The sequence below is a fragment of the Simochromis diagramma genome, unplaced genomic scaffold (genome assembly GCF_900408965.1).
Source record: "Simochromis diagramma unplaced genomic scaffold, fSimDia1.1 OVJJ01000216.1, whole genome shotgun sequence".
NCBI classification, from domain to species: Eukaryota; Metazoa; Chordata; class Actinopteri; order Cichliformes; family Cichlidae; genus Simochromis; species Simochromis diagramma.
Window position 1 is genome coordinate 2,391,959 of NW_024386883.1, and position 129,083 is coordinate 2,521,041.

General features: G+C 40.1%; 12 protein-coding genes across 21 annotated transcripts; 6 read left to right on the forward strand and 6 right to left on the reverse strand.

Moving 5' to 3' along the window:
- Positions 1-12,867: 12,867 nt before the first annotated feature.
- Positions 12,868-18,522, reverse strand: LOC120734260 (cilia- and flagella-associated protein 100-like). Of its 3 annotated transcripts, none has more exons than XM_040032954.1 (14): positions 18,399-18,522; positions 17,981-18,033; positions 17,041-17,178; positions 16,880-16,944; positions 15,999-16,162; positions 15,792-15,872; positions 15,525-15,664; positions 15,267-15,354; positions 15,000-15,042; positions 14,758-14,903; positions 14,371-14,500; positions 14,051-14,253; positions 13,740-13,833; positions 12,868-13,434 (listed from the first exon to the last, which is right to left on the reverse strand). In XM_040032954.1, exons 2-14 carry the CDS (start codon positions 18,000-18,002, stop codon positions 13,315-13,317), a joined length of 1,434 nt encoding a protein of 477 aa, XP_039888888.1. In that variant the 5' UTR covers positions 18,003-18,033; positions 18,399-18,522; the 3' UTR covers positions 12,868-13,314. The 3 variants fall into 3 exon arrangements, with proteins under 3 accessions (XP_039888888.1, XP_039888885.1, XP_039888887.1); XM_040032951.1 differs by having other exon boundaries at positions 15,792-15,875; positions 18,399-18,521; XM_040032953.1 differs by having other exon boundaries at positions 15,792-15,875; positions 17,981-18,080; positions 18,399-18,512.
- Positions 18,523-20,788: 2,266 nt separating this feature from the next.
- On the forward strand, positions 20,789-26,915 carry wasf3a (WASP family member 3a). Of its 2 annotated transcripts, XM_040032964.1 has the most exons (9): positions 20,792-21,013; positions 22,242-22,452; positions 23,890-24,024; positions 24,126-24,279; positions 24,363-24,480; positions 24,572-24,756; positions 25,196-25,417; positions 25,497-25,801; positions 25,937-26,915. In XM_040032964.1, the coding sequence occupies exons 2-9, from the start codon at positions 22,320-22,322 to the stop codon at positions 26,092-26,094; spliced, it is 1,410 nt and encodes a 469-aa protein (XP_039888898.1). In that variant the 5' UTR covers positions 20,792-21,013; positions 22,242-22,319; the 3' UTR covers positions 26,095-26,915. The 2 variants fall into 2 exon arrangements, with proteins under 2 accessions (XP_039888897.1, XP_039888898.1); XM_040032963.1 differs by having other exon boundaries at positions 20,789-21,013; positions 25,497-26,915.
- Positions 26,916-27,983: 1,068 nt separating this feature from the next.
- LOC120734266 (V-type proton ATPase catalytic subunit A-like) lies at positions 27,984-37,685 on the forward strand. Of its 2 annotated transcripts, none has more exons than XM_040032961.1 (15): positions 27,984-28,137; positions 28,671-28,779; positions 29,213-29,341; positions 29,506-29,720; positions 29,808-29,945; positions 30,025-30,176; positions 30,592-30,754; positions 30,882-30,990; positions 31,229-31,351; positions 34,519-34,633; positions 34,850-34,913; positions 35,007-35,210; positions 36,456-36,550; positions 36,716-36,887; positions 37,001-37,685. In XM_040032961.1, the coding sequence occupies exons 2-15, from the start codon at positions 28,698-28,700 to the stop codon at positions 37,091-37,093; spliced, it is 1,854 nt and encodes a 617-aa protein (XP_039888895.1). In that variant the 5' UTR covers positions 27,984-28,137; positions 28,671-28,697; the 3' UTR covers positions 37,094-37,685. The 2 variants fall into 2 exon arrangements, with proteins under 2 accessions (XP_039888895.1, XP_039888896.1); XM_040032962.1 differs by lacking the exon at positions 27,984-28,137 and adding an exon at positions 28,199-28,539.
- Positions 37,686-37,834: 149 nt separating this feature from the next.
- On the forward strand, positions 37,835-47,183 carry LOC120734268 (palmitoyltransferase ZDHHC23-A-like). The gene is made up of 5 exons (XM_040032966.1): positions 37,835-40,859; positions 41,952-42,079; positions 43,062-43,697; positions 45,693-45,860; positions 46,058-47,183. Exons 2-5 carry the CDS (start codon positions 41,961-41,963, stop codon positions 46,329-46,331), a joined length of 1,197 nt encoding a protein of 398 aa, XP_039888900.1. The 5' UTR covers positions 37,835-40,859; positions 41,952-41,960; the 3' UTR covers positions 46,332-47,183.
- A 2,223-nt stretch (positions 47,184-49,406) lies between these two features.
- Positions 49,407-51,172, forward strand: LOC120734269 (lipocalin-like). Its single transcript, XM_040032967.1, has 6 exons — positions 49,407-49,684; positions 50,077-50,216; positions 50,343-50,422; positions 50,527-50,640; positions 50,753-50,854; positions 50,956-51,172. The coding sequence occupies exons 1-6, from the start codon at positions 49,592-49,594 to the stop codon at positions 50,973-50,975; spliced, it is 549 nt and encodes a 182-aa protein (XP_039888901.1). The 5' UTR covers positions 49,407-49,591; the 3' UTR covers positions 50,976-51,172.
- Positions 51,173-53,440: 2,268 nt separating this feature from the next.
- On the forward strand, positions 53,441-54,875 carry LOC120734270 (lipocalin-like). Its single transcript, XM_040032968.1, has 6 exons — positions 53,441-53,618; positions 53,932-54,071; positions 54,160-54,236; positions 54,337-54,450; positions 54,535-54,636; positions 54,736-54,875. Exons 1-6 carry the CDS (start codon positions 53,523-53,525, stop codon positions 54,753-54,755), a joined length of 549 nt encoding a protein of 182 aa, XP_039888902.1. The 5' UTR covers positions 53,441-53,522; the 3' UTR covers positions 54,756-54,875.
- Positions 54,876-56,840: 1,965 nt separating this feature from the next.
- Positions 56,841-64,922, reverse strand: LOC120734271 (nucleolar protein dao-5-like). Its single transcript, XM_040032969.1, has 2 exons — positions 63,372-64,922; positions 56,841-60,869 (listed from the first exon to the last, which is right to left on the reverse strand). The coding sequence occupies exons 1-2, from the start codon at positions 64,679-64,681 to the stop codon at positions 59,789-59,791; spliced, it is 2,391 nt and encodes a 796-aa protein (XP_039888903.1). The 5' UTR covers positions 64,682-64,922; the 3' UTR covers positions 56,841-59,788.
- A 16,068-nt stretch (positions 64,923-80,990) lies between these two features.
- Positions 80,991-92,144, reverse strand: LOC120734272 (zinc finger Y-chromosomal protein 1). 3 transcript variants are annotated; one of them, XM_040032970.1, is made up of 8 exons: positions 91,682-92,144; positions 89,240-89,336; positions 88,665-88,982; positions 87,355-87,504; positions 87,092-87,220; positions 86,865-86,999; positions 86,579-86,722; positions 80,991-83,976 (listed from the first exon to the last, which is right to left on the reverse strand). In XM_040032970.1, the coding sequence occupies exons 2-8, from the start codon at positions 89,304-89,306 to the stop codon at positions 82,676-82,678; spliced, it is 2,244 nt and encodes a 747-aa protein (XP_039888904.1). In that variant the 5' UTR covers positions 89,307-89,336; positions 91,682-92,144; the 3' UTR covers positions 80,991-82,675. The 3 variants fall into 3 exon arrangements, with proteins under 3 accessions (XP_039888904.1, XP_039888905.1, XP_039888906.1); XM_040032971.1 differs by lacking the exon at positions 91,682-92,144 and adding an exon at positions 90,218-91,663; XM_040032972.1 differs by lacking the exon at positions 86,865-86,999 and having other exon boundaries at positions 91,682-92,139.
- A 664-nt stretch (positions 92,145-92,808) lies between these two features.
- On the reverse strand, positions 92,809-94,315 carry LOC120734274 (diamine acetyltransferase 1-like). Its single transcript, XM_040032975.1, has 6 exons — positions 94,076-94,315; positions 93,933-93,984; positions 93,755-93,835; positions 93,548-93,649; positions 93,364-93,404; positions 92,809-93,263 (listed from the first exon to the last, which is right to left on the reverse strand). The coding sequence occupies exons 1-6, from the start codon at positions 94,139-94,141 to the stop codon at positions 93,096-93,098; spliced, it is 510 nt and encodes a 169-aa protein (XP_039888909.1). The 5' UTR covers positions 94,142-94,315; the 3' UTR covers positions 92,809-93,095.
- A 1,160-nt stretch (positions 94,316-95,475) lies between these two features.
- prdx4 (peroxiredoxin 4) lies at positions 95,476-98,786 on the reverse strand. The gene is made up of 7 exons (XM_040032974.1): positions 98,503-98,786; positions 97,564-97,681; positions 97,342-97,458; positions 97,047-97,169; positions 96,530-96,660; positions 96,344-96,378; positions 95,476-95,599 (listed from the first exon to the last, which is right to left on the reverse strand). The coding sequence occupies exons 1-7, from the start codon at positions 98,708-98,710 to the stop codon at positions 95,549-95,551; spliced, it is 783 nt and encodes a 260-aa protein (XP_039888908.1). The 5' UTR covers positions 98,711-98,786; the 3' UTR covers positions 95,476-95,548.
- Positions 98,787-106,903: 8,117 nt separating this feature from the next.
- pdha1a (pyruvate dehydrogenase E1 subunit alpha 1a) lies at positions 106,904-112,875 on the reverse strand. The gene is made up of 11 exons (XM_040032976.1): positions 112,620-112,875; positions 111,515-111,583; positions 111,264-111,437; positions 110,946-111,072; positions 110,467-110,558; positions 110,201-110,293; positions 109,771-109,926; positions 109,333-109,404; positions 109,191-109,258; positions 108,668-108,776; positions 106,904-108,373 (listed from the first exon to the last, which is right to left on the reverse strand). The coding sequence occupies exons 1-11, from the start codon at positions 112,665-112,667 to the stop codon at positions 108,209-108,211; spliced, it is 1,173 nt and encodes a 390-aa protein (XP_039888910.1). The 5' UTR covers positions 112,668-112,875; the 3' UTR covers positions 106,904-108,208.
- Positions 112,876-117,168: 4,293 nt separating this feature from the next.
- map7d2a (MAP7 domain containing 2a) lies at positions 117,169-127,754 on the forward strand. Of its 4 annotated transcripts, none has more exons than XM_040032978.1 (17): positions 117,169-117,543; positions 119,541-119,633; positions 120,070-120,165; positions 120,252-120,329; positions 120,756-120,919; positions 121,011-121,107; positions 122,047-122,136; positions 123,586-123,692; positions 123,775-123,893; positions 124,010-124,371; positions 124,463-124,604; positions 124,693-124,864; positions 125,014-125,118; positions 125,237-125,287; positions 125,499-125,538; positions 126,616-127,270; positions 127,377-127,754. In XM_040032978.1, the coding sequence occupies exons 1-17, from the start codon at positions 117,507-117,509 to the stop codon at positions 127,633-127,635; spliced, it is 2,667 nt and encodes an 888-aa protein (XP_039888912.1). In that variant the 5' UTR covers positions 117,169-117,506; the 3' UTR covers positions 127,636-127,754. The 4 variants fall into 4 exon arrangements, with proteins under 4 accessions (XP_039888912.1, XP_039888913.1, XP_039888911.1 ...); XM_040032979.1 differs by having other exon boundaries at positions 120,070-120,156; positions 124,460-124,604; XM_040032977.1 differs by having other exon boundaries at positions 117,170-117,543; positions 124,460-124,604.
- Positions 127,755-129,083: the final 1,329 nt, after the last annotated feature.

Sequence of the window (129,083 nt, forward strand, 5' to 3'; positions counted from 1 at the left end):
AGTTGTCTACCCTGTTGTCTGTCGCAGGGCTAACACAGCGAGATGGACAACCATTCACACTCACATTCACACCTAGGGCCAACTTCGAATCCCTAATTAACCTACCAAAACTAACTTTCAAAGAGATTGCATCTTTAGAAAGAATGCATCCCCTCCAGTACCAAGGTTATCTTCAGTCTGTAATAAATATTATTAATTATTACGATCATTTCAAGTTCCACAATTCTTAGCTTTCTTCTGACTGGCTTCTGACTGGTTGCCCCTTGTAAACAGAAGGTCTGTATAAGTTGGTGGGTGGGTAGCGAGTCATCTCTGCTCATAGCCAGAGCTGTGGGCCTAAGATTAGCATGTTAGAGACACCTGCTCTCGTCTACATCATAGAGAGCCAAGAGTACACAACACTGTCTGAAACAGAGTGTTTAGAGCTGTCTAAAGTCTCATCTTTTTGCACATATGCTGACGTCAATTTTGCCATTTTAAAATAAAGTATACAGACTAAAGTATTGGGCCACCTACGCATTAGACCTAAAGGAGCTAGTTGGCCATGGAAACCCATACCATGAAGCTCTCGGCACACAGTTTTTGTGCTGATGTTGCTGCAGTCAGTTTCTGTGGTTCTTAAATGGTTCAAACTTGTAATAATACTACTTATCGTTCATTGTTCAAGATCTAGGAGGGATAGAAATTTCACTATGTTACAATCGTGGTTGCTTACACTATACCGCATATAGTGTAAACATTTACCATAGTGAGCAAATACAATGGTAAATAGACTGTATCTTATATAGCGCTTTTCTACTCTATCTTGAGCACTCAAAGCGCTTTACACAACTTGTGCATTCACCCATTCACACCAGCAAGTGCTTTCTAACTAACATCCACACACATTCATATTCCGATGGATGCACCGGAGAGCAACATGGGGTTAGTATCTTGCCCAAGGATACTTTGTATGCAGACTGGAGCAGACTAGGATTGAACCACCAACCTTCCAGTTAGTAGGTGACCTTCTCTACCACCTGAGCTACAGCCAACATCAAAGAATGTGCATACTCTTTGATGTTCATTTCCCTGATAGCAAATATTACTAGTTCCAACATGAACAAAAAGTCTGACTAAATATCATCATTATCAAGTTATGAAAAATCTTTAGCCAGCGATGGTAGCTTGATCTGATTTGCTTATAATGTCAAATATTCTACGTAGCATGAATATGCAGCATGAGTTGATCAAACCGAGCTATATTTTGAGGTGTTTGCCCAAAGGCTCTGCACTCGTGTCTTTTATATTAGTGTATACATGTGTTATTTTGTGACTCACTCTCATTCCTGTAGTAATGTGAGAAACCAGGAGCACATTTCAGCCTTTAAACCTGTGAAATAAAAGTTGGCATACCGACCACTCCTCCCCACCTCACTCTCCCCCTCACTAATTTTCATACTATCCCTGTACTGCGTGCTCTCCCCCTCACTTTAACATTCTGTCATGCGCTCCCTGGATCATGTAGCTTGTGTTAATTAAACCCTCTTTCAGATCATTTTCTTGCTCAAGTGGCCTCAGTGCAGCACCCATTAGGCAGAAAGCTCTGTTATCTGAATTTCCAAATGTAGCTCAACATTTATTAAAGTGAAATTCATCCAGTAATTGCCCGCCTCGGTATGCCCCATGTCTCCCTCTTACCTCCAGGGCCACCTGCTCAGAGACACCTCCAACTATTTACCAGCATGACGCAGGGTAATTAGACCTCTCTGACCCAGTCCACTAAGAGCCCGGTAATTGCGTTAATAAAAAAATTAACAGCAGCAGCATGAGGATCATTATGTAAAAATACCCAGTAATGAAGCATTAGCCTTGATTTTATTTGGATTAAAAACAGCTATAGGTATTTAAAGGTTACAGTGTCTGCTAAAACAATATCAGAGGAGAAAGTTGTCTTTTTTTTAATCAAATCTCTCTTTAACAAAGAAATAGACAACCTGAGGTTTTAGCACAAATATTAAAAGTCCCCAAACTCAACTCTAACATGCTGGTGCGATTCAAAGCAAAAATCTTGTTTATGTCCGCTGACACGTGGAGGACATGCCATTTAACTGCACCCTGCATAAAAACATGAAATTAGTCCTATCTCTGTTAGATATGACCTCCTAACTCCTTCTTGGGAGGATAAACAGCAGCAGCAGCAGTCAGGGGTAGTACATGAAGAACACGTGCAGATGTAGGCTTTTTTTTCCCTTAATCTTTAGCTCAAAAGTTATCTTTTGCACACAATGTATTTATCTTGCACCCCAAATAAAAAGAGCACAGCAAAGACAGTTTTAGTTATACCTCTCATTGTTATGATACATGCATGATACATACAAGTTTAGATTGTTACCAGCAGGAATCTTGCGCTGGGCAGACTGACAGTTTCCTGCTTTGATCCCTGTTTCCTGTTTTGAATTCTTAGTTCACATATTCAAGTTTGACTTTCTGTTTAGGCTTTCCGTTCTTCTGTTTGAAGTTTTGGGAATTCAGTTAGGGTTTTTTTTGTTATTCTATTGTGACTTTGTTTCCTTGTTATATAATCATCTCTCTGGTTTCTGTTTACTTTATGTTTATGCTTGGGATGAGTTCAGCCTTTTGGGTGTTTTCTGGTGTCTGAATTTGTGTTTAGTACTTGTAGCTGTTGTCACCGTACTCCCTCTGTCTCATTCTGTGTATACCTCATCCCTCTGTGTTTCCTTCTGCTATTAGTCTCCTTTGGTTTTTTCCTATTTTAATTTAAAGTTTTCATGTCTTGCATTGGTTTTGCTTCCTGTCGTTCCCTGATTTCTTGAATAATATTTTGATTAACTTTATGAATTTTGTTTTGTTGGATCTGTATTACTGTTTCGCTCCTTAACATTTCTACAATCCACACTGCCACCATACTGCGACATAGTTCATGTGCAATACAGTCCTCATTACTACAGTGAATGTATTATGTCCCATGCAGGAACATAATAAACAATCTGTTTTATTCACATAAGATAAAAACAATAAAAATCATCCTCTGGGACTCCATGGTTTTGTGCATTCCATTAACAGAGTGTTTTTTACTTAGACCTGACATGCAGCACAACACCTCATATGTTGTTACTGTTGAGATAGTACCTTTTACAGACCATCACTGCCAAATTGCTGACCTAGTTTGACACTCACTTACATCAGCGAAAACTATAACAAGGCTCAGTATACTGGAGATTAATTCTCAGAAACTCCAGATATGTTATTGAATTATTTAGCAATAATAAGTGCAACAAGTGATATCTGCCCCTTTTATTTCGTTCTTTATTTTGACAGCGATGCACATTATCATAGGCTGTGAGACTGCTGCTGTTGGTGTAACTTCTTTGTGTGTTCAGTTTAATATCTGCACCACAGCTAAATGGCCTGTTACGTTACGCAGAACCATGGTGCTTTTCTTATTAATTATTTTACTTTAGTGCTACTCTATTTACATTTACTCTGAGTTGAGTCAAATGATTAATAGCATCCTGGAAATTCTGTAGCATTGCATCGGTGTACCGTCCTTTCTTTACAATTATTTTCATCCCAAATATTTCCCAATAATGTAAATGAATAACTTCACAGTAGTGAGAAACAAGCAAGTTTCATTAGCACTACAATAAGTTGCCAGGCACAAGTACTCTATGCCAACAGATGTTTTAAGATAACCATATATATAGTGACATCCTATGGGGAAACAGTGCAACTGCAGTTAGTCCGTGAGAAATCTGACAAAAAGGTGCAGCCAGCGTGTTTTAGTATTAACCTACTAACTCCTCACTGACTGATTGTCAGGGGAGAAAACATCACAACAAGTTCTGACCAATCTATTATACAGATAAATATAGTACTATATAGACAGATAAATCTGCTGGTCGGCCATGAGTTTTACAGAAAAGGATGCGGGACAAGTCTTCTAATAGAGTACTAGGTTCTACAATTGTCTTGAAAAGACCAAGCTGCATGTCCTCGGGTTGTCTGCATTGACATGTATGCTCTCTGCCAGGTTCAGCTGGGACATGGGGATTAATTTAAGATAAATTTTCTTTAAAAACCCAGTAATGAACCATGCCCGTGGCCAAATATATAAAGCAAGTTTATTTAATCCAGATAAAAATCAAGTCTCCTTCATTATCATATGAAGGTAGTTGTATATAATGATCCTCATGCTTCATTTAACATCAGCTTGGCAGATCTCCACAGGCTGCCATAGGAGCTCCAACTCTAGGCAAACTGCACAGTCATATCCCACAATAGCTATCTATGAAATACTGTAGACAAGAAAATGACATAAAAATAAACTCAAGACAAAGGTCCATAAATCCCCAGGTTAGTGCTTTACTATTGAAATAAAGCACAACTGTGTTATTCTCCTTTCCCTTAGCTTTTAATCTCCAGTTGCCATCATAGTGAGGTTAATTCTGCTAAGAAGAAAATTAGAGAGGTTTTTATTTAGTCAAAATATTAAAAAAAAAAAAAAAAAACCAAACTCAAAAATCACATTTTCTTTTCTTTTTTGTTAACTTTTTGAGCATAGACCAGCACATTTTTCACATCACAAAATCTCTTGACGAGGATCAGTGTATCATTGCTAGCTATGGGCCTTTTAAACATTTATTTCTATGAGGGAATTTACTTATGCCGGTCTATATTAAAGCATTAAATTCAACAAAATGCCAGCAGCTGAAGTTACAGACAAGATTAATGTGAGATCAATGGCAATTAGTTTCTCTTTTTTGTCTGTTTTAAATGTATCTCTTTTTATGTGTACCTTTGTTCAAGAAAACAAAGGTACACATCCCTGTTCAGTTTCTTTTGGTTAAAGGGTTGAATAGAGAGCTCACCCGTGGCCTCGCTCATTACCAGCAGGCCCTGTTAGTATTTACAGCATCACGGTGGGTTGACCTCACACCTCACAACCATTCAGAGTTAGAAAATAAACACGGCTGCACCGGGCCCCGCAAGGGAGCCATTTCCTCTGAAAAGACACACAGGGTTTTGTGGCTTAACTCAACTTTTTTGTTGGTTTGTTGCAATGACGTGGGATAAGGAAGGAGAATCCAAACGCTAATTAGGAAATGAGGAACATCGTCCTTCCCTTCTTGAATGCTCTTTCTGGGATCTTTTTATTTCTGATCGGTCAACCATGCACAATCATCCACCTGCTACTTCTAAATGATGGGTCCTTTTTTTATTATTTTTGTTTGGATTCACCCTAAAAGAATTTAAATGAGTTTTCAAATATTTGCACTCTGTTCCCAACAACATGGAAAACACCACTAAGCCACTAGGGAGGGGAATTGTGTTTGGCAATGTGTTCTTTCATAAATAAAAGTCATTTCACTGACTGAAAAGAAAGAAAATGTACATTTTGCTTTAAGACTTACACTAAGAAACTCATCTTTTCTTCCACTGTTACTGAATAAAGAGCATTTTTAAAATGAAAATAAACTGAATGAAAGGATGCTACATATGGCATCTTAACGTTTACAGCTTTACTGTGCAAAAAGACAACATTAGAAGTCAGTTTCAACATCAAACCAAACACTTCCCCCAAAACTAAATGTGCAGACCTGTGTGAACAGGTGATCACTGCTTTAAAAAACCAAATGTTTAGTCGCTGCATAGCCTGATGCTAAGCTCAAAGCCAAAGAAGAAACATCAACTTCTTTTTGGGTTGAGCTTCTTTAAACATATTGCTCTTTTGCCCTTCATTTGACTGTGAAACCTTCGGAATCACTGGTTCCAAATTGTTTAACATGCCTTACGGAAAGTTTAGCAACATTTAGACTTCTACTCATAAGATAAAAGTACAACTCAGTGATTTGGAGATATTTTTAAATGAGTAAAAAACATAAAGTTTTAAAATGTTAAGTATTAAAAACATTGGAGTTAAGCTAGCAACAATAGCCTCTTCATTCAATCCACTAAAGGAGCCGTTTCTTTGAAGGGCAAGCCAAGAGAAACAATTCTGTCAGAAGGTCTATAAAAGGCCGTTTCTGAAAGGACGAGGAGTTCTGGGAAATAATAGAAAAGCAAATGTTGAGAAATGAGAGCTTAGAAGACTTGAATTTTTTATAGAATGTCTAAGGATAGTATTAAATGCAATTCCCTGGGGAGAATGTGAAAACAAAGGCAGGCAGAGGGGGTATCGGCTGAGGTCAAATTGTGTCAACCTGAGTTACGTTCAGATGACTGCACTGAAGCTGACCTGTGTGCCAAGTATTAGACTCCACCGGCCGGTTGAAAAAGCCCGCTTGCATTTCAGCTCCTTGATGTCAGTATATCTCCAGTGGGCCATGTGCCTTCACTTGACAGCCTCCTGGTTTGACGACATTATTTTTCACAGCCGCCCATCGGTGAAAGCATTTGCAGCAATGTGCAATGGCAAATTTGTGATCTGGCAACAAATTAGGGCATTCATAAATCCTGAACAATGACAAGAATTCCAGTATTCACACTGGTCTGTGATGGTGAAGAACAGTGCTATAGGTAGCACACTGAAGGAGATAGCTTTTAGAATAATTTTTCTGTAAAAGTTGTTCATGTTATGTAAAAATTAGCCTTTCATATATATTTTTAAAGTGTTATATGTTTTTTCACCACTGAAATGGGTATTGCAAGTAAAGCTCTAGCTCAGAGTTATTTCCTGGCAGTGCAAACCATCCCAATCAGCAGGGAATGAAAAACAGCAGATAATATGATTAAATGAAATGCTGGAATGCTGGTTACTTTTAACATAAAAATAATAACCACTGTTGGTTTCATATGCAATAAATCATCATCATTTAAATCCTCATTTATTTTCAGTTATGGTACATAGTTAACTGCAAACCTCCGGTCTGTTCGCTCAGTTAACAGATTACTGAAGCAGTGAATCTTGCAGCTCATCACAATGTTATTCAACAAGGCGTTGGTGTGTTGCTACAATAGGATGTCTGCCAGAAAGTATATTCAGTTGTAATATAAATAAGGAAACATATGCAGAATGTCGAAACAATTTTCACTCAGGGATTGTAACAATTTAACTGCCCATACCTGATTAATGTGATGGTTATTGACAAAGGGTCCACTTTCAGCTGCTTCACTGCCATCTTGGCCTAGGTGAGGGCTGTTTGCTTAAATGCCTGGCAGGAGTTTCAGTGACAATAAAGCACAGCTCTAACTGAGCACAAATTTAGTAGGAGTGCAGCTCCCAATTTGCTGGCTGCATTGCTAAGCTAGCCTGAAAATTAGCCTGGGCAAAGACTAAAAACCAGGGTGGGGGGCTGCAAGGAATGTACATGTATAAGTGACTTCTGTAATTATTTGCATTTATGTGTAAATGTGAGGTGTTTTTTTTATCTTGACTACATAATTCAAACCAATATGCTGTAGGTTACAGCAAGTACTGTATGCTAACCACTGTCTTAAGGTTACTACTGTTGTGATGTGGCGCTATATAAATGGCACTGAAATGAACTGAGTCTACTTCAACTTCATGACTTCAACAATAGCTAATCAAGTCAGGAGCTAGCAAACCTGGGCCTTATAAATTAAACAGTACTGGTGCTGTGTTATTGTAGCTTTCTAAAGCAGCAGATAATACTGGACATAAAAAAGGGATTTAGAAATGCCACAGCAATAATGCATGATACATAATCATGGTGAATGACAAAATTTAGCATATATTTTAAGTATGAAAAGGCACACAGTGTGAAACGAAAAGCCCCCACAGGGGACTTCAGCATCTTTCCTTTGTGTGTAGTTTAAACTCACGGCTCATATTCGGGTTTTTGCGTTATGGGTTCAGTAACCCAGTAAATGCAACATTAGAAAATAAATCATGTGTAAAGGGCCTATGTGGGTACTTTCAATGCCCATAATCTTTCTATAAGTTGTGCCAATATGAAAACCAAACAGCTTTTGGACCTATGTACTGAAACCAAAAGCGATACACTGTAGCTGTTTAGTGCACATACATTGTACACCTATATTACCAGTATCAGAAGTTTACATAAAAAAAGTGTGGACAAAGAATTAAGAGACTTACTGTAATGGATTATGTAAAATCATTTTGATGTGATGAAATAAGAAAAAGACTGTTACTTCAAATTATGCATGCTTCCAAAAAAACAACGGAACACCAGAGTTTAAAAAGAAACCTAAAAATTGGCTGAAGCATAAGGATACCACTCCACCTAATGAAGCTCAATTCATTTAGTTAGGTATCCACCTTGTGGTAAATAGGTGGTACTGCACCATTTTACAGGTCACGCGTATTTTGCTCAACTTTATAGCCACTAAAAGCCATAGAGTTGGAACTGTTACATTGTGTAATATGATGCAAGACTGTCACCTTGCAACATATTTTGGTCTTTAAATCTAAACATGCATTCAAAAATAAATCAAATTAAATCATCTAAACATGCCAGCATCATACCTCAATATTTTTTTCACTCAGTCTGAAAGAGAAGTGGGTGTTTTACGTGTCTACTTGACACTTCACTTCACTTCAAGCTTCACTGCAAACGCACCCAACTGTAACTAAAGTTTACCTGTCTAAACTTATCATCAATTAAAACCTCTTTGTCACTTTCTCCTCTTTATATCTTTATTACAACCTAAATGCACAGAACTCTGAGGCCTCGCGTGCCTCGTGAGTTCTGCATTGATGGTGGACCTGTTTTTTTCTCCATGCTGCACTTCATGGCCTCCTCTACTTAGCAGATATATTGTTCTTCCTACCACCCCCCCACACACGATGAGATTCCTTGGCGCACACAGTCACACAGGCTTTTAGACACTCATTAGCTCTTACTAATACAATAAGCGTCACCTTCCATTACATGGTGCTCGGCTGGATATCAGGATTGGAAACCCACCAAATCTCCACACAAGCGGTGCTACCCCCTCAAGCATGGCATTGTCTTTCAACCACAATGTCAGATTGTTGTCTCTTTTCTCTTTAACCAGTGTCTTAAGTGTAAACATATACACTTAATGTAGATAAGTGCACATACTGACACCTTTCTCCGACACACACACCATCTCATGGATGCTCTTTGAAGGAGTGGCTAAACTGACACACATTCTTGCATTGTGTGGATCCTCACATCAACTTTGGGGTTTGTTTCAGTGCAGGCAGCTGTTTAAAAATCCACCGTGCCCCCACCCTATTCAAGCCTGTTGTCTCGCTTTCGAACAGCACATGTAGAGGTGTAAGAAAATCTTAATTAAGACTCCTAATTCTCCGTGCTGTCGCCCGACCACGGCTGTGGACTCACGTGAACCCTTCTGCACGCAGCGTGAGGATAGACGTCGTTGGACCAGGTTGGCAGTTTTGTTCTATCATCTGTACTCTTCAAACTTCAACCAGGATTAACAGATACTTATTAAAATCTATTTAATAAAGTTCTCATAATAATATAATTGTGTAGCTTGTTGCAAACTTTCAATATAAAAACACTACTATGTAGCAAAAAAATTTCAAAAGACCTAATAGCAAGTAGTTTTTCATTTTTGAGGTAAGGTGTAAATTGAATAAACATGATTATAATAAAAGAAAAGTTTTCATGTTTTTTAATAGTGTCATTTTTCCTGTAAACAACAAACTTGTCTAGAGTCTGGCCTTTTCATCAGGAATCTAATTTGTTAACATAACAGTTAACACGCACATGTTAATGAATTTTCCTCATTATACTGAGAGGCTACAGTATGCCGTATGTCACAGCACAGATATATAATGTGTAGTGACAAGTGCTTGCCACTGTAAAGGTGATTTCAGCTCTGGGTTTTGTATGTCGCTCTTGGGTCTGAGGCTTCTCCCTCTGAGCAGTGGCAAAGGGCATGTGATCCTCGGCGTGCAGCAGATGCCCTGAAGAAGACTTGCAGCAGATGAGTTGAAAATGAGCGTGACATGTGTTAAACAGGCGAAGCCCCGCAACGTTGACGTTTGACAAGATGATGGGCGTAGGCAATTATTATTGTCTCCGCTTAAAAAGCAGTCAATATTCAGGGCTGCAGTCTTTGAAAGCAAAAGTCATAATACAAATCAGCTTGACCAGATTTTCATTACTAATTGAGGTGCCTGAAAGGAATATGATCAGGCTTAAACAGGCAAGAACCAGATTTTGAAAGCCTTAAAAGCCCGAGGGTCCATAATGGTGATTTTAAGGAAATTGATATAAAACGACCGCTAAAATGATTTCAGCGACATCCTTACATTGTAACATGTAGGTGTCAGCGTCTATGAGTTCTTTCTTTACACACTTGTAGTCATCTGCACGCCCTAACAGACCTCCGACCTCAGTCCTTCCTGCCCGACAAAAGTACCAATGATGGTGCGTTAGCCATGGGGTGGAACATGCCAAGGGGGTGCTCCACTCCACCCCCTTCCCTCTACCCACCCTCCAGAACCATTTGGACCACAGGGAATGGGTTAATCACATTAGAGGCCCAGAAGAGAGATGGGAAGTAGACAGTACCGTGACAGCCGGGGTAGCACTGGCACGACTAATCCCGTTAGGCCGAGGAAAAAGGGGGACGCCATCGCGCCTACGAGGCTGAGAAAGAGAAAAACATTTTCCCAGGAATGAGTTCACCTGTATGGTAACACAGCGAAGTTGGCCTGTTGATGCCTATTAGAAGAAACAATCGCACTTGGCACATACAAATGTTTTTTTTCATGCTGGGCACCACTTTATTGTCAGTGCCTGAAAAAAAATCAGCAGCAGACAGTGGCATCGCATGAGATCCTCTTTCATGCCACAGTGAAGCCCCCCCTTTCAACCCACTGCTATCTGTCTGCCAAACAGTGAGAAGATGGGGAGGGGTGCTGTAAGAAGGATAGAGCCTATTTCATCTGCCATTGTAAGTGCACCCGAGTTCAACCTTAATGTAAACCTTTGCAGGCAGGATATGAATAGGATGCTCTCTATAAAAATATATCCTGCTGGGTAATCCGGCAGATGGCCACAGCAGCGGACACTACAAGGGAGGGTGTAGCCACTGCAGGGGTAAATGGGGAACGTCCGTTCAGCAGCCACTCTTCAGACTGGGAGATGTGGAATCAAGATTCTTAACTCCCCTTGGCAACGCTGGGAAACAGAGCCGTCAGTTTAGATCCATCAAGTTTCTACTTAATCTCACCCACCATTTTTTTTCTCTCCAGTTTCTCCTTTTTTTTTTTTTGTATCTTCTCCCTTTGTTGTGGGGATTAAGCCAAGTGGTAAAACAGTGATTTAATGATCTTTCCATGGCTATGTGCACCACTTAAACCATGAGACAAACAAGCTGAGGCATTCTAAGAGTCACCCCCTCTGAAGGCGGCTGTTCAGGAACTGTGAGGCTTTTGATACAGCTTTAAGCTCTGGCTGATTATTTTTCCCACTGCGGTGTGATGTGCTGTGCTCTGCTATGGGAAAATTGAAGTTTTTGTGTTTTGTGAAGGCCCATTGTAAACAGGATAAGAAGAAAACAGTTGGATAATTTAATGATAGCTTTATAATGATAAGGTATGGTAAATTGTAATGATTTCTTTAAGCACAAAAGAAGCAGTGCTGTTAAACTTCAGCATCGCCATTGCAAAGCATAAGAAAAATACATTAATATTGCAAATATTTTTTTATAGTCGGATAAGGCAAAAGGGGGTCCAACCCAGTACTAGCCAGGTGTACCTAATACAGTAGTTGATGAGTGCAGCTCAAAACTGTTTACAAGTATCTTAATCTTTATCTGTCATATTTATTAAGACATTGAGCCCACCACTATGTAAAGACTAAAAACTACATTTTCCGTCTAAAAATGATGCATTTAAATGTTCCAATATTATGCCACACACCAGGAAATTATTTCTTCACCTGTGAGTGCCTTGTCTATTACTTTTCATGTATTACCTCTTCAAATTCATTCTCCAAACTCACATGGTGCAGAGCACTGAATATATCTGTTTGAGAGGTACAAACTACATGGGAAAAAGCACATACTGACCAATGTCTTTTTATCTTATTCAGAATATGAAAGAAACTTCGCTTTCCTTTAAGAAAATTCACACATTAAGGATTACTACAAAAAAAATCATTTAATTGTGGTAAATTATATATCAATACTTCTGATACAGTTTGTGTTTGTGTCTGTGTGTGCTTGTATATGTGTCTGTATGTGTCTGTGTGTGTGTCTGTTACTCATTTACTGAGAAATAACTGCCAAGGCATTGGCAGTGACCAGCAGAGAGTAGGACTGGAAAGCCATAATAGAGCGACAAATATCAGAGGAGAGGCAGTCTGTGTGTAATGGATGATGGAGGTGTGAGTGTTTAGGGCAGTGTGCAATAAGTGGGTAAGCTGGTGGTTGGCTACATTGGGGGACACCAGTAGGGTCAATGATGATGATAATGGGGAGGGTAAGCACTCTATTGAGGTTAATACTTCTGAGCTGGCTAAGAGATTATGCCATTGTGAAAAATATTTAAGACCTCACAGATTTTACACCGCTAAGAAAGTCAGAAAGAGAGAAGACAGTTTTCAAACTACACATTAATATGAAAAACTGTAGCCATGACCAAGCTGCAAGTGAGCTGACATTCAGACACAAATGGCTGATCATTAAGTAATAATGATTTTAGATGGCAACATTCAGGTTATTGAGGAGTCAGTATGACCCCTGCTGTAATTAGAACATCAGCTGTAACTGCTGCTTTATTACAACCCTAATTCCAAAAATGTTGGGAAGGCTGTGTAAATAAAAACAGAATGCAGGGATTTTGAAATGTCATACACCCATATTTTATTTACAGTAGAATATAGAAAACATCAAACTGTTAAAATGTACAATTTTAAAAAAGAAATGGCTATTTTTTAAATTTGATGGCAGTGACATATCTCAAAAAAGTTGGGAAGGGGCACGTTTACCACTGAGAAGAATCCCCTCTTCTTCTAAGAACAATCATCTGCAAACTGAGGAGACCAGTTGTTGGACTTTTAGGGCGGGAGTGTTGCCCCGTTGTCTGATTTAGGATTCCAGCTGCTTTTTATTACCACTTACGTGTCATTATCATCCCAACTTTTCCGAGACGTTTTGCTGCCATCAAATTGAAAATTTCATTAAATACTAAAATATAATATGTTTTCTATGTTTTACCATAAATAAAATGTTGGTCTGTGAGACTTGCAAATCATTCCATTCTGTTTTTATTTACATTTTACACATCCTCCCCAGTTTTTTAGACCTGAAGTTGTGATTATCACACAATCCCTGTGAAAACATGGACTCAGACAGGTGTAACAAGTAGAGCATTTGTACTTATTTTTAATCTGAGTCCTCGGCGAAGAGGTGGGACCGGAAGTCCTCCATCAAGGTGATGACCTCATCAACAACTTCAATCTTCTTCTTGACCGGGAAACATCTGGGCATGAGCTTTCGTCCATACTATAAGATTTTAAAGGTGGAGCCTTAACCATCAGTAGGAAATAACTTGCTATGAGATTTTTTTTCTAAGCTAACTAAAATTGATTTGTTGGTAGAGCATTGAGAGGCTAAGTGTCTTTATTTCTCAAAGCTCGAGGTAACATTTCTCAATTGTAAGAAGAGCATTCTGTGTGTTTGCGTTGAGCTGCATTTTTACAGATGTTCCCCCTAGCATCACACAACAACCACTTATATATGTGGCACACTGACTTAATGCAAGTACAGAATGTATTTAATGTTGTATGAATCTATGTTAAATGACTCACTGTTTTCTTGGCTTCATCCAGCGATCTCTGAATGCACTCCTTCATCCTTTCTCTGTGTTTCTCCATCTCCAGTTTAAGTTTTTCCTCTCGCTGTCTGGAGTGTGTAACAACATGTAATAAGAGAGGTAGTTATACAGTATACTGGATTTTTGTCAATGCACCAAAGACAGGAATTAAAATATAAACAGAAACAAAACCCATTTTTATCTTTCTGGATTGTTAAATAAAAACTGGAGATTAAGGAGGTGGATAAAATTTACTATTCACAAGTTAGCCCTGTTTACTAAACATCTGCGTTCAGTGAGACAAACCTGCTCCTCTTCTCGCTGTCCTTGATGTTCCTCAGTGTTTTCAGCACGTCCTCTGGGATGCTCTCAACTTGCTGGAACAGCAGAGATATATGGTGCTCAAAACCAGTCAGCATCTGCAAAGTGGTGAGTTGGGTCGGCCGTTCATCGACGCATGAGGAATACACCTTTGCCACCTTAATCGCCAAATCATTCAACATAATATCCTGTATGTAAGACAGTTGTAGAAGATGAGAGAAAAAAAGGTTCCCCAAGGCTGCTTTGATTTCAAATAGGATGATATATTAAAAAAGTCGAGCATAAAGTGCACTCTGCATCATTACCTGGTCCTCTGTCTTTATTGATTCATGGAGATGAACACTCTTTTTAAGCATGGCCACTCTCTTCTTTTTGATGTCAACTCTCTCCTTCATATCTTCTACATGCATGTTTAGCTGCTCTTCTTCCTCTTTCCTTGACACAAAGAAGAGTTTATCTATCTATCTATCTATCTATCTATCTATCTATCTATCTATCTATCTATCCTTGGTGCTTTCCTTTTGCTTGGTTAGCAGACATAGCAGCAGTCACATAAATTGTAAGTTCAAAAAGCAACCAACCGCTGTCACGAGAGATCTGCAAGATACTGTGAGGACTTCTTCACAAAAGCCAAAATTCATGCTGTGTACACCTGGCTTTGAAAGAACTGTTAGAAAAACCGCGATTCTCACATTTTCTTTATGGTGACCTCGAAAGTGTGCTCCATTTTCTTATCCATCCTGGTGATGTTGTGAATCAGAGACAGGTTCTGGTCAGTCAGCTCTGACAGCAGGACGATTACCTCCAGGGGATCGAAGTTATATAGTTCCAGCTTGTCCTGCAGGGAAAGGTAAGTGAGCACTGTAAATAAAGCCTCCTGATGAAAATGGCTGTTGCTTTAATGATCTTTGGTTTTAGACTCACTAACTCTGACCTCATAGATTGTGTTGTTTCCATTCAGCTGGGAATTCTTCACCCTGAAATGAAATAGATTTTAAGATCATAGTTTTAAAAAGTTTTATTCTGCTGGAACTCCTACCACCTTCTTTGCTGTTGTTGCATTGCTCCCTGTTGCTCTGATAACATCACAGATTAAATTATCCAACAAAACTAAAACTAATCAAACTAACTAATCAAATTAAATGACCTGAGAATTGATAGAAAAGAACCAACTGGTGACAGTGTGTGTGTGCTTCCTTACACGGCATCACTGTGGTTTGAGGACAGTGTAGACTCACTGGTGGGAGGCAGCACTCTATCTGGAGTGGAATCCAGATCTTTCTCCAAGCCTGTGTTAAAGTTCATACTTACAGATCAGATGTATGTGAGCTTCTATGCCAGCAGTTATAATGCATTCAATAGTAACTCAGACACGGTTTATTTTTTAATAAAATGCTGGTCTCCCATTTGAGAAACCCACACCAGTCTGACCCGTATCCATTTAATGTTGTTTTCCTACCATCTGGTCTGTCTGGCAAGCCTTTGGTTGTTAAAGTCGCTGCTTTCTGGGCTTCCTGCCACTCGGGAGGAGAAAGCTTGAACAGAACTCTCCTGTACCTCTTATATTCATTCAGAACCTTCTCAATCTTGGCAACTTCACTATAAAGAAGAAAGCTTTAGCATGCTACTTATTCCAAATTTGTCACTTTCTTTTACAGATCTATGCATTAAACCGATGCGTACCGCATTTAAGTGACATGCATGATATTCCTATTGTTAGCCATACCTTTTTAATATTGCTGTTTCATCGGTGACCTTCTCAATCTTATCACTCATTTCCTGTATGGAGCTACTTGAGTTTTTCAACCTGCTAAAAAAGCAGTTTTACAGTTATTACAACAGAAAATTATATTTAAATCAACCCATCCCCTATTCAAAACAATATTTATATCAAAATATCCCATTTTGATATGGGGAATTTTCTGATGCTTACAGATTTTGGGCATCCATAACTTTCTTCTCGACAGAGGTGAGGAATTCTTTCAAAAAGCAATCTTCAAATGCCTTGAAATCTTCAAGTCTTTGTACTACATACTTCTGTGCAGTCATGGCCTTTGCGGTCGTCTTAATCTTTGAACTGATCACCTTATCATCAAACTGGATTATTTAACAACATAAGATTAACATACTGTAAATTTGTCATAATTAAAAGACAGAAAAGCTTTGATGACTGTTTTCTAACAGAAAACGCATTTATTAAAGAAATAATGAAATATGCTAGACTTTATGTGCATACAATTGAAAAAATAGTTCCAGATTTTAGGAAATATAAATCAAGGAAGAGATAACGCTTAAGAGCCAATACGTCCTTCTTTTTTAACAAACAAAATTTGATTTTATTTCCCCCGCTTCCAGCCTCTCCAGGCTGTAGCGAAATCCTAAGTAAAGCTAATCCCAAACATCTTTTCATTCAAATTAAAAGTTTGTCGGATTAAACTCTATAGCTTCATTTAAGAGCAGGATATTTGTACTTTTGCTCACATGAATTTTGAAATAATCTCGACCTCAGGATTAGTCCTTACAATTGAGGGATTCTTCTTGGGTCTAGAAAAACAAGCTAAACATTTTAATAGAAGTAGAGCAATGTGCAAAAGTTTTGAACCACCCCTCAAACAGAAATTAGTTTCAATGATTTTTGAAATATGCAACCATAGTTGTACAATTATAAGAACTAATGTAAGAGAAAATAATAGTGTTTGTATCTCTATCTAATTTTGATGGGCTTATGATGGACCTCTAAAGTTTTCTTTTCTTTTGTTTAATGCAACTGCTGATTTTGCAAAAACTATGCCTTAGACCCTTTAATTACATTACCTTTAGCTGCGCATTCTTCTCTGACATGAGGATCCAATTCTCACTGCTGTTTCTCTTAGAAATGTCTAAGCAAAGAGAATAAGTCGTGTCAACACTAGAGAGCAATCCTTCAAACCAAATATAACCTTTAAAACACTGCATTCTGCTCTTTCTTCACCCACCTTGATTAACCTCAGACGTTGTCATGCCTGTGAGGTCTTGAGTAGGGAGAGATGTGTTTTTCCTCTTCTCCCTTTCCTCCTGCTCTTTCAACAGCAGACCTATCACCTCATTTGTGGACATGCTTTGTCTGTCCTGCACTGAAGACAGTCAAAACAAACCCTAAAAATAGTTTTCAATACAGTGCTTTGAAACAGTTTTTGTGTATGTGTGTGTGTATTTTTCACACTTGCATGTTTCACACCGTTAAAGAAATGCTGCTGATCAAAAGGAACTCAAAGGCTCATCTCAAATTTACCAAAAAACATTCCCCAAGAATTTTGTGAAAATATTCTGTTGACTGATGAGACAAATTAAAAGGTTTTGGAAGGTCTAATTCTTGTTACACCTGGGATAAAAACAAAAACATCATACCAACAGCCAAACATGGTGCTGGTTAAGTGTGATGGTCTGGGGAAGAAGCATGGACCATAAATTCATACACAGTGATGTCAAAGACTCGTTGACAGTTATTCCTAACATGTGACTGTAGTTATTGCTGCCAAAGCTGGTACAATCAGTTATTAGGTTTGGGCGGCAATTATTTTTTAACACAGATTTAGATAGTATTTTTTTCAAAATAAATTAATTCATCATGTAAAAACTGAATTTTATATTTATGTGGATTATCTTTGCCCAGTATTCAAATTTATTTGATGTTCTGAAACATTAAAGTGTGACACATATGACACAGGAAAAGAAATTAAAGAGTGGGCAAATATTTTTTCACAACATTGGAGTTAAGTGCTATACATTTTACAATTTCACAACACTTTTTTTTAACAAATAAGGTCCAGATTTCTAAACAAGTACATATTTCATCCGATGAAATGACACTACAAATATCACCAAAACTTTGTGAAAAACTAGCAATTAATTTTTACATATGATTTGGGTGCTTACCTGGCTGTAGTGGGGAAGACATCTCTTAGCTTGATGCTAGATTCGCTGTTGTTCTTACAAACAGACGTTTAAAGTCAGGTTTAGCCGCAGTTTCTTCAGACTACAAACAGCAACCATATAACAACACACTAATTCATAACAAAAGAAAAACACTGACTGCCCTACTGAAAGGTGATGTTGTCATTCTTATCATTTTGTAATTCCACCAAAATCTTAAACTGGAACTAGCGTTAGCTTAGCTTACTTAGCCCTCTGTGTAAGTAGAACTGCTAGCTTATCGACAACGTAGAAGTTAGCCTTTATGCTAACTTATTGATAACACTTTTTATGCATGCTTTAATTTAAAACATGGTGAATTCAGAAATCAAATAAATTACCAAATACATAAAAACTCAATGACTGCACCCTCTGAACATACTCTTTCTCTTTATCCCATGGATAGGAACACTGGAGCTTCAAACTTTGATGTTTAAGATTAAAAGTAACAGACGACTGTCCTGGTTACTGTTGCCTTGTTTTTCTTCTTCTTTGCGACTATTGTTTAAGACTGAGGAAGTGGACAGTGTTTAGAGGAACTGTGTATAAAAACTGCAAGAAATGTTTTAAATTTTCTGATGTTTAGATGCAAATGTTAGTTCCATGTGCAAAAGATGATTAAAAAATAAATAAACGCTCATAACAGTTTCTCATATTTTATGTATTCTTCAGATTATTTACAGTAATGTGCAAAAGTCTTGAGCCACAGCAATTGAAACATGGGGTAACATAAATGGTTTTCAAACTGAGTTTGTATGAGTCTAACAAGCTTGGACGACAATATTTGGTATGACCACTTGTGTTTTTGAATATTGCCTGAAAGATAGAAAGATAAAAATGTTAAGTTGTCTGGTTCATCCCTTGAGCTGGGTGTCATGTTATGCTTGAATGATTCATAGATCACTGGTAAGTGGCATAACAAATAAAGAGAAAGAAATAAACAAACCAAAATCCCCTTTAATTAGTCAGATACAAAGACTGTAAAAAAAATGCAACTGGTGTCAAAAAAAAGAGAAGAAGAAAACTTTGAAAGACCTTCAGAAAACCTGGGGAACTATTGCTAAAGACCTTCTTTTTTTAATTAAAAAAAAAGTCTGACTCCTTGGAATCAAAACCAAAAAAGAAAGAGATGGGTGGCTCAAAATTATATATTACTGTGCATTTGAGTGGCTATGACTAATAAATACAGCAAAAAAAAGTATACCATTATATTAATGTAATCAGAATGTATACAGCATGAGACAATGAGGCAATACATGAGAATCGTTATTTTGTGGTGCAGACCAAGAAAGAATTAGACCAACACCAAGGAGAGCTGCAACCCCCAAACTTCAATTAGCCCCAAAACTCAAATAAAAAAAGCATTCAGGGCAAGTGTTGGGATATGTCACAGTGAACGAGCCTGGATACTCATATTGAGGAACCAGCTGCCAGCACCTTTTATTTTTAAAGGAAATATTTATCATATAAAGAGTGACAATGCTACCCTCAGACTACTCTTCCGTAAAAGACTCTACAGGAGGCTGGAAAAAAGTAATGCTTCAGTGCCCTCTAGAGACAAAAAGAACATGAAACTCTATGTGTCTTGGTGAAGTTTTCTGAAAATCATGAAACACTTTAACAAAAAATATACATGAAAAATTACAGATTCAATAATGAGCTACCCCGTGCACATGTATTAGACAGCAAGCGCTTCAGGTCAGATGACAGAGCTCTGGTCTGATAGTTACCAGGGAATGATGAGTGACAAAGGGTTTGCTTTTAGGTCATGATTCCAGAGGACTGCAGCAAGCAAGCAATTCATTGCCCCAGAGAGGCAGTTATTCCACAGCAACTGGAAAAGACATCGCTAGATGACAAAGAACCACCTTTAAAGTGTATTTATGCGCATCTCAATCCTTCCTCTATATTTTAAAAAATTTGCTCAATCTGGACAAAAAAAGAAAGCAAAAATAAGGAGTTAACTTTAAACTATCACTTGTACAAACTGCATTGAGACAGCTGGATTAGACAATGTCTCAGAATAGGGTATGCTCCTGTAATAACTGAATCATAATTTCACAGTGTGCTACTTAAAAAGGTTTAAGCCCTGATATGTGGGTTACAGTACTCCCTCCCACAGGCCAGATTATGCCATCTGTGAGAAAAAAACAGTATATCTCTGTGAGTGTGTTGGTGTGTGTGTGTGTGTGTGTGTGTGTGTGTGTGTGTGTGTGTGTGTGTGTGTGTGTGTGTGTGTGTGTGTGCGTGTAGCTTTCAAATAAAATTCTGAGTGTCTCATTTCACTCTTAATCGAGGTCATTCCTACTGTGATGTTAATAGCCTAAAGGGGACCGACACACTCCTGTTTACGCCAAGTAGTTGATCTGAAGTGAAGTGATAACACACACACAACAGACACCCATACACACAAAGACATAAGGAGCAAAAGTTAAAGAATGCACAAAATTAACCCTTAGAATTGAGAATACTATGCAGATTTTAACCACTGTATATATTAATTTTTTCTGCTAATTAATCACTGTGTTAAAACGGTCAATAAAATTTTTACTGCTTATCAAAAAGTGATAAGCAGCGTCTGTGTCACACTAAAGTTAAACTTTTCATTCGGTCTTGATTTGATGTCAAAAACTTGAGGTTGGCACACGAATATCCGATTCATAGAAGGTTGACTTGTGGCCCTTAGAAATAGGACTAATACATCCTGAAATAAAATACTGGATGCCATGGCGACTGTGATTGGATGACAGGAGTAATCTGCTGACTAAATCCCCTCATGGCTCAAGCTGTGATTTGGACTGGAGATTTGTTTTCAGAGTGAACTCCGCCCTGCAGAGATGACTGTCAACGTAAAGTACACTACAGACTGCAGCAGGCCAGCAAATAGTCTGTTTAATTTGGAGGAAACAGCTTGGACTCGACTTTGACAGCTTCTTCCCTGCGTGCTGACGTGAACAAAACGAGCCAACCGGCAAGCCAACGCTAAGCTATTCTATGGTAGGACAATCATGACCAAGTTTTCAGCTGCTGCGAATGTAGGTCTGTTGTTACAGGTTGTGTTTTCTGTATTAGTATAAGAAAAAACTTTTTTTTTTTCCTGTACAAGTAATTAATAAAATAATTTTAAAAACTGAAACGTCATACTCCCACCCCCCAGATTCTGTGATTGAAAACATTTTTTAAAATACAATGTTATCATAGAATTGAACAGTTTTGTATTTTAAGTGATCAGCTTGTTGTTTCAGTGAACTTTTATTAAATGTTAACTATCTAAATAGGAAGCCTGGTCCAGCTAAAGCTAAAGCAGTCTAAGGAGGACAAATAAAAGTTGTATTTTCCAAGGTCACAAAGTTTTAACATGAACATGCTACAAAGCAGTCTTTTTGTCCTTTGTCCATTCAGCTATTGGTTATTAATTGATCATAAATAAATACATGAGGCTGAGCTCAAATTAATTGATAATATGCATGATAATAAGAAACTAACAGACAGCCCCTTTACTCTAACCAACAATATAAGCATGTAGTTTTTTGGGAATTGAAGAATGGACCTCTGATGCTACACCAAAATCATTCCCTCAGTGTCAGTCAAGCATTAAATGAGCATCCACTCCATAATTTAACATTTTCTTTGAGCTTCAGAGCTGCAAAAACAGCTGTTAAAATTACATATGGTAGTTTATGTTCTTGTTGTTACCTATATTAACAATGTGCTGGCATGGCCATCCCTTGTTTTCATCTGATATAGATGTGTAAACAGGAATGCAAATTCGCTTAAAAAACAGTCGCACAGTGCCTGTGTTAGCTCCCCTTTTGTCACAATAAGGTTCCTGAATAAAACAGATGTTGCAGCGAGTACGTTAACCTCTTTGCAAAAATGGACAATTACATACAATAGGCGTACCACTTTGACAGGTAGTGATAAACTGGGACATTCAACAGCAAGTGGCCCAATGTACAAAGCAGCAAATATTGGAAAAAAAAAACCCTCAAAGGTGTCATTTTTAATTTGTCTCTCTATTACACGTTCCCCACACACTTTTTAAATTGTAAAAGCATGGAAAGCTAACAAGCATACTAATGCATTGTGCATTATGCATTACAGGGTTGCTTTTTAAATATAAAGACACATTTAAAGTGAAATTATTAACTTGTTATTAATGTTCTCAATTTGAGAACATTAGTGACTGCGTCGACTTTATGCATTAATATGTTGATTGTTCTAGTCCACAGGTTGCAGTAAGCAGTGAGCTGTCAGCTCTGTCCTCTGACTCCAAGCAGCTGGGGAGATGTGAGAAGGGGTCATGCCTCTGGTGAAGAGGAACATTGAGCCTCGGCACCTGTGCCCCAGTGCCGTGCCCGATGGAATTGGCAACGAGCTGGAATGTGTAACCAACAACACGCTGTCCGCTATAATTCGACAGCTCAGCAGTCTGAGTAAGCTTACAGTTGATCAGATTCAGAATAAAATATCAATGCGTCTTTAACCTGTGCTCATTACATGCAATCAAGGTGTTGCCACTATTAAGCAAATCGAAATTTAAATCATAAGGAAAATTATACAGTAAAAAACCTAAACTATCTAAATATTCAGGGCATAATTACTTCAAGTTGTGAAAGATCGTTAGAAGTGATGGGGTGGGAAACTAATTTGCACACAGTGATTTTTAGCTTGATTTATTATGCATTTAACAGATCGATTTGTCACAACTAATACATAATATGGACCAAAGTACTTGGCCTCCTACACCTTACTTCTAGAGGAACTGCTCAGCCATTGAAACTCAGGCCATGAAGCTCCCAGTGCAGTTTTTGTGCTGATGTTAATGCCAGAGGAGCTTTGGAGCTCTGCACTTTCTCCCTGCTCTGTAACTTTACATGCCACTTACAAATGATCGTGGAGTATTTAGGAAGGAAGGCATTTCAAAAAACTGACTTTTTGTAACAGTAACATCCTGTTGCAGCACCACACTCAAATTCTTTAGGAGGATTGACACTTTTGAAGATGTTTGTAAAGGGAGACTGCTTAGTGCTTGAATTTATACATCGGTGGCAGTGGGACTGAAAATACCTAAATTCAAAGATTAAGAGGTGTGACCTAATCCGTTGGCTACATAGTGTATATCAGTCCTGTAACACAACACAATACGCATTGAGTTTTCTGGGGATAATAATTTGACATATTGACATATACCCTCTATGTCATGGGAGTGCTTATGTTTTCTTAATCCTTTAAAAGGGATTATCAGATAAGAGTGTCACTTAATTGCTGGCTTTGAATGAGGGGAGAAACAAACAAAGAACATATTTTAAGGGTATCACATTTGTCAGTGTGTGATTTGTTGCAGTCGTTGCTAAAATGCATTTCACTCTGTACACAGGTTTGTGCAGAAGTACAGTGGTTAATGTTAAACATGTTGTTGCAATGTCTGTATAAAGATTAGAAAGCCTGTGTGCTTTTGTGGTTACAAATAAGTGAGAGGAGACAAGAAGAAATCCTACAACATATCCTTTGATAGTTTGTACATCCATGTGTGTGTGTGTGTGTGTGTGTGTGCGATTAGTAAACTTACCGAAGCTTAGAGCTTAGCGTACAGATTTGTACAACAGCACGATAAGATGGAAAGTAACTGGGCGGAGACACAAACACAGGCAGTCTAATTATAGCTTTTACATTAAGCAGACTAGAGCTGTTTGAAATGTGCCCCTGACTGTGTAATGGAAACAAATATTTTGAGCAGTTTAATTTAGATAGTTGATATCAACACTCTGCCTTTAAGGTGCCATTATCTTTTAAATGTTATTGAGATTTGACACACCTTTCCATTTATTGCTTTTCCTCTATTCTCTCCCGCTTTCTTGCTCTGGTTGCAGGTAAGCATGCAGAAAATGTTTTCGGGGAGCTTTTTAATGAAGCCAACACCTTTTACGTGCGCGCAAACTCTCTTCAGGATCGAATTGACCGCTTGGCCATCAAAGTCACCCAACTAGACTCCAGTGTGGAGGAGGGTTAGTTCATTGGGTATCAGTGAATCTTCTTCTGTTTGTTGCTATGGTTATTCCTACACGCTTTATATCAAACTTTCCTCCTTAATTTTGCTTTTTTAAAGTTTCCCTTCAAGACATAAACATGAGGAAGGGCTTCAGAAGCTCGAGTGTCCAGGACCAGCAGGTTTTATCCAAGAGCAGCCTTCCTAGTGCTGTAGCCGACATGTACAACAGCAGTGACAGACCTCCTCCTCTCAGCAACCTCACTGCTTACAGGTGCGGCACTGTTTTTCTTTCTTTTTTTTACTGTTCTAAAGTTCTGTCTTCAGTTAATGTTGGAAATTGGTTTTTAAATACAGAGAGGATTCTACTGATGCAATGAAATACTACTCTGACCCGTCATACTTTTTTGACCTGTGGAAAGAGAAAATGCTTCAGGACACAGAGGAGAAGAGGAAAGAAAGGCGGAGGCATAGGGTCAGAGTGCATTTTACCCATCATGTTTACACATTTACGTATTTACTTACTGACTGCTTACTCAAACTCTGTATTCCTGTTGTTTCTGCAGGAACAGAAGCGATGTGTGGACAGCAGCACCATTCAGCGTGAGGTGAAGAAGGTCAGAAAGGCACGAAACCGCAGGCAGGAGTGGAACATGATGGCGTTTGATAAAGAGCTCCGTCCAGATCACAGACATCCACAGAGTCTCAGGCGAGGAGCATCATCTGAGGGCTCCCTTTCGCCAGATGGGAGGTTAGAGAAGCTACCAAGATTGTGTTTTGGATAGGTTTTCAATGTATTTTTCTGTATAATACAACGCTACAGAGGGAATGAAAGAATTTCCCATCTTTGGGACTAATGATGTAGATCTTATTTATCCTAGTTGTATTTTTATGGAGAAATTTGTAAAATTATTGTAGATTTATGATACTTTTAAAATAAAACTTAGCAGATGGGGGGGACATGTGTGTGTGTGTGTGTGTGTGTGTGTGTGTGTGTGTGTGTGTGTGTGTGTGTGTGTGTGTGTGTGTGTGTGCCCAAAAGGAGGGGTAGATCCGTTTTCACAAATAGGACCTTGTGACCCAAATTGTAATATCTTTGTTGTGTAAAGCGTCGGCTTTGATATTGTAACAACAAATCTACCATCTGGATCTGCATCTGCATGACAAACTCTCTTTTACTGTTTATCCAGGCCTGACCTCTTAGATTACCCCATCCCTCCAGTGCCTGCCCATGCTGCTTGTAACTCTGCCAAGTCTCACGATTACGTTCCTGGGAACACGCATCCCTCACCACCTGTGGAGCATGAATACCAAAGCATTGATGTCAACTACAAGAGAGTAACCTATGCCGCAGCAGAGCCTCGTGCTGCAGACCGAATGAACGGTTCAATTCGTCTCCCTGCAGATTACAAGTATGTGAGAGAAATTGAAATATAATATACTCTTTTTGGGCATCTGCAACTTAATCCTCTTTCTTTTACTGTCACACAGGTCTATCCCACCACCTCCTGCCCCCGGCCCTCCAATCCCATCAGCCCAGACAGCCTTTGGTTTTCCACTGGGTGCACATCCTCCAGCGCCACATAATGGCGTTGGGCACGCGGGCCCGGGCTGCCCACTCCCACCAATACCTCCTCCAGGGAATCACACGGTCCCTCAACCCCCAGGTCCCCCACCTCCTCCTCTCCCTCCGCCATCTGCACCCTCACACCTAGCGGGACACAGTGAAGGCTGCAGACGTGAGACCAAACCTGTGAGAGACGCAAGAAGTGACCTGCTGTCTGCCATCCGCATGGGTGAGTCAGTGTGCTTAGACGCAGTTGGCATTGCTTCCAGCTGGTCAGATGAGCACAGATGTGAGCAGCTAACACTCTGTGCAATACAGACATATAATATTCTGTCCTCTCTCTACATGTGTGTGCCCTCATTAGGCATCCAGTTGAAGAAAGTCCAAGAGCAGCAGGAGCAGCAGAGCAAGCGGGAGCCGGTGGGGAACGACGTAGCCACCATCCTTTTCCGACGCATTGCAGTTGAGTACAGCGACTCTGAGGAGGACTCTGAGCTTGATGAGAATGAGTGGTCGGACTGACAAAACACTGAATTGGTCTTTTCTCCACTGGATCTTCAGCACAGATGAAAGAAAACTGTGAAACACTCCATCTAGCTCCATCTAGTGGAGTCTTTGTACCAAGCCACTACTGCCAAAATACCTCTACCTTGTGGTTTTTATTTCTACTTTCATAATAAATATTTCATGAGCAACTGAACCACTAATCTAGCACATCTACACAGTTTGCACCAGTTTGTTTTGTAACAGGCTAATATCCTCATTTCAAAACAGAGTCAGTGTGTGATAAATCACACAGTTCTATCACATGGAAATGTGACCCATTAGTTTCTTAAGATTGTCTTTGTATACTGCTTGTTCTAGCAAAATGTCCTTACGTGATGACCTCCTATCTTTGTCCAGCAGCATCCCAGCGGAGAGCATTTCAGTGTAAGAAAAGCATAGGTATAAATAATACATCTTACCATTGGCTGACCTCCACATAGCTTCTTTAGTTTCAAGGTCTTTGTATTAGGCACGCTGGCTCATTGGCACACTACCTAACTAGCCGGCTCAAACACTCAAACACACAAGTAGAGCAAGCCTGTGCTTTCCCTACTATGACAAGTTAAAATATGTGCTGTGATATAAACAAGCATTGAATCATACCATAATATTGAAAGATTCAAGGGTTTTTGTTTTAATTTAATCTTCCTAATCTCACACTTAATTCCATTAGTTTTGTAATAGCTACCTCAAGTTGTAACAATTTCTCAGTTCTGATTGTGTGTATGAAGGTATCATGTCTGACATTAATTCTATTTGTTGTGATGCGTCTTTACAAATACTGATATATCAATAAACTTTCCAAATTAGCAAGAAAATCATGCTATCATTAAGTCCTTGTCTTTTTTCTTTTTTACTTCTTTCTTTTTAACTTAAACTCCACTAGATACTAGAGGTCAAAACCCACTTGAAAATTATTTATAGATTTTTGCACAACCTTAATGGGGATGGGCCAGTGGGTCAAAAATATGTTGCAGAGACATATGATGAATACACATAATGACTTTGAATGACCATAAAGGCAAAAATGACCTAAACAACGCTGCAGACATACAAAGTAGCCAAAAAGAGGCATAGAGTGGCTACAAAGAGATTAAAAACAGGCAAAATCAGACAGAATATCATAGAATTTGAGCAGAGACACAAAAATATGGTCACACAATGACTACAAAATGATGGAAAATTACCTCTGTCAGACAAAAAGGAGTAATATAATACACAACAAAATCAAAATTACAAGTAAATGATCACAAAGAGACACGAGATGGCTAAATTCACTGATCAACTGAGAACTAAAGTGATATGTAAATTTAAGTACATAAAAAATGATAATCAAAACAGTCAATGTGCAAATGTGCAAATCATTAAAGGACTTCATATATGAACGCACCAAAACTGGTAACACTGCCTCACACTCAAATTTTTTTTTTTTTCATTTAACCAGTTTTTGAACAATAATTTGGGGATATTTAAATAAGGAATGAAAAAAATTTACTGTGAAAATTTTTCAAGTTACAGTACCTGGAAGGACAATGAGGTGATTCAAAAGTTTGTGCTCTCAAAACTGCAACCAAATCAACTTTACAGCCACTTAAGTTACAGAAACCAAAACCGTTTTTAATTCTGCAACCAATTTTCAGCTTTAATTTTATAGGCTATATCATAGTGTCAATAAAAATATAATATAATATTAAAAATGCTAAATTAATTATGGAATATAACTATTTAATAAAATAAAGAAAACAATGAAACAACGAGGCCTGTAAATTCATTCACACCCAGCAGAGGTCACCCGATGTCAAAGTGTAGCTCAACGGAACTTGAGAAACTGTTAACTATTAGACGCCATGTTGGCTCTGTAATAACTGCCAGCGTTGCAAGACAGGAAGCGAGTTGAGCCGCAATGGAGATGTTTTCGTCCCGTGACAGTGTACTGGTTGGCAGGTGATTAGCACAGCGAAGCTCCTCCTCAGTCTTCTACAGTAGACACAAACCTGGACAGCTGACCATTGTAATAAGGTATAGTATTTATACAGGCTTTGTAGGGTTTTACATTCCCACCAGCTTGCCTTTCAGTTATGGGGCAAATTTCGAGTGTAAAATTCTTTGTTTATCTTAAACTGTGAACGATGATGATGAAGATAGCTAGTGTGTGCTAACTAGTCACCTGACGTATACGTGCACACGCTCAAATCAGCTTTACTCTCAGCCTTCCGTATGGAGGAACAAACAAGCTACCATCTGGCCAGGAATGGCAGCGCTGACTCATTTTACCTCATCTTTAGTATCTGATGGAAGGAAAATGAAGCTTTAGCAGAGTTAGCTCACGACCTAACACTGTTAGATGTGGTCATTCATTCATGAGAGAAACCACCAAGTCACGGTGCTCGCATAATTCTCCCTGTCACACTAGCATCTAAAGTCTGGAAAAATAATAGTAATACAATAACTCTACCCTGGCTAATGATTAAGTATTGCACGATGTCTTAACTTGTGTGTGAGTGTTATAAAATGACTTGAAAGCATATTTTGTCCTCTGTGTGCCCCTCAAGGAATTTAGTAAGATATAAACTATCAAGATGGATACCTCAAAACTTCCCAAGATCCAGGATGAGGACCGAGAAAGCCAGTTTGGATATGTACACGGTGTTTCTGGACCAGGTCTGGTTTATTCTCCTTGCCTTTTAAATGGCTAGAATCTATCAGGTTGAATGTAGTTAAAAGTAGTATGGTTGCAATGTTTAGCTAAGTAGCTGACAAATTAAGGAAGTTGATCACATGATGACAAAATCATGACATTTCCTGTTATTACCCAGCAGGGGTAACAGGGTATAAACTGGGTATAAAACATGTCCAATCTAACTAAAGAATGCCTCTCTAGCATAGCTGTAGATTATATAGTTATCCTGAACTGCATGACTTCTGCTTAAGGATATCCTTGGTCTGTCACATATGTTCAAGCTATAACATTTGTCATTTTTGTCTTAATAATCTCTTTGAAATTGTCCCAGTTGAAAATATAAACAAGTAAAACTTTTGATTGTTTCTTAATCGTTTCAGTATCTGTAATTTTCTTTCTTGCTATTGCCATCAGTGGTGACAGCTACCGCCATGGCAGGAGCAGCCATGTATGAGCTGGTTCGAGTCGGTCACAGTGAGCTGGTGGGAGAAATCATCCGTTTAGAAGGGGACATGGCAACTATCCAGGTCTACGAGGAGACATGTATCCTTTCTGCTGCCGTGTTTCGTTCCTCTTTTGTCAAACATCAAAAGTAAAAAAAACCAAAAACAAATCAGACTGAATTGCATTAAGAAAAGCTGCTTGGCAGATATCACATGTTTCAGACATTTCGTGGTTTGTTTGGTGACCCTAACTTGATCATACAGCTGGCGTGTCTGTCGGGGACCCTGTCCTGCGAACTGGAAAGCCCCTGTCAGTAGAGCTGGGACCGGGTATCATGGGCTCCATCTTTGACGGTATCCAGCGCCCACTAAAAGACATCAATGACCTCACTAACAGTATTTACATCCCAAGAGGAGTAAACATTGGTGCTCTCAACAGAGACAACAAATGGGAATTTACGCCCGGGCAGAACCTTCGGGTAAGGAAGGCGCATTGCTGCAGTGATGAGTCCTTCAAAGTCTTTTCTTCTTAAGTGTGCTGACCAAAAATGTGATCCCCTCGCCAGGTCGGCAGTCACGTAACTGGTGGAGATATCTATGGTATGGTATTTGAAAACTCCTTAATCAAACACAAGCTAATGCTTCCACCTCGTAGCAGAGGCACCATAACCTACCTGGCTCCACCTGGAAACTACGACATTTCCGTGAGTGTTGCATTTGAAACAAAGTGCTTTTTATTTTGGATAAAAACAAAACTGATTTGGGGGGTTTTCTTGCATTCAGGATGTGGTTCTGGAGCTTGAGTTTGAAGGCATTAAAGAGAAACTCAGCATGGTGCAAGTGTGGCCAGTACGACAAATCCGCCCCGTCACAGAAAAACTACCAGCTAATCATCCGCTGCTGACCGGCCAGAGAGTTCTGGATGCACTTTTCCCGTGAGTATTCATTTGCTGTGCATTATGACATCTTTATTTAATATATGCCGCTTAACAGATTTATTAAACCGCCTGTCATAAAAACAAGAAAACACTAATATTTTTGAAATCTTTCAAAAACATGTTTAAAACAAACTTTTTTTATAAATCGGTAAATTTGAAATTATTTTCAGCATTAAAAATATAATTTTGTTTAAAAATCGTGCACATACTGGTGGATTAACCATTACTTAACCATAAAAAAAGGATTATAGTGATTATCAATAGTGTTAATTTAGGGCAGCCCATAAGCCTTACAGTGGGTGGTGGTACTGCAAGTACTGCATATCACATATTATGAAAAGTGGGTTTTTCACTGGTGGATTGTTTAGTTATTTATTACATAGTAAGACCGTGTGGCTGTTGTGCTTTACAGCTGTGTGCAGGGTGGCACTACTGCTATACCAGGAGCCTTTGGATGTGGAAAGACTGTGATCTCGCAGTCATTGTCCAAGTACTCCAACAGTGATGTCATCATCTATGTCGGCTGTGGAGAGCGTGGAAACGAAATGTCTGAAGTGCTGCGAGATTTCCCCGAGGTTTGAAGATTACGAAGCTTTCGATTTGTTATTTAAGTTTTTTTCTGTCTACTGTAACAAACGCACTACAGCATCACTTTTGACTCGCTTAAGCTAAGGCTGTTGTTCACACTGCTCTTGCCACTAGCTCACTATGGAAGTTGACGGCAAAGTTGAGAGCATCATGAAGAGAACAGCGCTGGTTGCTAACACCTCCAACATGCCCGTGGCTGCTAGAGAGGCTTCCATTTACACAGGTATAAGCTGCCTACATTATAGAGAACTGAGTCATTGTTAACCTTAACTTTTACTACATACTTAAAAAAAAAAAAAGTAATTGAAAAGTAATTGAAAAACTTAAAACACTCTAAAATCCTATTCAGAACTTTATGAAAGTAGCTAGTAGTGAGCTAGTGTGTATTTTGTTGTTGTTTTTTCCTCTTCCTGCACAGTATTTTGAAAGTGTCATCAAATGTCAAACTTTTGCCTGTGCAGGGATCACACTGTCTGAATACTTCAGAGATATGGGCTACAATGTGAGCATGATGGCTGATTCGACGTCTCGATGGGCCGAAGCTCTGAGAGAAATCTCTGGAAGACTGGCTGAAATGCCTGCTGGTGAGTTCAGTGGTCACAATCAAAATCTCAAAACATGTTTGTTTTGTACCTGCTGATCTAGATTAGAGATCAGCAGGTACAAAAGTCACCTCATACTGTAGTTCAGTAACATTTATTTCAGGGCTTTTTTTTGTAATATATTTGGTTTATTTTACTAATTCCATTTTGATTCATGTTCTAAAGCACTTTCTTTTTCATTTAACTAGTGAGGATGTACTATTAATCGGGACTTCATTAGGTAACTTCAGCAGGGCTTGCAAAATCGCTAGCCCGACGTCCCGGGGCTAGCGATTTTTCCAGTCATCTGTCTATCTATCTCTGCCCTGCCCGTCGGGCTATCGCAGGAAGGAAAAATTTATGTCAATGCTTTTGCATTCTTTCGGAAATGTAGCTGGGTAATTATGTCATTGGCATCGGTGAGCCACTGTCAATATGTGACATATTGAAATCGCGTTTGAATTTGCGCTTGTTTTTTGCTTTCACTTTGCAATCGCGCGAACTGTGTATAGAGAGTGACAGCACTGATCTGTGAGTGATGATAATTTGCGCACCAATTCCTCTGACATCGTCTTATCAATCGTTAGCTTACTATGCAAACATGACAAGTGAAATCTCCCGCAGCAAGCTTAAACATGTGAGAGGTTGATCGTGCAGAGAATCGCTGAGCGTTATGTGAGTGTGTGTAAAAGCAGCAGGATATATATTTTAGTTCTGCTGAGCCAAATAAGACAGGTCAGGGTGAAGAAGTGACAGCCAAAGAAAAGCTTACCACAAAACGGAAAAGTTATGACAAATCAGACTATAAGGCAAAAAGAAAGTGCAGCTTTATGGTTCCATGGACAAAAGAATTTCTGTGGCTGCAATGTGACGAGCTAAATAACCAGGGCTGCACATAAGTGGTCCGCAGGTGCGCATTCGCTGTCAAAATAAAAAACGCGCACAAGATATGAAGTTGCAACGCGTGTTTGCATACATAAGATTTTCTGGAGGACAGACATTTGTTTAGAACTCTTAAAGATGTCGAAGAAGCTCCTTTAAGCAATTACTTTGGTGTTCCTCCACCTCCAAACAAATGTCAGAAGGAGTCCGAACCACAAAAGAAGCACGTATTCTCGGAAAAGTGGTCGCAGGAGGTGAGCTGGCTTCAAACAAATGATGAACGCACAGAGATGTGGTGCGGAATGTGCCGTGAAAATCCCACTCTAGCGGACAAAAACAGTGCTTTTTATATGGACGCAAACGCGCGTTGCAACTTCTTATCTGGTGCGCGTCTTTTATTTTGACAGCGAATGTGCACATGCGGACCACTTATGTGCACCCGTGTAAATAACATAATGTTCTGCCGGGTGTGTTGTTGGTTTTCTCTCGATTTCTGAGTCGACAAGCGCCTTTGTTACTGGGACCAGTCATTTTAAGAAAGGCCCCCATTAGAACCCATGAGAAATGCAAGAAATGCATTATTGCTCAGTCTGCAATATCTTTCCCACAACAAACACCAATTGCAAATAACATACTAAAAATAAACCTGAAAAATCTGTTTAGAACAGCGTACTATGTTGCAAAGAGTGAACTACCACTGGCAAAATTTAGCAGTCTTTGCAAACTTCAAAAAGCAAATGGCCTAGATCTTGGTTCCACTTGTCTCTTACCTGTGACTTCAAGGCAAGGCAAGTTTATTTGTATAGCACAATTCAACAACAAGGTGATTCAAAGTGCTTTACAGAGACATTAGAAACAAAAACAAAAAAACTTCAGTGGAAATTTCAAATTCAGGATCTGACACAGACTGATTCATGTCCTACACAGTTCTTACAAGTTCATAGAAATTTCTGTTCAATTAGAACCAAGTATTTGAGTTGATGATTGTAATTTTTATACAATGTTGTAATTTGTTTTTCAACAATTTTTTGATTAATGTTTTGTTTCCTTTACAATATTATACTTTAATGTATAATATTGTAAAGGAAACAAAACAGGAAACAAAACATCAATCAAAAAATTGCTCTTTTTTATTCATTTATTTTGGGCTACCAAAAACTGAAGAGTCCCTGCCCGAAGGGCTACCAGGGATTTTGAAATTTTGAGAGCCCTGTTCAGGGTTAGCTCTGGGGTTTCTGTACTATGAAGGTGGTTTATTTCTTACCAGGGTATACTGCCAAGGTAACTTATGTTGTGAATTTAACCTGCTCTGGTTCTAGATTAGAGATCAGCAGGTACAAAAGTCACCTCCTACTGACCATTCAGTTCTCCAGAAAATAGTGTCACTATTCCTGAAGGATCATTTGGACATCTGTGTGGAGATAGGAGGGTTTAAAGTCTTTCAGTAGTGTCTAATGTTTACCAGTTTACCTGATGAGCGTTGGTAATAAATATATATTCTTAGACAAAACATTTTTCCCCTTTTATGTAGGGCTGCAATTGTACAGTAATTTTATTGTTCTAGAAGTTTTAATATACAATCCTAAAACAGGACGCCTACACTGTACTTGAAGACCTTCTATCAAATTCGTCTGTAGTCTAAGCCCATGTTTGTTATTTAATCTTTACTCTCAGATGTTAAACAACACAGGAGCTGCAGCTGAAAGAAAGGCAAGCGTAAGAACATAATATCGCATAATATCGGGATGTCGAAATTAAAATGGTATATATGAAAGTGAGAAGAATTGCAATGAATGAATCGTTTTAAAAATATCCATCCATTCGCTTCCGCTTATCCTTTTCAGGGTCGCGGGGGGCGCTGGAGCCTATCCCAGCTGTCATAGGGCGACGTTTTAAAAACATATAGATGTTAATAATCGCATTGTGTGTGGCAATGTTCGTGTTTCCTTCAGATTGGCCCACCTATTAAGAAAGAGATGGGGGTGCATATATACATACATACACTGCGATTGTTATAGTAAGAAGAAAATTGTGATTGGTTGCCGACACCACCCTTTTCCTGTGAACGTGCAGAGGAAACACTGGGTTAACTTAGCAAGATGATAATTAGCTTTGTCTGACTGCTTATCCTGAGTACCAGTGCTAGTGTAAGTGAGTCCAGATAACAGGAGGATACCCTGGGTATGTTGAACTCACTTCATAGTACAGTTCATTCAGATTTTGTTAAGACCCTCTCACACAGTAGGTAAACTCATGTGAAGCATTTACCTTTGTGTTGCTGGCTGCAGACAGCGGGTATCCGGCTTACCTGGGCGCCAGACTGGCTTCCTTCTATGAGCGTGCTGGACGTGTGAAGTGCCTGGGAAATCCAGAGAGAGAAGGCAGCGTCAGCATCGTAGGAGCGTGAGTTCACATTTATATAAGCAAGTTTGTGCTTTTTGTTTGTTTGTGCACGTTCTGTAGATGGTCATTGACTGCTGCACGTCGTTATATTGAGTTTGCTTCGGTGGGAAAATTAGTTAGAAAATGTAAAGTTTTTCATGTGAAACCTTTTAAATAGAATCCAGCAGGTGATTATTTTATTAGTAAAGTTTACCTTTAATACTGTGAACTCCTTAGTGTGTCGCCTCCTGGTGGAGACTTCTCCGATCCTGTCACTTCAGCCACACTGGGAATCGTTCAGGTAAGTAAAATGTAGAAACTTAATGCAAACATTCACCTTAAAGTGAAAGTGTCTCTCTTTTACACTGTCCTGTGTTTTTGTTGTTGTTTGTAGGTGTTCTGGGGGCTGGACAAGAAGCTGGCTCAGAGAAAACACTTCCCGTCTGTAAACTGGCTCATCAGCTACAGCAAGTACACACGAGCTCTGGATGAATATTATGACAAACATTTCCCGGAGTTTGTTCCTCTTCGCACAAAAGCAAAAGAGATTCTACAGGAAGAAGAGGACCTGGCTGAGATTGTGCAGCTTGTTGGCAAAGTGAGTCAGTTTATATTGAATGGTCTAAAACTGTCCCCAGCAGCGCGATGGATCGAACCCAGAATTTCATTACCATGAAGCAACAGTGCTAACCACTGTGTCACTGTGCAGTCTGTGCTCCTTTATGTGTGGAGTTTGTATGCTCAGAGTCTCTCTGGACACACCATCTCTTTCCTACTGTCCAAACACAAGCATGTTAGGTTACAGTATTGAGCCCTACTCTAAAAGACATTGTCACAGATTGAACTCTGCCTCTGTGGCTGAATTTAAAAAATAAGTGTTTAAAGTTGAAGTTTTTAACGTAATTATAGCGTTTTCTTGTGAGATACAGAACATGGCATCACAAGGTTGATTATTTTGTGTTTGCTAACTAGTCACATACTGGATAAAACTCAGAGACTAAAACTAAAACAGTTTAAGGGCGTCACTTTTCTGTTGCCCCTGGCTGCTGCGATCACTTTTCTTTTTTTTAAGCTACATGCACTCAAATGGGAGAATCCACCTTTTGGTAATGCACTGGTTTGTCCATTGTTGGGTTGTGTATACAGACTGAGTGACATAATCAGCTGGCAGAGCATGTCTCCTCTCTTGAATACTGCCAGGGTGGTGCAAAAGTGACCCTGCTTTTCATTTTAGTTTCCATGATTTCCACAAAAACTAATAGACTAATGTAAGTCTATTGGCAGCAACCAACAAATTGACTTAGTGAAGTAATATTCTGTACTGCCACATGATGGCGCCACAAATGCTCTACTGCAAACACTCATTTTTTTAAAATCCAGCTTCACGGATAGTGTTTAATCTGTGACAGTTTTTTTAAGTAGTGTTCAAAGGTGTAAATTAGCGTTAATGCATGTAGTGTTTTATGTCCATTTTAATGACCAATGAACAGTAAATGGTCTGAATTCATGTTAATCATCACAATTTTTATTCAGTTTGAATGCTTTGGAAGTTCTACGAGCTCTGTTACTATGGACTCTAAATGGGTTTAGATCTGTTGATCAGTTTTACCAGATGAAGGTGGGAGATTGAAGAGAGTGAAGTCTGTACATGAGACTGAAGGAACATGTGTTGGTACAAAAGGCCCAGTGTAACAAATGCAATCTAATGCTTAATCTCTTTTCTTGTATATTTTTTCTAAGCCAAGTTAGTGGATACATTATATGTAAAAAAAAAATATATATATATATATATGTGGCAATGACTAGAAAAATATAACAAGAACTCGTCTGGTTTTGTTCCCAGGCTTCACTCGCTGAGACTGATAAAATTACTCTAGAAGTTGCTAAGCTCATTAAGGACGACTACCTGCAGCAGAATGGTTATACTCCCTATGACAGGTGAATACAAAGCACTTACATTTAGACAGATTACATTGAAAGTCTTAAAAGAAAATGCTGACTCTTGTAATTGTGCATTTTGGATGTTGTATTTTATGATATTACTGTTATTCCCATGAAAACAGGAAAAGGTATTAAACAACATGTGTGTAAATATTCTTTTAGGTTTTGCCCCTTCTACAAAACTGTCGGCATCCTCTCAAACATGATAGCGTTTTACGACATGGCCCGACATGCGGTGGAGTCCACAGCTCAGAGTGACAACAAAATCACCTGGGCCATCATCAGGGAAAATATGGGGGAGATCCTGTACAAGATCAGCTCCATGAAGTTCAAGGTACACATTTGTTTCTCATGTGGCAGGAGATGTTTGGTTTTGTTTTGTTTTTTCTTTGCCATATTGATCATCAACCCCCTTAAAAGATTTTGTGCCTTTCATGTATCGTTCAGGATCCTGTCAAGGATGGTGAAGCAAAGATCAAAGGAGACTACGCCCAACTGTTGGAGGACATGCAGAATGCTTTCCGAACCTTGGAGGAGTGAGTTTCCTACCTCTCAGCTTGTCTCTCAGATATCCAGACCCCAGTGCAGTGCAACATAGTAAAGACTGATTGGCCCATGTTCTGAATGTCTGCCACAGTCACATAGTCTTTTTTTTTTCTCCTTGATGTTTACGCCCCTTAAACATTCCATGACCTACACAAATTGTATTTCATTTTGCTGATTTTTGACAAGTTTACTCATAAAAAAAAAACAGTACTGAAATCCCCTTAGGCTGTCTCAGAATATTACTTAAATAAATTCGCCCCAATCAAGTGCTGCACTTGCACTCCACTAGTAGCTGCGAAAAAAGAGTTGATGTCTCTTTCCCCCAGATGTAACAGTGATCAATGCAGATATTTAATCAAATGGGAACATGAACGTGGATAAAGGGACAGAGGCAGTGTATTCAGGGGATGTGAGTTCTTCCACGTCTTACCTCTAAAGTGTGATTGTGATGCTGTGGAATATATACTTGATATTATGTGTAAAATGTGAATGAATGAGATTGTTGGTTTGTGTTGTAAAAGAAGTCTTGCTGTTTTGTCCATGGTACATTATTGTCTCCCTAAATAAATGGGAAATAAATAAAGTAGATGGTTTCAGTAAGATTTTATTTCTCATATTTCTTTCAAAACATAAACCAGCAGTTTGAAATCTTTCAAACTTTCATACACAAATTTTGATAATTGATGTAAGAATCGGTCATTGGTGCAACCTTATAAGCACACCTCAATTCAATAAAGGACTCGTTACTGTAGATGGCGCGCAGATAGATTTAGACATATGAACAGATGAGCAGTGAATTATTAGCCCTCGTATGAAACGTAAAGTTTTGTCAACATTTTCTCCAGTGGTTTTCTTTTTTTTTTTAAATAAAGCAAATTAATTTTCAACATAGCATTTGCAAACATACTAGTTTTCTTTAAAAAGCATTAATTGGGGTCAGTATTATAGCTGAACATTTTGTCACCACAGCACAAACCAGTGTTGTGTAATGATGTGCTGAGTTTCAAACGGGTTGTCTTCCAGTTTACACAAAGTATAAAAACTTCAGTGAGGGTTTGAGCTGTCACTGAAGAAAACGTAATCGTAACAGTAACCAAAGAAATCAGTTTAGACTTGAGAAAAAGAATTGTTGATGCTCACAAACTAGGAGTTGTATATGTAAAGTTATCAAGTGTCAAGAACTGGAATTAGAAGCATAATCAAGGAATTCAAAGAGAGCCACACAGTATTGAACAAGTGTGACTCTGGAAAGAAAACTAGTGAGAAACGTGTCTAAAGACCCCAGAACAACTTCAAAAACATGTGAATGACTTAGCCAAGTTGGAAATTGTAGTCTTAAAGAAGACAATCACCAGAGCTGTGTGCAGGAATGGATTTCAAGACTACAGACCAAGAAAAACTCAACTTTTGCACATGAGACACCTTCAAGCCAGACTGAAGTTTGCTAAGAACCTGGAGAACAACTATCTATACTGGAAGCAAGTTCTTTGGTCAGATGAGAAGAAACTAGAGCTCTTTGGCCACAGAGATGCTGCTTATATTTTTAGAAAGACGGGAGAAGCATACAACACAAAGAAGGCCATCCCCATAGTGAAAAGCAGTTGTGGGAGTATTATGCTGTGGGAATGCTTCAGTGCATCTGGAAATGGAGGATATGCCAGTTTCAGATGCCACAAATCTGAGTCACTTAGTCTTCCTATACAACAACAACCCAAAACATACGTCGCTCCTGGTGAGGAACTACCTTCGAAAGACCAAAATGAGCATTACTGACTGGCCTGCACAAAGCCCTGACTTGAATCCTGTTGAAAATCTGTGGGGTAAACTGAAGACCATGACAGAAGATCATCAAATCTAGAGGAACTTGAGAGATTTACCAAAGAAGAATTGGCCGGGATCGCTGTTATCCTCTAAAAAGGATCGAGAATTGACTATAAGCATCAGTGGTTTTCCATGATGTTTGCAGCAAACTACCTGCAAAGTAAAACGAAAAACTGGTTCTTCTTTTCTCTTTGTCAGTTGACAAATAAAGAGAATTCATGTTATTCTCTTTGAAAGCATCTTAACTCGATATGTGATGCTTTAGTACATTAGAGCACAAATATACAAAATATACGACAAGGAGATGGACTGATTATTACATTTATTTGTCATACTGCATTATCAGCATCTTAGCAGTTTGCTGATGCACAATCTTCAGCATTCACTGTTGGTTCAGTGTATTTCTCTAGCATTAAACCCTCTAAAATAGATTAGAGTCGCTATCTCAGGTTCCGGACTCCATTAGGACTAATGGAAGCGTAGCCCGCTGGAGAAAGAGCAGCAGCTTTTCTCTGCATTGATTCTGTCCATCCAGTGCAGACACTACCAGCCTATAGCTCATAATGCACCTGCCCCTCTTTCTCTTATTCTTGAATTAGTAATGATTCATGGGGCAGTGTGTGTAAAGAGGACATTAACAAAACTGTAAATGGATTTGCTTATGTGCAAGCGAAAGTGGCATGGACTTTCAAGGCATGTCTAACCTTTTGTTTTGCCACGTTGAAAACAGGATAACCATTATTTCATTATTTAAACTGTTCTTAGTAAAGGTCATACTGGCTATTTTGTCTCTGATAAGATACCTTATGGGTCCTAACGTCTGTCTTTCAGGTTCCAGTGTTTCCCCTTTCACTGAGCTGCAACAGCATTTCATTTTAAAGTTGGTTTATGCTGCAGAGTGACCCAGATCAAGCTCAAGTTGGATAAACTGTCTGCTAAAGTGTTCATAAGCATGAACATGTGTTGTAACTGATGTGAATAAGGACCTTGGCTCCAGGTGAGAAAAGAGAACTTCCCTGCATGGGTCACTGAGCGCACCGTTAGTGTCGGTATCCAGTGTCGTCGCACGAAGAGTGCAATGTGTACAGCGCAGGGCTTAATGAGCGTAAACACAGAGGCCTCCCGTGCGCCTTTGATCCCGCACAAATGCACTCTTCGAGAGTTTTCGGTGGGTGAGCCTCAAGGTCAGGTTGCTTGTGGGAGGAAATATGATGCCAGAGGGTGGGGCTGCCCCGTGGATCATCGCTCAGTCTCTCATCTTTGAGTGCCTGTCATGTTTCTCATACGCACCCTCGTTCGGCTCAGCGTGGATTATCAGGGCTGCTGTTGCAGCTTTTGAATACCTCAACACAGCCTCTCAGCTGTGGGCAGAGGTATGAAAAACTCCTGGCTCTCTCTGGCTCCCTCAACCAAATGAGGGAGGGCCTATATTTGCCAAGCACGCCAGTATTAAAATCTAAAATGATAGCTGATGGAAGCTGTAAGGCAGAAGCAGGCTGAGTATCCCCGAGAACGACTTGTGAACTATTTAATGACATGTGAGAAAGATAGTCTTTGGAAATGTGAGCTGGCAGATGCAACACAATATCAAGCTACTTGTCAGGACTTCAAGTTGCCTTCTGTTGGGACGCTTCCACCATGGGAATGCAAGAAATGAAAACCATCTCACTGCACTGATTCGGTGTCGCCACAGCACCATCGGGGCAGGGACATGCCAATTTCCTTTTTCATCACAAATGACTGATGAGAAACTAGGCTGCGCTTTTCATTTTTTCCCCTTCAGTCACTTGCAGAAGGAGCCTGGTGACAAGGGGTCATCTTCTTAAGCATTTCTCTCCTCATTGTTTGCTGAGGATGGCGTAGCTCTCGTGTAGAAACTGTGAATTTTTTTGAGCCAACGTAGCTTGCTGTTTTTGTGTTTTTGCATTGGAGACAAAAGGTAAGTCAACACAATAAATCTTTTCTTTGTGAGTGTCCCTTATTAACAGTTAACACCTAGAAGTGTTAGATAGTGCTAATTAAGTTATTTCTGAATAATAATGATCTTTAGCAGACAAACTCAGATTGCAATAACTATTTTTGTCTTTAAAATTATTTTTTCCTGGAAATCCCTGTATAGCTATGTGTCAGATGCCACATAATAAGGTTATAACCACAGATACAAATCAGACTAATGTAATAACTCACACAGACAATAACTCAGACACTCAGAGACATCTCAGAGAGTTTAAGTCTTCGGTTTGCTGGCCCAGATAGTTTGTCCCTGCGGACACCGTGGCCTTGTTTCAACAAATTACATTAGAAGCTCTTGGGGACATAATAAGACTGAGAATACTCTGATTATGGAAATTATATATTTTTTTAAACAGGGATCTTTTAGAGTTACAAGTACAGGTCATGTACGCATTGCTATAATCCGTTTAATACTGTATTTGTTACTCTAATATATAATCTAAATATAAATGTGCTGTTACAGTATTAATAGCATCAACAAGTATGAACACAAATATGCTCTATGTGCTGTTCTACATTGCCAGGTGTATTTTCTGGTATGTATATTGAGAGTAAAGAAATAGCCAGAGTACTTGGTCAATAAAGCTGATTCTGATTATATTTTTTGTTTTTACTTATCTTTTGCACTTGTTTATGCATATTTTTTGTAATAGGTGTTTAAAAGTTTTTGTAATTTCTTGTATTAAAAATATAATCTTGAAAACGGATCCTAGATTTGTCAGCACTGTTGCTAATTCTCAAAAGCAACCTACTTAGAGCCCAGTAAGCTGGGGTGAGAGCTGTGTGTGTGTGAGCATGTTTGCTTTTCTCTGTGCACTGCAAGTTAATTGTGAGGTCTTTCAAGGCCACGTAAGGAAACAAGGAATCAATAAAGGGTCTTTGTTTGGATAGTTTTTATTGATCATGACAGGATTACTTGCTTGTGTTTTTTAAGTCATGTATCATGCAAACGCAGCACGCTGTAACTGTGTCATCTGTGGCATGCAATGACCTTTTTTTGTTAAATCTCCATCTTTAGCAGGCCATTATGCAATGGCAGAAGTTAAAGCCACCGGAGCCAGATGATCCTATTTGTTGCTGTGAATGCGATCTCTACCAGTACGGATGTTGCTGTGACTGCGAGGATCTGGATGAAGCCTTTAACAGGTATGAAGGTGTGAAGAAATGGGTGAATAAACTAATAATCAAGGAGTGTGTGCTGTATGTGTAGTACTGTTGTTAGAAAGCTACACAAGTAGCCGTTGTTTGTGGGCACTAAGAAAGGTTGGACACAAACCAGATACAAAGGGATCAGAAAATAGTGTGAGATTTTATGCTATTAGTTTATTGGCTTTCTAAAGAAAGCGAGAGGAGGTGATACCATTCTCATGTCTGTCAATGAAACATGAAACGAATGCCAACAGCTGGATAACAAGCTTAGCTTTAAGACTGGAAATAGTCCACGCACCCACACTGGTTTACTGGCAATGTCTCGCAGCCAAGAAACAGATGAAGTTTCTTTCTTTCTTTTTCTTCTTCTTTGTTTTGCACAGATAAATAAGATGAGCCGAGATGAGCCTTAGCTGTGTTGGTAGGGAGTCTACTGACTTCTAATAAAATGAATCAAACTTTCAAAGAGAAAAGCAAAGATGCAAATTTACCATATATTTATTGTGATACCTGAATTATTATATTATCATATTAAGTCTTGTAGCAGGATGCTGTTATTTTTTTATTTAGGTTTTTGAATTATGTAAATTCTTAATAATTTGCCACAAACAATTAACTTTACTTCCTAAAATGTGCCAAAATTCACAATGAGAGAGAAAAGGAGGGCACATATCATTCTTTCTTTCTTTTTTTATTCCTTTTTTATTTGGCAGGCCCCTCTTATCGGTTAGAGCGGCTCTAAAAGTTTTCTCTGAGATTACCTGAGAATGCAAAAGTCATATCTTATCTTTCCTATTATTCTAGAGTCAAAGCAAACTATCGTGTATGTCTCAAACCTGAAAAAGCCAACTATGAAATCATTTTACCTTGCATGCAGCTCAAGAACTTGAAAATAAATTCCATCAGTGAAAAGGGAAATGATTAGACACATGAATAAACATTTGTCTAATTATAACTCTATGACCACTGTTCTCTGTAGGTGGCTGAAAGTACCATCTAAAAGTACATTTCAGTCTCCTGTATTTGGTGCCATGGCTGAAAATCTGGAAATTTCCCTGATCCCAGCCCTGCTGATGCTGCCTCTCCTGCTGAAGGTTGCAGCGTTGCACTACCTGCTGGGTATAACCGTCCTGACAGCTCTGCCTGGCCTGGTGCTGTGGTACTACTATGCAACGCACCGAAAGAAGAGACGCACCCTCTTCTTCCTCACCCTCGCATTGTACTCTCTGGCCTACATGTATTACCTCTTCATCACAGAGATTTTACCGCGTGGGGACGTCAGCCAGCTGCAGGTGTGCACCGTGACCTCTGGGATGATCTTCACTATAGTCTCTCTTATTCACACCAAGAAAGGCCCAGGATTTGTGACTGCTGCCCTTCACAACTCTCACAGTCACAGTCAGGAGGATAAAAAGGAGTCCACACAAGTAAATAATGGATCTATCCAATCAGCAGCCTCTCCCTCAGGGACACCAGCAGAGCTGCAAACCCCAAAGGAGGGCCTCGGAGCAAATTGGAGCAGGTGTCCTTTGTGCAAAATAATGCGACCACCGCGGGCTGGTCATTGTCGAACCTGTGGCTCATGTGTCCAGCGTTTGGACCACCATTGTATCTGGTGGGTCTGACTTCACGTCATGTTTATATATTTCCTTTGTAAGCAAAGCATTGTGTGTTTAATATTCAGTTCAGTTTAGCTTTATTCAGTTGCCTCAAGGTGTTTTATACTGTAAGGTAGAGATTCTCTCGAAAAACCCTCATAATCAAATGGTCCCTGCTGAGTAAGCACTATGCAATGGTGGGAAAGAAAAACTCCCGTCTAAGAGAAGGAAACCCCTGGCAAATCGGGCCCGGGGGCACAGACATCTGTCATGACTGGCTGTGGGGGTATTGGAAAACAAGAGAAAAGGGGAAAAAAGAGGGTACATGGAGCCCGGAAAAGCCACAGACTAAGGGAAAGATAAAGCAAAAATGACTTTTTCATCCCTGTCGGTACTGTCACTGCACTGTTTTTTGGAATAATGGAGGCAGGTAAGGAATTTATAGAATAACATGATAATAATTAATTACAATAGCCCAGCCAAGAAGTAATGAATGTATGAACTAGTTTTGTGGCATCATTCTGAGACTGTATGGTTCTAATTTTATATATTAATGTGCACATGAAAAAAAGTGTTACTATATATTTGTTTCATATGCGCATTGAAGGACACATCCTGGTCAAAAACAACTTCCAGGCTTCTCATAGTGTTGCTGAAGGCCCTGATAATGCCATCCAGAGTAAGTGTCTGGTTAACATCATGTTTCTAAGATTTATTAGGGCCGAGTGCATAACCTCAGTTTTATCTGAATTTAGTTTTAGAAAATTACAGGACATCCACGTCTTTATGTCTTAAACTATTAGTTTCATTTTTAGGTTGTCTGGCAGCATAATTGGTGGTCATGGTGGCCATTCTGCTGAAATAAACAATGAAATTAAAATGAGCCGTTGAATTTGTGGGTCCACACCTCTTGTGTTGTAATTAGATTAGGGGAACGAACCTGAGCAGAAGCTTGGACCAGGGGGACGTCACATTCACAGCTGATCAGCAGATGAGAACTGAACTCTCTTTTACATTTCCCCACACTAGAAAAAAATAGTTTAATTTTACTATTAGATCATAATTTAGTAAACACATGATGGGCCTCATCAGGCCATAAACGCATCACATGTCATCAAGTTTTCCATAATCAGTTCCTTTTGACAGATTTTGATAAACATACTCCAAAACTCATGCAGATGGATTTAGATTTTCTCATTAATATTATTATTTTGGGGACATCTACAAATTAGATTTTTTTTTTCTGTCACACTGAAAGTCCTCTTGCCAAGAGGAAAAACGAATGGGCACTGAAAGGTGCCCATTCAGGTCACTCAGTCACTTCTTGTCACAGATTATTAGGCAGAGGACTCACTCGCAGGACTCTGAAGTTTAGAGAGAAGGTGAGGGTTTATTTACAGTGTGGCACCAAGTGAGAATATCTACATATATACAGTGAGACAGATAACACGGGGCTCCAAGGGGAAGATCCAAGGCGGGGTACATACGCTCCTCTTCAACTTAATCCACAACTCACTCTGAATGTCCACTCCAAAATGCTCACGCTCACTCACACACATCCACAGAAATCCAGACGGCAGGGAAGACCGGCAGGGAATCTAGAAGGCCTGTACACAGAGGAAAACAACGTTAGGAGGAAACTCTAGGTGATCACAAGGAATACTTTCAAAAGCTAGGCTACACTGACACTAGGTAATGTGACGATCCAGCGAGGAAGCAGCCTCTCTTGCCATCCTTAAGTAGTCTGCCAGGATCAGTGTGAATGAGCCACAGGTGTGTGTTCAGGGCGGGTTCAGAGGCGGGGAATCAAGGTCCAGTTCCGCCCTGGTGGGAGAGGCGAAGACAAAAAACACACACACCACGACCTCTGCAGATCTTGAGAACCATGACACTTCTAAACTAAATAAAATCTGTAAATGTAGCAGTTCTGTCATTTTATATACAGCATGATAGTGAGATACACATGTAACCTGGTCTCTCTGGTGTTGTGTGTCCCTGTTGAGATGTTGTAGGATAAACAGCTGTGTAGGACAGGCAAACCATCGCAGTTTCCTGCTGACCCTCTCTGTGTTTGTGTTGACCTCTCTGTACGGGATCAGTTTGGTGCTTTGCAGCCTCTGTCCTCATCAGTATCTAATGACAGCGCTCTTCTACTGCCCCGGCGTCTACACTCAGACTAGGTACAGCACTCTATATGTTTTTTTTTTCTGCTGCAGCCTTGAAATTGAATCACTTTAATCATTAAATAATTATTTCAATTCGTCAATGACAATTTTAATTACTGTTTTTGGTGTGTTTTTCTTGAATTTGTCCTGCCAGTATGAGAAGAAAAGGTGGGTTATGTTGCAGTAATGATTTGTTCTCTTTACTTTTACAGCACAGCACTTTGCTTTACCTGTGCGTGGTACAGCAGCATTGTCGCAGGTGGACTGCTTTACCTCTTGGTGGCACAAGTTCTCAATATCAGCTTTAACGTGACGGAGCGAGAGGCTCAGCTGGCTCTGAGGAACAAAACGGGCCAGAGCCGCCTGTGGGGACTCGTTGTTGACACAGGAGAGTATTCTCGTGGCTTCTATCAGAACTGGGTTGAGTTCCTCACCATGACAGATGCTTCAGCTTCTCCTCGGTCCAGCCTTACTGACTTGGTCTAGTTGTACTTAATGCACTCGGTGACATCGTGGTAATACACTGTTCGTGCTGCATGCATGAAGAATTCGATTTCATATATTTTTTCCAATACATTCCAGGACTGCGGTACTAATATGAACATGTTTTTAATGACTGTTTAAAGATGCATAGATGTATTTGGGGTTTGGATTTTTAGCATCATTTTCTGTTGAAGCTTTTGACCTGGACACATGCAAGACAGTCTGTGGATTTTGGGCCTTTTATAAAATTTAATCAAAGACTGCAGACATTATAGCCTGCCTTTTTATACACCTGCAGAAAGTAAGAAGGAAATATGTTGTCTTTATAAAAAAAATAATCTCACTGCATGCAAGTCAAAAAAATCTAATAAACTTCAAAATGATACAAAAAAAAACATTAAATGATTCTGGAGTTCACATCAAAGAAGATAAACCAGAAACAAAACTGCCGGATTCAAGACTAGATAGCTGTCCTTTACTAATTTAATATCCAGTAGCAACGTGGTTTGGCCTTAAGATGGCATCAGAGGGAAAGCCAAAGAAAAGCAAATGGTCACTTTTGACCCGTTCTGCAGACATGCACTCAGTAAATACTGACACCACTGTACTGGTCAAGTTGGAAATTTAAAAAGAAACAAAGATATATTAAAACAATTAATAAGAAGGCAAGAAAAACGAGTTATAGAAGGATCTGCATCTGTGAGAAGACGCCTAACTAATACAGAACAAAGAGGCTAGCTTAGCTCAGTGTAAGATGTTAAAATAATGTCTAAAATATATTGCATGTGATGGTTAGAGCAAGAACAAAGTTCATCACCTTGGACACAATAAAATGTGCGTTTTGTGCCTTTCTTCTCTGCAGTGTGCTGCATTATTGTGTGTGTTTTTTAACGAATGTTTTTTGGTCATAACTGTCTCACGGTGCCTTCAACACTGATCTACAAATCTAAACACACATGCCAATCCTTTCTCTAATTATTCTGTTATAGATAATAATAATAATAATTTATGTAAACAGTTAAATCACTGTTATCAGTCATATAGTGTGAATTGAAAATGAAACCCCATCTATTCTACTGTAATTTCTAGTCTCAATTTTCATTTCACACTGTTCACTAATTAGCATTATTTCTCATAATCCACATTTTGGGTGGAGCACATCAATAAATATTCTTATACCGATACATTTCTTCCATTTGAAGGCATATTTCATCCCTGTAACTTCAGTGCCAGCACTTTTAGCTTTTCCTCTGCTGCCACCCTCAGGCCACTCTGTGCTTAACATTAACAAAAACACCCAATAACATTAATATTAAGTCTGTTGCTCGGTCAGTTTGTGATGTGTATCAATGTCTTGATTCTAGTTTTAGAGTTTAAGCAACCAGTCTCAGCAAGGGGTTAAAGTAAGTTTAAAAATACAGTTTCCTTAAAACAAATAGAATTCAAAGGGGGGGGGGGGGGGATCTAATCACAAAGAAAAATATCTGTGTCCCTTCACAAAAGAGATGAGTTGGTGGGCTGGGGACAGTTGTGGTTGCTTCCTTAATGGCAGTCCTCCCACAGCTACCACTATGGGTTGAGTTGGTATCACACTTCATCCTCAGTCAGCACTGCCTTGAGATTTGGGCCACAGGAAACATGTCTGCACCCAGAAACACAGAGGAATGAAATGTGTTTGCTCCTTTCAGTCGGTTCACAGCATGTTTAAGACATTTGAGGGAAGTCATTATATCACTGGAAGACTTACCAATATTAAATTCTATTCAGCCTTAAATGAGGGAACAAAAACACATAAAAGAAGATTGTGTTGGTGTGTCCATCACTAGTGCCAAGTGCACATAAAGAGATGAAAAAGGGGGATAAACAACATAATTTATGCATCATTTATAGCACTGTACAAAGTGTTAAAGTGAGGCGGAGCAGATGTCGATCAGTTGTCCATCAAAGTCTGGCATTTTAAAAATAGGATAATTTAAAATACAATTTTAAAAAATGTCAGCAAACAAACACAAACTAATGCTTACTTAAGACGACTAAATTAGGACAACTTCTTCATTGTGAGCATTTCCCAGGGAGAGAAAACAATGTGAGACACCTTCACTCAAAGTAGGCAACATCACCCACTGCCTACAATGCAGGCAACAGCAAATGGAGCTTTTGTATAGCACAGGAGTTACATTAACACCTCCTGCATCTTCCATGTGAAGTATGGGAAACTGCTGCAGCCTTCTCACAACCAAAGCATTCACAAAGTGATTTGTAATCCTTTGTAATCTTTGGGAATGATTTCATCCGGCAGCCAGCACGCTAACTTGCTGGGCTAGTGTTTCCCTAGCAGTCAGAGGTTACCAGGGGGGTCACTGACTGGCATCTGGCCTAAATGCAACAGTAATTAGGTCACAAGAAGGTAACCCTTATGTTTTAACCAAATTACCAGAAGGCCACAATCTGTGGGTAGTGATCAAACAAGCAAGTTCACTCTGGACCCAGATAGATGGTGGATGGATGGTGTGACACTTTCATTCTTGTCACATAAAAGGTTGTTAGAAGAACCATTGATTACCTTTTGTAGTGAACAAGAACAGATCAAACTTTGAGATTCTTCATCACTCAACAGCAGTGGAAAAAAGATTCCACAAACCTATTTACTCATTATTGTTAGCTTATCCAGGGAATCATTTCAGGTTACTACACAGGGAAGCGTGATTAGGAATCCAGTTTGCGAGCCATGTGTTTTGTCTGTGCGCGTTACTGTCACATCTGCTGACAGCTACATTTGATTCTGTGGTCTCAGTCGCAGAAAGCGCTGGAGTTTAGCCTTGTTTACCACTGTGGATTCAGTGTACTTTGTTTCAAAACAGATTTTTTTTTGTCTCCACTCAAGCTGAAATTTAATTACTACTTTATTTGCTTTCCAATTCTCTGACATCCCAGCTGATTTGTTATTCAAATTTTGGATTTGTTTTTGTGTGTTTCTCCTGCCAGCTGTTTGCTATATACCTCTCATATGGTTCACTGAATTCTGCCTTTGCATGGCTAAACTTTTTGGTTGTGAAACCATGCATGCAGGTTCATGTGGTGAACCCATCCCCGAACCCGGGTTTTGTCTAGGTGTGTGTGTGTGTGTGTGTGCGCTGGCCCCGAGGGAAGAGGTAATCTCCCTCGGCTATATAAAGGGAGTCAGGCAGAACCTCAACAGCACACTTCCAGATCTTCATCCACACTCTCCCACATCATCATTTCTTCACTCATCATCAGCAGCCATGCATTTACTTCTCACTCTGCTGGGAGCTGTGCTCTCCTCTCTGATGGTTTCTTCTGAAGTCCAACCTCAGGCAGACTTCAATGTACAGGCGGTAAGACAAATGGCTACATTAGTATGTTTTATTTTACAATATTTATTTCTATAATCATTGTATTTATTTAATTCCCTATATCGTTTGTAAGTCCAGCAGCAATGCATGTTCAACTTGCTTATATGGTTTTGGCTTTTCACTTTTTGACTTTTGTGTTTTATGCTGTGATAAATCTTTTGTTCACTGCCTTCATAAACAAAAGCAATGTAGCTGTCTTCAAAAACAAAGAAAAAGAAGAAGGCGCACATGAAGTGTTTTTTTCCCCTCTGTCTTCCAAAGCTTACGCGAGTTATTAAAACACACTTTTTTTGTAAAGGTGATCACAGAAAGTGTTTCAAAAATGCTTCAGTAAAGTTTTCAACTCCCGATGCTTTCCTCTTGTGTGCCCACAGATGGCAGGTAAGTGGTACCTGATTGGAATTGCCACTGATGCCCAGTGGTTTGTCAGTCACAGAGCCAGCATGAAGATGGGCACGGCCATGATTACCCCAACTGCTGACGGGGATCTGGAGATGTCATATTCCAGTCTTAGGTAAGTGTGAGGGCATGAGGACAATGGACATTTAAATAAATAGGAATATATATCTATATATCTGTATATAAATATATATGAAAGACAACATGTGAAAGAATTAATGTTTTAGTGATCTCTTTGCAGCCCTAATGGCTCATGTTGGAGAATGAACAATCTGGCCAAAAAAACTGAGATACCGGGAAAGTTCACATACACAAGTCGGCGTGAGTGCACCCACACACAGAAGCACGATTTAACGATCTAGTACATTTGCCTTTTCTGCTTTCATAATTTCATGACCCCTTTTCTGCTGCATTCCCTTTGTCAGGCTGGGGGTATCTCAGTGACTTGCGCATGGTCGACGTGAAGTATGACGAATATGCCCTGATTCATTCCATCAAGACAAAGGGGAAAGAAAGCTATGTTGTTAACAAACTCTATGGTAATATGGCATTTAGCTCTGATTCTACGCTCTGCTGAATCCATTTTAACCTGTTCTGCTGGTCGGTAAAGCTATACCCGCTGCAGCAGATTTACATCATCTGTTTTCACAGGGCGTGGTGTGGACCTCAGCGCTGAGGTGCAGGAGAAGTTCATTCAGTTCTCCCTGCAAAGCAGCATCCAGCCTGAAAATATTGTCATCCTTCCCAAAAACGGTACTTTTACCTCTGAGATGTTTTATTTAAAATAACTGCAATCAAAAGTGATGTTATGCACTGATCACTTTTCCATTTTCTTTCCCTTTTCCTCTCTATAGAGCAGTGCCCAGCTGCCTAACCTTGTGTCCAGGTGATCATCTCACCGAGGAGCTTTCACTGTTCTGAAAATCTCACGTCGATGACCTGAGACAGTTTGCTTTTTACTTTACTATCTCTGCTCTTTCGTTATTAAGAGAGCTCATAATATCACAAAATTATATTCATCACTTTGCATTTATCCACCTGCTGTTATAACCACAGAATTAAAAAGTATGAAATGGCTAAAATCTTTTGATTTACTCAATTTTTAAACTAATACTTTGAATTACATCCATAACAGCACAGCTAAAACCTTCTTTTTATCAAGTCTTTGTATCTACACACTTTGCAAAGATTTAGATACAAAAAATAATAGAAGAACCTGTGAATTAAAAAAATATAAAATATACATAATCACAGAAGATGACCAAAACAATGCACCAGTGTTCTGAATTTGTATCTACAAACATGCAAGTTTCCCTTTCTACAGGCAAAAGTACGTAAGTAAGTCGAGAAAACAAGGAGTTCAGCCCTTAATTTTAAAACAGCAGCAGCAGATATACTGTTCATCTTTCATTTAGACGAGACAAAGCAACAGGGGTGACAGACTTTGACCATTTTGTCACAGCACACAGAGTTTATTTGAATCCAAACAAAACACCCACCAAGTCCGAAGTAGATCAGATGAACTGTCGACCAGACAGACTGACAGACAAACATACAGATTGCTTGAGCCATTAGTGCGATAAAACTTCATATATTTGTTTTCCAGGATTAAAGATCTATTATAACTGGCACGGAATGCAGGCAGGAGAAATCATTAACAGCAAAACACGTTACTAGTACATCTCCTCAGCACTAGTGGTGTCATGGTCTCAAAGCTGTGCAGTAGATAAAAGAATCTGAGGGACGATACAAAGGTGACCAAAGTTACAAACAAATCCAGCTGTACTGGAAATGTTTTCAGAGGTCCAAACTCTTTGGCTTTCTGCAGAGCAAGAATGTAAGAAGTATCCAAGCTAACTTAACTTTAGACAACATGAGGAAAAATGCCTCTTCCCAAAGTTTCCTGCAAGTATTTGGTTTATATTTAGAGAAGCAAAGGCTCTTCATCCTAACAGATGTTCCCTGGTGGATCTCTGTCCTGTGACAGTGGCACAGTATAGTGTATTATAATCAAAGCCACTTCCCTAACCAATTTTTAAAGCTATTTAGCAGATGGACAAAGTGGATGTAGACTCTGTCTGCTGTGTACAAAAGGTTATATGATTAACCACATAGCAGATACTGCACAACAATAGTAGCAGCAGTTCACACAAAGTAACACAGTGCTCAGTGTACTGTAATATTAAAACAGTTGACAGTCTCGACCTTAAGATTTCTATTTGCTGTAGACTAAGCCGGGACAATTAACTTGCCAAAGGACCACTGATTAAAGTTTACTCTTAATAACAGTAGCAGTTTATATGAATATATTGTTTATGGGTGTTTTGCCTACTGGTGCAGCAACAGTCCAGTGCTCCTTAGAAAAATGAACTACTCGTGCCTAAGCTAACAATTTCAGTCACACCGATGTCTTTTATTTACAGAGTTAGCTTAGCGACTTAGCTTAGCAAGACTTTATTTGAAAGTTCAGGATTTTTTGTTCACACTGGCGGCACATTCGGCCAGTGAGGTTCAGTTTGGTTCAACGCCCTTTTTGACCCACGAAACAGCAGAAAATGAAACATTCTCATTTCAACACCCATTTGTTAGCGTTAGCTATTCTGCTGTTTTTCATCATGTCACAGGTGAAATGAAATGATAGTACATTTACTTTGCTTCCTGTAGGAGTGATCATGTCATGTCTGACTGAGACCCTGTATTACTTATGAGGAAAGCCAACTTTGGGATTCCTAATCAGTCAGCTTTGGAAAAAAAATGTTTGAACTGTGTGTGAACAAAGCTCTTCTTTTTTACTCTGGGGATGGTACACACTGCACAGTAGTTTTTAGACAAATGAGGGTAAAATGAGACATTAAAGCCTTAAAAGACAAACCACATTTTCGAAGAAAGCATCTCAGGTTAATATCTCTGTCAGGGCGTGTGTTTTGTCTCTGCGACTGTCGCAAATGCTGAGGTGCATTTGATTTTGTGATCTCCGCCACAGAAAGTACTGGAAGGCAACTACTACGTTGTTAAAAGTAGAAACGTAGTTTATAAATGAATCATGTAACTATAACTTTACTACTTTGCAGCTCCTTAGTTTGTGATTTCTATGATATGAACTTAGATGTCCTGTTATTTGAGTTTTTTTGTTTAGTTTGTGTGTTTTTTACTGTTTTTCTTGGTAACTGTCTGACATTCACCTCTCACACAGTGGATACAATTCTGCCCCTGCAGGAATAAACTTTGTGGTTATGAAACTGACCAAGTGTTTGCATAAAATGTCACATGTTCAAAGACGTCACAGAACCTGGGGTTTGTATAAGTGCAGCTGTTGGTGGGGAGATAATCTCACTCTTCTATATAAAGAGTCACCGGACAGCAACTTCCAGATCTTCATTTGCGATCTCCTCCATCATCATTTCTCCACTTATCAGCAGCTATGGCTTCACTTCGCACCCTTCTGGGAGTGGTACTGTGCTCCCTCATGGTTTCTTCCTCTGAAATCCTACCTCAGGCAGACTTTGATTTACAGGCGGTAAGAATCATTGATAATCATTTTTATTTTACCACCCATCTATTTTCATAACCATATCTCTATCTTAGGGCCATGGAAAGGGGGTACTGGAGGTTATCTAACAGGGATAAGCAGGGACCCCCCCCCAAGACAGTTTAGCAGTCTACACGGGAGGCTAACCTTTGCACAATTTACTTTTATAATGACTTCACCATTTATGTTATGTGGTTATGTTTCACGCTGGATTTTGTGTGATAATACATATTCTGTGTTACAATAAACAGCTCTTGTGTTTCTGTCTAATTCTCAATGCTTTCCATTTGTGTGTCCACAGATGGCAGGTAAGTGGTACCGGACTGGAATTTGCTCTGATGGCCAGTGGTTTGTCAGTCGCAAAGCCAATATGAAGACCGGCACGGCCATCATTACGCCAACTGAAGATGGAGGTCTTGAGTTGTCGTTCTTCAGTCTTATGTGAGTGCGAGAGGACAGACAGAGCAAATATCATATGAATAGCATTAAAATATTTACACTGGAGATTAATGCAATGTCTTTGCGACAGTAATGATACATGTCAGAAAATGGAGAATTTAGCCAACAAGACCGAGGTGCCTGGAAAATTCACATACAAGAGTCGGCGTGAGTACGCCCACAAAGAGAGGAAACGAATAATTTTCCATCATCATCATCCAGTATTATTTTTTCACATATTCTCTTCTGCTTTTTTCCTTTTTGTCAGACTGGGGGTATGTGAGTGAGATGCTTATGGTTGATGTGAAGTATGATGAGTACGCCCTGACCTATTCCTTCAACACCAGAGGGAATGAAACCTTTGTCATTAACAGACTATTTGGTAAAGTTGCATTTAGCTGTGTTCAGTAAACCGTTTAGCAAAGTTACACCCACTGCAGCAGATTTACATCACGTGGTTTCACAGGACGTAGTTTGGACCTCAGCGATGAGGTGCAGGAGAAGTTCAGGCAGTTCTGCTTGCAGACCGGCATCCTTCCTGAATATACTGTCCTTCTTCCTAAAAGCGGTACTTTTACATTGGTGGTGAAGTTCTATATAAAAACAGCTTGGAATACAGTGATGTTGTGCACTGATCACCTTACACTTTCCATTTTTCCTTCTACAGTGGAGTGTACACTTGCCTAACCTTCTGTCCCACCGATCGTCTCACCAGTACTGCATGAAGATCTTACACCATCTGTTATGGAAATGTGCCTGAGCACCATCTTGAGATGTTTTTAACAATAAAAATGCAAACATCGAGAATATTTTTCTTCATTATTCATCCTTTGTATGAAATAAACTGAAGAACACCCATAACAACACAACCAAAATGTATTTTTCCCCCCATTCACACACTTTATAGTAGTCAATCAATCAATCAATCAGTTTATTTATAAGCACATTTAAAAACAACAGAGGTTGACCAAAGTGCTATACAAAGCAAAAAGTAAAACAAACACACCTAAAGAGAATAAAACAAAAATTCAGTCACAATTAAAAGCTAGGGAGTAGAAATGTGCTTTCAGACGGGATTTAAAGTGGTGGAGACGTCCTAATTTGAAGAGGCAGACTGTTCCAAAGGGTCAGGCAAACGCTTGGTCTCCTCTGTGCTTTAGTTTGCTTTTAGGAACAATCAGAAGCAATGTAACAGCTGAGTGAAAAGTTCTATTTGCAGTGTTTTTAGTTAAAAGATCAGAGAGCTACGAGGGAGCTAATCCACTTACAAACAAGCAATAAAATCTTAAAATCAATTCTAGAACATACTGGAAACCAGTGTAAACGAGCCAAGACTGGGGAAATATGGTCACGTTTACGAGTGCCTGTCAAGAGTCGGGCTGCAGCATTCTGAACAAGCTGAAGACGAGAGAGCAGAGAGCATTCGATTGTTAAAAACAAACAGTGGTCACATTATAAGTTAAATGCATATTCAAGCTTTTATTTACATCCGTTTACAATTCACTGAGTTTTATTTTATGTGATTAAATGATCTTAGATCATCCACCTGTAGATGAAGGTCAGAATGACTCCTTGTTTTATCTGCCCATATTGTGGTTTTAGTCAACACACTAAAGGAAATATGCTACCGAGTGGTGAGGTCAGAGTACCTCATAGCACACCAGTTGCTTATACAAACACACACACACACACACACACACACACACACACACACACACACACACACACACACACACACACACACACACACACACACACACACACACACACTTCCTTACAACCAGAATATTATGATTGTTGGACAATCATGTAGTCAGACTCGGGTTTCTTTGTTTTCTGGTCTTCATGAAAGCCAAATCAGAACGTTTTTCCTCAGAAGCAGCTATTCCACTTCTGGGGTGAGCAACCTGTGCTCCCAAAATATCATTTTTGAGCATTTTAGTGGCCAAAAAGAATCTATAAAGAGCTGCAAAACAAATCTGAATTTTATTAGAAAAAAAAAGAAAAAAAGGTGATACAGCCTGTTCCTGTTAAATATACATGTGTCTTTCAACATTACTAATACTAATACATGAAAAATAATATCTTTTACCACATTTGGCTACTCTACAGTGGGCTATATGATTATTTGGTACTTGGCATGGTGGTAAAGGGCACAAAGATCCACAGCCCATCTGTTCCCTTTTCTTTATGTAGGTTTTCTCTCAGTGCTCTGGTTTCCTTCCACATCCACAGACATATGTGTTAGGTTAACTGGTTATTCTAAACTTGCTCTCTGAGTCAGCCTTGCAGCAGAGCGATCATCCTATCAGGGCGACGTCTCTGCTTTGAAAGGCAGTGCCTCCAACATTCAGCAATAAAAAGAAATTCTGCTGACCATAATGAATCTCAGTTACATCATATTATCAGAAGGCTCAATTTTAGGTGGTCAGGTAGAGACCATTGAGAGAGTTATACAATTTAACAACTGTCCCAAATGTCTTTATTAACGATTCCAGACATTTTCGCAGTTATTTATTGTCAGAAGATTAGACATGTGACCCTCCAGACAGCTGACAACGACCTGGCTTAATAACAACAACACCAGCTGGTTATAAGCTAACATTTAAGCTAACACTTCTGTCCCAGTGGTCATGTCACAGAGGACCACTTCCACTCGCATCCATAACCTGCAACAGTTTTCCTTTTAATTCATTATCTGTGGTCTTTCAAACATTAAGAATTAATTAATTAAATGTCCCAAAACAATATTCATCACTTTGCTTCTATCTGCCTGCAATTATAGCCACCTACCATGTACTGGATCTTTATTACAGCTGGCTAATAAAAAGTGTTGAGGATAAAGCATCTGTCTGCACTTTTCCCTCTAAGCTGCGCACTGCTGACACGGTCTCCGCGCACACAAAATCTGCACTGCGCACAAAACCCCCCAAAACAAAACAGAAAAAATCAAACCTGGAATTAAAATAAATACATAACAATTGATTCTGTGCTGTTTTGGAGTGTGAGTCAGTGAGTGATCGGTAACTGGCTGCTCCAGCCAATGATGCCACTCACATTCATATAAACGTTAATGTTACGGGCCCCAGGAATGGTGCCACAATAACAAAGAAGAAATCCCTGCAAACACAGGTAAAGTTCAGGAGCAATGAAGACAGTGCACTCGGTTTGCCTCTCAGATTGCATCTCTTATTCAAGTTTCAATAAACATGAACAGCATTAACAATATCCACGTGTGCATGACTTTTTCAGTCCCAGTGTCCATATCTGTCCATTTCCCCAAAGTCACAAGTAGAAAAATAAATGAATTCACACTCTACACGTTCCACTATTTTACATGTACTTCATGCGATCGCTCAGTCTAAGCAAAACAAAAGTACACACCTGCTCTTACTTAAGCAGTTGGAAGCCACTGTAATCTACAATGAATTTACAGCAATATACGACTGTACAGATTCTGAATACTGAAATTGAGCAGAATTAGACACACATTTACAGCACACTGAGGATGAAATTCACTTTTCCATAACATGGACAACTTCTTTCTACTTCACATGTCATTAACACTCACATATTAAACAGCTATATACTTTTCCAACCTCAATGACACTTAACAATAAAACATCTTTGTATCATAAGCTTTATATAAAATAGTAAAGTGTGCGGGAGTACCAAACTTCATAATGAAAAGAAAATAAATCTATATGAATGCCCTTCCTACAAGACAATGCTCTGGGCGCTACGACCCACAATACAAAAATATTACCGCGCCGTTTCTGCTAGCGGCCTGGGCAGCCTGACCCCGCTGTCTCACACTGATGCGAGTCGACCGCGCGGCAGTGCCCATAAGTGTTACAGGTACTGTTCTACTTCTTCACAAGTTAACATGGAGATAAAACATTGTTATGTACAAACAGTGGCAGTATTTCTTTACCAGGTACCAACCTGCAAACACAGGTAAAGTTCAGGAGCAATGAAGACAGTGCACTCGGTTTGCCTCTCAGATTGCGTCTGAAAAGTGGGCGGAAGTCCATCCCCCTAAAGCAACTGGGTTGCACCTGTCTTGGAATAATAGTTCCGCCTGGGGTTTTGCTCCATTTCTTTGTACCTTCTATACAGTTTATGTGACAAAATAATGCACTGGTTAGGTTGGTCATGTTGTCAAAGTCATTTTGGATATTAATAGCCACAGAAAATAACTGATAAACAAATTAGATAAATTAAATTAAATGATTAACACAAAAGTGGCCATGCATTTTGGGTGTGCCACATTAATCAGTGTCGTTGACGGGTTGTGACGACGTCCTTATGTGCCGACACCGGCGTTTTAGTTAGTAAAGCGGTGTGGCCGATGTGGAGTGGCTGAGTGAAGACATGCTAATGACAACGTGTACAAACATTGGAGATGTGAGCAGGACAGACAGAAAAATGAAGGTGAAGTTTAAGTTCTCAGTCAGATTTGTGCTTATCCAGTGCCATTTATTTCCAATTCTTATTTGTGGATATTGATCATTAAATACTGACACTAGTTTATAAGTAGTGGAAATGCAAATAATCGTGTCATTATCAGTGATGAGAATAACGGCCGTTACTTTTTTCAGTAACTAGTAATCTGATTAATTACTGTTTCTATATTTCTATTGTTACATGGCTATTACTAAGAAGAAAATGCGGTGTGGACTCATTAATATTTTTCAACACACAGATGGTTGAATCTGTCTTCAGTTTACCGGGAGTTGGAGCCGGGGGGCAATCGTACAAGTGCTGCTTAGGTGGATTCACCTCTGTTTGCACCATTTAGTTATGAGCTGTTGCATCTGTGGATGCCAAAGAGAAAACTTCCCACTGGATACTGAGCTGACTATACCTGTCTTCCGTGTGTAGCACAAGCGTTTACTAGTGTAAGGCTGTAGAATTTCAATTTACAAAGTCAGTTACCAAAACTGTTAATACTTCCATGAACCATTGAGCAAGGCATATTACTTGATAGATGCTATTAGGAATGCTTTCAAAAGGCATCAACAGCACGGATACAGTAGATATCATTCACAGAACAATGTTTTCAAGCAGCATGTAAACATTTTTATTTCTGCTGTTAGATTGTTCTAATTTGACATTTTTACATGTTTTAAATGAGACAAAATTACAGGTTCAGACAACAGATTTTTTGGTTAATGCAATTTTTATTTTTATGGGTAAGATGTTATAATACCCTGGTTCACTCTGTGACTTACTTTGTCTCCTATAAATCTTCTTTAATTCAGTTCAATTCAATTCAACAGCATTTACATACAAATGAATTGAACTGAACTGAATTAAAGAAAAAACCCAACAATCCCCTATGAGCAAGCACTTGGCGACAGTGGGGAGGAAAAACTACCTTTAAAAAGGTAGAAACCTCCGGCAGAACCAGGCTCAGGGAGGGGCGGCCATCTGCCGCGACCGGTTGGGAGGGGTGGAGCCGATGACAAATGTATACACAACTAAATATTAAAGCAAATATGCTTTAAAATTGATGTTTAGGGAGTTGAAGTAACTGTTAATATTTAGTTGTATATAACTTTGATTTTATAGGAGACAGAGTTGAAGTCACTTAAGTGAACAGTCTCAGAAACCAGTTGCGCTTCTTTTTCTTTTTTGGCTTTTCTCTCTGCATGTTGTCATGTCGGGCCTCTGGATTTTCTGGTTTGGTAGTACTGGCCTCCTCTTTTTCTTGCTTATTATTTTATCCTCTTGTTGTCTTTTGGTGTGTTTGGTGTGTTTTCAGAGGTTTCACTCAAGGTCATGTTGTTCATTTTCTTAACTAGGAGTTGGATAGTGCTCGGCGAACAACTTTTTTGGCTGCCCTGTGTCACTGGTGCTTGTCCTGGCCTCTTGTTGTCTTTTGGTGCGTTTGGTGTGTTTTCAGAGGTTTCACTCAAGGTCATATTGTTCATTTTCTTAACTAGGAGTCGGATAGTGCTTGGCGTCCAACTTTTTTGGCTGCTCTGTGTCACTGGTGCTTGTCCTGGCCTCTTGTTGTATTTTGGAGTGTTATCAAAGGTTTTGGTATCACTCGAGGTCGTAACATCCATTTTCTCAACTTGGTCTTGGATAGACCTTGACAAAGAACTTTTTTGGATGTTCTGTGTCACTGGTGCTTGTCCTGGCCTCTTGTTGTATTTTGGAGTGTTATCGGAGGTTTTGGTATCGCTCGAGGTCGTAACATCCATTTTCTCAACTTGGTCTTGGATAGACCTTGACAAAGAACTTTTTTGGATGTTCTGTGTCACTGGTGCTCTTGCTGGCCTCTTGTTGTATTTTGGAGTGTTATCAGAGGTTTTGGTATCGCTCGAGGTCGTAACATCCATTTTCTCAACTTGGTCTTGGATAGACCTTGACAAAGAACTTTTTTGGATGTTCTGTGTCACTGGTGCTCTTGCTGGCCTCTTGTTGTATTTTGGAGTGTTATCAGAGGTTTTGGTATCACTCGAGGTCGTAACATCCATTTTCTCAACTTGGTCTTGGATAGACCTTGACAAAGAACTTTTTTGGATGTTCTGTGTCACTGGTGCTCTTGCTGGCCTCTTGTTGTCTTTTGGAGTGTTATCAGAGGTTTTGGTATCGCTCGAGGTCGTAACATCCATTTTCTCAACTTGGTCTTGGATAGACCTTGACAAAGAACTTTTTTGGATGTTCTGTGTCACTGGTGCTTGTCCTGGCCTCTTGTTGTCTTTTGGTGTGTGTTGAGAGTTTTTAGTATCACTCAAGTTCATATTGTTCTTTTTCTGAACTTGGAGTTGGATAGTCCTTGAAGAAGAACTTTTTTGGATGCTCCGGGTCACTGTTGTTTCTTTTTTCTCAGTGTCTACTCTCATCCTCTTTCTCTCTGGAGAGTAGCTCTCAGAGTTGTTTTTGCTGCCTTTGGAAATCTTACTGTATTGTCTTTTCAATACAGTTTTTTCTTCACAGATTCGTCTTTTTTTCCTTGGTGGAGAGCAGCTGTCGTCACTTCTGCAATTCTGTGCAACATAATTCGGGCCTCGCTTCCTCTTGAGTGGAAGCTGGAAATGTGTTTCATCAGAATTTGGCTCTGGATTTTGGCCAGCGTAAGCTTGTTGGCTTTTGCCGTGTTTAGTCTGAGACATGTCAGAGTGTTGATGAAGTGACTGTCTTAAAGATTCAACTATTTTAAAATTTTTCTCAGGCGTACCTTTGAATGCTGCAATCTCAAGTGTTACAAGTAAACGGACTGACAGTTTGGGCTTCTTTCCCGAATTTATAGATTCACAGATCAAAGGCATGTTATGACATCATGATGATGTCATAACATAACGTAACAACAACATTCTTTTTTTTTTCTTTTTTTTAAAATTTGGTTCTATTGTCTATGGGGCTTTGGAGCGTGATGTCACGGCAGGGGGCGTGGCCGCCGGGGCGCCATTTTAGCAGGCCAAACAAAGGGCTAGTGATGGTAAATTTGATTCTTTTTACTGAATCGAGTTTTAATGAGTCACTCACCAAAGTGAATCGTGTTTTTTGAGTCATTTGATTCACTGAGTCAGTCGACCAGAGAGTGCAAAAAATGTACATTTTCACTCAAACTTAATTTGTTTCTCTTTTCATGTAAATCCTACTGCTAAATTGTCATTATTTTACGCGTCGGGAGTGAGAACGCGTTGTAGTAAAGCGGTGTGGCCGATGTGGAGTGGCTGAGTGAAGACATGCTAATGACAACGTGTACAAACATTGGAGATGTGAGCAGGACAGACAGAAAAATGAAGGTGAAGTTTAAGTTCTCAGTCAGATTTGTGCTTATCCAGTGCCATTTATTTCCAATTCTTATTTGTGGATATTGATCATTAAATACTGACACTAGTTTATAAGTAGTGGAAATGCAAATAATCGTGTCATTATCAGTGATGAGAATAACGGCCGTTACTTTTTTCAGTAACTAGTAATCTGATTAATTACTGTTTCTATATTTCTATTGTTACATGGCTATTACTAAGAAGAAAATGCGGTGTGGACTCATTAATATTTTTCAACACACAGATGGTTGAATCTGTCTTCAGTTTACCGGGAGTTGGAGCCGGGGGGCAATCGTACAAGTGCTGCTTAGGTGGATTCACCTCTGTTTGCACCATTTAGTTATGAGCTGTTGCATCTGTGGATGCCAAAGAGAAAACTTCCCACTGGATACTGAGCTGACTATACCTGTCTTCCGTGTGTAGCACAAGCGTTTACTAGTGTAAGGCTGTAGAATTTCAATTTACAAAGTCAGTTACCAAAACTGTTAATACTTCCATGAACCATTGAGCAAGGCATATTACTTGATAGATGCTATTAGGAATGCTTTCAAAAGGCATCAACAGCACGGATACAGTAGATATCATTCACAGAACAATGTTTTCAAGCAGCATGTAAACATTTTTATTTCTGCTGTTAGATTGTTCTAATTTGACATTTTTACATGTTTTAAATGAGACAAAATTACAGGTTCAGACAACAGATTTTTTGGTTAATGCAATTTTTTATTTTTATGGGTAAGATGTTATAATACCCTGGTTCACTCTGTGACTTACTTTGTCTCCTATAAATCTTCTTTAATTCAGTTCAATTCAATTCAACAGCATTTACATACAAATGAATTGAACTGAACTGAATTAAAGAAAAAACCCAACAATCCCCTATGAGCAAGCACTTGGCGACAGTGGGGAGGAAAAACTACCTTTAAAAAGGTAGAAACCTCCGGCAGAACCAGGCTCAGGGAGGGGCGGCCATCTGCCGCGACCGGTTGGGAGGGGTGGAGCCGATGACAAATGTATACACAACTAAATATTAAAGCAAATATGCTTTAAAATTGATGTTTAGGGAGTTGAAGTAACTGTTAATATTTAGTTGTATATAACTTTGATTTTATAGGAGACAGAGTTGAAGTCACTTAAGTGAACAGTCTCAGAAACCAGTTGCGCTTCTTTTTCTTTTTTGGCTTTTCTCTCTGCATGTTGTCATGTCGGGCCTCTGGATTTTCTGGTTTGGTAGTACTGGCCTCCTCTTTTTCTTGCTTATTATTTTATCCTCTTGTTGTCTTTTGGTGTGTTTGGTGTGTTTTCAGAGGTTTCACTCAAGGTCATGTTGTTCATTTTCTTAACTAGGAGTTGGATAGTGCTCGGCGAACAACTTTTTTGGCTGCCCTGTGTCACTGGTGCTTGTCCTGGCCTCTTGTTGTCTTTTGGTGCGTTTGGTGTGTTTTCAGAGGTTTCACTCAAGGTCATATTGTTCATTTTCTTAACTAGGAGTCGGATAGTGCTTGGCGTCCAACTTTTTTGGCTGCTCTGTGTCACTGGTGCTTGTCCTGGCCTCTTGTTGTATTTTGGAGTGTTATCAAAGGTTTTGGTATCACTCGAGGTCGTAACATCCATTTTCTCAACTTGGTCTTGGATAGACCTTGACAAAGAACTTTTTTGGATGTTCTGTGTCACTGGTGCTTGTCCTGGCCTCTTGTTGTATTTTGGAGTGTTATCGGAGGTTTTGGTATCGCTCGAGGTCGTAACATCCATTTTCTCAACTTGGTCTTGGATAGACCTTGACAAAGAACTTTTTTGGATGTTCTGTGTCACTGGTGCTCTTGCTGGCCTCTTGTTGTATTTTGGAGTGTTATCAGAGGTTTTGGTATCACTCGAGGTCGTAACATCCATTTTCTCAACTTGGTCTTGGATAGACCTTGACAAAGAACTTTTTTGGATGTTCTGTGTCACTGGTGCTCTTGCTGGCCTCTTGTTGTATTTTGGAGTGTTATCAGAGGTTTTGGTATCACTCGAGGTCGTAACATCCATTTTCTCAACTTGGTCTTGGATAGACCTTGACAAAGAACTTTTTTGGATGTTCTGTGTCACTGGTGCTCTTGCTGGCCTCTTGTTGTCTTTTGGAGTGTTATCAGAGGTTTTGGTATCGCTCGAGGTCGTAACATCCATTTTCTCAACTTGGTCTTGGATAGACCTTGACAAAGAACTTTTTTGGATGTTCTGTGTCACTGGTGCTTGTCCTGGCCTCTTGTTGTCTTTTGGTGTGTGTTGAGAGTTTTTAGTATCACTCAAGTTCATATTGTTCTTTTTCTGAACTTGGAGTTGGATAGTCCTTGAAGAAGAACTTTTTTGGATGCTCCGGGTCACTGTTGTTTCTTTTTTCTCAGTGTCTACTCTCATCCTCTTTCTCTCTGGAGAGTAGCTCTCAGAGTTGTTTTTGCTGCCTTTGGAAATCTTACTGTATTGTCTTTTCAATACAGTTTTTTCTTCACAGATTCGTCTTTTTTTCCTTGGTGGAGAGCAGCTGTCGTCACTTCTGCAATTCTGTGCAACATAATTCGGGCCTCGCTTCCTCTTGAGTGGAAGCTGGAAATGTGTTTCATCAGAATTTGGCTCTGGATTTTGGCCAGCGTAAGCTTGTTGGCTTTTGCCGTGTTTAGTCTGAGACATGTCAGAGTGTTGATGAAGTGACTGTCTTAAAGATTCAACTATTTTAAAATTTTTCTCAGGCGTACCTTTGAATGCTGCAATCTCAAGTGTTACAAGTAAACGGACTGACAGTTTGGGCTTCTTTCCCGAATTTATAGATTCACAGATCAAAGGCATGTTATGACATCATGATGATGTCATAACATAACGTAACAACAACATTCTTTTTTTTTTCTTTTTTTTAAAATTTGGTTCTATTGTCTATGGGGCTTTGGAGCGTGATGTCACGGCAGGGGGCGTGGCCGCCGGGGCGCCATTTTAGCAGGCCAAACAAAGGGCTAGTGATGGTAAATTTGATTCTTTTTACTGAATCGAGTTTTAATGAGTCACTCACCAAAGTGAATCGTGTTTTTTGAGTCATTTGATTCACTGAGTCAGTCGACCAGAGAGTGCAAAAAATGTACATTTTCACTCAAACTTAATTTGTTTCTCTTTTCATGTAAATCCTACTGCTAAATTGTCATTATTTTACGCGTCGGGAGTGAGAACGCGTTGTAGTAAAGCGGTGTGGCCGATGTGGAGTGGCTGAGTGAAGACATGCTAATGACAACGTGTACAAACATTGGAGATGTGAGCAGGACAGACAGAAAAATGAAGGTGAAGTTTAAGTTCTCAGTCAGATTTGTGCTTATCCAGTGCCATTTATTTCCAATTCTTATTTGTGGATATTGATCATTAAATACTGACACTAGTTTATAAGTAGTGGAAATGCAAATAATCGTGTCATTATCAGTGATGAGAATAACGGCCGTTACTTTTTTCAGTAACTAGTAATCTGATTAATTACTGTTTCTATATTTCTATTGTTACATGGCTATTACTAAGAAGAAAATGCGGTGTGGACTCATTAATATTTTTCAACACACAGATGGTTGAATCTGTCTTCAGTTTACCGGGAGTTGGAGCCGGGGGGCAATCGTACAAGTGCTGCTTAGGTGGATTCACCTCTGTTTGCACCATTTAGTTATGAGCTGTTGCATCTGTGGATGCCAAAGAGAAAACTTCCCACTGGATACTGAGCTGACTATACCTGTCTTCCGTGTGTAGCACAAGCGTTTACTAGTGTAAGGCTGTAGAATTTCAATTTACAAAGTCAGTTACCAAAACTGTTAATACTTCCATGAACCATTGAGCAAGGCATATTACTTGATAGATGCTATTAGGAATGCTTTCAAAAGGCATCAACAGCACGGATACAGTAGATATCATTCACAGAACAATGTTTTCAAGCAGCATGTAAACATTTTTATTTCTGCTGTTAGATTGTTCTAATTTGACATTTTTACATGTTTTAAATGAGACAAAATTACAGGTTCAGACAACAGATTTTTTGGTTAATGCAATTTTTTATTTTTATGGGTAAGATGTTATAATACCCTGGTTCACTCTGTGACTTACTTTGTCTCCTATAAATCTTCTTTAATTCAGTTCAATTCAATTCAACAGCATTTACATACAAATGAATTGAACTGAACTGAATTAAAGAAAAAACCCAACAATCCCCTATGAGCAAGCACTTGGCGACAGTGGGGAGGAAAAACTACCTTTAAAAAGGTAGAAACCTCCGGCAGAACCAGGCTCAGGGAGGGGCGGCCATCTGCCGCGACCGGTTGGGAGGGGTGGAGCCGATGACAAATGTATACACAACTAAATATTAAAGCAAATATGCTTTAAAATTGATGTTTAGGGAGTTGAAGTAACTGTTAATATTTAGTTGTATATAACTTTGATTTTATAGGAGACAGAGTTGAAGTCACTTAAGTGAACAGTCTCAGAAACCAGTTGCGCTTCTTTTTCTTTTTTGGCTTTTCTCTCTGCATGTTGTCATGTCGGGCCTCTGGATTTTCTGGTTTGGTAGTACTGGCCTCCTCTTTTTCTTGCTTATTATTTTATCCTCTTGTTGTCTTTTGGTGTGTTTGGTGTGTTTTCAGAGGTTTCACTCAAGGTCATGTTGTTCATTTTCTTAACTAGGAGTTGGATAGTGCTCGGCGAACAACTTTTTTGGCTGCCCTGTGTCACTGGTGCTTGTCCTGGCCTCTTGTTGTCTTTTGGTGCGTTTGGTGTGTTTTCAGAGGTTTCACTCAAGGTCATATTGTTCATTTTCTTAACTAGGAGTCGGATAGTGCTTGGCGTCCAACTTTTTTGGCTGCTCTGTGTCACTGGTGCTTGTCCTGGCCTCTTGTTGTATTTTGGAGTGTTATCAAAGGTTTTGGTATCACTCGAGGTCGTAACATCCATTTTCTCAACTTGGTCTTGGATAGACCTTGACAAAGAACTTTTTTGGATGTTCTGTGTCACTGGTGCTTGTCCTGGCCTCTTGTTGTATTTTGGAGTGTTATCGGAGGTTTTGGTATCGCTCGAGGTCGTAACATCCATTTTCTCAACTTGGTCTTGGATAGACCTTGACAAAGAACTTTTTTGGATGTTCTGTGTCACTGGTGCTCTTGCTGGCCTCTTGTTGTATTTTGGAGTGTTATCAGAGGTTTTGGTATCGCTCGAGGTCGTAACATCCATTTTCTCAACTTGGTCTTGGATAGACCTTGACAAAGAACTTTTTTGGATGTTCTGTGTCACTGGTGCTCTTGCTGGCCTCTTGTTGTATTTTGGAGTGTTATCAGAGGTTTTGGTATCACTCGAGGTCGTAACATCCATTTTCTCAACTTGGTCTTGGATAGACCTTGACAAAGAACTTTTTTGGATGTTCTGTGTCACTGGTGCTCTTGCTGGCCTCTTGTTGTCTTTTGGAGTGTTATCAGAGGTTTTGGTATCGCTCGAGGTCGTAACATCCATTTTCTCAACTTGGTCTTGGATAGACCTTGACAAAGAACTTTTTTGGATGTTCTGTGTCACTGGTGCTTGTCCTGGCCTCTTGTTGTCTTTTGGTGTGTGTTGAGAGTTTTTAGTATCACTCAAGTTCATATTGTTCTTTTTCTGAACTTGGAGTTGGATAGTCCTTGAAGAAGAACTTTTTTGGATGCTCCGGGTCACTGTTGTTTCTTTTTTCTCAGTGTCTACTCTCATCCTCTTTCTCTCTGGAGAGTAGCTCTCAGAGTTGTTTTTGCTGCCTTTGGAAATCTTACTGTATTGTCTTTTCAATACAGTTTTTTCTTCACAGATTCGTCTTTTTTTCCTTGGTGGAGAGCAGCTGTCGTCACTTCTGCAATTCTGTGCAACATAATTCGGGCCTCGCTTCCTCTTGAGTGGAAGCTGGAAATGTGTTTCATCAGAATTTGGCTCTGGATTTTGGCCAGCGTAAGCTTGTTGGCTTTTGCCGTGTTTAGTCTGAGACATGTCAGAGTGTTGATGAAGTGACTGTCTTAAAGATTCAACTATTTTAAAATTTTTCTCAGGCGTACCTTTGAATGCTGCAATCTCAAGTGTTACAAGTAAACGGACTGACAGTTTGGGCTTCTTTCCCGAATTTATAGATTCACAGATCAAAGGCATGTTATGACATCATGATGATGTCATAACATAACGTAACAACAACATTCTTTTTTTTTTCTTTTTTTTAAAATTTGGTTCTATTGTCTATGGGGCTTTGGAGCGTGATGTCACGGCAGGGGGCGTGGCCGCCGGGGCGCCATTTTAGCAGGCCAAACAAAGGGCTAGTGATGGTAAATTTGATTCTTTTTACTGAATCGAGTTTTAATGAGTCACTCACCAAAGTGAATCGTGTTTTTTGAGTCATTTGATTCACTGAGTCAGTCGACCAGAGAGTGCAAAAAATGTACATTTTCACTCAAACTTAATTTGTTTCTCTTTTCATGTAAATCCTACTGCTAAATTGTCATTATTTTACGCGTCGGGAGTGAGAACGCGTTGTAGTAAAGCGGTGTGGCCGATGTGGAGTGGCTGAGTGAAGACATGCTAATGACAACGTGTACAAACATTGGAGATGTGAGCAGGACAGACAGAAAAATGAAGGTGAAGTTTAAGTTCTCAGTCAGATTTGTGCTTATCCAGTGCCATTTATTTCCAATTCTTATTTGTGGATATTGATCATTAAATACTGACACTAGTTTATAAGTAGTGGAAATGCAAATAATCGTGACATTAACAAAACTGCAGAGATCTACAGCTCAGGTGGGGGAATCTGTCCAAAGGACAACTATTAGTCGTGCAGTGCACAAAGTTGGCCTTTATGGAAGAGTGGTAAGAAGAAAGCCATTGTTAACAGAAAACCATAAGAAGTCCCGTTTCCAGTTTCCCACAAGCCATGTGGGGGAGACAGCAAACATGTGGAAGAAGGTGCTCTGGTCAGATGAGACCAAAATGGAACTTTTTGGCCAAAATGCAAAACGCTATGTGTGGCGGAAAACTAACACTGCACATCACTCTGAACACACCATCCCCACTGTCAAACATAGTGGTGGCAGCATCATGCTCTGGGGGTGCTTCTCTTCAGCAGGGACAGGGAAGCTGGTCAGAGTTGATGGGAAGATGGATGGAGCCAAATACAGGGCAATCTTAGAAGAAAACCTCTTGGAGTCTGCAAAAGACTTGAGACTGGGGCGGAGGTTCACCTTCCAGCAGGACAACGACCCTAAACATAAAGCCAGGGCAACAATGGAATGGCTTAAAACAAAACATATCCATTAGGGGTGCAACGATACTCGTATCGATATTGAACCGTTCAATACAGTGCTTTCGGTTCGGTACGCATATGTATCGAACAATACAAAATAAAATTTTAATTTATTTTTATCAACTTTCCTTCTGACGATGCTGTCTGTGTTGAGCGCTCAGTGGATCTGCGCTCGACAGTGCAGCCTAGGCGGAGTAGTCGAACGCAGATTCACTGAGCACAGGGCAAGCTAGCAAGACAGAAGTTAAGCTCTCCTTGCAACATGGCAAATTGAACCTCCCCCACCCTCATTCAGATCTGGCGTTTGGAACTATTTTGGTTTTCATGTGACGTATGACCCTGAAGGTAAGCGCGTCATGGACTAAAGTAAAACAGTATATTGGATGTGCCAGGCAATGCTCAATTACATGGGTGGGAACTAGTGTGTTAGCGCAGTTAGCTCGTTAAGGGCATGGGCGATCGGCGGTAGCTCGTTAACGGAGATTTGCTGTGTTGTGGCGTTAACGTCATTTCAACGAGATTTACGCTGACAGCACTAGTGGGAACACAACAAATATGACTGCACATTTAGACATCATCCTAGTGCAAAGACAAGTGGAAGCAGACAAAAACAACAAGCATGCATGCTACAAACTTTACCCGAGTCATTTAGACAGCCGTTAGTACATGATTCTTTTTATGGGGACCTGATATGTTTAATATGCTGCTGAGAATATAGCCCAGAAGAAGCGTATAGTATAGCTTTTATTTTGGAAAGAGCCATTTCTCTGTAACAAACTCTCTTTTCCAAAGATGAGTGATTCCTCAATCAGATACAGGGCTTGCAAAATCGCCTGCCCGATGTCCCGGTGTTCTGGGAATTTCTCCTACCCCGTAAACCGTCCTACCCGTAGTTCCTGAGCATGTGCGCGCATGCGCACAACACAAAAAGGGAAGCTAAGCGCATCCGGCTGTGATTTCACGCTACTCCATTGTCATATTTGCAGGAGAATAGGTAAGTAGTAAGTATTAGTACTTTTTATTGACGTTGATACTTGATTTTTTAAGCCTTTGTGATTGTTTGTCAATATTAAAGTGAAGTCGCTATCTGCTTTCTGCACAAAACTGTCGAATTTGCAGATTCGGTGAAGTCTGCTGTCAAGTTACTGGACACGTGGTATTTGCACAACACTTTTGAGTCCGCAGCTTCGGTGTTTTAAGGCTGTTTCGGTAATTTCGTTATTTAATAAGTTAAATTATTTGCATTGTCAACTGCACATATTGAAGCTCATAAGAAAATGTTTAGCACTTGTGCTCCATTATATATAGACATGGCTGCCCCAAAAGGATTTTGTCAGACCAAGGCAGAGAGTTTGTGAATGAAGTAAGTGTTAAATAATTTTCAGTTACATTTTTTAACTTTACTTCACTGGGGTCAAAGATTTTTTCTTGTGTGCTTGTATAAGCAGTATAACCTTGTCCTTATCTGTTGAAGCTCAACTCTGATCTTTGCAAGTTATTGCAAATTGAAAGAAGTGTCACAGCAGCATACCATCCACAGACGAATGGTCTAGATGAAAAGACCAATGACAACATAAAAAGGTATGCCTAATTTTTATCTATCAGTTTTTAATAACATTACTTATGTTATTCAAACTTAATTGTTACTTAATAATTTATTAATTTCTTTACTTCTAATTAAACTTTGTCTTACTTACTGTGTTTACATATTTCTATGCCTGCATTTAGAGCCCTCCGAAAACTGGTGAATGACCAGCAGAATAACTGGGATCTGTATCTAGAGCCCACCCTGTTTTCACTTTGGTCAAAAGTACACACCACAACAAAATACACACCTTTTTTTCTGATGTATGGAAGAGAGGCAGTATTTCCATCAGAAGTGCCTGCTCAAGTGCCGGTGAGTGTTTGTCAAATTCTTTCTATGTTAGAACTAAGAATTGAAACCATTTAAGAAAAAAACCCAGTAATGTCTTTATGAATATGATATCATCTTGTTTTAATTGCTAATATCTACAAAATTTTAGATTTCCAACATCATTCTGCCAGACGACAAAAGGTACAGTGACTATGTACAGTCTGAAAGTGAAGCACAACATGCAGTTAAAGAAACTGCACAAGAAAACATTGCGAAGTCACAAGACAAGCAAAAGGTTGCATACGCCAAGCGGGCCCTGAAAAAGTACAAAAATGTTGTGTACAATGTAGGGGATCAAATTCTGCTTCTAAATATGAGGAAACGTGGGCGAAAAGGAGGAAGACTTGAATCGGATTTTTCAGGTCCCTACACAATTGATGACTTCAGTGGAAAATGTGTTAGACTGAAAAACGCTGAGGGAAATACTTTAAAAAGTCTATACAGTATTGACCACATTAAACCCTATAGAACAAGCCACCCTGTCCAAGTCTCAACTCCAGCTGAACCTGTTGAGAGTAGCCCATCTTCTGAGATGTGGCCTTGCAGTCCTCAGCATCAACATGAAGCGCTGCAAAATAACAGATCCTCTGTCATTCAGTTTGCACCAAAAATAGCTCAGGTAAAATCAGTCCAAGCACCAGAAGAGCTTGTACCAGTGACCCCCCAGAAACCCAGCACGCAAGAAAAAGGTGGCATAGCTAAAAATCTCATTCTGACCGGTTGGTCAATTGTTGCCTGTTTGGCTAGTCAGATGGATAGAATGTTTTATTTTTTTTCTCCCCTCTTGCTAATTTTGACCTGTTGGTCCAATTTTGGCTAATTTCTGATTTACATAAAGCTACTCCCCTCTGGCATGTTTATGTTGTTGGCCCTTGTCTGCTTGTGGCCCGTTGGCCATTGACCGTGATTTTCAAATGGCAACTGTTATTACTAAAGAAACTTATCATATTTTGTTTTTTAGTGAAGTGGCTTTGGGCTGCAAAAGACTGGGCTGCGTGTGGAGGCAGTCGTTGGGCCATACAAATTGTATGACTCTTCTTTTCGCACACTAGAGGATAGTGGGTGGCTTTCTGATGAGGTAAGTGAAATAATCATTTTTGGTCCTAGTGGTGGTCTGTAAAAATAATCTTCTTTTAATCCAAACAGGTCATTGATGCATACCTGCACTGCCTCATTAAGAAACAAAAGGCAAGTAAGAACGTATGCCAGTTATTTCACAAAAGTATTTTATACAATTTTGTAATCATTAAAAAAAAAAAAAATAATAATAATCTTGCATTTTTCAGAACCCCGTGTATCAGTTGTCTTGCGTTGTTGCAACCTCTCTGTTTTCTGGGAAGTTTAAATGTGTCAGCAAGGTAATGTAGATGTTATATTGGTTATATAGTGTATGTTATGTAAATAAATCTAAACCTTTATAAACTTAAAAATATTCCACAGATGTTGTTTCCGGCTGAGGACATTTGGTTGTGCCCACTGAACTCTGGTGCACACTGGGTACTTGTGGTACATGTTCACACCTCATGTGTTTTTTCTCTATTTTGTTTTACTGTTCTTTTTAGCAGCATATTCTTATTTTGAAAATGTTTACAATTGATTATGTTTACTTAAGTGAGTGTAATACACATATTCTACTAAATACAATTTTTATTTTAGGTTGTCAAAATCTCCTCACAATCTGTACTGCTGTTAGACCCTCTTGGAAATGAAGGTTGTTATGAAAGGAAAGTTATGCGTAACTGGAGGTATTCATCATTCATTAATTATCTGTTTTAGGTTGTTTGGTTTGTGGGGTTTTTTTTCTTTTTATTTAGAGCAAAATGCTGACTACATTTTAAAAACTTGTTTTGTTTTTATTAGGAATTTTCTGAAGATGAAAGGAAAGGAAGAGTCCCGAGTGGATTGGAAAATGGAGACTCTGCCACACAACAAGCAGATGGACTCCAGCAGTTGTGGAGTTTTAGTGTTGAAGGTATTTAATAAGCAATTGTATTTAATGTATTTAACTAGAATTAAGTTAATCAATTGCAATTACTGTAACATATTTTACAGTTTGCCGAACACTACCTTCTAAGTGGAGAGGTTACTAGGGTGCTGTCCACTCCAGAAGCCATTGGGCTGCACCGCACTGAAATTGCTTGCGAACTGCTAGAACATCAAAGTAAGTTGAGTCATGTGCTTTTGTATTGCAATAGCACTTTCAGTTTTGTTTAAAACTGTTAGGTTTAATGTCAGTGTGTTTCTAGGTAATGCTGATGACTACTGTGTGGTTTGTTCCATGCTGGAAGCCGATCCTGACTCCAGTATGATTGAAATGGTAAAACAAATAAACCACAAATGCAATATACAGTGGCTTGCAATAGTATTCGGCCCCCTTGAACTTTTCCACATTTTGTCACATTACAGCCACAAACACAAATCAATTTTAATTGGAATTCCACGTGAAAGACCAATACAAAGTGGTGTACACGTGAGAAGTGGAACAACAATCATACATGATTCCAAACAATTTTTACAAATGAATAACTGAAAAGTGGGGTAATTATTCATCCCCCTGAGTCAATACTTTGTAGAACCACCTTTATCTGCAATTACAGCTGCCAGGCTTTTAGGGTCTGTCAGCTAGAGACTGGTAGAGACATTGGTCTTTCATGTGGAATTCCAATAAAATTGATTCATGTTTGTGAATGCAATCTGACAAAATGTGGAAAAGTTCACGGGGGCCGAATACTTTTGCAAGCCACTGTAGTAATTATTTTCTCATCAAATTCATAATGTTGGTTAACACACTTACACCCCTCTCCCTCTTCAGGTGCAGTGCGAGTTTTGTTCCAGATGGGCACATTTTGGATGTGCTCAATATGAGAGCAGCCTGGTCAAGTACCTGTGCGACAAATGTGCATAATTTGTACACTGTTTCTTTTTCAGTTCTTTCTCCCTGTGTTCTGTTGGATCTATAAATGTCAAATATATGTATCTGTAAATATATTCAGTAAATATATACTGTAACTATAATGGAGTGAGTTCATTGTCAAAGTTTATATAGTCAGGTGTTCCAATCACTTCAGTGGTGACAGCTGTATAACTTAAGCACCTTGGCATGCAGACTGCTTCTACAAACAAGTGCCAAAACATGCTACCTTTGTTATTATAAAGTAGAAGCATAATTCTGATGGGAAGAATTACGTGCCAAAACATGCTACCTTTGTTATTATAAAGTAGAAGCATACTCTGACGGGAAGAATTACGTGCCAAAACATGCTACCTTTGTTAATAAGAGCAAGAAGCATAATTCTGATGGGAAGAATTACGTGCCAAAACATGCTACCTTTGTGAATGTGACCTACAAGCACACTTTAATGGGTAAAAAGAAGTGTCAAACCGAAGTGGCTTTATGAATATCAGCTACAAACATACTCTGATGGGCAAAGTTAAGTGGCAAACCGTCATACCTATTAAATTTGTGCTGGAATTATTGTTTGGCAGCAGAAATGTGCATAAATTACATACAGTAGGACATTTTGCCAAAGTAGGGCAGTTTGTCATATGGCAGCGTAAAATTATCCTACTGGTAGGACGGTTTGCCAAAGTAGGACTGTTTGTCAGGGGACACCGTAAAATTATCCTACGGGTAGGACGTTTTGCCAAAGTAGGATGGTTTGTCAGAACACCGGGGCTAGCGATTTTTCCAGTCGGGCTACCAAAATCTATCTCTGCCCTGCCCGACGGGCTATCGTAGGAAGGAAAAATATATGTCAATGCTTTTGCATTCTTTCGGAAATGTAGCTGGGTAATTATGTCATTGGCATCGGTGAGCCACTGTCAATATGTGACATATTGAAATCGCGTTTGAATTTGCGCTTGTTTTTTGCTTTCACTTTGCAATTGCATGAACTGTGTATAGAGAGCGACAGCACTGATTGGTGAGTGATGATAATTTGCGCACCAATTCCTCTGATGTTGTCTTATCAATCGTTAGCTTACTATGCAAACATGACAAGTGAAATCTCCCGCAGCAAGCTTAAACATGTGAGAGGTTGATCGTGCAGAGAATCGCTGAGCGTTATGTGAGTGCGTGTGTAAAAGCAGCAGGATATATATTGTAGCGGGTCAGGGCTGTTCGGGGTTCTGTTTGTACAGTTATGTTTTGCTTATGTTGCCATAGTGACGGGTGACGCCCTCTCGCTGCGACGGTGTGTCCTTCCGGGGTCAGAGGGCGCCCTGTGTGTTGTTGTTGTTGTTGTTGCTGTGCTGTTGCTGCGCTGAGCAGGGCCCTATTTCAGGAAGCCGGTTTAGAAAACTCAGAGTGAAAAACGATACTCAGGGTTGAGTAACCCCGAACTGTCCAACTCGGAATATTCGGTTTGAGGGGCCCGTTCTTCGTACCTCGCTAAGTAAGTTAGCTGGATTAGATTGTTGACGATTTCGCGTGATCTTGGATCGTTCGGTTCCCCAAAGCTCATCCGGGACTTGCTGCCATAGCAACAGAGCCGTAAGCGTAAACCTGCTCGGGAGCAGGTTTACTTTATGTAAACAGGATTAGATCGCGGCCACGCAGGTATGTCCGCTTCATGTATACGAAAGCAACAGCGATATTCCACCACTGTTTCACCATAAATAAATATTATCAATGTAACTAAAGATAATGCAGCACTTGATCCATTTATTGATTTCACACAGATACATACAGGTCATTTCCTAAAAAAGGGAAATGTACTATTAACATTCTATTGCATGTATGTGATTATTACAGATGTAATTCATATTTCAGAGCAGTAATTGCAAATTACTTCGTGTAATCAAGATGGGAGACCACGGCTATAAAAGCGAAGGTGGATTTGGGAAGCCTGTCGCAGCCATGTCCTGTCCGTTTACGCGAGCAGCCCATTGCGGAAGGTGCAAGATTGATAAGGAGAGTTTTCAGAATCCAGCGTATATTGCGGGATACACAGGATCCTTTAGCTCAGCGCGACAGTGTGCTCATTGAGAGATATCGATATTCCCGTGAGGGTATTATTCACTTAACCAACTTGTTGACGAGGGGGTGCAGGACCACCACCTGTCTTTTTGTGCTCTGCCCTTTTCTTGGTTGCTGTTATGAACAAACAAACAGATTATTTCAGGGTCTCTTTCCAAGAGACGAAAAGCAATATAAGTGATAAATATTACCATTCTGTAGAATATTCTTATATTTCACTTTTACTTGTTCCCATGTGCTAGTGGGTCCTGTTGTGGCTCTAATGTGAAAGGGGATATAATATAACATAATATAATATAATGTAATGTAATATTGGATAATATAGTGTAATATAATAAATTTACCCTACCGCCTACTGGTGTTGGCCAGAGGGGCCGATGGCGCGATATGGCAGCCTGGCTTCTGTCAGTCTGCCCCAGGGCAGCTGTGGCTACAACCGTAGCTTGCCTCCACCAGTGTGTGAATGTGAGAGTGACTGAATAGTGGCATTGTAAAGCGCTTTGGGTGCCTTGAAAAGCGCTATATAAATCCACTCCATTATTATTGTTATTGTTAAATTACTTACGAGTTTAATTTGTCAGCAACTTTCTGCCAGCCCTCTCTCCTTGCTTTTGCAGCCTTTGCAGTGTTCCCTTGCGTTCTGATTAAACTCTGAAACTCCTGAAATCCCTCACTCAAGAGTTCTTGCTCTGCTGCCGAAAAATACCGAGCGCGTTCCTTCGACATTTTCGCCGACCAATCAGAGGGTTGCCGATCAATGTTTCTACTATCGATGCGTAGCCCCTTTTACGACACCCAGTGATCTCACATTACTTCATCCAGCTGTACTGATCGTCAACAGCAGGTGTGTTCGGGGAACCGGATTAGCGAGCTCACGGTTAGCGCGATGGTTTGGTCTTGGATGTGTCATTTGATCTTGGATGTAGTAAGCGACGTACGAAGAACGGGCCCCAGAAAGGCTGATAACAATTAGTTCAATCAACGCGGAGTTGCTTTAACCCCAAGTTAAACGCGCGCACGAGGATACATAATGCCCTGATTAGTGGAGCACAGATTAAGCGAGTCACCATGGAGACGGAGGGAAAGAAGGTGCGGTCAATGTATTTTACAGCGCTTGAGGCCGAAATTCTGATGGCAGCATATGCCGATAACATGCAAATATTGCGGAAAAAAAGTAACACAGCCTCAGCTGCAAAAGAAAGGGAGCATGCATGGCAAAACATAGCCGACAGAGTCAATGCGTGAGTGTTAATTCAAACATTGATCTAGGGATTTCCACCCATTTAACACGTTATTTTATTATATTTTATTTAATTTTTTATTTTATACATTTTATTTTGTGATGTGAGCCCAGGTGCAACCCAACAGGCCCCAAACGTTCCTGGCAGCAAGTAAAAATGAAATATAAAAATATAGTCCGAACAGGTAAGGTGTAATTGTATTATGAGCCATAGTGCTTGGTCTGTTTGTCCTATGTAAATCAATTGCAGTTAGAGGCTACATTATTTTCCCTCTGTAAGCACTTATTGAAATTATCTGAGCACATTACAAGTACATATTTGCTTACTCTGTATGCTCAAATGTGACCCGTTATAGCCAACAGAAAAAAAGCGGAGGCCCGAAAAACAGGCGGGGGTCCTCCACCACCACCACTCACAGAGGCTGAGCAGTTGGCTTCCACATTTGTGATAATGTTGGCAGCATCACATATGATCTTCACAGTGCAGAGAACACAAATTGGCATCCATTACTATAATGAAATAATTTGTTAGTTTGAAATGCTACAGGGAACTATGTACCTGTACATTAATGCTGTGGAAAGACTTCCTGTTCACATAGTCTCCTTCATTTACTGAAGGAGCAATGATTGGAATGTGAGTGCCATCTATACAGCCAATCATCTATGAAGCGCCTTGAGGCGACTTATGTTGTGATTTGGCGCTATATAAATAAAATTGAATTGAATCACGCCTGGGAACCCTGAAAAATTTAAGTAGTAGTTCAAGTATCACCACATCATGAATTAAGTTTCGTTCATCCTGATACCTGCAATTTTGTGGCATCCCTCTTTGATAAATCTTGTGGGTCTATGACCGGGGAACACCACAAACGAGTACAGGAGACGTTTCAGTGCAACTGTAACATTCCTGACTGCCCGACAGACGGTAGCCTTGGAAACGTGCTCAGCGTCACCAATATTATACAGGAAGCTTCCGTTTGCAAAAAAACGAAGTGCAATACAAATAATATGTACAGAACTGAGAGAATGTCCGCGATGTGTCACGTGAGCAATATTAGGCCTGAGGATGTTATTCAAATAACTTATAGATTGTGCTGAAAAACGGTAACGTTCACACAGAAAATCATCAGGAAATGATAAAATGTCCGAACGCGCTCTAATCACTCTCTCCCGGCGGAGAGCTCTGCGGAGAATTTGGGCTTCAACATCTACTGGCTCTTCAAGGAAGGGGCAGGCCATGTCTGACACTTCCTACAGTCAGGTTTCCGACAAAGAGGCGGAGAAAGTCAGGGTTAGTTGAAGTAAACCTGCTAGGGGGCAGGTTAGCTTCACGGAGTGTGTCGTCATAGTAACTCACTCAGAATTAATCTAAACTCGCTTTGTGAAACCGAAAACCCAGAGTTTTCGTTAACTCGGGGTATACTTACTCAGAGTTTGCACTAAACCGGCTTCCTGAAACAGGGCCCAGTTAGCTAACGCCAGTATTCTTCTGCAGATGTCAATAAACGGCTGTGCTCCCTGGCTAGCTCACGGGAAGCAAGACCAAACGATACCTCCGTCTCCTCCTTGCCTGAGCTCGCCACATTGGTGTCAGAAGTGGGATGATGGTGGCACCGCATGTTCTGACCCGAGTGACTTTTCCCCCGCCGGTCGTGACCGGCCGAAAGAAGGCACCTGGACATTTGCAGGACTTTGTGTGGGGTAATGGGGTCGTCGGGGACGACTGACCCCTTAGGTGGGGGCTATGTAGCGGGTCAGGGCTGTTCGGGGTTCTGTTTGTACAGTTATGTTTTGTTTATGTTGCCATAGTGACGGGTGACGCCCTCTCGCTGCGACGGTGTGTCCTTCCGGGGTCAGAGGGCGCCCTGTGTGTTGTTGTTGTTGTTGTTGTTGCTGTGCTGTTGCCGCGCTGAGCAGTTAGCTAGCGGCAGTGTTCTTCTGCAGATGTCAATAAACGGCTGTGCTCCCCGGCTAGCTCACGGGAAGCAAGACCAAACGATACCTCCGTCTCCTCCTTGTCTGAGCTCGCCACAATATTTTAGTTCTGCTGAGCCAAATAAGACAGGTCAGGGTGAAGAAGTGACAGCCAAAGAAAAGCTTACCACAAAACGGAAAAGTTATGACAAATCAGACTATAAGGCAAAAAGAAAGTGCAGCTTTATGGTTTCATGGACAAAAGAATTTCTGTGGCTGCAATATGACAAGCGAAATAACCAGGGCTGCACATAAGTGGTCCGCAGGTGCGCATTCGCTGTCAAAATAAAAGACGGGCACAAGATAAGAAGTTGCAACGCCTGTTTGCATACATAAGATTTTCAGGAGGAGGACAGACATTTGTTTAGAACTCTTAAAGATGTCGAAGAAGCTCCTTTAAGCAATTACTGTGATGTTCCTCCACCTCCAAAGAAATGTCAGGAGTCCGAACCACAAAAGAAGCACGTATTCTCGGAAAAGTAGTTGCAGGAGGTGAGCTGGCTTCAAACAAATGATGAACGCACAGAGATGTGGTGCGGAATGTGCCGTGAAAATTTAATAAATGACAAATTAAAAAGGCATGAACATTTTTTTTGTATCGAAAAAATATCGAACCGTGACACCAAAGTATCGAACCGAACCGAACCGTGAATTTTGTGTATTGTTGCACCCCTAATATCCATGTGTTAGAATGGCCCAGTCAAAGTCCAGATCTAAATCCAATCTGTGGCAAGATCTGAAAATTGCTGTTCACAAACACTGTCCATCTAATCTGACTGAGCTGGAGCCGTTTTGCAAAGAAGAATGGGCAAGAATTTCAGTCTCTAGATGTGCAAAGCTGGTAGAGACATACACTAAAAGACTGGCAGCTGTAATTGCAGCAAAAGGTGGTTCTACAAAGTACTGACTCAGCGGGCTGAATAATTACGCACACCCCACATTGCAGTTATTTGTAAAAAAATGTTTGGAATCATGTATGATTTTCGTTCCACTTCTCACGTGTACACCACTTTGTGTTGGTCTTTCACGTGGAATTTCAATAAAATTGATTCATGTTTGTGGCTGTAATGTGACAAAATGTGGAAAAGTTCAAGGGGGCCGAATACTTTTGCAAGCCACTGTAAATATTTAAAAGGAGATGCGTAATAACTAATAAGACGACTACTGTTTAAACGATGTCTTTGAAGCCCTTATGGTACATGTTACACAACTTTCCTTCATCCCAACAAGACTGAGGTGCCCACATAGTTGACACATACAACTGATTATGAATGCACTATTTAACATTCCTATTTTTACATCATCTACTTGGCTTTATTATTGAAAGTCTGTGGACACTCTGACTTGTGCATAGCTGATGTGAAGTATGATGAGCACTACCTGACTTACACCATCAACAACAGGGGCAGTCAAAGCTTTGTTGTTAACAGATTGTATGAAAAGGCAAAATGTCTAATTCTACACTTGTGTTCGGTAAAGTTGTATTCACTGCAAGTTCAGGCAGTTCTACTTGGAGACTGGCTGAAAATATTATCATGCTTCCAAAACATTCAGATTTTATAAAAATAAATGATCCCCTTATTACTCCTTCCATTTAAGCATCACCTGGCCAAACGTGGGGCTATTCTAGGGCCTTTCGCCTTGAGGCAACTGTTGTTATTATTTGACTCCATATAAATAAAACTGAATTGAATCAAACCATTTGCTGGCAAACAAAAACTCCGAAACAGCTAAAATACTTTACTTTATTCTCTTTTTTAACAAATAGATTGAAGTACATCCATAACAACACAGTTGAGATCTCCTTTTTAATCAAGTGTTTACATCTACACGCTTTGTACAGATCTGTATACAAAACAATAATTTACGTCCCATAGAAGTCTAGTTACACTTAACTATACAACAACTTGTAAATGAAATAAATATAAAACAGATAATCACAGGTGATAACTAAAAATGGGAAAAAAAAAAAAAAAAAAAAAAAAAAAAGCCAAAAGTACATGTACACCACCAGCACCTGTCTTCTGAAGTTGCATCTAAAAAGATATACATGTTTCCCTTTCTACAGGCAAAAGTACATCTGTGTAGGAGAAATCAAAGAGTTCAGTCCTTAGTTTTATAACAGCAGCACCAGATATACTATTCAACTCTCATTTAGACCAGACACTTATATTAGGACACTGATCTGGCATATTTTTTATAACCCAGTCTAACATTGGTAGCATACTGATACTTGCAGATTACCCTTTTTCAGTGATTTAAAAGATATGTCAATCGTTACAAAAAAACCATTTTTATGAACAGTTCATCAGTTTTCAAAAGAAATTGAGGAGGAAACATTTTCCTCTCTTCACATATTAAAAAAAAGAAAAAAAAAAAGAAAAAAAAAGAAAAAGTCATGTCAAATGAAAAGGATTTCACTTCCGAGAAAGCATTAATGCGTTAACAAAATTTAAAAAAAAAAAAAAAAAAAAAAAAAATACTGTTAGTGAGGGTGTCATCTCTACAGCTTTGGGCACTTGTTCTGAACAACGTACAGTACGCTTTTGGACTTGTAACAGAAATATTGGACATTTGATAACCAAGCATTGAGGGCAAGTGACAGCGTTCGGATTTGTGTGCACGTGTGAAACCTTATTCACCAACATGATGCATCCAGTTTCTCACTGTATTTTTGTAGCAAATCAATGAGCATAAACCCCCTGCCGACGAAGCTTAGAGTGACTCCCCCTCTGCCTGTATTTGTGAGTTTAGTCAACGCACCAGGAAGCATTATGTTACAAAGTGGTCGGGTCAGAGCAAAGGAAGCACAACGGCTGCGCTGCTTTTTTTGTCCCTCAAGCTCCCTCTGTTTCTTTCTCTCTCTCCCACGCACGCACGCACACACACACACACACGCTTTTACCAAGTGCTACTGGAAACAGGTTGTTAATCCAAACTGCTGTTAAATACATTTTAAGAAAATTATGCAAACATTTTTAAAATTACACATCTGTTTTTAAGACAAATAATTAGGACCATTGTGATTGAGAACTGATTGCTATTTGCAAAAGTGTAAAAAAAAAAAAAAAAAAAAAAAAAAAGTGTATCTACAAAGAGACATCTGCACAATCTGCCATGCACACTGTCACCACCAAGGGACATGCAGTTAAAAGTGCGAGTCTACAGAGGGGCTTGGTTTGCTAACTCTGACAGAGCATTAATGTTATCTACACGTGTATACATATCTGAACAAACAGTAGGCCGAGGATTTAAAAAGAGCAAAACAACAGAATGGACCGAGTGCAGCACACACTCCGCACTACTTCAATGTGAATGGCGACGTGCCGAGGGCGCGGTGGTCGGGGTCTGACGGATGCTTGACGGATGCTTCAACATTGTTCTTTGCTGTGGCACAGTATTTGGCTCGGTCAGAGTCACTCTGCCTGCACCACGTCTTTGTGGTGACGCATGATATGCTGGTTCTTCTCCGAGGGTCGTCGGAAGCCCTTCGAACAGATCTCGCAGCGGTGCGGGTAGTCCTTTGTGTGAATGGAAATCACGTGACGCTTGAAACCCGACGCGTCGCCGGTGCTGTAGTCGCAGTACTGGCACTGGTAAATCCGCCTTTCTTTTTGTCCTTTGCCAATAACTACAGTCACGCTGCTGGCTAAGCTGGCCGCGCTAACTCTTGCCGGCGGACCAGAGCTGCTCGACCCGCTGGGCCCGGACTTTTTCGGCGTCACAGCAGGAGTGTGCGTTTCTGTCCTCTTGGTCTCACTCTTTTCAGGTGAGGCCTGTTGCTCCTTTGTGTGGACTGACAAGATGTGGCGACTGAGAACAAAGGGGTCTGCGATTTTAAAGTTGCAGTGCCGGCACTGATGGACTTTCTTAGTACGGTGGGATACCGAGTGCTTCTTCAGTTCAGATGGCCGGTGGAAGCCTTTCCCACAAACGGCGCATTTGTGGGGATAGTCCTTGGTATGAACAGATATGATGTGACGCTTCAGGTCACTGGAGTTGGAACTTTTGTGATCACAGTGGGCACAATGATGGGTCTTATTCTCCTCGTGCGTTAATCCGTGCTGCATTAACTCCTCCTCCTCTGCAAACGTCTGGAAACAGCGCTCACATTTGTATGGCATCTCTTTGCTATGCTTAGTCTTGATGTGCGTTTTGAGATTAGAGGAATCGGCTGACTTATAGTCGCAGTACAGGCAGGAGTAAGGCTTCTCGCCGGTGTGAGTGCGCATGTGTTTCTTTAACTCCGAAGGATGTCGAAAGCCTTTGCCACATTCCACACAGATGTGGGGGAAGCTTTTGCTGTGAACTGCCAATAAGTGTCGATTGAGCAGCCCTTGCTCGGCAGTTTCATAGTCACAAAACTTGCATTTATGCATCTTGGTGGGCGGTGGGGGTGGTTGGCTCTTGGGCTCCCGGTGGTGGTGCTGCAGTCTGTGAGAAAATAGTGCCGCCTGCTGGTGGAACTCCTTGCCACACATTTCACACTCGAAAGGGGCCTTGCTGCTCAGAGCATGCACCTCCATATGATTGTGGAGGCTGGCTTTCTTGTTGGTGGTAAAATCACAGTCTGTGCATTGGTACTTTTTCCTGGTCAAAACATCCTGGTGGTGGTTCTTGGTGTGGCGTTTCAAGAAGCCTCGTGATTTGAACTTCTTACCACAGAGCATGCAGGGGTAAACGGTGAGGGGCTGACCATATGGACCGATGATAATGGCTGGAGAGAAAGAGAAAAAATTAAAATTCAATTTGAGAAAAAGAAAAAAAATAAAAGGGAGAAGGAAATGACCACATCGCTGGTCATTTCCTTCATAAACAGAAGCTTTTTTTGTTTTGTTTTTTTTGATGAGCAGTGTTTATCTTCAATATTTCAATACTGGTGAAATATAAATAAATAAATAAATAAATAAATATATATATTAGGGGTGCAACGATATTCGTATCGATATTGAACCGTTCGATACAGTGCTTTCGGTTCGGTACGCATATGTATCGAACAATACAACATTTGTAATGTATTTTATCAACTTTCCTTCTGACGATGCTGTCTGTGTTGAGCGCTCAGTGGATCTGCGCTCGACAGTGCAGCCTAGGCGGAGTAGTCGAACGCAGATTCACTGAGCGCTCAACACAGACAGCATCGTCAGAAGGAAGAGCCAGGGCAAGCTAGCAAGACAGAAGTTAAGCTCTCCTTGCAAGATGGACCCCCCCCCACTCTCATTCAGATCTGGCGTTTGGAATTATTTTGGTTTTCATGTGACGTATGACCCTGAAGGTAAGCGAGTCATGGACTAAAGTAAAACAGTATGTTGGCTGTGCCACGCAATGCTTAATGGGTGGGAACTAGTGTGTTAGCGCAGTTAGCTCGTTAACGTGTTGGCCGTCTAGCCCCATGTACGGGGCGATCGGCGGTAGCTCGTTAACGGAGATTTGCCGTGTTGTGGCGTTAAGGTCATTTCAACGAGATTAACCTGAAAGCACTAGTGGGAACACAACGAATATGACTGCACATTTACGCCGACATCATCCTAGTGCAAAGACAAAAACAACAAGCATGCTACTAACTTTAGCCGAGTCATTTAGACAGCTGTTAGCACATGATTCTCCTTATGCTGCTGAGAATATAGCCCAGAAGAAGCGGATAGTATAGCTTTTATTTTGGAAAGAGACATTTCTCTGTAATAAACTCTCTTTTCCAAAGATGAGTAATTCCTCAATCAGATACAGGGCTCGCAAAATCGCTAGCCCGACGTCCTGGGGCTAGCGATTTTTTTCAGACGGGCTACGCTGCCCGTCGGGCTATTGTAGGAAGGAAAATATATGTCAATGCTTTTGCATTCTTTCAGAAATGTAGCTGGGTAATTATGTCATTGGCATCGGTGAGCCACTGTCAATATGTGACATATTGAAATCGCGTTTGAATTTGCGCTTGTTTTTTGCTTTCACTTTGCAATGTGTGAACTGTGTATAGAGAGCGACAGCACTGATCTGTGAGTGATGATAATTTGTGCACCAATTCCTCTGACATCGTCTTATTAATCGTTAGCTTACTATGCAAACATGACAAGTGAAATCTCCCGCAGCTTAAACATGTGAGAGGTTGATCGCGCAGAGAATCGCTGAGCTTATGTGAGTGAGCGTGTAAAAGCATTTCAGTTCTGCTGAGCTAAATAAGACAGGTCGGGGTGAAGAAGTGACAGCCAAAGAAAAGCTTACCACAAAACGGAGAAGTTATGACAAATCAGACTATAAGGCAAAAAGAAAGTGCAGCTTTATGGTTTCATGGACAAAATAATTTCTGTGGCTGCAATATGACGAGCTAAATAACCAGGGCTGCACATAAGTGGTCCGCAGGTGCGCATTCGCTGTCAAAATAAAAAACGCGCACAAGGGTTAGGGTTAAATTTAAAAACTGTACTTTTGAGTTAAAATATATATTTATAATTTTAATAAATGACAAATTAAAAAGGCATTAACATTTTTTTTTGTATCGAAAAAATATCGAACCGTGACACCAAAGTATCGAACCGAACCGTGAATTTTGTGTATCGTTGCACCCCTAATATATATATATATATATATATATAAATTAAATGTTTAGCTGTATAATATCGAATATGAACTGAACTGAAAATCAAAGCAACAAAAGTAGAACATGTACTGTGCAGCAGCACACAGTAATTGTGTGCTTTTAATCAAGCTTAGTGTACAAATAAAATCTGAATTCAATGTCAACCAGCTTTTACTGCTCAGAGACAATCGTATTTAAATAAAGAGGTGTCATCAAAACAGCACATCGGTACAATAAACCGGATAAACTAGTTAACTGCCGCTAGAAGGGAAGTCATAAACAATGAGCCCTTTTAAACTGTGCTAACCACTATAAAAAATAAAAATCATATTATGTATAATATTGAGTGCTAATGCCAAATATGAACAGGCATGATTTTGGGCGGTAATGCACACTGAAGCTGCTCGTCAACAACTATTAAACAAGATCAGAAGAAGTTGTTGCTTCTAACACACTGAACTGGTTTGGATGGTGCTGTACAAACTGTAGAAATATGCACAGCCAACAATGTGAAAATGACAACTATGCTTAGTTATACCACACTCTAATTTACTTAAATAAAAAGAGCACTGGTGTAAAAAACTCACTATATCTCAAAATTAATTGTTACTGATAGAGCCGCTGCTTTCATCATCTCTTCTGCTATTCAGTCCTAAAAAAAAAAAAAAAAAAAAAAAAAACCTAGACAAATCCTCATTTTTATCCAAACAAGCCTGAGAAGTCTGTGTCTGATTTGTGCTGTTCTCACCTGTCTGGACTTGTCGAGGCTCTGACCGCCTCTTGGTCTTGTTGCGCTGTCTGTTGATTTCGTCCACCCCGTCCGATTCGTCGATATGCAGCAGCGCGCTGGCTGCACCGTTCCGGTTCTCACAACTCTCGCTATCTTCTGCACCTGTGAGAAAAACGGCACATCTTTGGCATATAAACAAACAAAACCGGTGCGTGTAAAGCTTAACCAGGACACCAAGAGACGTGGTTGATGCACAGGCTTCCAGTGTGGTTTTTAAAGCAATTTAATAGACAAGGGTGCTGACCATAAGCAGCTGCCCAGGCCACAGGCATGAAGTCCTTGCTTAGAGACACGCTGTCATACGAGCGGTCGTGAGTTACTGGCTCTTCGCCTCCTACCACCACCTCCATATAAACCTCATCAGTCACCTTGGACCCACCTGTAGATGAGCCCAACAGGTACAAAACCAAAAAACTGGTGACGTTCAGTTTCATGACAGCTGTCCCCGCTCCTTGCATCCAGATGACTCACCGTGGTTTCCTTGATTGTGATGAGAATCCCCGACAGACATGTAAACCATCTTCTCTCTGAGCGTATGGCCCGAAGACTCTGTTAACGCAACGTTCTCTGTGTCCCCGTCACTGATGTCAACAGATTCTCCTGCACAATGAAACTTAAGTTCAGTTCTCTACTTTCTGAAAAATAGACCCAAATAGAAAGGCTTTCTGCAGGATTCACCCAGTATTATTTATTATCATGATTCTTTTATTAACAGAAAGCTAACTGCCACTCACCCATGTCATCTTCCCCAGAATCAGCCTTGAAGATGTAGACCTTTATCACCTCTTGTCCATCCTCATCTTTCTCCACTTCCTGGTCCTCCACAGCTCCTTCCACTGTCACCTCTGTTCCATCCTCAGACACCATTTTACCAGCTTCATCCACTAGCAAAGGGACACACATCAGACTTGATTAAACAGAGTCACCAGCAGAGACTTTGTAGCAGTGTAAATTATGACATACTGGAAATATTTACATGAAATTAGTGCAAATAAGATACTCAATCATTTAAGAAACTTAAATATTAAATCTAAAGATCAAAACTTATGATTTAGTATGATCGCTTATAAAAAAAACAGCAACAAAAAACCCTTCAATTCCACCTTTTCAAACTGACATCTTCATAGCATTTATGAAGCAAATCTCCAGGTACTCAGGGAAAGAGTAAATGAGTCTCCCCTCCCAAAAAAAAAAAAAAAAAAAAACTGATCTTTTGTTTTGTTTCAATGCAAACTACTACTATGCAAGAGAAAGAAGTTGTACAGTGTGTCTGTCCACAATTTTGTAATTTTAAATAAGCCTGGGAAAAACAAAAACAAAAACTGACCACCTCAGCTCATTATGTGGCTATAAGTGTGATATTTTTCCCCAGCAGGGATGTACACGTGCAGTAGTTATGTAGCTGGATGTGCAAAGTAACTAAGGCAAACTAAGCCAAACACATAAGTGCTTCAACTTGTACAATATATAATAACAAGGAAAACTTGACACATTCAAAAACACATTGAAAATGAGAAAGATTTGCTTATTCAATTCAGTTTTATTTATAAGAAAAGCTGAACAATCATACGATCCCCTATGAGCAACCACTGAGTGACAGTGGGAGGGAAAAACTCCCTTTCAACAGGTAGAAACCTTTAACAGAACCAGGCTGAGGGAGGGGCAGCCATCTGCCACCACCATGGCAGTTGGGCTGCCACAGGACAATGAGCAAGCTACATATGGTTAAAACCCATTGATTTAATTTCACAGGGGTACTATCACTGTGCTAATCTATAAACTGTGTTTACATTAGTTGTTGAGGTCTACGTTGCTGCAGGTGGGAAGGTGCATGTTAGCCTACACTGTAGATTTAAACCTTTCGTCCTGTCATTTACATGGATGTTTCCTTTTAAATACACCGCAAATGCATATAAATTTTCCATCTCTCCAAGCGACAGATATTATACAGATAATAATAATAATAATAATAATAATAATAATAATACAACAAACCAAAGACATGTATGCTAAGTGTAAATGCAGCACAGTCTAGTAAACTTACAGGATATCATTAGATAATCTCCACAGCCATCTTGGTCATCGTCCTCCTGCTGCTCTGGGTCCAGCCCATCTTCAGGGATGTCTCCCATGGCAACACCTTCCTCCTCACCGTCCAGAGCCATCACACAGGTTTCTACAGCAACATCTTCATCTTCATCGCAGTGCACATACTCAGAAACCACATCCTCAACAGCATCCTGGATCACAAGCTCGTCTGGGGCGAACCTGTGAACTGCCATGCCTTCCCCTTCGCCTTCTGACACCAACACAGTCTCTTGAAGCTCCACAACAAACTCCTGCCCGCCGGCACCACCTTCATCTAGAAGAAGCAGGATTGCATGGTTAACCAGATAACAGTGAAGAGCAAGGGTTTATTGTGTGATAATGATTTAAATGGTCATACAGTCATAATATGACTTTGCTCTGGATGGTCATGTCATCTCCTTCCAAACAACACTTTCACTCAAATATTTAAAGTTATCTGGCTAACCACAAAAAAGAAAGAAATCCTGCTAGTACTATTGTACTTCTCATACCAGCAAGACGTACTCTGTAAGTATAAGCATTGTTAATTACCCGATCCGTGCAATATTATTTTAGGCTCTTCAGAATGTATTGCAAGCCTGGTGACATCCTCATCCATTGTCCTCGCACTGCATTTGTTACTGGACAGCTGAAACCAAATGATAGACAGCTTAGTATAAAGTAAGCACAGGCAGAAAATTATGCAGATAATAGGTTACTTATATATTGTAATGCTGTTACACACCATTGCCCTTCTTATACAATATTTTACAGGTGTACGGTTATGCTTTTCTGTATGACACTCAGAGCAGCCACTCCAGGTTACTCAGGACAGACACACACACACACACACACACACACACACACAGATATGTGATGAAAACACTGCTGCTTTGACAGCCTCAAGCCACTGGAACTAAAAAAGTTTTTGTTTTTTTTTTGTTTTTTTTAAAAATCATATGTTTATGTCCCAAATCTGCTTTAAATCCATTTCAATTTGTCAGAGTTACCACATGAGCTGCTAATGCAAACGTGGCCAACACCGCCAAATGTTAGCCCAACAATGCTGGTGTCATTTCTTTTGCACACTACCCCATGAAGTCCCTAATGTGCCTGGCATCCAGCGTGTTTTCAAAAAAAAGACTTAGTATAACTTGTTGAATCACTGTAACGTGATTCACATGATACAGACCAGTGGCCTGGCATTGTACAAGTACTGTAGCTTGAGCAGTTCCTTAACAAAGTGGTTCTCAAACTTTTTATGATATGCTCCACTTCAGAAGCCCTCAACAGAGAAGCATAAAGTATATTAAATCAACTTTTAAAAGTCATCTTTTTTTCCCCCACTTTGGTTGAGTCCATGCTTTTCTACAGTCACCCACACTCCTCCATCACTGGCCTTTGCTGCACAATTCCCTGCTACCACCATAATAGTTAATGCGTATCCTTTCAAGATTCACTTTACAGCAAACGGGGCATGTATGGGCATCTGTGGGCTTGATACTGTAAACATGGTGTACACTCACTAACCTCAGTTCTCGTTTTGTCCCATAGAAAGTGTGCTCTTCTCTGCCCTGGAGCATTAAAAGCCGTCAAGCATCCAAATCAGGCTTCAAAGACTTGATTGTTACCTCACAGTACTCTATAAACCAACTTTTGAATCGAACTTTATCAAGAACAACCCCGGTTAAAATCGCGCTGTAGCCTTGCCTTGGCTCACGCAGTGTTTCTTTGTGAAGATCCAAATTATTTGACCTTTAATTCACACACACACACACACACACACACACACACACAAAAACCCACGACTTCAGCTTAGTGGTTTTAACCTATTTTTAAAAGGGACACCACAACATTAAAAAATAATAATAAATAAAATGTGCTTTACACTGTTAGCTCGTGTATGCGATAACGGACAGAAACTAAAATGACCAGTGCCATTATTGTCATGCCCGCATCACTACAGTTAACAGAATCAAAGACACGTTTCGCCTCCCCACCCAAAAAATGGAGGTAAAGTTGAGCTAATGTAGGACAAGAAAAACAACACATATCTCTCTGAAACTAACACAAGGGAACACTGAGGTGTAAACAGAAAACGATGCAACCGGGTTGCCATTTAATTTCCACTGAATGTACCATCCCCCCACCTCCAGGTGGAAAAAGATGACAACGGTGTGAGGAAGATGTGCGGCACAACCCCGCATCACTTGTGCTCAAAAGACACCGACATCACATAAAAAAAATAATTAATTTTAAAAACTCGGGCGATCGGACACACTACGAGAAATCTATAGCACAACACAAATCCCGATGAGGTGATTCACGGCAATGTCTTCAATTGACCACTGGAGGAAGATTAGCACTGATTACACATGCAAAGCCCGACTGTCACGGTGCAAACAGACGTTTAGAAAAGGCTGATTGCACGCACACATACAGATGCGAAAAGATAAAGATGCAAAGAAACGAGGCTTTCGTTAAGTGCACACTTATGTCGCTCTGTACCGGCCAGCTAGCTAGAGGAGGGCTGAACCCACACACACACATACCTTTTCTACAACCAATTTCCATCACACAAGCGTCCGCCATTTTGTTAGCTTAACTGCTGGACGAATGCTAATTTTAACGTTTATTAAACTACTCCTGGGCGACGACAAGGTGTCAGACGAAACTGAGGCTGAATGGTGCGTTGCATATCAGCCGTCAGCTATCGATAACAAATGCCGATGGTCAACTACGACAGACGAATATACAATCCCTTTTTTCCGGGTGGCTCGCTAGCTAACGGGATAGGCCTGATTTGCCAATTACGGCCTCTATTGAGGCCCCGGCCCAGAAAAGAAAAGGCCCAACCCTTTGCGGCCTCTCAGAAAAAATAAAGAAATAAATTAAAATACAACATGCATGTAAAAAACAAAAGGCCACGGGCACGTACAAATGCAAACACAGCTCTGAAATCGGACGCCTTTGGCACAAAAACGAGCCGCGTACCAGATTCGTGCTGCAGGGATGCCTCTGTCCGCTCCTCGGCTTCCCAGGCCGCCTGGTTCCCCCAGACTCGGGCAGGATTCAGTCGGGAATTTTGTGTTATTTGGGCGGGCCGGAGAGGAGAAGAGAAGGAGGGGTTAGGGGTTGATTCAGGAGCACCGCTGAAAGCAAAGCAGGACGTCTCGAGCCAGATCTTGTCATGCTACAGCCCCCCGCTCCTCCAGCTCCGAGGCCGCCGTCAGCACGACACGTCACAGCCCGAGAGCAGCAGGAAAATGCGGAAGGGTTGTGGTGGAAATCAGCCCGACAGGCACCAAACAGGCCATAATCTAAAGAACAACGCGGGTCGTGTGAAAGCGTGCGCTGCAGCGGTAACTCTAATTAGTTTATGCTCCATGGCTCGGTGTATCAGCAAGTAATTTGACTGAGGACTACGTCAGTTCGCGCCAAACAACAGAGTGCATCACAATAAAAGGACAATTAAACTATGACCTCAAGATAGAGAGCATTGCTTCAACATTTAAACAAACCGACGACTGCCCTATTTTATGAATGAACCTATCACTTCTGCAGTTTTGTTAAGCCTACAAGTATAGCTGTTTTTCCCCACATCTGCAGCACAACTGTACCTGGGTAGTTTATGTTCTCCCAAATAATGTGTTAACTGCGCTTCTTTTGAACTCCATTAAAAGTGATCTAAAAAGAAAATAAAACTAAAGTGCAGTTAAAAATTTCCAGAAATTAGAAAATATCTGAAATGCATCCATCAGTTATAAATATGTTGCCGTTTTAGCTACTGATAGGGTTTTTATTGCAGTTAATCAGTAATAGTAACAGCTTCTCCATACTTATCTTTATGCATACACACTTCTACACTTTCACTTTTGTTAAAATTACTGTATGTAAGAGGGCCTTTTGTTTTCTCTTATATTGTGACATTTCAGCATTTAATGAGTAAAATGATCCCAGAAACTCTTAATGCCGTATTATAATTCTAAGGTCTGATTGAATTACAATGTGCATATGATTTTTAAAAAGCACTATAATATTAGTCAGCTTGGGAAAGGCAACATAGCAAAGAGGCACAGGATAATATGTAGGTTGTGATGGAAAATCCCAAACACATAAAATCTATATTTATTAATGTATTTATTAGCATGCTTGTTCAAGTCTCACAAACTTTCCAGCTGTGTTAGATTATTACCATGTAATTATCACGTTTCAGTGTTCATTCATCAAACTTCCGAGATCAGTGTAAATTTAGCAATGACCTCAAAAGTCCCAGACATGGTTTGTGATCAGAAGGGAACAGCTGATTGATAAATGCATTTATTGAGGCTGCTCCAAGTCACTGATCACATAGAGCAAAGTTCACTGCTATCACCAGACATCAGTACAAGTTTAAGAGTGGCAAACTCTATTTGGCAGACATTTTCAGCAGATTTTTCTTTTCAATGGCAAAAAGACGCCACCCCTCCTCAGAGGACAGATCCGCTGCACCTCTTCTCTTGTAGAACTCAATAGACTTGGTGTTGTTTTCTGCTACTATAAAATGCATGGCGCTACAGCGGGTCTTCACTGCCGTCTAGGAAAAAGGAGAAAAGAAAAGTGCACGCGTGAATGCAGCTGAAATAAAGGTGACTCTGTCAACAGAAAAATGTTGAAGTGTGCAATGTTAAAAGTACCTCGCTCAGCACCTTCAGGACTTTTGAACCGATGCCAAGACCTGGTGAAAGATTACGTGTTCATGGAGCAATTAAGAAAGTTCTTTGGCAATGAGTACAAATTGTCCCGCAAAGTAGGAAAGAAGTCTCTCCTCTGTTAGTCATTAACCTTTAGCACTGCAATAAAACTTTTCATCAAACATACCACGAAACTCCTGCATGATGAAGAAATCTTCCAGGTACAGAAGCTTTCCAATCCATGGGTCATATGTAAAGTAGTACATAGCAAACCCAACCACAGTGTACCCTTGAAGAAAACACAGAGCAGGGGATTAAATAGTGGATCAGACCCATGAACAACATTAATAGCTCCTGAGAAATATGAGAATATTTTTAAGAGGCGCATTTTTACCTTCTGAGCTCTTCTCGTTTGGGACTTCAGCAACCAAACAGTGGTAGAATGGATGATCCCCAAAGCCATCTTCAAGCAGATCTGGAAAAAACAAAAAAACCCATAACATTATTAAATCTTTAAGCTTTCTCAAACTCCAGATCAATGCAAACTTCATCGTGAAGCTAAATCACAGCACCTTTTTCTGTCAGCATCACCTTCTCCTCCATCTCTTCAAATTTAGCAAGCTCCTAAAAGGCAAGGTCATTTAGTCATATTTCTGTTAGTTAAGCACACTCCCAGTTAAAGGCTTGAAGTATTATCAGTTCACATATGGTTTACCTTTATGAGTCGCAGGATATCTGAGACATCCTTTGGTTCAGCTGTCCGTAATATAAAACTGGCCATTTTCTCTTTTTACCCCTTTTCCCTTTGCGCACTAATCCTCTGAATGTAAACAAAAGCAAAATTTGTTTCTTCATCCGCTCCTCAGGAGTCTACCCCCCGACAATGAAATGGGAAAACCAACATACACAGAACTGCATTGGCTGCGTTGCAGAGTGGCAGAGCAGCTTCATACGCTTCTCTTTTATACATCCTAGAGAAAGGTGACCCATATATGGGCAAACAGCTCATTACATCCTGTTTCTTTTCCTTTTCTGCTCGTCCCTTATCTTTGTGTTGACTGGACGACATTTGAATGTTGTTTAAAAGGTTAATATTAACCAGACCTAAGAAGAAAAAAAAGCCAAGCACATCTGTTATGCTGAGTAAAGAATAACCCACTTTTGAAAATGAGTGTAAAATATTTTAAATACAAAATCAACCCATAACATTGAGCCGGTTGTTCTTCCCTTGCCAAAACTTATTGCTTCTTTGCATTCAGATGCTGTTATTTGCATTGTGGGAAAAGAAAAACAGTTTATATAAAAGGTTATATAACCTGCTTTTAACAGCTTAAAAAAAGAGGGGTGTGGATGAGGATGAACATTATCTATAGGTGATCAAGTTAGTAACCAGCAGCTGACAAACAAACTTCAGTTAACTTATTTTATGAAACATTTGAGTTTGTTTTACTCATTCAAGAGCAAATTTTACCCTTGAAATCACAGTGGCACTGATACTTTTGCATGCATTTGTTTCTCTTGCAAAGCACAAGCAAGCAGGGCCCTGCTGCAATAGTCCTTAAAAGCATTTTAAAAACAAGTGCATCTACAAAAAGACTGAATTTGAACTCAGGACTTTCTTGCTGTGAGGCAACAGTGTAGCCAACGGGCCATCATGCTGCCCAAAGGTCACAGTGAAGTTTGCATATTGCAGCTATAAACGAGAATGATTAAATGCATTTTCAGCGTGCTAAGTAAATGCTGAAGGCATTACCTGCATTATTCACTGCACATGCTGGACAGCCTGGGGCTGTTTTTTTTACAGCAAAATGTTTGTTCATCACATATTTACATTGTATCAAATTCAAAGCACAGACAGCAGAGAGGAAACGAGTAGTTTCATTTCTGTATCTCCAGAATCTGGGAGTCACTGGATATGTTCAAATGTTTCTAGTCCCTGTCAGTACTCTCACTGCAGAACATTTTGGATCAGATGAAGGCTTTTCAGGGAGTTTTTAAGGACATCCTGATAGTAATGAATTACAATAGTCCAGCCTAGAAGTAATAAATGCATGAACTAGTTTTTCAACATCACTTTCAACATCGTCATGGTTTAAGAGACCAGACACACAGCAGTTTAGGAAAACACATTTTATTGGAAATTTTAAAGTGTAAGTGTTGGATTTCAGAGACTGGGAAAACAAATAGATCAATTCAGTTTATCGAAATACTTCAGCTTGCCTGAAGGATCAGGAATGATCTGTGGAAAAGAAATCATTAAATTAGTGTGCAGCACATTTCATGTAATAAGACCTATATGACACATAATGTAGATTTCTGATAATAAACTAGTCATAGTGCAATTCCCACTTAACAATGGAAGAAATTAGCAAAAGGTGAATTCTTATCTTTGCAGTGTAATTGCTGGGTAATAATTTAAGGTCAACCATCGAGGCCAAACTGAACTGTTTTAACTAAATAAATAAATAATAAAACCTCTTTTGAAGGAATAACAACAACAAAAAAAAGTGGTGGGTCTGATTTGCAAAAACAATGACAATGTATCTCATAGTATACCTAATTGTCAATAATAAGGTCTATGTTACTCTAAATGGGACCATAATTTACTAAATCAAATCATGATGCATTAAGAAGACTTGAAACTATAGACTGAGATCATCGTTCACGTGAGCAGCAGGATCATTTTCTAATCCTGTTGCACAGTCAGATGCTTTTTTGCAACTAGTGCTGCCCCCTGCTGGCCGCTAAACAGAAACAATGCAATTTTAAAGCACTTCCATCATGCTTTCACTTTTCAGACTCAGAAACTACATCCATCTTTGTATACAGTCTTCTTTATGGCAATCAGCCTGAGACAGCTCATCAGTTTTTACAAATACATGGCTGCCTGTCTGATATATGTATATATTTTTTTAATATGCTGGAAGACAATAGCAGTTAGTGCCTAAGGATCCATATTAGTCACTGGCCCAGTGATACTTACTGTGTCACTGCCTGGTTTCCATCCTGCTGGACACACTGTGAAAACAATAACACAGAACTAGTCAGAATTTAAAGAAGAAACAGCTCAAAGACTCAGCTGACAGCCAGCTGTTTGTTTCTAGGTATTCTGCATAAACGAAAGACAGTCAGACATTTCAGCTGCTAATAATAAAATCCATCGTTTTACCTTCTCCATGTTTGTCTGTGTACTGGAAGGCCTGGACCAACCGCAAAGTTTCATCCACAGATCTTCCCACTGGAAGATCGTTCATAGTGATCTGCCTCAGGATACCTTTGCCATCGATGATGAATAGACCCCTGAGGAAGACATGGATGAGTTAGAATAGAGCATGAGTGGCTGCTCAATGCTTCCTGTTAATGTTTCCATGGGGGTAAATTATCTAAATGTCAGCAGCAGGACTCTGCCTCATATATGTCATTTGTGGTTCTAGAACTATTTAAGCCTTCCTGCATAAGGTGAATAAGGCACATTGTATAACAAACTTTGAGTGCTCAGGTAAGGTTGAAAAGCACTATATAAGACCCAGTCCATCTATCATTTACACACTGATCGCAACCATTAGTTTTACAACTGCAAATAAAACCTTTAACTTACAGCAAGGAGCCATAACAATGCTACATAATAAGTAATATTTCTTTAAGCTGCTTAAGCTATAAAACTTTGATGATGGCTATAACTTCACCTCAGTGTGTGTCCTTGGTCCTCCAGGTAGACACCATAGTCTTTTGAAATCTGGTGAGTGAGGTCAGACAGCAGAGGGATTTTCATTTGTCCAAGTCCACCCTGCTTCCTGGGAGTATTGATCCTGTAAAAAACAGAAAGCAAAAAACATCAGTCTTCATTATCATAAAATGAATAAAAGTCTATCAAAAGTACATACAAAAGGTTAAAGTAGTAGAGCAAAATAATACAACATCATCTGTTTTTATTAGAGTTGATCTTCAGCCATTAAATTGTGATGGAAACAGCAATCTCACCAGGCCAAGTGTGTGAACTGGGAATCTACTGAGCAAGCGACCACCTCCGTGTTGATGGCTTGAAACTCGTGCAGACGATCACTGAATGCAATGATCTCAGTCGGACAGACAAATGTGCTGCAGAAAAAACAAAACAAATGCTTTCACTTGAGAACAACGCTGTGCAGCAATCCCAGCAGAATGTGCAAAGTGATAATGTAACGTGCATTCGATGGTACTTACAAGTCCAGGGGATAGAAGAAAAAAACGAGGTATTTGCCTTTGTAGTCCGACAGCTTCAGCTCCTTGAATTCACCGTTGATGACAGCTGTTCCTTCCCAGTGGGGTGCAGGCTTTGAAACTAAACCAGGACGAAAAACCAAGTTAAACGCTGGGACACAATATAACGTATTTCGTACTACAACTAGCAGTGCACTGTATTTAACCAGTGGAATAAGCCCCAAAAGGTTGATTCTGTTAATCTGGACGTTTTTAGTGTTTTCAGTGGGAGAAACATTTAGTCACTTATCCAAGTGACTTCTTTAGTCTCAGCTGATAAAAGGTTTCCCCAACCTTTTAAAAAGTACATTTGCATCATGTCATAAATATGCAAATTGTGGAATAGGCGCAAAATTACGCTCTTTGCCCGGTAAAGTCTACAAACTCATGTTTCCATATGGAAGAGGAAAAACCTGCAGTAATGAAAATGACTCAGACATCTTCACAGTAAATCTCCCATACATAATCACATGAGTTTAGTGGTCCCCTTTTATTATTTTGAAAGTAGTGTTATTTATGTTATCAGGTCTGTATTAAAAAGTGTAGGTACTGCGCCACACACAGTCATGTGTCAGAGGGGCGGGGAGAGGTGCTCATGCCAAGATTTTCAGAGTATGACGTGTCCTACAAAAACCATGAGAGTTCAGGTTAGGCTTAAACTTTAAATAAAGATATCACCTGGGGATTTTAACAATAACTGCAAAATTAAACCATAACATGGGTGCTCTGTGCAGCACCAGCCTGCTGCATCAACATGCACAAGCTGCTAGTCGTAGTTTGACAGGAAGGAGAAAGCAGCAAAAAAAAAAAAAAAAAAAAAAAAAAATTAAATCAGTGCACACTTTAAATATGCAAATGCTAATTTAGCAGCACTCTCTGGATGAAAGCATGAGAGAAACTCACTCTTGGCTTTGCTGAGGTGGAGGGAATGGTCGGACACGGGCACACGGAAAGCCTCTCCGGGATAGACGTGTCCTCCCGCGTAACTTTGACACTGGGGGTTTTTCACCTGAGCGCTTTCCTCTGCAGACGTGACCGTGGCGAGGAGGAGCAGAGCGGTGCACAGAGCACAGAAAAGCTCCTTCATATCAGTGTGGAAAGCAGACTCCATTGTTACGTCCCTTTAACAGCACGTAGCCACTCAGCAGCAACGCGCCTCAGACCTACTGCAGGATTGGAGCAGTCTTCCTTGTTCTTCTTCTTCGCTCAGGTTTTTCCAGTAGCTGACATCCTTGTTTTCACATTGCTGCCATCTTCTGGAATTAATTAGCCCATCAGACGTACTGCGTGTATCACTGGCGTGCACACACAGTGCCAGTTTTCATCTAGAAAAAACGATAGTTCGAAATGTTTTGAATGGATTTTGATATATTTTTGTCGAGGTGTGGAGTGGGGTAATGTTAACAGTCCATTAAAGTTTGGCTTACATCCACCAATGTTTTCAAAATCAAGCTTTATTGGTCAAGAACTGATAAAGAGCCTTGTAACTTAGAGCGACCACATACAGATTTAAAATATGCCACATTTGACCTCTGACCTCTCCTTAAAGGTCAATAGATTGATCTGAAGGTCAAAGTAACAATAATGCCATTTATAGGATTGAAAGTGATGCTGCTTATTACTGTTTGTGTTGACAACATACAGACATGTAAAGAATGATGTATTCTAAATACCACGTTACTTTGGACTTCTGACCTCTTCTTCAAGGTCAAACTTTTCTGGTCAACTATGCTTAAAATTCTGTGGCCTTTGTTTGTATTTTTAACATTTAGAAAACTGATGCATTTGAAACTTGACACTAAAACAATTTAGTTTCCTACATATGCTTGAATAGAATTGACTGTGTAATATTAACATATTAACATATTTATGTTTCAAGATTCTGTAGATTCAGAAGATCTTCCTGAAATATTTTCCCCACAACTTTATCAAAATTCAAATACCAAAACTAAGAAAATACTAAAACTCTTGGGGTTGTTCTAAGGAGAAAACCCCTTCCATTTAAAAAATAGAAGGCTGTGCAGTCTTTAGAGAAATACAAGTGACTGGCACACCACAGAAATGTGACCAAAATGATGCTGAGAAGGATGAGGAGAGCCAAAAGGTTTGCCTAAATCCCCAGAAATGTGGAGGCGCTTGTCGATGTGGACAGGTCCATGGCACAATTCCACGCAGATTACTTATAGTACTGCCTCTTGACATTGATGGCAGTGGGAGTGAAGCTGTATAAGCACCCCAGCAGCCTCAACTCCATCATCATTACAGCTGTGAAGATCATGATTATATCCGAGGAGGACAAAGCACCCAAGGTGTCCATAAAAGCAGCCATGACACTGCAGAACCTTTGCACACAAAAAAGACAAACAAAAACAATGACGAGCGTCCCGAGTACTGGGAGACAGCTATTCATTGCACCAGACAGATAAAGAAAACTTTCATAGCGTTTATCTTACACGTTTGAGGTCCCTGACGGACCCTCACAAGAGCTTCTTTTCTCACGCAGCCTTGCTGAGCAGACAGCTGACAAATAGAATTACACAGAGAAGACTGAAAACTTTCATGGGTATCGATCACTTCTGGTTTAGTCGATACAAAATTTATCATAAAAAGCATAAAAACACTTTCGACGTCCAGTCCTCGGAAATTCAGCTTCGCTGTTTTCTACTTTATTTAGCCCAAATACACAGACTTCTTGAAGACTTTGGGCTTTGAATGGCTTTGAAATGCGAAAGCCTCTAAATTCACATGTTGATCTGCATATGGAAAAATGTCGCCTTAAAAATCCATCAAGCTTTTCAAAAATCGACAGCACGCTGCAGTGCCTGTAGAAATACTCATGACTCCGAAATGAATGAAACTCCTCATTCGCCACTTTTATACAGACTGAATTATTGTTATGACAATTTTATCAATGAAAAAGAAAACCTACCGTGACTTTTGAGAAGTTACATCCTTTCTTTTTCTCATGAAATTAGAACAGCTTGCTGTCATGAACTGAGACATTAAACAGTAAAAACTGTTTTATTTTGATTCATAAACGGGGACTCGGTCGTTCACTAACACATGGCTTCAGACAAATATGTTGCTGTAAAGTTAAACAGGGAGCAGGTTTTTAAGCTGCTGACTTTTCTGGTGCAGTCAGCTGTCCAATGAGCCGCTGATAGTCACACTGTGGAGGAGCATGTTGTGAAGCCTGAACAAGCTTCTTACTGGCATCAAGAGACATCAGGACCTTTAAATGTATGCAAAAAAAGCAATAATTTAAATAAATCAATAAATGTGTCTTACTGACTTGTGAAAGATTAAACAGTCAACAAATTTATCTAAAGGACAGAACAAGCTCTGGGCGTAAGAGCACAGCTTTATATTCAGTACCAGGAGGTGTGAACTGTTTTCTGCTTTTCTAATTAAAAAGTAAAAATTAACTATTTCAAAAGCACCAAATTCTCCAAACAGAGATTGTTTTATTGTAATGTGAGCATGTGCGATGCTGTGACCTGCTCGTTACCTGACGCATGGCATCCTGCTGGCTGTACAGGTATAAAGATCCTATGGCAGCTTCTCTCACTGCACTGTGGTAATCTGTGCATGCAGTTCTTAGAAGTAAGCTGGGCACATTTTCCTCCAGCAACAAGGATATGGCTCCATCAACATTTAGCAGGTTTCCCAGGGCGGCGCAGCAGTGACAACGTGTGAGGGCATCAGGATCACTGCAAAAATAAATAAATAAAAATAAAAATAAATCTGAACGTTAAATAAAATTCTACTCCCTGAGTCAATTTATAGAGTATTATTACTATTGTTGGCGCAATATTAGAAATTCTATAGCACAAATTATTATAAATATATTATAAAGGTTTGGTCCCTGCATCTTTGGGTTAATTTTATCTGTCCAAAGAATAATTTTCATGAACTGTGCTGGCTTTTTTAGAGGTTTTTTTTTTTTTTTTTTTTTTGATAGTCCAATGTAGTCTAATATACTTTAGCCCAAACAGAGGCCAGAGCTCAAGTTGTGCAGCAGAGGAGGCCAATGAGCTGAATGAGGTGTATTGACTGATGTCTGTGTGTTTAGCAGCTGCACACTGACTCCTGGTGAGGCAGGTTGGTAACATCTGTCTGTGCCAGTGGCTGCTGATGTGACTCCTTCAAAGCTGAATTAGAGGAAGCAGATGGCTGTATCTCAGCTGGCCTCATACAAAGGCTCCTGGACTGTTGAGCATTTCTGTAAAGATTCAGACACAGATGCCACAAAACAAACAAAAACACAAGAAGTCTTCTTTTTTGGGCAACACTTGTCCTATTTTCATCACATTTCACAAGAAAATTCTCTTCCCTTTTTTGCCCTAAAAACAAGCACATTAGAATTTCATGAGGTCATACAGACTCTGCAGTGACTGTTTCATCATTCGTGGCTGTGACAGTTGTAGTTTACTTGGTGGACCAGTCTGTTTGCTCCTTGACGTAACGTCACCTTTAGTTACAACATGATCAAAATATTTGGCCTGCTGAACTGAAACTAGTACCACAGAAGAACCACTGTATACAACTGTGAGAAAGTAGTTGAGTAAAGTTGAATGAAACCATTCAAGGAGGCTGATTACAATAATTCACATAGACATCTGCACATAGAATCAGAATCAGAATACTTTTTTGATCCCAGGGGAAATTATTTTTCGTTACAGTGCTCCATTATAAACAAACATTAACAGAGACAGACAATACACTAACTAAGAATAGCACAATATATACAGGCATATATGTACATAAAAGTCACTTATTAATAAATAGCTGAAAAAGAACTTGTGCAAGAAGGGTGTAGCTGTTGCAGTAAACAGTGTGTTAAGTGGATGTGTTGTACAGAGAGATGGCCACAGGCAGGAATGATTTCCTGTGTCGTTCAGTGGTGATTTTCGGTAATCTCAGTCTTTCACTGAACGTGCTCCTGTGACTGACCAGCATGTCATGGAGTGGGTGGGAGGTATTATCCAACATTGTCTTTATCTTGGACAACATCCGCCTCTCCGACACCACCTTGAGGGAGTCCAGCTCCACCCCCACAACATTACTGGCTTTACGAATCAGTTTATCGAGTCTGTTGGCATCTGCGACCCTCAGCCTGCTCCCCCAGCATGCACTGGCCACAACAGACTCATGTTGAAGGACATCAGTCACCTCAACAAATAGAGACGACTCTGGCCCTTCCTGTAAAGTGCTGTGGTGTTTTTAGCCCAGTCCAGTTTATTGTCAATGTGTATACCGAGGTATTTATAGTCCTCCACAATGTCAGCATTGACCCACTGGATTGAAACAGGGGTCAAGTGTTTCCTGGTCTTCCTGAAGTCCACGATCAATTCCTTGGTCTTTGCCACGTTGAGCTGCAGATGATTCTGCTCACACCACGTGACAAAGGAGTCAACCACAGCCCGATACATCTGAAGATGGCAGGTCTCTGTGCAGTGGCTGAAGTCTGTGGTGTAGAGGGTGAAGAGGAAGGGGGAGAGGACAGTCCCCTGTGGTGCTCCTATGTTGCTGATTACCTTGTCAGACACACACTGTGGGAGACGTACATATTGTGGTCTTCCTGTCAGGTAATCAACAATCCAGGACACCAGAGAAGCATCCATCTGCATCGCTAATACTTATCACCCAGGAGGGTCGGCCTGATGGTGTTGAAAGCACTGGAAAAGTCAAAAAACATGACCCTCACAGTGCTCGCCGGCTGGTCCAGATGGGTGTAGACACGATTGAGCAGGTAGATGATGGCGTCCTCTGTTCCGAGACGAGGGAGATAAGCAAATTGAAGGGGATCCAGATGTGGTCTGACAATGGGTCGCAGCTGGTCCAGGATGAGCCTTTCCAGGGTCTTCATGATGTGGGAGGTCAGTGCCACGGGCCTGTAATCCTGGGGGCCACTGGGACGTGGCGTCTGGGATGTGGCCACTGGGACGATAACTGCAGGTCACTGAAAAAATGCAGGAGAGAAACCTACAGTTCTCCAACAGGATGCAGGTACTGGACCATGTTATCAGGAATCTTGAGCACATTACACTTAAAACATACAAAACACATAACAGGCAGTGAGACAAGCTGCAATGCTATCATCTGGGTGGAACAAGCGATCAGCGGGTGGAGAACGTGGATAAAAGCTCATTCATACATAGCCTCGCTTTGCTCTGAAGAGTCATTCATTGTAAATTATGATTCACTGAGAGTGATTAAGTTTACTGACCAGCAAAGATTCACACCGCAGTTATACAAAGGGGAAATACAAGGAAGGTGACAGAAGATTGATATTGATCTTCTTTGATTGGGACTGACATCTTATATAATACGGAACTAACTAAGGACAAGTATTATGTGGGAACAAGGTATGACTTACCAGTCAAAACCAGTTAGTTTTAGAGTGATAAAGGGAGTGAAGTTTTGTACATTTATTTAACAGTAGCAGTAAAAAGTTACTCTGCAGATTCAGGTTTTACAGGTGTTCCTGTGATAAATTAATACAATCTGATGCACTGCTAGAGATTAAAGCCTTCCAAAGTTCAATTCATCTGCACCAACAGTATACAGTGTGAGGGAAATTACTGTTTACAGATTTATTCAGATGCTGCAGATATATTTTTAAAGTACATTTTCTGTTAATACAACTGCACTTTTTATTCAAATTCTAGATTCTTTCACACCACAGGTGTGAATGTGCGAGTGAATGTGAGTGCGAATGGTTGTCTGTCCCTGTGTGTTGGCCCTGCGACAGACTGGCGACCTGTCCAGGGTGTACCCCGCCTCTCGCCCTATGACAGCTGGGATAGGCTCCAGCGCCCCCCGCGACCCTGAAAAGGATAAGCGGAAGCGAATGGATGGATGGATTTTAGATTCTTGTGAGATAAAGCAGTAAATGAAGTAATTCACTTGATGTGAATTACTTCATTTACTGCTTTATCTCAGTGTGAACAACAGGAGTTGAAAATTGTTTTCACTACATATTGTACTACACTATAACCTGATATACAAACTTCCTGTACAGGTTTTCATGTCCCAAGGGACCAGGACGGCAACAACACTGCCACTCAGCAAACTCCCAGCACTGCTTCAGAGAAATCCAAAGGAAAGGCCCAACCATGGCTGCAATTGTCCAACAATGGCATCAAGGGCCTGATTGACCTCCTGATGAATAAAGTCATTTGTAGTCTGTGCAAGTTTCAGCAATAGCGCTCAGCCTGTTCCTTCTACTTCCGGGTCCATTGTTTTCTGGAGCTGAATCTAATCTAATCAGTCATCAGGATGTGCGAGTGGTGCTTTGCCAGAGCTGGAAAACTTTTTAACCCCCGTCTTCTCTTTATTCTGTTTTTACACCACACAACACTGAACATTGAATAATAACACAGCCGCAGTGTACAGCACTTCTTATGTGCAGTATTTAATGTCTCCTTGCTGCGTTTCTTACCAGCTATCTGAAGACAGCAGACTTAAGCTAAGAGACAGGCGGGAGCTCAACCCTACCCTCTCTTGCAATATTTGGTATGCACTGACTGTCTGCTTTCGTGCCTGATAGTCAACCAGGTTAGTAAAACACATGTAATTTCTAATAATCCAAAGGATTGTAGATGATGTAGTTTATAAAAAACGCTTTTTAAATGCTGTTTATACCGTTTATAAAATGCTTTTTAAAAAATCCCTTAAATCAAAGTTTCAGTACACAGCTTCTTCTACAGTTACTGAGGAAAACGACTTACTTTCTTTAGCGATGGCTATTGCATGGCAGAGCAACATCCCAGGCCGAGGTCCTTGTTGCTTAGCTTCGGGAATTCTTGGAGGTGTTGGGGCTAAAGGTTTTACAGCAACAATACTTTTGGCAGCTACTAGCTGTCCAAATGAGGTTACAATGCCAGGCTGGAAATACTCATTTTTTTTCCAAAATAGACACAAATTTATCTTTTCCTGTCAAGACTGTAACTGATGGTGATACACACAGTGCTTAACAAAATGTCAGACCACCTGTCATTAAAAAAAAAAAAAAAAGATAAATATTTTAGAAATCTGTCAAAAACATGGTTGAAACTACAAATGATTTCATTGATTAGACAAATAGGAAACTGAACTCACATCTTTGTGAGAAGTTAGAAATGAATCAATATTTATAAATTAGCATTAAAATATCATTTGGATTAAAGAGCTTGTGCACTCTGGTGGATTAACAATTACAGAAATACAAAAATGATTACCAATACACTTAATTTGTGGCAGTGTGGCATAAAAATTACACTGGATGGTGTCTAACAAATTCATCAATCACTGTATAGCACAGTTCAGCTCATTTAAGTTCAGTTCAGTATTATTACAACAGTAGCATCAAGGCACTTTGTAATTCTGTTATTTTGATTCTTTGATTCTGAATAAAAAATAACCTACAGTCTGTGAATAAAACAATAACATTAGAGACTTTGTACGTAAATTTTCCAGATACTTCCCAACATCCTGTTTAGACTCTTTGCTGAAGGTCAATTTATTAAACAAAAGAAGAGTATCAATGATATATACTCAGATAATGAATGAAATCAATCCTTCTGTTAATCAAATAAGGGAAGAATAGAGTAAACATATGTTGGTTTCATTCTCTGATGAAGATTGGGAGAAAGCACTCCATAAAAATTTGATTGGTAAATGGACTGATTCTTGTATGGCGCTTTTCTACTCTCCCGGAGTACTCAAAGCGCTCTATACAACATGCCACATTCACCCAATCAGACCCATTCTCACAAGCACTTTATCTGTACTTAGTGCTTTCTAACTACATTCACACACATTCATACTCCGATGGATGCATCGGAGAGCAACTTGGGGTTAGTATCTTGCCCAAGGATACACAACTATGGGCAAGTCACTACCTCCATCCATCCTATGTGCAATTTATATGCTAATGGGAGTAACTGCGTATAATTTCTCACAATAGAACACAATGGTTGACTAAAATGGTTTAATGGGAGAGAAGATGCAAAATGTGTATTTGCATTTGCAGCTAAACCCAATTACATTATTAAATTCTCTTGGACTGAGGTGTTAAACAGCTTCCACAATAACAATTATCTTTGGAAGGATGGTATTTTGGTTGGAGTTCCCCTTGGAGAATCAAGGCCACATTGGAGCTTTTTTGGTGGCAGATTTGCCCAACATCTTAGAAAATAATTTTAAGCCATTTTCGTTTTTGACCTGTGATTTTTGCAGGGTTCAATAGACTTTTTGTGCTTTATTGGCTTTATAAGCTGAGAAATTTTCCATGTTTGCAAAAAAGACAACTGACAGCAAATTTGACTGTTGACTTAATTACTTTATTGTATGCATTTCACACAGGATCCAATACCCTCCCTAAGTTGGCAGTGGCGAAGAGCCAAAACTTGTTTAACCATGGTGCATTGCATTACTGAAAAGTTACCTTGACCTCTTTACTCTGTTTACAGAATACACAAATAGCATTACAAAATCCCTTTATCAAAGCAACTCAATGTTTCCACAGAGTGTTTTACATCATTCCCCACCTTGTAACAGATTCACTAAGACTTTTAGCTTTAGACATTGAAGCCAACAGTTCAATATGTTTCTGTAGAAAGTCCTAATCTCCCAGTACCCCTTGAAAGAGTTGCAGAGTTCTTTAAAAACTTGCATCAATAGTCTGCAAAGCAAGCCAGTAGGGATAGAAGCTTGTTGATGAGTCACTGAAGTTACATCTGATAACACAAGTTACAAAGCCAGAGGCACAGCTGCATGAGCTTGCCACCCAATGTTAGGTTTTAAATTTTCACTTGATCATTTCATTTCTAGTTCACCCACATTTAGTTTAAGCCAAGCCTCTAAAAATGTTTGGAGACAAGCCACCAAATCTGAAAAAGACCTCAGGATCATGTGAACACAGACATCTGCTCAACTCGTGAGTCAAATTCAGCTTTCAGATCTACCAGACCCATTCATGTAGATTAACATTTTGAACAGTTACAATTTGCAGCATTTTTGAAGACAATTGAAATAAAGACACATGCAAATGTCTCAAGTTGACTTCTTTATCATGTACATTTAAGTATAAAGAGCACAAAGCCATGTTAAGGTCATACAGCCTGTGTTTGACACACTGAACACTTACAGCACCTCAAAAAATTACCAGATCAATTAGCAAATAATCCACTACATATTCACATGGAGTCAGATTTACAGAGATTTAAGGAATAAATATGCCTCAAGAAGTCTTAATAAAAGGATGTCTGCCAGAAACTGTGATTTTAATCACGAAACATTTCTGGCTAAAAATTAAATATGGTGAAGTGGATAAATGTAGGTATAAATTTTAGATTGGCAACACTGATAATGTTTTAACATTTCACTGTAGCAATTTCAAGACTTGAGGTAGAAAAGTGAATCTGATCTCCAATTCTTTTTGTGTCAGTTTAAACCAACACTTCTTTGTAAAAATGGCCCCAACTGTTTACTTAGCTCTAGAAGTCGATTACTTGCTGATGCTTAAAGCTCTGGTGATGAGGCACTCGTTTAAAGTACATGGCGTGTGCATTAAGGAAAGGGGTTGGGTGGGTTATGATTGTAAGAGGGAGGAGAATCAAGAACTTTAGCTAACAGACTTCAGCTTGGCCCATGGGTTTGTGCCGCGCACCTCCAAAGACGGCATGTCGCAGAAGATGTGATTGCACAAGTCTTCCAGTGGGGGCTCTGGGTCTGTGGTGGCAAACTGAGCTGCATCCTCGATTTCCTTTCTCACTTCTACATCAATTTCCTACAGATAAATAAGGACAGTTAGACACTGCAGCAAAGAACGTTTGGTCAAACCAATAGAAGCAGAGAATAGACATATTTTGTTTACCATTCTTTCACTTGACAGACTAAAGCTAACCCAAATGTCAGTATGCTTAGTCAGAATGATCTTAAACTCACTTGGTTATTAAGTTGTTGCAGTATCACTGTCTTTTAATACCCAGTTACAAAAACAAGGACTCTTGTTTGAGGCTTCCAAATTGTCAGAAGTGTTGGCTCACAGAAATGTGATTTCTATATCTGAAGCATTTCCTACCTTGAGCTCCTCCACGCTAGCCATATTGTTGCTGAGCATGCGGTCCTTCAGCAAGGAGATGGGGTCACTCTTACTGCGCACTTCCTGGATCTCCTCACGTGTGCGGTAGCTAAAAGGGGAGAGGGTGCAGGAAAGTTGGAGGGATGCACTACTATTGCTATCAAATGCACTTTGAAGATTTCAAATGTTTTGTAATATTACTTTTGACAAATTTAGGCTCATTTTGGAAAATCCAGTGCCTTCAAAATTTCTGTGATCATTTCTATGCAGATTCAAATGAAATTCAAATTACTTTGAGGTGTGAAGTCTATCAAATAAAGAAATCTGACAGAAGATACTGAATCTCAATTCATCCCTAGGCTGTTGTCAGGTCACTACAAAGGGGGTACATGGAGACTACTAAGGAGCAGAGGTAAGGGGCACAGGCACAGTGAAGAGAAAATCTGTAAGATTAAACTGTAGGTGAGAACTTTAGCCACTTTAAGTTGTATCAATTTAAATAATCAAGTAGCCTAACGTTTACCTAACGCCAGGATCGCTCATGCTGTGTCCATGATAGCGGTATGTCTGGAGTTCCATGAGAATAGGACCCTGAGCAAAGGACAAAGAAGTTACAGATCCGAGTCGCATTTCCTGCACACGTCAATATAACATTTTAAACGTACCTTCCCAGAGCGACAGTGATCAGCAGCAAACTTGGTTGCTTCCCGGACACAGAGAACATCCATTCCATCCACCTGTACACAAAGTTACTGAGTATTTTTCTTTAATCTTATCTTACAAAAAGTAATAAACTGACATGGTCAACATGCAGATTCTACAAGTTTATGGTAGCACCAAACACATTTGAAAGTGTTTACATTTCACGAACACATCACTCCAAATAGCATTTAGCACACTTCCATCTAGTGTGTATTGTGTTCGAGACAGTCAAGGTTAATCATTCATTTGTAATTTTGATTGAACAAACCCAAATTGAATAACTGTTCGATTACTAACAAATTGTGCAAGATATCAGCTTCTGTCAAGTGTCTGTTGCTCTGCAACAGCTTAACATGTAGCTTTACATGTAAGAAATGTGCTCAAGCATGCCAGACCCTTACCCTCAGACCAGGAATGAACTCTCCTCTCTTGAAGTAATCTGTGCTGGCTGCAGCTCGCTCCACTGAGGTGCCCATGCCATACCGGTTGTTCTCGCAGATAAAGATAACAGGCAGTTTCCAGAGAGCAGCCATGTTGTACGTTTCAAAAATCTGGCCCTGTGAAATATACACAAGACTTTAAAAGGGTGTCCTGTAATAGAAGCCCAGTTACATCAGTTTAGATTCTCCTTTGTACTAAGGCCATTTATTATCCTTTAACACTTCCCAGAATTTAGTTATGTTGTGCATTTAGCACAAGTTTGCTCAATTCCCACAGAACAAGATTAAACCTACTGCAAAGTAAAGTAAATACTGGCCAGGTGTAGATCCAAATGTGTTGCTCTTTAACCCATTTATGTAAAAAGAAAAAAGAAAAAAAAGCTACACATACCTGGTTGGCAGCACCATCACCATAGAGACAGACACACAGCTGGTTGTTGCCCTGAAATTTGCAGGCAAGTGCTACACCAGCACCCAAAGGAACCTAGAGAAGTCCAACATTGAGTAAACTTCAGTGTTAAAGTCTAAATGTACAAGTGTCAGTTCAAACCAATGGCCCTGTGAAATATCTTGTAATGCAATTAGATGATCGTAAACCATGGAAGGCAGAAAGATCAGCAACAAATTTAAAGCAAAGCTGCCAAGTGTTATACTTACCTGAGCACCAACAATTCCATTTCCACCATAGAAGTGTTTACAGTACATGTGCATAGAGCCTCCTTTGCCCTTTGCAATACCACCTCTTCTGCCTGTGCGTGAAAAAGATATTAGGTGATATTAACTAAAGCATTTACAGCTCAAAGTACATCATCAACTGAAATTTGTTCCTAGGTTCAGCCAGACTAAATAAGTTTCCTAGAACCGTAATCTCAGGGACAAGAAAACCAAGCTGAAGCAGGGCCAGCAACAAATGTGTCCCGCCTTCAGTCAATTAGGGAGACATTTCTAGTTTCATCATTTTATAACTTCAATAGTCTATGTCCTGGGCTCAACAGCTTCCCTTTTGAGAAAATAAAGATTCAAAACCTGCCAAGTTACTCCAGCAGCAACTGAACATTTGCCGCTTTTCACAGGTGAGTCAATTCAAAAAGAGTCCCATTGTGTACTGATATTTAATGTCTTCACCAACAACTCACCGGTTAGCTCAGCCATAATCTCCTTCACAGTCCCTCCCCGGGTGTAAGTGTAGCCATGGGCACGGTATGCCGTGATCAGGTGGTCTGACAAGTTAATTGAGGCTTCAATACCAACAGCACAAGCTTCCTATAATGAGAAAACAGCTTGACATGTCTGGTTCTAAAGGGAGATTTATTCTGAAGAGTAATCAATAAATGTTTCACAGGGCAACACTTCAAAACTTCCACTCCTCCAAAAAGTTTAACATCCTTGCCAGATATTCCGAAATTTAAACTACCATCCCTAACTTTCATTGTAGATCAGAAAAATCATCCAACCTGGCCATCATACAAGTGGCAGAATCCTCTGATGATTTTCTGCTTGTAGAGCTGATCTGCCTTCAGCTCCATACGCCTCATCGTCTGCATGATGCGGTAGTACTGCAGACCCTCATCACGAGTCAGAACCACCTGAGTGGCAGGGCCCTCATCCAGCTTGAAGAGGTCACATTTCTATAGAGAAGCAAATACCCATGAGTCAAACTGCCAAGTGCCAGTCTGTGTTCACGACATCACAATTTCAATCTTACCTTTATTTCAAAGGTAGCCTGGGTCGTGAAGTCAGCATATGTGCGTGCTGACATAATCACTGCAGCCCCCTGTGAGAAACAAGTATGCAAGAGCTTTTAATCTATAAAAGCAATTCGTGTCACATTTTGAGACAACTACAGAGATCATATAACTCCCAAGGCACTCATTTTTACAGAGTGCTTTCCCATTAGTCTGTTAAATGCTTCTACTGGACTTTTACATGTTAGCCCTCATCCCATTTACTGCAAAGGTTCCTCCCCCAACCAGCCATTATTATAATTTGTCCTTCATAGGACCTGGTTTATAGTTAAATCATTCACTGAATAGTCTTTAAATGGATTGTAACTAAGTTTCCAAAAGTTTGAGTTGTCATCTGATTTAAGTTAAGTTCTTAGCAGCAAGTTCAAACTATTAAGCATTAGTAAGGTATTAGCATGTGCTTAATTCATCTTTTATATATTGTTACTCCTCCTTAGTATGTAATTTATAACATTTATAAATGACCATGTACACCTATCATTGCAGTACATGCTGTAAATGTGTACAGCTATCACTGTTACTACATGACTGCTAGCAATAATCATAATCACAGTCATGATAATATATCTGTATTTATGAATGGAATACTAAGGAAGAGTAATGCTATATAAATGATGAATTATGCACTTGCTAATACCCTATTACTACCTTAATAACGCTTATCTCTGTGACCTTATTATAAAGCGCCACAAAAATATCAAATACAGTTGTTTTATGTTTCGGTTTTTTTAAAGTGATGTCAGAACAGTAAAGTGAGTTTTCTTGGCTGTCTCAGTATTTAAGACTGATTGCTATTAATGCTAGCTTTCATCCTTCCTTTAACAGTTCCCATTTCCATTCATTTAAACATTAACTAAGTAGTTACTGACTGTCCGCTGACATTGAAACTTTAAATCTGTGCGCAAACTTTTACCGTGTTAGCTAATGAAGCTATCATTCAGGCTTACAAGGTCAGAACAGCGATGACAGTTTTGTTTTGGGTCGACTGGCGCTCTTCGCGAGACTACATTTTGCAATGTTTAGCTAAGTCCGTTTAAATAATTAAAAAAAAAAAACAGCACTTACATTCCGCTGGGCACTGGCTCTAAACACATTCGAGATGATGGCTAGCATCTTTCCTGACCTAACCCACCGCAGAGCCGTCCTAATGTCAGGATGTGTCCTTCCGGCTTGGGGCTTCTTCGCTGTCTTGAATATCGGCAGATAGAAAGCGCAACTGCCGACAGCGGGCTGTGTTCGAAGTAGAGGAGAGGTATGGTTGGTAGTGAGTGTAGGAAATGCAACACTGATCAGTGGCTATTTAATAATATAATTTCTTCGACCCCCCTATATTTGACAACGACGAAGACTTTAGATGTGCGGTGGTGATGGCAGTATGAAGCCTTCTGAAGCACTGAAGCTTGTATTGAAAAAGGGTTCATTACCCGAAGCTTTTCAGCAAAGTCTTCTTTGGTGCCATCTTGTGGCCAAAAGTATGAAGAGCAGCTTGAATCTAAAATTCAAACTGCTTTAATATGATCTACAGAGCTGAGTTGACACCTTTCTGGGGGTGATGTTATATATCTATTTGATTAACAAATAATTTGGATGAATAAACCTTTGTTTGAACATGTGCCATAGTGTGGTCTCCCTTTGTTTGACCTTGGGGAAATTTTCTAACTGAGGAATAATTGTATTAAAACTGTAAAGGTTAATGATAAAGAAGATATATATATATAATTTATTTTTTATTTTTTTAAGAGGCAGAAACTATTCTAATTCATTTCCAGCATTTTGGGGTTATGAAGTGGTGAAAAGGGAGTTAAAAAAATGCTCCATCCATCAGGCTGTATGGAGCAAAGAGCAAGCGAAGGCAAGAAAACAGTTGGATCAAAAGAAGGAAATGAAAAAATATAAATAATAGCAAAAGCTGCAGTGCATATGTATAGGATATTTCTGTTAATTATACTCATTCCCCAATGTAATGCCAGAAGTTTGATGGACAATTCATGCCAGGAATTCAAGAAATTTAATGGAGATAAGAAAGAAAATCATATCAGGATTTAATTTGTGTCCAGTAATTCTGGCTTAAATCAAAATTTGATTCTTTTTTAATTTATATGACTATGTGGCAGTCTCTGTAGACACAGAGAAGAGGGATGAAGGGGAAGATGTGTCCTCTTTGTTCAACAATATAGTTAATATAGAACTATGAGTGGGAAGTGAACAGTTGTATATTGTTGTTAAAAATTGGGATAAAAGGAAAGAATATGTGATAACAATATAACAATGGATTTTTGCAAAGCCAATTGAAAGAAATTTCTGAAAACAAGTGATAAGTACTTGGCACAGGTTAATAACGAACTAAATGTGGATACTCTGGACTAAATAAAATAAAGCAAAGTGTAATATTAGCAACAAAAAGCTTTATTCCTAAAAGTAAATGAAATGTATGATGGAAATGTATCAGAGTGGATTCAGGGTAGAAAGGAGCACAATGGATCCAGTAGTTTGCCTTGAGCATGATGTAAGGAAGGCTCAAGTGAATCCAGAGACAGTCGCTGCAGAGTTCTTTGATATTAAGAAAGCTTATGACATGCTATGGAAAGAGGGACTTCTAATCAAGATGTGTTTGCTGAATATTGGAGGAAAGATGTTTAACTGGACCAAGGACTATGGAAGAACAATAAAAAAAAGGGTACTGACCTATCAGTTCAATGTATAGTGGGAAATGGGATTCCTCAGGGGAGTGAATTAAGTCCGACCTTGTTTTCTATTATCATAGATGATATATTTTTGAATACCAATGGGGATTCAAATTGTCAGTAGAAAAGACAAAGACCATCTTGACAAGCAACAAAATAAAGGAGTGCAGACTGAAATCATGAATGAACTGGAGAGCGTTGAAAGTTTGCATTTCATAGGAGTGAGTTTTGACCAAAAGGAAGGAAATTTCACTTGAAATGATGGAGACTTCTTCTATTTCTGTTGTCTGTGTTTTATTCACACACTCAGGCTCTGTAGTCGAAGCTACTTCTGATTAGCTCATTAACCATCAAGCTGCTGTCAGGCGCCCTGGTCCTTTACTGCGTTACACCTCATTTAGAAAGCATACTGAAGTGGGCAGACAGTGATACAGGGAGAGCAACAGTATCAAGCTATTTTAAAGAGGCAGGGCTAAATAAGAGCATCCGAGGGCTCATTGAATGGTTAGTGACATTAAATGACTACAGAATCCTACAGGAGGCAGTAATGCACCCACCCAGCTGCCATCAAGAATCAAAGAAGAAGAAGAAGAAGACGAAGAAGGAGAAACTCAGGTTCCATCGAAGTAAATCTGATACCCTGATATCCTCAGTTGATCTGTGTGCCCTGATAGCTGGGGTGTGTTTTATTGAGTACAGTGTGTTAAATTATTACGAAAATTGCTACATGGGCTTAAATATATCTATCTACACAATGACACCATGTTTATTACTCTCGTTGCAGTGATGGGGTCCTTGAGTAAAAAAAATCTCAGTTTAATTCTCTTTTACAGATACTTAAGAAAAAGAAAGAAAGAAAAAAATATATTAGAACTTTTCTGATGAGGCATTGATGGACATGCTTATCAAAACTATGGATGCCTATAAGACTAAAAGGTTATGAGGTTTTATTATAACACTTACTGATTTTCCTAAATCTTGCCTCTGATATACACCTTCCATGTAATAAGTATTAATAAGAGACTAATAAAGTAAAGTGAAAAACTAAACTCAAACAACCACGTAAAAATGAAATAAAAAAAAACTAACTAACTAGAAAACACAAAGCTGTATTAACTCTGGGTCACACACTGTTAGTGATTGCTAACCAAACCTGTTTGGGAATTTCAGACAAGGTTGCACCGCCATCAACTAAAAGGAGCCAACCCATCCATCGTTGCTGCAATTTAGTTACACGGACCCCCAACTAGCTGCAGAGGCCACAGTTGTAACAGTGCACTCTGATGGATTTGAAGTCCTGCATCTCTTGTCTTAATTTCTCAACCACAGGTTTCTCAGTAGCTCCAATGGCCTCTTCTGGTGTTTTGGACTCAGCAGCCCATAAACTAGGCTCATAATCACCTGAAACAAAATTCAGTATACATAGATCCCCTTCCATCACATCACAGGTGTTTTTCTTCTAATGCTGGGTACACTCAAGCAAAAAAAACCCAACAGATTTGTAGAAGCCACAAGCAGCATGTTGATTCCTGCTGCAGTGAAGCCATCATCGCAGCTGAAAGAAAAATCTAGCCTGGTTGGAGACAGTCAAGTCTCCAACCAGGCCCCAATTCAGACCCCTGTTGAATTGGGGCCTGATCTATGAGCTGGATCAGCTTCGCACAGGACAGGAAAGGCTTGTGAAGTCAACCCTTGTTGTCTTCCTCTTGATTCCTATGCATAGGAACCAATGACTGAAAGAAAATAGCAGACTGAATAGAAAAGAAAGGAATAGCCCTTTATTGAACAAAAGAACTCATCTGATGCTCCACTTTCCAGAGATAAGCCATTCAACACTTAATGTGAAAAAGCTACCTCTTGATTCAGAGGAAGTTAACAGTTTAATCACTAGGACAACAACTTTGTTGCATCTATAAAAGAACTGGTGAATGCATGGCGATTTTATTGATTTTTTTCACATTTTTTGACTGGTTGCAACTTGTGGTGACTAAATGGTTTCCCAAAACTTGGAGATGTTGTGCCCTCATGGCCACTTTTGACATGACAACAATCTTCCTGATATGGGGGACCTCTCTGCAGTCACTCCAGAGAATTGTCAAAGGTTTGCAAATACAATCTATCAGATTTATAAATGCAGACAGGTTGCCAACATGTTGCCATCAGTCTGAATGAACCTGTCAGTGAGCACCAAGTGAGGAGATCCGACTCAACTGGCTGTTCTATTCCAATAGAGCAGGAAGGGTGCTGAGAAGAACTGTAATAGATAAATGTGAATTTCTGTATCCAGACAGAGACAGATGTGTGATTTTTAACTGTTTGACACAGTTTATTGCTGTATTATCAGAAACAGATTGCATGGAATTGCCAACTTCACCACATTCAGTCTCAGACTGGTAGCAGACTGGCTCTGTCTTATGACAACATTTATGGCAGGTTTTAGCGATGGTGCACTTGACAATGTAATTTTGCAACAAAAACAACACAAGTGAGATAGTTTTGTTATAGGATTAAACAGATGTTGATAGACTTTAACTAAAAAAGAAAGTTGATAAATTGCAATGCTCATCATATTGCATAATGCTGAAAAATAATATAAATTAAAGTTGTAGCATGAGTGACGTATTGTGTGTCTGGTCATTCCCACCTCTACTGCATACCCACCTGTTTTCGGCTACTGTATTTATCAGATTGATGATATTGTGTCCTGCATGTCTTTCGTACAAACTTCTGTATAAACATCACTGTCACAATAACGAGCCTTTTCTTGAGTTGTGTGACACGCAGTTTTAGCTTAATATAAATTATCTTTGCTGAAACGAGGCTATTACAATTAACAACAACAACAGCAACACATTGCTTATACATAGTGTCCCCGCAATCTGTCGCTGCGTCAAAGTGTGCTCACTCTGGGCCCGCCTGCTGTTTGCACAGAGTGGAAATCTCCATCTGCCGGTAATGTGTGACGGCCCGTGTATGAGTGCGCGCTCACGCCGTGCAGACGCACTCTGTGGTTTGGCGAGCACACGGGGTTGTATACGCTTTATCATTGCCGCTTCATGCCCAGCAGCATTTCTCTCTCCTCCATCCACGTTTCACCACAGCCGCATAGCGACCTTCAGTGCACCTCGCTGAATGCTGTGTGTTCGTGTTGGTCCGCCGTGGCTGCGATTATCACTGCTGCTGGAGGGAAACGGATCGCCGTGCTGCATCACTGTAGCCCGCTTTGGATGACATTTGGGTGTAGGCTGTTCTGACTGTAATAACTACCATGGCGAAAACAGTCGCCTTATCCGGCGCAGTCACAGGTAAGCCTGGTGTATGTGGGGTTTGTTTACACTCCTCGTCGTGGATTTAAAGCAGACTCATGCATGACGCAACTCATATTAGCGCTGCTGCTTTATCTGCCTGACGCTGTGCGGTGATGATCCAGCTCCAGCGTCTTTTTTCTCTCTCTCACTTAATAGCCACTGTGGGGATGGCGGTAATGTCTGTAAAGTGCAGACTTTACTTTCATTGAAAAAAAAGCTAAATCACTAATCCAGAGTAAACGCGAGCAAGAGAAATGCGTTGTTTCTTTGTGTGTTTCTGTCGTTGTGTGAGCTGTGTGGGGGTAGATATCAATGCTAGGGCTTTGATAGGGGCTCCCATGCTGAGCCCATGTTGCTCTTTATTATTATTACCATTATTTTTGTTTTGTTTGCTGTGACGACGCTCAAAAAAGGTCCAAATGGGTGGAGGTACAAGAGAGGCCTGTGGGTGATTTTACAAGAAGTCTTTTCTGTTCAGACTTTGTGCAATAAAAATAGCAATAAGCTGAATAATAAGCTTTCACTTTGTTTAGCTTCCACCCTGTACACCGTGAAAGAGGAGAAATATCCCTGATGCACAATAATCAAATTAACTATCATGACGAAAGATTTGCCCGTGTCACTGTAGTTCACTGCTTCATACAGGAGAAAGAGAAAAGGACTGAATATTTACACCTCTAAATGCTTTTAAAGCAACTTCATCTCCATGAGCTCTTCAGCTTCCACACACACACACACACACATATATAAATATACATATAGATAGATAGATACACACAAATTTATTTTTAATGTTTAAGAGTAATCTGACAGGCTCCTCTATAAAACAGAGACAACCTGGTCTTTATTACCCTCAAAGCCATAAAAGCTACAGTCAATAATTGCAACCACCTTACTCAGAGGTAGACTTACCTGTGACCTATAAAAGAGCTCATGTCATCATGGAAATGTTACAAATCGATGAGTGAGCACAGGAATATGTTTAATGAAGTCAGCTGAGCATTAACGTTTAGCTCTCGTGTCTGATGTCAGTCAGATCATGCAGAAAAAGGAGTCTGTGTTGTCTGCCAGATTTCAGCAGGCAATAAAAGCCCTGACTGGAAAGGAAGTAATTCACTTGATGAAGTGAAGCGACTGGCTGTGTGAGGACAGTTCAGCCAGCGACGCACAGATCGATTGAGTGAATCTGTGGAATTAAAAATTTTCATGGCTGGGCTTTACACTGATGATGTGCTACTGACTTATTCCAGGATTCATTTCAGGACAATAGTCATCTCACAGTATAATATTTGATCACTAATGTGTTTGTTTTGACTCTTGAACTTTTAGAAAATGTGTTTGTTCTAAATCTTAAAATCCAAAAGGGTTTATATTCTGACTTATTACTGTAATTTATGGGTGTCACTCTATTTATTAAGGGAAAAGACTTAAAATGAGAACACATCACGTGACTGTGGTTTATTTTGCTGTGCACAAGTGTTGTGCAAAAATAGAATGTGGGAATTTAAAGTGTTATAAATGACTTTTTGGCCTATAATGTGTGAAAAATATCCCAAACATATGTCTCATGAAGTTACTTTGAACGAAAAAGGAATATCACTGTCACATGTTAGAAGCTCCAATCAGTTTTTGGTAAAGTGACTGTTACATTTCCTTTGTTTATTTGGGTGGAAAGTGTTAGTGAGAATAAAAAAATATGTTTTTCAAGATAAATCTGGCCAAGAGAGCAGCAGAAATTGTCACAAATATGACATCACAGTTCCATAAACATACTTTCATGGACCAAATGGATCTATCTATCTATCTATCTATCTATCATCGATCTATCGATCGATATAGATAGATAGATAAATCCTGTTCACTCCAGTGTATTTACCAATATAAGTACACAGGCAAGCTTTTCCGTTCACACAGTGATTTTGTGACATTGATGTAGTAAAATGACCGTATCGTTTAGATGAACACACCAAGTGTTGCTTTGTTTTGTGCTTTAGGTGAAAAGATGGCACCGCCATCCATCACTCTACTTCCTGACAAGAAATCTCCAACAAACAGTCACAGCTCTCCAGCCCGGACTGGAAAAAACAGTGAGTAATCCTCTCTGGCTTCTGTCACATAAATCACACTTTTCCTTCCATTAATCTGTTTAATCTGGATTAAATTCACTTACTCTCCAATCATTTGGACTTTTGCACAATTGCTTATAGACTGCAGGCCTGCGAATATTAGGGCAGCGTGCTTGAGGGCCTTGCTGTTATCGGTGAATGGAGGAGCGGCTTGTGAACGCTCAACAACAATAACAAAAAGCGACAGTCAGCATATGTGGACTGACTCCCACATGGAGGATAGTTTCCTCCCCTGTCTTGCTTGTTTTGGCACTTCTTGATTGAGCATTTTGCCACACAGACGCCCCTAATCAAGCTGAATGAATGTTTCCCTCTGCTGATGAGAAAGTAGCAGTGCACTGATGTCACCCCACTATATGCAAAGCTGAGTGTCCTTTCCCTCCATCCCTCCAACCAGCCCCATCTAACACAGAGAAGAAGCTACACATGAATGGGCACGCTTCCCCTTCCCACCTACCTGCTAATGTTAGCAGCAACCATGGAGGTAAACCAAGTAAGTTTCAACTTTTATTTTTGTTTTATTTTTCTCTTTTATTGCCACTGCCCTGTTTTTGCTCTCTAATATCTTTCCTCTTTCAGTTCTGGAGGGTTACTTGAGGACAGACGACAGGATGCGTTTAGCCAAGGAGCGGCGAGAGGAGAGGGAGAGAAGCCTGGGTAGGTGATGTCCTGGTTTTTGTTTTTTTGTTTTTTATTGGCCTCTGGCTTTTTGTTCCTTTCCAGTTTCAGTCACTCGTTTTCCCCCCCCTTCTTCTGCAGTCTAATTGGTTATAGAAGGGCTAGAGGATGCACTTTGAGTTCACTGGGTTTTTGATACGATGTGCTGTGTCACTTTAGAGAGTTTAAGGTAGAAAAGTCCGCAAAAGTAGGTCTCCTACTCGCAGATAATCCCGCAGCGCCAGCGGTGACCTCATGATGACCGGGTTTTCTCACTTCATGATTTCATCTTAGGCGTGGATAGAGACACAAACTCAACTTAACCAAATTAAATTGAACCAAACCAATTTACTAAAGAGAAGGAAAGTCATGGTATGTGTGATGCATGAACAAGCAAAGACCAAAAAGACACTCTGTCTCTCTCAGCGGCCCGGGAACAGCTAATCAGGGAGAAGGAGCGCAGAGCTCGGCTGCAGTATGAACGCACAGTGGAGGAACGCTGGAGGCGGCTGGAGGAGCAGAGGCAGAAAGAGGATCTCCGCAGAGCTGCAGTGGAGGAAAAGAGGAGGCAGCAGCTCGAGGAGGAGCGGGTCAGCATTTTGTTGTCGTGTGTTTGTGATCAGTGAGTATGGTGAAGTTGTAATGTTTGTGTAAAAGTCACCTCTGCTGTGCTGCATTCAGGAGCGTCTCGAGGCCCTGATGAAACGCTCTCTGGAGCGCAGCCTCCAGCTGGAGCAGAGGACAAAACGCTGCAGCAGAGGCTACCATCAAGGAGCAGGTAAGAATAGTCTGTTTTTTTTTCCTGAGAACAAAGAAGCATGGAAGCATATTGTGGGATGGTCTGAAATAGCAGAATACTGAAAAGACACTGAAGCTACATTTTGCTGTATTTCTGTTAGATAACATAACACAGACAAACACTATGTGTGTGTTAAAGAGGGTTGATCATGGCTGACAGCCTGGCTTCTGAAATGCGCGTGAACAGAGATGTTTTCCTGTTTTTCTGCAAAGACATGGTGGAATTACACAGCACGGGTGTATCGCTAATCAGCATCTTTTTGAAGGACAGTTCCTCTGCTCGGTAGTGACAAGTGTCCCCCCATCCTCATTCGTATGCAACTTTGTCTCTTTCCAGGAAAAAATCCAAACCTTGTTTCATGGAGGAACTATTTTCTTTCTACTAAACTACACCTGCCAACCAAAAGAAGCATGCATACAGTATAGCTGATATTAGAGCTCAGCTGAGGGGGCTAATGTTTGCATCCTGTCACACTGACGCAAGTCTGTCGTCATAGGTAGATACACACACCCTTCTATACAGTAGACAGGTGTGGGTTGATAGACAGAAAATAAATTGCATGCAACAAAGTTTGTGGATTTCTGGAAAGACACACCTCACTTTTATGTGTGTGTCTTTTGGCACTACACAAGGGAAGACAATATGGGCCAGAATAAAAATATGTCAGTTTCATTTTGGAGAGAACTGTCTGTTCAAACGTCTGCAAATGAATGAAGCAAAGTAGTTGATACACTAACTCCATGTTTATACACTCAAAAATATGCAAAAACTACAAATTGAAGCTTTAAATTAAAGAAAAAAATGTTTCTGTTACATGGCTTCACAGCACCCCTGCTGGTCTCTACAACTGGATGAGGAATTGCTCAGATAAACTGTTCACAAATGCTCTGTTTGCTCTGCTCCGCCCGCTGCCTATAGGTGACTGTGAGAATGCCCCACTCCCTCTCTCTGCTGCCTCCGCCTTTTCCCATGGCATTGCCTCCCCCATTCCTGCTGTCAGCGAATCTGGTAAAGTTTAGCCCCCCTTGCCTCCCAAATCCATTACCCCACCTGTTCATCCAAGAGTTACTGTGTGCTTTGTGTCCGGCAACTTTTTCTTTCTGTAACGCACGCCTGTTAAGTTACTCTTTTGCTCAGTTTTATAGCTTCTTTGCTTTTGTATGTTTTGCAGGCCTCGTTGTGTATGTTTTTGCAGTGGCTTTTACATTTGAGTTATTTGCAAAGACAGCATAGAGGCACAGCACTGTGAACACAGTACTATGCCTTCAGGCATTGAAATCAAGACAAAGATGTTATCAGAAAAAGAGGTTTTGCTGTCATATTTCTAAACTTTTATTGTAAAATACTTGTCTTAATTTGATGTAACGTAATTTTCACATAAAAGCACGCAGAAGTATTTCAGTTTGCTTTTCTTTGCCAACTCTGCAGCACATCTGCGAGTAGACCACCATGCAGGAGAAAGAGGAAAATAAAAGTGCACAGTGTCAGCTTTTTCACAGACTGAATCTTGTTAGTTTAAACTTGTTTCCTCCATAAATTCATCATCATCAAGCCTTCGTATATGAATTTTTTGCTGTGTTTCACTGTGGCAGGGACATTCCTGTAATCCAGAAAACAACTTCTGGATTAGTATTTAAATTCTGTAGTTAAACTCTGGATCCTGGGTCTGAAATGCTGGAGGGTGTTTCAGAGTTTGTAGATGGGTCGGGGTGTTTTATTGTGATAACCTGAAATTAGGTTTTCAGAGTAAGAGCAGCTAAGTGGTGCTGCCTTTGGGTCCCTGGAGCAGGCGGTTTCAGAGATTAATCGTAAGTGACCTAGAATAAAAATATGTGCACAAAAATAGACACAGATACAGCCACACTGAGATGACTGCACTCCTTAGAGACTGTTCAGCTTGATGACAAGGTGCAAAGATGGCAAAAAAAAAATATGACGTGGGTGTTGCAAGGTGGTCAGTGTTTAGGGCCTTTGCTTTTGTAATTTGAGTTTGCACAAAATCTGTCTGTTTTCATTTGCAGTCACAAACCAAATGTTGGGAGTGGGTTTCTGCACTGTTTTTCACAGCCACTGTATTGCCACATGTGTGGTTGCATCATGCTGCACTGTAGTGCACTGTAGTGCATGGGTTAATTGCTAAAATGAAAGTGTTAATACCTTATTATGTCTGACTGATGGCTGAATCACAAAAATGCAGATGCAGTGAAATGTTTTCTACATTAGACTTTGCTTATCCTAAGCTGAAAGCTCGATGCCTTCCTTTTAATCAGAGAGAGGAAATGCAGTGTTTAAAAAAAAATGAAGGCCTCCTGTAGCTTATTTTCTGCTGTAAAAATAAGGGTGTAAGCTTTAGTTGTATGCAGCACGTGCTGTCCAGTACTTTTACTGCTACTGCTGTGTCTTTATCTCTCTATCAGTGAGTATCATTCACCAAGATTTATTTCTGTCATCATGCAGCACCCTGCAGCCCTCACAGGTCACCTTTCCACACCTCGGTGAACCGTGTAGATCACAACAGAGCTGGACTTCAGGGAGGCTCTCAGTCCACTCCCAACACCCCAAAGGTTAGACCTTGGACAACATCTTTAAGAACGAGACATTAGTGGATACAGGCTATGATTTAAATGAAGCTAACACTTCTTACAGAAAGAGCGGCTGCGCAGAGAGAGAAGAACTGCATCCCCAGGTTGTGGGTCCCCTGTGAGAAGATCTGAATCTCCTGCCAGTTTCACCAAACATTTGGCTTCCCCTCCCACCCCTTCCAAGTAAGCTAAACTGTTGGTAAAAGGTGGGCAAATGTATCTCTGAGCATGAGCAGTACTTTGTTCAGTTTGTTATAAAACTATATTCTTAAGCTGGACATCTCCTTCTGTGTGCCTAGGATTCGCGCCCAGTCTCCTAGCAATGCACATCAGTACCATTACTCACCGACAAGACAGCGCCCCAACCCGAGTGATAATAGAAAAGCAGAAAATGACAAGGTGGGAAAAAAGGGCGAGCGCACCAAAGCTGAAACTGCAGTGAAAAAGAGCGCTGACATCAACAGCTTAATTTCATCTCCACCAGCTCAGAAGAATATGGCCAGTACTGAAATCACTAAAACCAAATCCTCCGATAAGTACCTAAAAGGAGACACTATTGAAAAATGTCAGTCGCCTGAAAGAGGAAACCAGCTGACTTCCAAAGGAGATCCCTTAGAGATGATGACACAGAGCAATTTTCTGGATGGAGACAAGAAAAAAGGTGGATTCTATAAGTTCCTTTTTTCCCCCTTTACATTCAGTTTTAGTACATATGGAAGAGTCTTACTCCATGTTTGTTTATGTGATAGAAGCAGCACCATGCACAGGCAAAGTGGCTGCTGGCACATCAAATGCAGAGGAGGCTAGCAGGTTGCTGGCTGAGCGTAGGCGCCAGGCTCGGGCTCAGAAAGAACTGGAGGAGAAAAAACGGGAGCAGCAAGAAGAAGAAGGAAGGTGAGTTGATTGATCTGGAATGACCTTAAATAAGGTCTGGAATATACGTAAAACATGTTGATGACAAATTCATATGCATGTGGATCAGGTTACCAGAGGAACGGAAGCAACTTGCACAGGAGCAGCAACGGCAGGAGCCAGTGAATCAGCAAGTGAAGGAGAGAGGAAGGCGTGAGGCAGACGCTCATTTGAAACAAGAAGAAGAGAAACAGAAGAAGGAACAGCAGGAGAAGGAGCTACAGGCCCAGATGGACAGAGAGGTCAGTGGTCTTTATAAAGTGCTGGTCTGTTATTATTGCTAATTATTCTGCATTTAGATTTTTGTAGATTTCTTGTCTTTAAAAATTTTGGATTACTGTATAAATCATTGCAGTCTTTGGCTATGTATGGATCTTCTTGCTCTCAACAGAGAGAAAAATCCAAAGTCCTGGCTCAAGAGGATGTGGAGCGTCAGCGGCAAGACAGAGAAGTGCAGACAAAGCAAGAGGAAGAGGAGCGGCAACAAAGAAAAAAGGTTATTGTAGACACAGACAAATCAACTGCTGTATTCAGATTGCATTTCTTCTCTTGAAATATCTGTTTGAATATCTGGAAAGTTCCCAGAGTGATTGAATATTGATATTCTTTTCCAGAGAATTGAGGAGATTATGAAGAGAACTAGGAAGGGTGAAGCTGAGTCGAAGGTACTGTAAGAGACAGCTTCTGTCCTCATACAGTAGACCTGCTGCCTTTAATCACCCGCTGACTGTTTGATATTTTTTTCTTTTGACTTTAATTTATTACAACTTTCTCATGTTGTTATCTTTATTAAATTCTATCATTGGTGATACTTTGGTTGAGTGTCCTGATTGCCTTAAATGTTTACTTGATCGTCTCTGTTCTGCGCTGAATCAGATGGAGGAACAGGTGGAGACAAAGCGCGTCTCGCCACCAGGTTAGTGTGTTATTCAGTCCCCCCCTGCTGATCCGCTAAGTTTGCTTGCTGGTCCTGCTTACTGTGCTCTGCTGTAAAGAAGCAATCAGGGCATGCAAGGTTTATGATTTAATTCAAGGGTTCTCAAACTTTTGGGTGCCAGGGCAGCTGCTCCTTACAAGGGAGCACATTTTCTAAGGGCCCCCTCGTAGTCCCAGCACCAATAAGCCACAAGCTTCTAACAGTCCCATTCAGAGTGTCATTGCAACTGTGTGTTTCCACGCCTGTGTCATGGTATTAAACACCAACGCATTTCAGTTGGTTTAGGTGCAAAACAGTTGTATATTTTCAGCATATCCTTAATGCTACTAGGATCCAAATACAAAATTGTCTTCCTGTCTGACTTCATTTACATCTGACGAGACGTAGTGCATACTGGCCATCCCGTTTCAGCTCTCAAGAAAACCAAACTCAGCATGTCAGCCAACTCAACCAAGCTATGCAGCAGTGAGAAGGGTTTGTTGCACCCTGAATGTCACCCCGATGGCTATGGATATTCCCCCGGACCCCACTTTGAGAACCACTGATTTAGCTTGAATGAATTTGCAGTAGCTAATTTTGAGCATGTGCCACAGCATCTACATTTTTATGATTTGGCTTGTTCTGGTGCTTTGGCTTTGATTATTCAGAAGAATGAGTGTGACCCTCAGCTGATGAAGCCACATTTCTAAGCATTTAAAATCTTTCATGGTGTTTCTGCAACGTTTGGTGGCGTATGAGGAGACACGGACTTCCTTCCTGGTGCTGAAAGGGCACCTTTCAGTGAAGTGCCAAGGGAGCTGACTGTAAAATTAGCCGCTCTTGAAAATGCCCTTGGAAGATTTATTCAGCTCTGTCTCTAGCGGGCTGCTCTGCACAATCTGAGCTTATGCTTTATTTGAGCTGTCCTTTTGTTTTTTTTACCTGCTAAGCCGATGCTGTGGGTAATGACATCTGTGATATCTTCTGTTAAAACTTAAATTAAATGTTAGTGTTGAACTGGACAGTCGACACAAAGGAAAGCCCACTGTAAAAGATAAATCTTTTAATTCTTCACAGGTAATATAAAGACTATTCAAAGCAATGCTCAGGTTAAAGAGCCAGCAACCAAAAAGGTTGACTTTCAGGTTAAAGAGCAGGTCATAGTTCAGGTCAAAATAAAGGACACTGCTCTCGGGAAGACAGACACAGTCACAGCAGCAGCACAGATGGACAATCAGAAGCAAGTAAAAAACAACACTCATCTCGTGACGCACAGTGTTCCTGACAAGAAATCTGAGACAAGACAAACCAGGGAAGAGATTAGCAGCCACCTTAAAGTAGCCAAAGCCTGTGTACTCCAGCAAGAGGGGGGAGAGATGGAAATGAATGTAAACCAGCAGCACAGAGCAAGTGTTAATGTCACAGACCAAATCATGAAAGACCCCACAAAGCTGAGGGGAGAGGGCGTTATGATGAATAGTGGAGGAAAGGGTGGAGGAAGTGCCTTGAAGAGGAGTGCTCCAACAGCTGAAGCAAGCAAAGAGCAGAGCGTGGATGTGCCATCAGCTGACAAAGCTGGGGGAAAGGATAAAGGAGGGTCCCAGCTTGGGGTTGGTAGACCTCCTGTGAAACCCCTTCCAATGGGAAACCTGTCACCACCAGTCATCAAGCTGGAGCCACTCGATGTGAAGCACACAGGGTCTTGCAATGAGGTGCAGTCGATGGAGGTCAGGTGAGTCATTAGGTAACACTTTATTACTGAAATGTGAGGGGGGGGGGGGGGGGGGGGGCTGTGTGAATATGTAATATATATGATTTCTCACATTGTCATATTTCAGCCCGGCCTCAAAGGAAGAACTCATTTCGATCCCAGAGTTCTCACCTGTCAATGAAATCCAGAGCAGCGGCATGAGTAACACCCGGGCCCTCGAAGAGCTGATGGACCTGACAGGGAGCGTCACCTATGCTAAACTGTCCTCTGAAAGCAGCATCGGTGACTGCAACAAGAACCTCATTGAGGGTGTCGTCAGTCCCATCTCAGACTCAAAGCTCATTGGGATGGCACCTCCGTCCTCAAATAAACTAAGCATCAAGTAGCCGATTAATTCCTTTCTCTTCCTCTCTTGCTTGCCTTGTCTCTGTCCTCTCCATCTCTGTCTCTCACACACAGGCACACATACGCTCACAAGGATGTCACATTTTGGATATGTGCTCTTGTGTCATTAAAATAATGGGAATAGAGCCATAGAGATTGACCTAAAAATGTACAATATGACCTTCAATATAAACAAAACATCTCCTATTTAGTAATAACATAGCAAATGACTGTGTTACAGCTGTTGTGAATCTGCAGTTCTTGTTCTGAGGACAAGTATCCACATATGACAGACAGTCAGTAGATGTGTGACCCGATGGAGGAAAAAAATATCAGGGATTTGAATACTAGAAAAATTTCAAAAACATACTATTACTTAAATACATTAGCTAGGGAAGAGCTTGCCCTGCACAGATTCCTTACTGGCTCCCAGTTCATTTTCATGTTGTATTAAAGCCTGCTCAGAGCACTGATGACTGTAGCCTTTCCAAACACCCTCCTAAGCCTTTAAACAATATTCAAAGTGTTGGTGGGAAGGCAAGACTATTTAATGTTCATGACAGGTTTATTTTTAATGCTGGCAATGTTACTGGTGTGTGTATTGATATTGGATTTATGTAACAAACTAAAATCCAGGCAGACTACTCCAACTATGTATTATTTAATTTCTCTCCCAGCAAACTATAATCTTGATATTTTCCCTTTATTCCCTTTTCAAATCTTTCTAACTGCATGCAAATGAGGAGGGAAATGACCTTAAAAAATTCCAAGTAAACTTGAATGTTGCAGCAAACTAAAAACAAGTCATGTCACCAATGCAAAGAAAGTACCAGTATGTTGCAGAGCAGAACCAGTCTTCTACAAATATACAGAAATCAAGAAAGCAAGGCAGCCTTAAACTTCTTGTTATTTAAAAAGATATCTATAGGAGTGCCTTGCTGTGTCGGACCCAGTGCTAACTTATCTGTGAAACAGAAATTTCCCTCTATGTCTGGATACTGAACTGGACTGAAGGACTGAAGGGCGCAGGGACAGGAATGTTTGCTGAGCGACTTGCAAATGATCTGGCCTGTAGCTTCAAAGATACTGTTTACTGCTGACCCTTACATCTGAGATCATGAACACTTCTTCAACAATTCAGTGACATTCACTTTCTGTATTGCATTAAAATGTATTTTCAGTAGAGATGCCTTATCTGGGACTGAGCAGCTGCTTTACTTCAATGCTTATTTTGTGTTTATCTTAACTTGATCACTGGGATAGTTGTGTGTCTGTGACCTGTAATACTTGAAACTTGGTTTGAAATGCATCATGTCTGCCATGGTGTAGACAGTAATGTCGACATTCAGTGCAGTTAAGAAGTGACATTTAGTTTTTGTTGTCAAACAACCCAAATCAATGGCCATATAACAGTCTTATGCAAAGTAGCCACATTGAAATATAAATCATA

Bases quoted from the DNA above. Each gene is read 5' to 3' on its own strand.
- LOC120734268 (XM_040032966.1), top strand. From the start codon at position 41,961: ATGCAATGGCAGAAGTTAAAGCCACCGGAGCCAGATGATCCTATTTGT. The intron at 43,698-45,692 runs GTGGGTCTGACT...GAGATGTTGTAG, and splicing joins TTGGACCACCATTGTATCTG to GATAAACAGCTGTGTAGGAC. The intron at 45,861-46,057 runs GTACAGCACTCT...TTACTTTTACAG, and splicing joins GGCGTCTACACTCAGACTAG to CACAGCACTTTGCTTTACCT.
- LOC120734272 (XM_040032970.1), bottom strand. From the start codon at position 89,306: ATGGATGAGGATGTCACCAGGCTTGCAATACATTCTGAAGAGCCTAAA. The intron at 86,723-86,864 runs GTCAGCACCCTT...TTTTTCTCACAG, and splicing joins GGCCTGGGCAGCTGCTTATG to GTGCAGAAGATAGCGAGAGT. The intron at 83,977-86,578 runs GTGAGAACAGCA...CTTTCTCTCCAG, and splicing joins GCCTCGACAAGTCCAGACAG to CCATTATCATCGGTCCATAT.
- LOC120734266 (XM_040032961.1), top strand. From the start codon at position 28,698: ATGGATACCTCAAAACTTCCCAAGATCCAGGATGAGGACCGAGAAAGC. The intron at 31,352-34,518 runs GTGAGTTCAGTG...TGCTGGCTGCAG, and splicing joins ACTGGCTGAAATGCCTGCTG to ACAGCGGGTATCCGGCTTAC. The intron at 34,634-34,849 runs GTGAGTTCACAT...TGAACTCCTTAG, and splicing joins AGCGTCAGCATCGTAGGAGC to TGTGTCGCCTCCTGGTGGAG.
- LOC120734270 (XM_040032968.1), top strand. From the start codon at position 53,523: ATGGCTTCACTTCGCACCCTTCTGGGAGTGGTACTGTGCTCCCTCATG. The intron at 54,072-54,159 runs GTGAGTGCGAGA...TCTTTGCGACAG, and splicing joins TTGTCGTTCTTCAGTCTTAT to TAATGATACATGTCAGAAAA. The intron at 54,451-54,534 runs GTAAAGTTGCAT...GTGGTTTCACAG, and splicing joins TGTCATTAACAGACTATTTG to GACGTAGTTTGGACCTCAGC.
- LOC120734274 (XM_040032975.1), bottom strand. From the start codon at position 94,141: ATGGCCAGTTTTATATTACGGACAGCTGAACCAAAGGATGTCTCAGAT. The intron at 93,650-93,754 runs GTAAAAATGCGC...GTTTTCTTCAAG, and splicing joins AAACGAGAAGAGCTCAGAAG to GGTACACTGTGGTTGGGTTT. The intron at 93,405-93,547 runs GTATGTTTGATG...ATCTTTCACCAG, and splicing joins CATCATGCAGGAGTTTCGTG to GTCTTGGCATCGGTTCAAAA.
- wasf3a (XM_040032963.1), top strand. From the start codon at position 22,320: ATGCCTCTGGTGAAGAGGAACATTGAGCCTCGGCACCTGTGCCCCAGT. The intron at 22,453-23,889 runs GTAAGCTTACAG...CTCTGGTTGCAG, and splicing joins TCGACAGCTCAGCAGTCTGA to GTAAGCATGCAGAAAATGTT. The intron at 24,481-24,571 runs GTCAGAGTGCAT...TTGTTTCTGCAG, and splicing joins AAGAAAGGCGGAGGCATAGG to GAACAGAAGCGATGTGTGGA.
- LOC120734271 (XM_040032969.1), bottom strand. From the start codon at position 64,681: ATGCCTTTGATCTGTGAATCTATAAATTCGGGAAAGAAGCCCAAACTG. The intron at 60,870-63,371 runs TTGGACGCCAAG...CATCCAAAAAAG, and splicing joins ACACAGAGCAGCCAAAAAAG to TTCTTCTTCAAGGACTATCC.
- LOC120734269 (XM_040032967.1), top strand. From the start codon at position 49,592: ATGCATTTACTTCTCACTCTGCTGGGAGCTGTGCTCTCCTCTCTGATG. The intron at 50,217-50,342 runs GTAAGTGTGAGG...ATCTCTTTGCAG, and splicing joins ATGTCATATTCCAGTCTTAG to CCCTAATGGCTCATGTTGGA. The intron at 50,423-50,526 runs GTGAGTGCACCC...TCCCTTTGTCAG, and splicing joins GTTCACATACACAAGTCGGC to GCTGGGGGTATCTCAGTGAC.
- pdha1a (XM_040032976.1), bottom strand. From the start codon at position 112,667: ATGCTAGCCATCATCTCGAATGTGTTTAGAGCCAGTGCCCAGCGGAAT. The intron at 111,438-111,514 runs GTAAGATTGAAA...GCTTCTCTATAG, and splicing joins AGGCTACCTTTGAAATAAAG to AAATGTGACCTCTTCAAGCT. The intron at 110,294-110,466 runs GTAAGTATAACA...GGACTTCTCTAG, and splicing joins ATGGAATTGTTGGTGCTCAG to GTTCCTTTGGGTGCTGGTGT.
- LOC120734260 (XM_040032951.1), bottom strand. From the start codon at position 18,002: ATGTCTTCCCCACTACAGCCAG. The intron at 15,043-15,266 runs GTAAGGAAGCAC...ATTTCATTTCAG, and splicing joins TCAAACCACAGTGATGCCGT to GGTGAAGAATTCCCAGCTGA. The intron at 13,435-13,739 runs GTGAGTCATTTA...AAAATCTTATAG, and splicing joins TGGATGAAGCCAAGAAAACA to TATGGACGAAAGCTCATGCC.
- prdx4 (XM_040032974.1), bottom strand. From the start codon at position 98,710: ATGGAGTCTGCTTTCCACACTGATATGAAGGAGCTTTTCTGTGCTCTG. The intron at 97,459-97,563 runs GTAAGTACCATC...TTTTTTCTGCAG, and splicing joins TTCTTCTATCCCCTGGACTT to CACATTTGTCTGTCCGACTG. The intron at 96,379-96,529 runs GTAAAACGATGG...TTGTTTTCACAG, and splicing joins CACAGACAAACATGGAGAAG to TGTGTCCAGCAGGATGGAAA.
- map7d2a (XM_040032977.1), top strand. From the start codon at position 117,507: ATGGCGAAAACAGTCGCCTTATCCGGCGCAGTCACAG. The intron at 122,137-123,585 runs GTAAAGTTTAGC...GTCATCATGCAG, and splicing joins TCCTGCTGTCAGCGAATCTG to CACCCTGCAGCCCTCACAGG. The intron at 125,119-125,236 runs GTTATTGTAGAC...ATTCTTTTCCAG, and splicing joins AGCGGCAACAAAGAAAAAAG to AGAATTGAGGAGATTATGAA.